General features: G+C 39.6%; 1 protein-coding gene across 3 annotated transcripts; it reads right to left on the bottom strand.

Annotated features, from left to right (window-relative positions):
- Positions 1-14,919: 14,919 nt before the first annotated feature.
- LOC105426003 (terminal nucleotidyltransferase 5C) lies at positions 14,920-129,755 on the bottom strand. 3 transcript variants are annotated; one of them, XM_011637060.3, is made up of 2 exons: positions 128,917-129,755; positions 14,920-28,647 (listed from the first exon to the last, which is right to left on the bottom strand). In XM_011637060.3, the coding sequence occupies exons 1-2, from the start codon at positions 129,052-129,054 to the stop codon at positions 27,238-27,240; spliced, it is 1,548 nt and encodes a 515-aa protein (XP_011635362.2). In that variant the 5' UTR covers positions 129,055-129,755; the 3' UTR covers positions 14,920-27,237. The 3 variants fall into 3 exon arrangements, with proteins under 3 accessions (XP_011635362.2, XP_011635370.2, XP_011635378.2); XM_011637068.2 differs by lacking the exon at positions 128,917-129,755 and adding an exon at positions 75,648-76,400; XM_011637076.3 differs by lacking the exon at positions 128,917-129,755 and adding an exon at positions 31,154-31,729.
- Positions 129,756-130,903: the final 1,148 nt, after the last annotated feature.

The following is a 130,903-nucleotide window of genomic DNA, read 5'->3' as shown; positions in this document are numbered from 1 at the left end:
GCGATTTTTCTGTAAACGAAAGCTCTCTCTTCTCTCGCGTGACTTATTTCAATTCGATACGAGTGAAATTCGGGAATGAGAGAAACCAAGAACATCGATGTTTTCATATCGGCGAATCTCTGAGCGTAAAATGTTGAAGGTTGCGCATTTTATGAGTAATAAGTCGCTCGTCGATGTGCGTAAGACTGGTTTAAGAAATTTTTATAAATAATTGATTTATATATTTTTATATTTATGTTTACATGTACTGCCGCACATATATTTTATTATATTTCAATTCTAAAGCATTTATAAAAATCATTTATTATAAATACATGTTATGTATATGTATATATATATATATATATATATATATATATATATATATATATATATATATAATATATAGATCCTTTCTTTCGTCTGGAACAAAACAGACATTAGAACTGAGAGAAATATCTAACGCTCAATTGACTTGATTATACATTATGAAATACCGTCCGCCGGCCGCTCGCTACAAGCTGTAATTAACAATGCAAACTTCAAGTCTCATGTCATTAAGACGTCGCTAATCGCGTTAAATGATTACGATCTATCAATCAATTTATAAAGTTTTTCTGTGCTAATGATATGTCTAATAGAATCGCTGCGCAACTCATCAGGATATACGCTACGGTGTAGTATCCTTCAGTCTCCTATAAAAACTGACCGAGGAGGAGAGACAAGAAAAAAAAAGAAACATAAACATGGCTTGCCAGCATAGGTAGGGTAGACGCTTATAAATTGATGCAACTGGACGTCCTCGATTCAGAGACGCACTCGAGTTGTAACTGACCGAGCGCAACGGATGGTAGCGTGCGTCGCTCAAAACGCCGATTATCACCGGTGTTAATGACGCCCACCGTGTGTCAGATCCCGCCGCGTTACGTTGAGAAATTATCCCGATGTCAACGGCGAAGTGCATCAGCTTGTTATCCGCGATCTCCGCGAGCCATTGGGCCCCACGATCGATTTATCTTCGATCGGCCGGCGCCGCCGCGGTGCCGCGGCCCCGCGACAAAGAAGCGACGTGTGATTTATCGGCGTGAATTATTCGAGTGAATATTTCAGCGAGAAGATTTCCGCCGCTCTGCGCTCGATCAACCTCACGGGAATATCTCGCGTCGGGTTAGCAACAGGTTTCTCCGCCCGGCTACACCCCCCCGGCCGCGGGGTCCAAAGTCCAAAGTCCTACTTTGACACCTCGCGGTTGATAATCTCTCCGCCCGGGCACGTCCTTCCCAAATCGCAAATCGGATAGACACTTTCTCGATCGGGATCTCATTACAGCTTTCAGGACGTTTAGCGCAATAACGGAATTACAAGTGAGCGACGGAGCAAGAGGTCCAGCGAGGAATTTGATTGCTTAGATAAAGATATCCGTTTCGTCGGAATTCATCTTTCATTCAACTTTAGTCTTTTTGATCAGAAAACAGATTAGACGCCGATGACCTTTTATATATGTGTTATTTGATTTAAGTTTGAGATTCAGTGATAAATAGAAAAATATTGATTTCGTTAAATTATCTTTGGAAAACACTGAATATCTCCTATACTAATTAAAAGGGTTCATTAAATTTAAATAAGATTCAAAGTTTCAAACACTGTTTTTTTATATATACGATACATAAATAAAAAATCGATTAAAAAATAGACAGTATCTGGTTTTTCTATAAATAAATTGTTAAAAGTTTCTCACATAATTTTGCGAGAAAGTTATTACTTAATTAATTTAAATAATTCTAGAATAGATAATGATATGTTTTCAAGTTGTATTAGAATATTCATCAATATCATGTTTTTTTACAAAAAAAAAAAAAAAAATAGCAATTTTAAGTTTACTAAAATTTCACAAATTATTAAATCTCGTTTTATTTAAAAATTATTAAAAAAAAAACGAACAATAATTTATATTTTGGATAATTTATATACTTATCTTCCATAAACGATTTCCGAATCGACCTTGTTTGTTGTTTCGCCACGTGTCCACGATTTTATCTGCAAAGGGAGAGGAGTTTGGTCAGCTAGGACCAAGGTCGTAGGAAGAAGGTCTCAATCCGCGCAGAAATACCCGTAAAGTAGCTTTCTTTGCTGACGGACCTTGCTAAACCAGTCTACGCGTCGCGCCGCAATCCGGTGATTTGAGTCGATTCGCGGGTTACGGCCGATCTCGGGGACCAAGGCGGAGACCCGCGATTTCCAGGAATCCCGGATCTCCGTGATCCCGCCCGTACCTGACCTCGCGTGCTTTCTTCTGAGACACGGACACGATACCCCTGTTGTTTCTCGCGTTGTTGCGAACCGCGCTCCATTACCTTCTTCACCTTCGTCGCTGGCCGATTTCTTCGCCGTCGTCGAAGCGAACTTCTCTTAGTTAGAGCGTTCTCCGATCGCGATGTGTGTACGTACAACGTTAACTCGCCGAAGCTGAAGCTTTATAACGAACTTGCTCTACTCGTGTATCTACATTTCAAAGACGAAGAAACGGACAGCCGAGATGTGTGCGCGAGATACGAAGAGCCTTCATGTTCCGGACGTATTCGGATTTATTTAATTATGTGGTACCCGCGACAAAATTTGTATGTTTTATTTGCGGAATTGCGATCGCGCACGCGATTTCTTCAAAAGGTGGATATTCTACATATTTCTTCGTTGTGGCGAAACTGGTCTCGGTAATACCATGTTTGATTGAGCGAGTTTTAACTTCCATTAAAGCCCGAGTCTCATCAACTTGTCAGAATAAAGTCATATCTTAATAAAATTCAAGTGAAAGAAAGATAAATATTCTTTTTCTTGATTAATCGAAAAACTCAAAATATTGCTCCAACTATAAGTGACAAAAGCCGATTTTTCATTGTGCACATAAAAACGAAAAATGTATTCTGTATATATCGATACCGCGTATACTTGATTAAAATCTCGTCAACTTGTCAGAATAGAGTCATTATCTTAATAAAATTTAAATAAAAAGAGAAAATATTCCCCCTTTTACTTGATTAATCGAGAAACTCAAAATATTGCTCCGATTATAAGTGACAAAAGCCGGTTCTTCACTATGCACATAGTAACGAGAAATTTTCTAGCGGATATATTCTGTTTACATCAATACCGCATACACTTGATTAAAATGTCACAATTTTATACGTACGCGATAAACGATCGCTGATCAAAAGGGGGAATTTAAGCCGCGGGAAAAACTGGAATACGCGTGTTTTCTATCTTTTTCTTTTTTTCTTTTTTTTTTCTTGAAGCAGTGCGTTTACCGTAATCACAAATTACCAATTATTACCGCTCGCAAATACCGTAATTAATCCAAGTCGAATAATTGCATACACACACACTTGTCGCAAATGGCACGGCGAAGCGCAGGAGCGCTTTTATTAGACCGGCCGTAAAGTAAAAGGCCAGGTGCGAAAACGCATACGCGTGTATAATTACAGCGCGCACGCGCGCGCGCGCGCGCGCGCGCGCACCGCGGAATTATACACCTCGTTATTTCCGCTTGTAGCCTGCATTACGACACGCGCGCGCGCCGCGCGCGGTGTCGGTGCGTATATATATCGCGAAATACTTCTTAATATTTCCAAATAATGGGGGTAATAACCGATAATGACGGAAGAAGTTCATTACGGCGGGGAAAGTGCGCGCGAGCCGCATCGGATTTTGATCCTCTACGCTTCATTCCACGATTTTACGGTCCTCGCTCCTCGACTCGGAGGAGGGGCGGGGGGAGGGGGGGAAGAAGGGAGGGATTTTTTTTCTTGACTCTTTCTTTCGCTATTTCCTCTTGGTGGATTCTTTCTTTCGCGCCGCGCGAACTTCTCCCCCGACCGGGCCAATAATTATAAGCTCCATATCGAGCACTGAAATATTACACCTATTATTATCCTGTGATTGATTTAACAACTCGTTGCTTCTCTCGTTTCGTAATTCTCCCCGATTTTACTCTTACTATACGTCCAGCAAACGTTATTTCCCGCGTCACAATAAATGGCTATTTTTGTTATGCAAGAAGGTGAGAATGGAGAACGCAATTATTTATATTATGCAAACCTGACCTCAAGTATGCGCGTAACGCATACACACTTTCAAATAAGTTTTAAAATAATATGTATACGTACACCGAAAAAGAAAAATTTAATTTCAATTTATAATCGCACGTACAGCGTGATAATTTTCAAAATTTTATGATTATTCCATACAAATAACTATTCTTCTTTATTTTACGTCACGCGCCTTTCATTCAATAATGTTCAGAGTAGTCGTTTTTAATTTATTCGTTCTCTATTGTATCTCGATAATTTCGAACCAAAAAGTTAGCATCTTCTTCGTGTACAAACTGACTTTTAATATCGAAAATTTATCGCGTCCTCCTGGATTATCGAGAAATCCAGTCCGTCAAACCACGTTGCTGTTGATTCGCGCTAACGAATTCTAACGCACTACGATCCAATAATAATGGCATGGGATCGGCATCGTATCCGCCTTGTCCTCCACACCCTTGGCTTCGATTCCATTCCGCTTGCGTCGTAACTCTATTAACGGTCTCATTGCGGATTAACCTCTCTCTCTCTCTCTCTCTCTCTCTCTCTCTCTCTCTCTCTCTCTCTCTCTCTCTCCCCCCTCTCCCTCTTCCTCTCGTCGTCGCCGTCATCGGTCTCTCTCTTTGCGGGTTACTGCGCTGCCTCCGTCCTTCGTTCTCGCTACGTCTCTTTCCCTCATCATCGTTTTCTCATCTCGCGATATTCCGCTGTCTACTAGTCCCGCAGTCAACTTACGATCCTAATAGTAACTACGTAGTCGCGCGATCCGGGTTCAAAATATATTTCATGTCGGGCGATCGCGCGCCACGCGCTAACGGAACTGCCTCGGATCAGCTGTTCGGTGTTTACATTCGCGGATGTTGCGAATCAAGCAAATGTGGACGTGGTCGCACCGTTACGATAGATCTCGCAAGTCAAACGTCTTAATGATAAATCCGGTATATATTGTTATGCATTTATGCTGTTATGCGTTTATACGTATTATGTAATAGTTTATCGGTTCCGTAAGGGGATTATAAAATAATATTCGCTTACATCTACTTCAGAGTCCATATGTCATACACTAAATCTTTTTGAAAGAAGAGATGATCTTTATGAGTTTTGTAATATAATTAAAGTTAAATAAAAATTGCAAGTTGCTTTAGCGCTACACGGGATGCATCACGTGGAGATACAGCTTTTTAGCATCACTCGGCAGAGATCAGGACTCCACAGCTGTGCATTCTGAGCAATGCTAAAGCAGCCCGCAGTTTTTATGTTGTAAAACTCATAAAAACTCTAAAATCTCTTTTTTAATTTTTATAAAAAAAAAAATTTTAAAACAAAGCAATTTTGAATTTCAACATAAAAATAGTTAATCCGAAAACAACGCATTTTCAGATCTATGTCATCTTCATACCAATTTTTTTTCTTGTTCTTGAATTTCTAATCACTTCCCAAGCGATTGTTCATTTTTGAAGTATTCTTGTGATTAATATATTAAATTTATACATAATATGTAGATATAATATATATTATATTATACATATAATATAAACTATATGCATTTACATCGCTTTATATTGTTATGAACTATTGCATTCAATACAGCTAATTATTATTATATAATTATAGATCTATATCTATAATATAGAAAACATTTTACACGTCCAAAAATATATTTTATGCTTAAAACATTTTAATAAAATACAGTTAGAAATTAGAAAAATGAAATGAAAAACGAATCTAATGATGGCTCCATGGCGACAAAGTGGAACAACATTTCTGATTCATCCTATGATCTAGTAAGTTACATAATTACGAGAGTTATTTACTTACGCACACGCGCGGAATTAGAAACGTAATCCACTTTGTAGCTATCCGTATCGCGCTTAGTTTCGCCGGATTCAATCGTTGCCACGTGACGTGAGATTTCGCCGTGATGAACGATGAATCCCGAACGATATACGCTGTATACTTACGCGACAAAGTAAATAGAGAAACGATTCCGTAATAAATGAGCCAGTTCGCGAGAGCTCTTCGATTTGATTAGGTTGCACGTGCGCGCGCGCGCGCGCCTCCGATCTCGCGGGGAAACATTGCAAAATTGTGCAAGACACCGTGTGCACGTACCGAAGTTATCTTAATTTAATGGAGGTCCATTAAACGTAATCTTGAGTGATGTGACATGCCCCGGCTAGAGAAATCTTTAATTTAAAATTTTTTTTTATCAAGGCTGCGCGATGCGCGCATGCCGCGCGATGAGACCGCTTTCACTTTTGCGCGAAGTTCGAAACTGCACTCGCGACCAACCTGTTTCTGCAAATGAATGAGATCCTGTGAGATCGAAAAACGCTCGGAGCTATAAATCTACCTTCACGCAAGACATCCGAGAGACTTTGTCTCTGTGGGTCTGTGAACAACCGGTGGCGGCAAAATACAAGAAAACGCTAATCCTATTCGATATTCAATATTAGAGTGAATATCCGAATTAAGATAATGCACTTAAATTTAAATTGCAACTGTTTTGTTATGTTACGTTGTATTAATATTATAATATCCATACAAGAACCTTTGATAACAATTGATATTTAAATTGATATTATTAGTGCTGTTGATCGTTCACTCAAAAATCCCAGAAGAGAGCAACACAGTATACGTGACATGGCCGACTTGTTGACGCAAAATCGATTTAAAGAGGGGGGGGGGAGGTAAAGCATAGAGAAATGTATTAATCATGGTTCAAGTGAGATTTTATTTTCGCTGGAAATTGTAAAAAATTCAAAGCGATCTGTCGTGCCGGGCATTATAGTTTCCTCGTTTCCAGCTACCCGCGCGTTTTATGTAACCCCCCCCCCTCCCCCGCGCGCGCGCGCGCGACGGCGACAAGGACGGTCATAGGAATAATTCCGTGTAAAATCAATTCGATGCCCCGATAAATATTAATAGATCCGCGCCCCGCGGATCGGGATTCATGGATTTTCCCAGCGCAGTTTTGCGGCGCACTCCGTCCGGAGCTAGCCCCGAGCTAGCTCCGTTTGAATAATCGATACACTTATGGCTGTCGGCAACGTACTAACGTCCTTGCGCTCACTTATAACGCGCATTGTCGCTCGCATCCGCCTCGAGTATCCGCACTTTTTTATGCCTCGACGGATTGATTTGTTTCGGGGCGACCGACTCGACGCGAACGCGTAGGAACGTTTGCGCGGCAAAATACTTCTCGACCCGCGAGAAATATCGAGAATTGACTTCTCGTCGTCGACAATCGTCATGGCCGAAGGTAGGCGCGAAAACGATAGAGAACTATAAAAGTAAGAAATAAATGAATAAGGTTATGAATAATAATGTAGCGAGTACAAAAAAATAATTAATTGGAAAATTTGAATTATTAGAGGTTTTCAGAATATTGAAATTTGTACAAAATAAATTAACCGATGAACTTCAGGAATATATAATGAAAAATTATTTTAATCAGAAAAAAGTAAAGATTTAAATATATGTAGTATTTAAATGTATTGGCGTAATAAAAAACAATAAAAGAACGAAATTAATTTGATATTAGTTAAATAAATTTTAAATCGCAAATGAATATCCCATTGGATAATTACTAATGAATTATCACAATTTTATTAAAGAGTTGCTACTTTTTAATCGCATGACAAAATCGGACAGAATCATTTACTATTAATCGCTGCTATAAAACGTGATTTAATATCCGAATTGGTTTCGTAATTGAAGTACTTTTAAATGTGCACTTTTAGTTCGTCCGATATTAACGAATTTACCAAAATGTGGCACGCCGCGATTTATTTTCTCTTTTTTCTTCTCTCTCTCTCTCTCTCTCTCTCTCTCTCTCTCTCTCTCGTTCATGCGCCTTCAATTTATCTCCATTATGTGCTCGATCAATTTAATTCGTTGCGCTACCCCGTTCGTTGACTTCTCAATTCGCTCGATGAATCACATCGAGAGATTCGCGATTTGTCCGATAATGGTATTTCACCAACTTGAATATAAATTTATTCATAGATTTATTCAGATCCTTAAAATTATTTAATAATAATATCTTAATATCAAAATATCGGTAATTTTTGATTCATGTTAAAAACTCGAATGTAATATAATGTATGATTAACCTTATATTAAATTTCAAACATATGAATAGATACAGATACTTTCAAGATACTTTCTCCAAGATATTCTTTTAACACACTTTAAATTTTAAATAATATTGTTTTAATTTTGATTACTAAATTATTATTACATATATAAGTAGTAATAACCTTAATCATATGATAAATTTATATGATTATATATAATAAATTTTTTTGACATCGTGCTTGTATGAATTAAGTATTACTAAATATTTAACTTAATTGACGTTTTAAGAAATACGAACAAAGATAATTTTTTTCTAAGACCAATTACGTTGCGACTTCCATTATGCATTGGTGCGTCCGGTGCACCAAAAATGTGGTTGCCGTAAAGTGCTAGATCAAAGTGCACGATGTCTGCCATGCGACTCGCTTGTCGAAAAAATAATGCGAGAGCCGTGGAAAGTCCAGACCGTGTGTGGCTAGGTTCAGGACGAGGCTTATGTGTGCGACCGCTGTCGGGAATACCGATGCGAATACCGCCGCTCGAAAGAAAAGGAAAAGGACGAGGGCGGGAGGTGCTCGATGCAGCTCTCGGACGCGCCAGGGCATCCGAGGCTACGAAGCACATAATAAAATCGCGCAAAAAGAGAAAATTTTATCCGACGAGCGTCGGGTCCGTCTAATCTGCAGATGATGCGTTTCACGTTGGCGGTGGAAGGGGGTGGAAGAGGGGAGACGAGGTTGCTTTACTCACCAAGCCGGAAAATTGCGACTCTTACTTGTGAGGATCGAACTTTTAAATCCGGAACCGGAAAGAATCCGCTTGATTTATCGATGCAATACGCCGACAAAACGTGCGTGTACGTATGTGTATGTACGTGTATGCGCGCGCGCGCGCGCGCGCGTGCGTGCGTCGCAAGGGAGACCTTTTACGAGCATGGAGAAACTGCTGCAGGAGAGATCATCCGGACGAGTTATGGAGGCGCAAGTATAGAGGTATGAGGCAAAAAGTGAGCGAGAGAAAAAGAGCGGAGGAGCGAGAGGGAAGTGAGTAACTAATGCAATCACGCGCAGCGGTGGAGTCGCAAAAGGGAGCGTACGTTACTCTTGGAAATTTCTCGGGGTTAACGACGTCGAGGGACATTAAATTTAAAACAAGTCAGGCAATTAAATAAATAAAACGATGGTCTAGTGAAACGATATAAAAGAGGAATATAATAATAAAGATGGATTGTAAGAATGTAGATGGCAGATAAGGATTCTTTCCGATTCGAATCGGACTAGAAAAATATTGACTAAAAAAAGCAACGTCATAAATGAAAGCAATCGGAAATGAAAAGGGGATATGAAAATCGACCCTGGGAGAAAAGAAATTCACATCCACTGATTCTCGATTGGCGTCTCGATCGGCGACGGTTAGAAACTTCAAGAAGGCTTCGGTGATCGTAAATCTGTTCTTCTCACCCCGGTAATGCATATGTACAGTGAAAGAGAGAGGGAGAGAGAGAGAGAGGGGGGAGGGAGGGACAAAAAACCAGAGATCAGAGAAAGGGTGATAGTAAAAGTAAGCGTTGCGAAAATACCGGTAAGAGTAATCGGCAAGATGCATTCTCGAAGCGTCGACCTGTGTGCACTTGCGTATTATCTAACGCGTATCGCATGGCCTGTATGCAATATTTTTCCCGGGATGGGGATGAAGGGGAGACTGGAGGTCACGCTATGTACATATAAGCCGCTTTTATCTAGACATAAATTCAAGAATGCGAGAGAACAAGCTTCTCTCGTGGGTACTCGAAGATATGAACCTGTATCGAAATTAATTACCGTAATAATATCTTAACGTAAGAAAACTTTAACGTAGACGAGAAAAAAATTTATGTAGCGAGAAGCTAGCTGAATTTTTGTTTCCGTGAGGCGGAGAGAAGCTAGCCGTGATTAAAAAAAGTGTTGTTTGACTTTCCATAAAAAATCCGTTTCAAATCTATTTTTCGAAGGTCAATATAAACAACGTTCGGAAGACAGAACATGCTGGAACAAACGTTAAACCCCTTTGCGCAAAAATGGATTTTGTGAAGGCGGAAAAACAAAATGCCGATGCACAATGTCGCTCATATGAAAGGGAAATATTCGCTAAACTAAGCCTCGAGTCATCTTTATGAAACTGCGCGCCGTTTAAACAATTTTCCATGCTCGTAAATCATAGAGGATTGGGGATGAGGAATTCAGATAAACATCGCACGGCGCGGCTATTTATCTAGTCGGGAAAAAAATTAATTAGACGATTTATGCGACATGTCAAACGTAATCTAAAAATGATCAATCGCGCGGGTATATTGCATGTAATTCGACCAAAATTAAAACCGTTTGATCAATTATTGATATTTCACAGAGGAGATAGACGCTAATATATCTGTCACGATGGAATCAGAGTTCAGAATTGTTCGTTATTTTCTCGATCAATTAATCATCTCTCTTAATTTCTTGTTAAGAGCGCTTTTGTGCTTCGCATTCTTTCGCTATCGGGACGCGATAACGGCGATCTGATCGATCGCGTGGTTTTTCCCAGTGTCCGTGTCTTTATTAATGATAGATTCGATTAGGATTTTAATTATTATCGATCAATACGCATGTCTATACACTTCACGGAAAGATATGTAAAACCTCAATAAAAGTCTTATAAAACTCTCACAATATTATTACAAAATTTTTTTGCTCTTATGGCAAAATGGCCTTTTATGCGAAAATTATACTAACAAATAGTATCTATAATTTTTTTTATATTATCGTAATAACAACTAGAGCGTACACGATATACGACCTGAGAAAAATTCAACAAGCTTCAAATTGTTCCGTGGACATAAACACCGGATCGCTTTAGAGGCGCCTTTATCGGATTCTTTCCGCAGCGGTGGCTGCCGCGGATTCTCCTTCCCGGGGATGGCCGCTTGAAATCCACTCGCGATAGCGAGTACTCACTCCGTACCGCTCGTTACTTGTACTCGCAAATGTACTCGCACGGACGCGCTTGAAAAGCGGATTTCGCGAGATTCGATCGCGGAGCGCGCGACCGCGCGCGGACGCATTCCGCGGGTCAACTGACCGCGACGACCGAGAAGAATTCAGCCGATCGCAATGTCGCAACGCCAGCTGAAACTTTTCGTCGTGACCTTGCGTAATCGCGATTCCGCGCGGCCGAATCGATGGCGATCGATCGGCCGATTGCGGGAGGGGGAGGGGGGGGAGGAGGAGAAATCGACTTGAAAATCCCTTACCGCGATGTGCGAATTTTAGAACAGAATTATCAAATTTTTTTTATATTATTTGTGAAAGATTTGTCATGTCAGATAAAGTAGAATTTCAATAAAAAAAAAAAAAAAAATCAAGATGAAATTGCCGCTTTTATCGTTATATGTTTTATTTCTCGTAGAGAGAAATTTTCCAACCCTCCTTTCTTCCCAAAAGTTTCATATTTTCAATTTCATTTTAGTCGATTAGTCGAAAAACGACAAATTCAATCTTTATCTATTATATGTTTTATTCATTACATTACATGTTACATGTTTTTTTTTTCTGAATTGATAACGCTTATTTAAATATTTCCTTATTAATCGATTATTCTGCAAAAATGATTTTCACGCTTGTTTATTTTCAGCGGGAGAGACAAGTTCACGCTGTATAACACCAAACAGAGGATTTGTTCGGCGCACATATTTGCACGTGCACAGCTCCGCGAATAGCACTTTACAAAATTGCTGAAATACAGTTTTCCGCAGATATCGTCAGTGTTTTCGAAAATACCGTAAGTGGCCTCTCAACATCGTCGCGCGTTAAAATGCACAAAATATTGTGGAGACTGTTAATCCATTATTTTTAAGCCTGGAATTCGGAGTAATTAGCCGGCCAAGGTATAGCAGCTCGCGAAACACGCGATCATAAATTACAAGAATTTCCGTAATTACCGGTTCTTGCCGAACGTTTTTTTTTTTTTTTTTTCATCGCGGAATGCCGATCGCGTCTCGAACTATGCGTCGATAGATCTTTTCAGACGCTGCTGAATTTATGTCCGCGCTCGAGTCGGAACGAAGTTAATTGTGATTTGGGAATATATTTCTAGGCCCATTAACATACCCGATCGCGATCGCCTCTTACGAAATTCTTATGCATCCGGCATTCTGTTAATCCGCATTCCTCGGCGACGATGGTAATTCGAGAACCTCGCGGAAAGCAATAAACATGCAAAAAGTATAATAGCGAAACGCGAGGTGCATAATAAAATGTAAATGAAATCGAACGATCGTTCGAATCTACCGAGATTGATCTGTCTCCGATCTCGCGGCATTTATCATTGGTCGATCGAGTGCGGAATTCCTCGGGAGCGATGATGATGCAACCGATTATTGCGACTAAAATGCATACAAAAAGCGTATTTTTTCCTAAAAACTGGCTGAAATATTGATTATTATTTTTAGCCGCCGTCGCGTTTAGCAGCGTAAATATTTTCTTTTTTTTTTTTTTTTTTTCATTTTAATGGATGAATAGCGGCCGATATGTGTATAACACGTTTTTATATAACGTGTCTACATGTAATATATGTATATACAGGTAACATATGTGCATGTGTATATTTTTTTTTTCTTTGAAAGACAAACCTCCGCTCCGAGGCTGTGTGAAGCGTATAAATGATTTTCGCCGCAGTCGAATTCGCATGTCAATTTGCATTTTTAACCGCGAGCGATAAAAAAAAACATCGTTGCGCGACAAGCGAGTCTCCGAAGTTGATGAATAAAACGCGAGCGCGGCCCGCAATTATCCGGACGATGGACACCCGTAGGATTCCGAATAGCGATGGCATTTCGAGGAATTTACGTTTCTAAGAGAAAACGAAAGTAAACAAGCAAAAGCGATCTAGCGTTTCGTTTCGACACGATTGCATTCGAAATTTTGCGGCGCGCTTACGCAATATAACCGGCACGAGCGCGGCGGCGGCGGCGGCGGCGGCGGCGGCATTCGGAAAATCGTGGGTGCAAAGGAGAAATTTATTCGATTTGTTTCGTTGCGTCACGGTGCACGATCGCGAAATTCATTCTATCAGAATTCATTCTGTCATAGCCTCTAGGACGCGCGCACGCACACGCGTGCGCGTGCGCGCAGGAGGCGTTACGGAGCGGATGTGACAATTCATATTGAAATTAATTGCCGCGAAACGTTATTACGAAACTGTCGTGAGTGAATGTCACGACACGATTGTACTTTCGATCGATCTGAATTCATAATTGCCATCGCCGTCGCCGCCGCCGCCGCCGCCGCCGCCGCCGCCGTCGCCGCCGCCGCCGCTGTTGCCGCCGCTGCCGTCACGAGAAACGAGTTTAATTACATGCTACCGTAACGGGTTATGATAAAACGGGATTTCGTTTTCGAATACCGGTTTAGTTGTCGACTTACCTCATACAGCTGCATAGCCTCGGCGCAGCTGCAACGCGCGAATTCGCAAAGGCCTGAGCGGGTAAAAATGAAAACGAATACGCATGTCGAATCACGCGATCGATCGCGAACGAAAGTGGCCGTGACCAATCGAGCAGAGATATCGTGATAGGCGATTGAACGGCGATTTCGACGATTTCAAAGATCTCAAAGATCAATGAGATCGAAGATCAATCGGGATTATCAGGCAGATATTCAGGAAGATGCTTGGCGCGGAAGTGCGTGGAGTCCGTTTCTGCTTCCTCGACCATTTCGACGAAATTTCACAATACCGCACCGATTTACATTCGCCCTTTAAATTGTCATGCAAAATTTATTCGAGAAATATATAATACATTCGAGAAATATATGATATGCATATTTCAGATCCACTCAATATCCTGCCGACTATATATATGCCGACTATACAGATACTGCGGACCGAATCGAAAAGAATGGCTGCTGTTTCAATGTTGAACGTTGAATGAAATTTATAAATTTATTCAAGCGCTCTTGAAACAAGCGTTTTGTCTCAATGAAAATTCTCAAAAAAATTATCAAGTTCGATTGCGCATTTTGAAATAAATTATTATTATTATTATATTATTGTTATTCTATATTTCTGTATTCTATATTTGATGTCTATGATATTTTATACATATTTATAATCATTTTTAGAATTATCACGTGTCTTCACGTTAGGTCACGTTAAGGTCTAGTAAGAATTAGCATACAAATTCAATATTATTTAAACAATGTTTAATAGAAGATTGATATTTGTCAACTTTTAATTTTTTTAATTTCAAAATTTAAGTTTCTAGATATTTTTTGATAATTATATGCGTGAGATATTTAAAATAAAATTTAAAATGAGTAAAAGAAATTTTTTTAATCTGTTCTCATACTGAAAGCTTAACGTGGATATTGTTGGATATTCATTTGTTTGATATATGTTTGAGATAACAATAGTGTTTGCTTTGTATAATTCTTTAACAGGTAACACGTAACGTGTAATAGATATTAATCTCTGTGCAATGTTTGCTTTTTTATTTTACATAAGTGTAAAAAATACAGCTATTATGAGAAATTAAATTACGCATAACTTTCAAATACATCGGGAACGTTGAAGGATGACAGTAATGAATTAAATATTTAATCCTCTTTCGCGCAGTGTATCTTTAATGTTTGAATTATTTTTACATTTCATAGCACGAGGAATAAAAGATGGATGAATATATATGTACTTTTGCGAAAGAAAAGGATAATATATACAGGAACAGAAATACAGGAGAAGTGAGGATATAAATGACACATCACTCCAATTTGTATTCTCGGTGTTTACATATTTATTTTCACTTTTTATAGGTATTCTTATAACATTTTTATATATGGGAATATATAATCATGGACAAGTCAGAGAAATAAAAAAAAAGAAATTTATCAGATCGACGCCCACTTACGCACTCGAATATCGCACGAAATAGGTAGTGCTCTCTCTCTCTCTCTCTCTCTCTCTCTCTCTCTCTCTCTCCCCCTCTCTCTCTCTCTCTCTCTCTCTCTCATTTTCTTTCGCATTCTCTCAATCCCTCTCTCTCTCTCATTAACTTCCTCTATCTTATCTTCTCCTTCTTAAAATACAAATGAGTAATGCTAACTTTAATATTATAATTATTATTACCAGTAAATCATTTGTTAACAATAATTATCATAAATTCCGTACGCGCGATATGCGTGCGTGTTGTTTCTAGATTCTTTTTCCGCGTGTACATGTGTGTTTGTGTATGCGGATACGTATCGTATTGATTCATCAGTGTGTGTGTGTGTGTGTGTGTGTGTGTGTGTGTGTGTGTGTGTGTGTGTGTGTGTGTGTCGTACGCGTATTTATTTTTTTGTATATACAACGCAGGATGCGTTCGATCGCGTTTTTCGTACGCACACACGCGCGCATGCGTATCTGTGAACTTAGGATCGAGAGCTTTGACCCGCTCGTCACGAGGAAAATCCGAGGAAAGGAAGATGGCGAGAAACGATAATTAAATAAACGAGCGAGAAACGAAGAGGAACGTTTGAGTAAAGAGGACGGAAAGGGAAAGCGCGAAGAAAGAAAGAAAGAAAGATAAAAGAAAGGAGTAGGAAACTCCACCTGGCTCGGCGGCTTCGCGGGCGCTCTAATCGCTCGCCGGAAGTCGAAACGATCTCTTCGATCTCGGGACCATCGAGGTTCGAGAGAGCGACCCCGACAGAACTTCCGGCATCGACCGGTTCGTCGACTCGAAATCACGCGAGGTGATCTTTATTTTGTCCCAGGGATGACGGGATCTTCCGGGTGCATCGGAAGGAAACCGTGCGTGCTCTTTACGAGCACACCTGCGTCTCGCTCTCGCTCTCGAAAGAGGAATGGCGGCGAGGGGACTACAATGATATATTTTCTCGCTACGATGCCGTGTAACGCACCCTCTCTTTCTTTCTGCGCGTCCATTATGATATTGCTATGTCACTACATATCGAAGTAACCGTGGGTTTGAACATACACACACGCGTGTCCACACACCACACACACACACACACACACACACACACACACACACACACACACACACACACACACACACACACATATCCACCCACACGCACATATACGTATGTACACACAGGGCGGTAACGCGGTCACTATACTCATTTAGCCGCTACTAGAGAGTAATGGCTAGTACAGCCATTAATCAGTGTAATAACTTAATTGTAATGGATGGGTCGAAGGGACGAGATCTCTTTTTGGCGCGCCGCGGACAATTATGAAATATCGTTGTAGCCCAAATTCACCGCCGCCTCGCGCGCCGCCTCGCGAATGGAGCCAGAACGCTGGAATTATTAAACGCGACGTATCGCGCGAGCTTCCTTTCGTATGCGGGATGGAAAGGCGGAAGAGCGCTTTCGCGTGATCTTCAGGGATCGTTTGTTAATCACTCCTTCTGCTTCCCGAGCGAGAGGAGAAATTCCGCGGTCGATGCTGGCTCGGCTTCAGCTCGGAATTGGACGAACCCGATCGAGGGAAATCTTCGTACACAGTTAGACGAGAGTAATTACAGAGATGTATAATAAACGCAAAAGGAAAAAAAAAAAAACCCGATTTTAACGTACCAGACGTAACCAAACAAAACTGCACACTGCATGCGCTGAGTTTTACTCGATTGTTACGATCGAACGGAAACTGTAAAGCCAGGAGCGGGAACGAGAACGAGCGAGGGTCTAATAATCTCCGAAGCCGATTGTCTTGGAGCGATCGGAAACAGCACACTTCCGCATGCACTTCCGGAGGATCGGATTCTTCAACTTCCTCGTCTGTGATGCCAGATCGAGAGATACGCCGAGTACTTTCGGCCCTTATTTCTTGTTTATCGAGGAGGAATTAGAAAACAGATCATGTAAACATCCGAGAAGAAACATTTATTTTCCGCGCGTGAGTCTCGTTTTTGCTTAGCGCCCACTCGACTTTTCTTTTTCGCATTTTTTTTTTTTTAATCATTTTTCTTTATTTTTTTCTCTTTTTACTCTCGTGGTAAAAATTTTTCTCCTTGCCGCGAACAGAGACTTTTGATTCGGCTCGTAAAAGAAGACATTTCCAAAAGGCATCTGGCATCACCGAGGTCCCATGGCGACGAAACGGACAATCACCATCGACGTTTCCGTTATCATGGCGTGCAACACACGCCTCTCATGCCACGCTAGTCTTGCATACATCGTTAGGATTATTAGAATCCTTCTCTCTTGCAGTATCTTAGAAATGCGATAGTTAGTCTTCGAAGACTCGGTATCGTGTCCGAACGCTTCGGACTTGCGCTCTTAATCCGATTAGAACGCTGGAAATATCTTTCATTGTTCCAATAAGAGAGAATGTAATCTTCACGAGATTCGATCGGTAATCAAAGATAAGGAAACAATCGTTCGAGTTGCAGTTTTATCGTGACTCGCGTTAGTATCGTATCGTTGAACGATGACTATCACCGGTGCAAGAGAGCTCGATGAAAAGAACGATAAAATATGCCATATATTTCTTTATTTATGAGTATGGTTGTTGAACAAAAACTATTCAGAAAACGCTAATTTCGCTAAAGACTAATTAATATACCTTGCTAATTAAGCTTGCCGATTTAAATATCTTCGTGATAACAAAATCGAAATGAAAGGATTAACTTCTCAATATACTCCTCAATAATTCTGTATGCGGATTAATGTTTTCGTGACAGGTATAGAATTTTAAGAATATCATCTCGTTAAAAGTCTCATTTTATTGCGTATTTATTAGATCGCGTTCCACAAGTTAATATTAACATTCAGTTATCGCTTTTACACAATTTCTCGATGATGCGACGGTTGAATACTGCATCAGGGACGATAATGCAAATTACTGAAGTTGACACGAACGCCATCCACTTTAATCGCTTCGACAAGAATTGCGATACCACGCCATCGAAGAGACAATTAATTTGGTTGTCGGACAAAGCGTGTGCACATCGTGATCATTAAACGAATTTGATGAACATCATCGCGCGGCTTTCGAAATTCCGCAAGTAAAATCACATCGACGCCCGAATCACGATCGTCTCTGTATGGCATGACGTTTCAAACGAGATTATCGAGTTTCGATCAGGCATGAGAGGATCAAGCGCCCAAATTGCGCCTTGATTAATAATCTTACTTGATAAGATCCGCGCGAGCATTCGGGAAACGAGTGGCACTGAACGTCCCATACGCTCATAACAAATCCGTTGACAAATCCGAGGAAAATGTAATCTTTCTTCGACGAGAGTTTCCGCCGTTTAATAGAATTTACGTAAATTGAATGTTACTTAAAAAATTAATTTAAATAAAGTTAAGTATTTTTGGACATTTTTTTTAAATATTATCTTTGAATATTTTAAATTACTTTTCTGGAAAAATTCACGCGCGAGAAGTAGCCGATTTCTTCTTCCTTTCTTCTTTATTTCCCCCATGCCCATTAGTTTTCTCACTATATAAATACTAATAAATAATTGGCTGAATAAATTCGGATTATTCAATTATTCGCTGTAACTCGGCCGCCCGAGTGCTCGCTGGACCAATTAGCGCAAGTGATTAAAACCGATCAGCGGAGCTCATGCGCTCACGCCGAACGTATATATGTTTTCCCCAACAATTTGCCGTAGTAATTATCTAATTAGCTAACGCGTGCGGCACCGCGCTAAATAACGTACGCTACATAACGACTCACTGGAGTCGTTATTTTTTTCATTTTTTTTTCATCCTGTAACCTGTCAAAATTAAAGCGTTTCATTCGCAAGGCAATCTCGATTCGTACGCCGCTCGCAACCGACACGTGTGGCCCGCCCGAAAAAGGATCTGATCGCTAACTACGGAATCCAACGAATTCTCGAAACGTGTACGTTTATCGGACAACGTTGACTTATTTGCGCTCGTCGCGAACGGGTTCTCGTTAGAGGTGGTATTAGCCGATCGTCGCTGCTCTCGTTACGATCGCAGAGCGGCGATAGCGTACAAGAGAGAAAAAAAAAAACGATATTAGATTTTATAGATATAGATATCTTTCCTCGCAAAAAATTTTATATAGTTATACCTTAAGATTTATATCAACTACTTTCGACTATGCACGATAGACCGATAGAATTTAGCTTTCGTAAAACCTCCTCTCATTTACCTCACGCCTTAATCTAGCCACAAAAAATAGCGTCGCCTTTATTATACACATACTTTTTTTTTTTTCATTATATTATGAGTCTTATGATTTTTCACGAGGTATCTGGATTCCAGACGTGTTCACCGTTTGAAAACCAGAAAACTCCACAGGCTTCCGGCTGAACGGACGAGGCAAGAATATTATTTATCTCGAGGCCTTATTGTTATTGTTATTATTATTATTAATATTTATCTGTCGCGAATCCAGTCAAGTCGACGTCGCTGTCGCAGCGCCTTAATTGCTAATTTATTATCTTATTCTTACTATAGTCTAGCGTTAAGAAAACCAACATCAATTTTTATATTGTTTGTAATTTTAATAACTTTTCAATTTTTTAATCTGTTTAATCTATATTTATTTATTTGCTTACGATGTGTGTGTATGTGTGTATATGTATATATATATATATATATATATATATACATATATATATATATATATATGTGTGTGTGTGTATGATTAATTTAGTTATTCAATAATAATTAACACAGTCAGAGAGACTAACTATATACAATCACAACCAATTAAAAAATGATTTCAAAGCCTTACCTTAAGATCGCTTCGTAGTAAATTGATCTTATCAGTAACTGTTCTAACATCACTTCCAATTTAAATGATTTATCTCCATTTTTATCGCTGTATATATACATATATATATATATATATATATATATATATATATATATATGTATATATGTGATCCGAGCTCTGTGTAGAGCACAAACTCGCAAAGTCGGCACGAGCGTCGATCTTATCTTTCACAGATTCTTAAGCGACGTCGATTCGAAAGATCCTCGAAAGTTTGTGTATGTGCATGTGTATATGTGTGTACGTTACATGTATGTATATGTATATACATCTATATATATACATATATATACACATGTATATATACATACACGTATATGCATATATACATATATATATGTATATATGTATATTTTACACGAGTACATATGCACGCGTGATTCTTCTCTCGCAGTTTTGGACGCACACTCCGCCAGAGCTACTCTAATAATAATAATAATAATAATAATAATAATAATAATAATAATAATAATAATAATAATAATAATAATAATAAAGACGCAGAACGGCCCGCGCAATTCTATCTTTCTCTCTTTTCTTTTTTCCTGATTCGTGTGTAAACGTAAACGAGATAAACGCGTTCGCCTCGTTACGTACGAGGATGCGTGGATCACGCATCACACACGCATCACGCGCACGTGCGTATGCGTGACGTGCGGACGGGTCCAGCGGCGAGTCGAGTTTTGTGCCTCGATAAAAAAAAAAAAAGAAAAAATCAAAAAGAAAGAAAGAAAGAAGGAAAGAAAGAAACAGATGAAGGCGCGCATATTTGCGCAAATAAAATTAGAAGATTGTGAACAGGAAAGGGCGCGTTGACCGCGATTTTCCTAGATTCTGTTTTTCCCCCGTTTTTCCCCTCGGTTAGGACGACGATTTGCTTGAGATTTCCTCGAGCACGGGCTCGTTACTCTTTAACTCGTCTCTGGACGCAATTACACATATACATATATATCTTTATTTCTATCGAACGTGTACGTGAAATATGTATGTACATATACATCCGTTTTCCGCGATTACTCTGTCGTTTCTCTCGGCGTTCTTTCGTTCCCTCCCCCCCCCCCCTCTCTTCTTTTTTTTTCTCTCACTTTCTCGCTCGCTCACGCGCAGTAGGACTTACTAAAGGATTAAAAATCGTAACGGATTAAAAATCTAGTAAACACTAAGGACGATAATAGCGTTCTTTAAATACAACACCTCCCTTTTCGACGGCTGTGTGCTATGTTTCCTTTAATTACCATGTAATTACATTATAGCGTTACACATATTAATTAGAAAGATAAATTTATTAGTGTGTCGCATTTCCTGTAGTAAAATATATAAACGGTAATGTAACATGAGCGTGTGTCCTCCGATATCATTCGCAAGAGATATATGTATATATATGTATAGTACACAGTTACGTATCAACCCTGGACCTTAAAGCGCTTAGTGAAAAATCAGGGGCTGTCTCGATCGACTAAAGACGAAAGACGAAAGACGAAATTGCGACGAGAGAACGATATTACTTAATCGACGATCGATCCCGAGAGGGATGAAGAAACTCGCTTCTGCTTCCGTTCGATTCGCAGAATCCGACGTGAAGGATCAATCGCGCAAGCGCAAGAGACAATATCGAAGCTTATTTTTTTAAGAAGAATGTATCGTTTTGCAAATCAGATGCAGCCTCGCTTTTTCTTTCTCATCACACGTGTCACGAGCAAGCTTTTCAAGCGATAATTTCAAGTTTTAAAGTTAACAAGGTTCACATAATTTTTGTTTGTATTGCAAATTACGTTCTTTTTAAGATACTTCGATCAACGCTACAACAAAATCCTCGAATAAAAAGCCGAGTTTAGAAGCCTTTCCTCTCTCGCTACGTCAGTCTTTTGTGTGTCACGTGTGACCTTTGTGGGATACGTATACGTTTGAAAACGCATGCGACATTCCCCGCTTTGATTCTTCCTCCCGTTCGCCTCTCATCAATTCATCGGCATGCGAGTCTCAATGTAGCTGTCTTTATGTCAATTTACACATAAAGATACATTTAAGTTGCTCAGTTCTCTCGGAACAACGCTGGTCGATGCCTTCTCCCTTTCTCTCTCTTTTATGACAATGATAATAATATCATGCAGCCTGAAAATCGCGGCACGGCCTTTTAATTATGTACTCGACATAAAATTTTCACCCCTCACTCATTAACGCATATATAATATATATATGTGTATATGTGTATATAATAACCTTGATATTCTTTAATTTTACATAATTTTAAATTTTTAATCGACTTATTAACGTACGAGTTAATAAAATGTTGCCGACATGGAAGCAAAAAAAATCATTCGACTCACATTTCTCGTACTCATTTTCCCTTTTTTTTTTTCGCGTTTTCTCTCGTATAGATATATTAAATTTTGATTTAACGCATCTATGAACAAATAAGCTTTCACGTTAGTTAATTGCAAGCTTGTCGAGATTTTCCTCGAGATGCATATAGAAGAACATATGTGTATATTATGTAAATCCGTATAATATTATCTTTACTATTTCAGACGTAATCGTAATCGACGATCTATACAAGTTGCAATTAACGCTCGTTTATCGTCGAGTAATTAGCGTAATCAACGTGTCCTTGATAATGGCAACCAATCCCGAGACTTTAACATTAAGACATGGTTAATTATTTCAATAAGTAAGTTGGCACCTGTTCCGGCCATACGCGTAAATTTCTCTTTCGCAATATTTAAACGCATGTTTAAATCTATATAAATACAATAATTAATAACAAAACTCGCGCTTCCGACAAAATTCCTTATCCTAAACTCGATAATCAAAAATTCACAAGATTCCACAATAATCCGTAATAGACAAATAATCTTTTTTCGCTCATTTTTTTTTCCGATGCACAGTAAATCACATATAAAAGATAACGCAATAATAAACAAAGTTTAAACAACACATTAATGCTAAAAAATATTCGCTGATTCCGATTGCTATCAGCTTCGCTTCTTACTACCACCTCACTTCTAGATATTTCGGCTATTAAATAATTGCAATTTGTTGCTATGATACATGATCATTAAAATCGCTATCTCCAATCCTATCTTTTTATCACGCTTTTCTTAGCGATTTAGACATTAACTTTTGATTGGTGCATTAAAAAATCGCTTGCGAGATGTTTAAGTCTGAAACTCTGAAACAAGTCACCAATACGAATCGATATATTTGTTACACGTAAAACAAACAAATGTTAATCCGAAAGAAAAAAATAACTTATTAAAAAAAAAAAAAAAAAACAAAAAAACTGCCTGTACTGGCTGAATTCGTTGTTCGCGAATTCGTTTGCGTCGCCATTTAAATAAAAGCGATGGAAAGCGACGAGGAGGAAAGCAGAATGAGAGCTCGCTGCCTTTTATAAATAACGGAAGGCTTAATTCCGCCGACGGTCGATTCATCTCTGACTCATCGTAGATTAATTTGTTGATCGATGAGCGCCGCGAGTGGCTCGGATGTGATGCAAAGGGAGAGACACGGGAGCACGACGTTTAACTTCCACTTAAGAATGTTGTTAAAGCTCGCTCGGTGTAGTTGGAATTCACGATGCGAAGCATTCGCAAGTCGGCGTGGATGTTTTTTCAACGCCAGGCACGCCGAATCGTTAACGTCGGTTTAACGTCGCTTTCTATTTCATTAAAATTTTCGATGCGGTAAATATACTCTGAAAAGGGCATGCTTCAACGAGTCTCGACGATATACCGAAATTTATAGCAATTTCAACGTTTCTCATCTCCAATACATCTTACATCTCCGTTACATCTCAAACATGTATAACATCTGACTATACATAACAATACAACGTTACTATATATATATATATATATATATATATATATATATATGTATATATATATGTATAATATTTATCAAAATTTTTCTTCTTCTAGCCTAAGTACTTCGCAACATCCTACATGATAGGATTCGTCAAGATTTAGAATTGGACCGAATGAGAATTCGCCACGACGCGGCGTGCGTTGAGCGTCCGAGGGCGATTCGCGACGGCGACGGCGACGACGACGACGATGACGGATAATCAAGCCCCCATTTACGTCGAAGAGGACGTAAGAGACGCTCGTCACCGAGAAGTTCGCGGTTTGCGGAAATTTGTGACGCGCGGAATAGGTCGTCGGCGGTAGGATCGAGCGTCTGCGAAACCTCGATACGCGAGATACACGAGAGACGTCGGGAAAAAGAGGGAGAAGGGACAGAGCGATGTGGTAGTAGAGCGATAGGCGATAGGCCGGGAATAGAGGCACTCCGGCCGCCCCGGCGGCTGGATCTCCTTAGCATTAACACGCGATATACCTGAAAAACCAGTTTGCGAGCTTTTTATTAGGCCTTTACTTTCGCTCGCGAACTGAAAGTAAGAGTGAGCGAGCGAGCGAGCGAGCGAGCGAGGCAAACGAGGCCTGTTAGCGAGCGAGCTAACTAACGGGGTCACCAGTCGATACGGATACGCATGTAAACGGAGACATTCTCACACACACACACACACGCGCGCGCGCGCGCGCGCGCACATACATACATATAACGTACATACACGCACACACACGCGGAACAGAAGCGCGCGCGCGCGGATGTACACAAAGAAAGAGATGAGGAAAAGAGACGAAGATAGAAAAGCGTACGTAAAAGTACGCACATATGTATACGTGTGTATGTGATATCTGCGTATACATATGCTCGCTTACACGCATACGTATGAACTCCCGAACGACGCGACTGGCCACGTCCGTCGTTGCCTCCGCGTATGTATAACGCACGTATACACACGCGGATGCACGCGGATGCACGCGCGCGCGCGATACTGGATGTTTGCGGTATCTAATAAAGAAAATATGTCGCCGTTACGAGAGAGAAAAAGAAAGAGGGAAAGACCGTGACCCGATCAGTCGCTTCGCGATATCACGCTCAAAATCATCCCCTTTATCCGACAGCGAGTAACGTTCCGCGTTTACAAAGAGAGAAGATGGTCTTACGTGTGTTCTCGTTCTTCCTCTCGCTTTTATCACGTTCTCTCATCCCTCAACCCGGACCCCCTCCTTATGTCCCTATCTTCAATCATCACCCTTTTCTTTCTGCCCCGCTTGAACACGCGCGCGCTCCGCGAGTTTCAGGCTGCAAAAGCGTGCCCACTTTCGAAAAAAAAAAAAAAAATTCAAAACCCGTAATTGTTTTCCGCACGGCGTTTTCTAACGATAAATCATATGTGAGCAAATGAAAAAGAAGAATGTTATACAGAAAAATGTTATACGGTGATTTTTAAATGGAAGAGAACCAAAGTCTTCGCTTGGCGTGCGCAGGAATGTGACACGAGTTTCGTGCGAACAACGGCGCGATATATTGTTGTAGGAAATAACATTGGATAATCGGAACGTTTTAACAATGCTCGATATTCATTCTCAGATATTACTTTTATAAACGTAAATATTTTTAAACGTAACTTTTCACTCATCATCGACCTATCTTGCCGTAACGCACTTGTCTCGTGATTCGAATTACGCTGCAAGTCTTTTTCCATATTATGCGGGGTTCGCGTAATTATATAAAATTTTTGGGAGAAAGACTTAATTTTTCATTAAAAAGCAATTGCAGCTACAATTTTCTTTTTGGCGTCGTGTCTTTGCTTCGATCATATAGTATTTATCGTCAAGAAAACCACGGTTGGTCAAATACGGCCGGTTTACGTAGATACATGCGTAGATACATGCATGTATATATATATATGCATGTGTGTATCTTTTGTGTATGTGTGAGTATATATGTATGCTCGCTCGCGTAGAAATGAAAGAAAGAAACGGCTCGGAAGTGTTTCCCTCTCGATTCTCGCACTGTCGTGCTCGTTCCCTCTCCGGCGCGCTGGCCGTGCCGCGGCTAATATCACCTTCCCGAATTAAATCTTATCACGTTATACACAGTATCTAAATGAAATGTGTTCACAGCCACACATTAATTATTTATACATAAATTTATACATATATCTGTATATATTTAAATATATTTATATTTATATATATATATATATATATATTTATATATATTTTTCCGTAGCCCGTAATGTATTTCCGTTTCTCATGTAATGTATTCCCTTTCCGTTCTTTCCATTTTTCTGCCTCATTTTCCCACTACTCAGCACGCTATCGCATTAGAGAGAAACCAAACGAAAAATCGAAACAGAAGGATCGCGCCTCGTTTTCGCGATCCGATCGTAATCTTGAGCCGCCATCCATCCATTCGACCACTCTCTCTCTCCTATCTTCCCTGTTTGTACGAAGTTCCGCCATGGCATACTCCATCCTGCGATCCCTTCTGGCACTTCTCTCCTCGTTTCCGCTTCCCCTCTCCAACGTGGCGCCGTCCAGAATTCGCTGCATACAACGTCGACATTCGTTCCATCGACAAATGCTCGTTCCGGGGCGATGTCGATCTGTTCTCGAAAATTCCAGTGTTTAGTCAATAAAAGCAGCTCTCGTTTCACTAATATAAGACCATCTTGCCTTCTTACTACGGTTATGTTCGTCCTTTTTTTTTTTTTTTTGTGTGAACTCCTCGGAGGAACGTCTTTTTCGTCGTTTCTTCGTACTTGTCCCCAATCTCTCTTTTTTTTTTTTCTTTTGTTTTTAGGCACAACACGTCGTTTCTGTAGTCTTTATAGTCTTTTGGTTGTTTCACACCGCAACCGTAACCGGTATCAGCGTTTGGTCCTAACTTCGCTACAGCGACCGCCACCGAGTTTACGTTTACGAGTGGCTAGAAAGAGCAGCACTCGCGACGGAAGGCCGGAGACTCGCGATGAGAAAATTTCGCGCCCCCGTTTTGCCTTGCCTACCTCCTCTCACACCGTCGATGATATCGTACGTTCGCCGTCCGAGCACGTCGCCTATTTCGATTCCGTTACCGCGTCTGCCGACGATCATCCCCGACGCCGAAGGGACGACTTTCTTGGTATACCGGTCTTGCGTTCAAACTCGCATCACCCTGACGAACGTCAACTGAGGATCTTCGATTCTTTGACGTTGGACACGGAGTGATCGAGGTTGTTCCCCTCCACATTTTCGGTGGCCGCGCAGGGGCCGCAGGTGCAACAAAAGTCTCCGGGATCTTCGAGAGGACAGTAAAGGCCGTAAGAGCAGAGGTAACAAAATCCGCACTCGTACCTCTGATACCAACGGCTGTAAGAATCGATGTGGTTGAGTCGGTTGAAGCAGCAACAATCGGTGGCCGCGATGGTATCTGCGGTAGCGGTGGCGACGTCTACGGATACGACGTTATCGCCGATATCGTCGCATCACGAGGAGCATGCCATCCAGTTGCAGGTGCACGTGTAGCACGCCGCCGTTGGTATCACGGGCGCGTAGTAATAGCCGTTGGCGTAGACGTAGGTAGCAGGCGGACCTTGCGGCGCCTGCTGATGGCTCGTCAGCCGCTGCTGCTGCTCCTGGCAGAGCACCTGGTAGGCAAGATTCTGGATCAGGGCGAGGGTCTGCCGTCGCTCGTGGCCCATCAGGCATACCGTAGATTCTTCGACGACGCTGTGTAGCAGCATCAGGTACTGATACTTGAGGGCCTCCTCCTCGGGCCCGACAAAGTGATTCCATAGGTAATTTTCGAGTTTGGAGCGCTGCTGTCCTATGTCCGGGAAATCGATGAAGAATCTCGAACACATGTACCGTTCGAGGGTCTTGATGTAATCCGGCTGAGACGGTTTGTACATCTTCACCAATAGGTTGCAATATTTGAGCAGGCCGCCACCGCGTATCTCCTCGGGATGCCTCGTCGAGATGAGCTTCTTGTGCAGATGGTAAAGCGCCTCCTGGAAATCCCCGTAGACGGACTCGCCCACCACGGTCGGATAGAAGTTCTCGGCGATCGGTAGCTTGCTGCACTCGTAGAACAGCAGCAAAGAGTCGAGGACAATCTGGAAGGAATCGACGGAGAACTCGAATTGCCGTCTCATCGAGTCGACGAACTTGAGCTCGACATTTCGGTGGCCCCGCGAATTGCCGAGGGAGATCAGGGACCACCGGTCGCCGTCGTTGTTCACCTTCACCATCTTGCTAACGTAGGCCTCCTTCAGGCTGCACGTGGTGATGCGTTTGCGGCTCACGCCCTCCGGCAGCAGGTCGAACAGGGAGCCAAGCACCGCGGCCTTGACCTTGTCGTAGTTACGACCGCTAGAGAGTTCGACCGCGAAGATAAGGTCCAGATCGTTATAGGGCTGGGACTCGGTAGCCAGCACATGGGAGGCGGCGCCGCCGTTCAATCGGATGTCGCGTACCCTCATGCCGGCGCCCCCGTTGCTGGGATCCGTTTCCAACTTGCTGCGCACCACAGTCACGAGATCCCTCAGTCGAACCTCCAAGGTAGGAAAGTTTCCTCGGCCATGAATGCTGACGACTTCGTTCATCACATCGTTCAGGCGGCGTACCTGCTCAAAGCTCAGCACCGCCAACCTTTGCTGAGGATCCGGACAATCAGCGGCATTGCTGTTGTTATTGTTGTTATTGTTATTGTTGTGGGTATTGTTGTTGTTGTTGTTGTTGTTGTTGTTGTTGTTGTTGTTCGCATTGTTATTGTTGGTCTCGTTGTTAATATCTCCATTGCCGATGCCGTTGGTCTTACTGCCGGTCACCTGGCAGAGCGACTCCATCATAGCGACCCGACGCTGGCGTTCCTCGCCGATCTCCAGAGAGCCACACTGCAATCACAAAAAAAAAAAACAAGACTTTTATGCCATTCTTTCTTGCAAGCGATACTGTGTAGTATGTAAATGAACACTGTCAATGTGTCATTTCATTTGATTAATTCTATATCCGTGGATAAGAAAATATAATTATCGTTTACTTCTAGTTGTAAACAATTTTATATCATTTTATATGAGATATCTGTACGAAAGCAGAAGACGAAAATATCTCTCCCGCACGATTTTCAAATAAAATACTTTTAAAACTATTCCTCTTGGGATTTCTATTTTTAGCACTAGCAGATTCTATTTTCAAAGTATCGGATATTTTTCTCTAAACGATTTATTACCATGTCATGTTCGCATCGTAATCTTTAATAGCGGCAATAAATCTTAAACGCGGACTTTTTTTCTCAAGCCTATTATATTCATCTCATCAGTGAAAAATGGTCGCTTAAATATGCAGATATGCAAACACGGTTATATTATTACGGATAATTGTATCTTTTTGATAAATGTGTAAACCATGATAACTAAAGGTCTTCGTATGCTAATGCTTTCAAAACTCGCGTGATGTTGTACAATGTCACACTTTGACCCACAGAGTGCCGGCGATCCGCGGGCGGAGGGATGAAAGGTCACTAAAGGTGGAAAAACGTCTCTCGCGCGCGTCTGATGTGTGTGTGTGTGTGTGTGTGTGTGTGTGTGTGTGTGCGCGCGCGCGCGTGTGCGCGCGCGCGCGCGCGTGTGTGTGTGTGTGTGCGTGCAATGCCGCGTAATTTCCGACGAGTCCATCAGCAAGCGCGCCCTTCGGCGAATATCTATGTCATGGTGGCTCAAAGTGTACGAGTGCACGGCGAGAGAAATGCCACGAGGTTACGTCCGGGTGCGCGGCGTACGCGAGTGCCCCAGCCATGGCGGCGTGTATTCAAAGCCCTCGGCTATTGGCTTTCGTATGCGAGTAGTGCAACGTTCGGAAAAGCGCAACAAGTCTCGAGCGCCGGTACTCCGCGGCATAATGCCGATATCTCTTTGACCGTCGGGATTGCACGATATTCCAAGCGCTCACGCTTTCTCAAATAATCGCGGTCGGAAGGAACGGAAAAGGAACGCGAGCGACGTTGGTTGGCGATTCGAAATGGCGACAGTGCCGGGAGACAGTTCGAGTATATTTACAGATATCCCAAGATCGCGGAGTCGCGATCTTGCTTCCCGGCAAAAAAAGAGAATCAGCGCTACGCAATGGGGAATGATGTCATTCGTAACGAATTCTAATTCGTATCCTTCCCCTCTCCTCCCTGCACACGAATTGCTACGCGGAGTTTTACGCGGCGCCAACTTGTCGCCAGAAATCAGCCTATCGATTATTATCAGACTTCTTGTATATATGTATATACGCGCATGTGTTTGTAGATAATAATTTCTTTAAAGGCAATTACGTCATGAATCAGACTCGTTATGAGACGTCACAAAAGATATGTTACCAGGAATGCAGTCTTCAATCTCAGACAACCTTTAAAGATGCAACATGTAAAATCCAGATACGCTAAATGTTGAATATTAATAGAAGTTGCGAGGAAAAAAAAAACGGACAGCCTTCAATCGAAAGTTTACCAGGAATGTCTCTCGAATCGCAGCTGATCGAAGATCGTGGATGAAAGGAGTCAATGGGGACCGGGAGGAGGCGCCGCGAGAGTTCTAGAACGTCCTATCTGTCTATACGCCTGAGAAAGCTGGCGTTGTGGATGGATTCAAAGAAGCTCGCGATGGTCGAGACGCGGAATCGGGAAGTTCAGAGTGAAAAACTTTGATAATATATTAAACTACTGAAATTAGTTCTGATTGAATGTCACAAGCAGATTGATTAAATAGAATCAACGGCGACAAAATGCATTTCCGTCGAGGATTATTCGCCAATTCGAAACGAATGCGCATTATTTTACGCGTATATCCGAAAATATCAATCTCCCCAGCTATCAGTCCTCTTTATTCAGCATGACTGACAACGCTTCGAAATAACAAAGCAAGCTATCATCTCTATCAGATACTACGCACAATCAAGATCATGGATATGCCTTTGACGCGCACAAAGTAAAACGCTATTACCGCTTATTGACAGTGAGTAACGCGGAAGAGCAGTATTTTCCCCCCACGACATTTTCGCCACGACTGTTCTCGACGAAGCGTGAGGATCAGCCCGTATTTTTGATAAATCATTTGTAAATTTGTATTCAGCCAGAAACGTCACGTTCCCCAAAATTTTGAGTCTCGATATACAAAGGACAACCGGTGATCGGTAGATCAGAGTTATTGTATCGCACTATTTCCGTAAAAACGACAAACTCAATATACCAATGATTTAATCGGTCCTAATTCGCTTGAAAAAACTGAGCGCTTATCACAAGCAGAAAGGTTACGCACGTAAATCGTCAATTTTCGAATGCTAGTATTATTTGTCTAATCTCGTGCCATCCGCGGAAAAGAAGATGAACGAATGAACGAATCTCCAATTGGTACGCACCTCCGTTTGACACTCTGACACCAAGAACGACGGAGAAAAAGCACCACTCGATTTGAAATGCACACCGAGCACGCTATCACCGTTCTCCCCGGTGGTATTGTTCCCTTAACGCTGGGCACGCGATAACGTAAAAAGCAGTATCCTCTTTAAAAGACTTTCTCTCACGGGTGATAATAGTACAAGCTTTTTTCCGTCCTCGCTCTCTGAGAAACTTTACGTCCGACTATTCCGAGTTTCACGAGCGTTGCGTGTCCCGATCGACGCTCTTCGGCGTGCTTCGGCGTAAGACGCAATAATGCATGAAAGAGCTGGATCTACCCACGGATCCGCCGGTGCGACGCGAACGAGACGAACGCGTTTCCCAGAAGGCCGCGAAAGGCCGCGTAAAAGCAGCGGCGTGCCGAGAAACCATGAGAGATCGCGACAAAGAGGCAGGCTGTGTACACCTAGGAAAATACACGTTGGAGCGGACGGGTATTACAACGTCGTGCTGATCGCGCCGCTTAAAGAGACCCGCAGCTGATGAGAGACACCAGCGAACTGAGGCCCGCGCGAGTGAAAGGCGGAGAGGAGCGGCTGGACTTGGTGGTGGCAGCAGCGGCAGCAACGGCAGCAACAGCAGCAGCAGCAGCAGCAGCAACAGCAACCGCAGCGGCGGCGGCGGCGGTGGTGGCAGCAACGACCAGCGATACTCGGGGGGGGGGTGTAGGAGGGCACAAGCCAGTGCGAAGCCCTCTACTACCGCTACTACTCTCTGCCACCACTACCATCAGAACCGCCGGTCGCTACCATTAGTAGACGTAATCCTGGACCATAGACGTAGATCTCGTGTGCGCGCATCTTCGATCGCTTCGTCTCTCTCTCTCTCTCTCTCTCTCTCTCTCTTTCTCTCTTTGTCCTCTCCACTCCGCCTATCGCGCACTTGCGCGCGCGCGCGCGTGTGTGTGTGGGGTAGTGAATGCTCCGATGCTTTCTATGACGTCACATGGAAGAATGCGGGGGCGGCTCTGAATGAAGATCGTAGTTCACGAGGGTAGATTCGATTCGACTCTTTCTATCTTTGTTTCTTGAATAGGGGGTGTCTCGGAGGGATAGCGAGGATGTCGATGGTTAAGAATTAATGGTTGGGAAACTCGCAAAAAAATCGAAGTCGACTTCGACACAATTTGTCTTAAGAAAGATAATGGAATCTCGCTTTTTTTTCTTCTTCGACTAATAAATATCTATTTTTATTATTTACGATTTAATGCGATTCGTATTATAAGTTCTCATTGGACAATCGATTGCGTAAGAAAAAAAAAAACCTTACACCTTTAATCAGCAAACACAGATTGGAATTCCGAGAAATTTTATGCAGAGCCAAATTGCCTTTTCATGCAAAACATATATGACAATATGCGAAGCAATGTGTGATATTAACTTATTTCTCACAGACTGAGACATTTTTCCCAGAATGTCATACTAAATTAAAAAGAAAATCTATCCACGAGAGATATGAGAGACACATTTTCGATTTGCAAAATTAAAATTGCGAGTACTACTCGTAACAAAAAAAAAAAAATATCTAAAAATGAGAAGGAACTATCTCTTCTCTCTAGCTTAAATTCTCAATTTATCATTACGGATAGTACGGTTCTCTCTATGAGACAATTAAATCCCACAAGATGGAACATCAGTGAGAACGAAACAAGAGCGGTTGTTTATTACCCGGAGTAAATGGAGGTACATCAGCGGATTGAATTGCTCCTTGACTCGGAAGGGACTTGGCGAAGCTTCCCGATTACCGAGCATCACGAAGACGAACGGTTTCTCATGGAACACCCGGTGTGCATCGCGGAGTTGCGCGAGCGCGAGGGGCAGGGACACACGTCACAGGGTTAGGTATATATATAGGCGCGTTATACGTATATATTTCTGGACGCCCACGCGCTCCGCGTCGGGGAGATGGCCTGGACCAACGAGGCGGCGACTCACCAAGTGCTATCGATTTTAGTCCCCCGTCAGCCCACGTCAAAACTGGCCGAGGTGTCGCGATTACGCGTTAGGCACCTAATGCGTTATTTCACGCTGTGTAACGAGAGAACCCTCTGCCGGCTGTGGTAGTTCCGCCCACTCCCTCCGTCCGCCTGGACTCCCTCGACTCCCGCTTTTATCGCGAGGGAGAGAAATTCATCGAGGATTATTTATCGCCGAGTTCCAGATGCCGGCGTTCGCCCGCCCGATGAACCGGCGAGTCCACGCCGTTTCGTCTTGCGCAGGCTCGGTGACATTACGAACGCCGCGCGGCGACGAAATTTTTCCTCTTTCCCCCGCCCTCTCTCCCCTCCCCTCCTCCCGTTCTCTTTTCGCTTTTATTTTCCTTCGATATCGCGAAATAACAACGCCGGCGCGAAATTACCGCGGCGCGTCGACATGGGATTCGCGCGTTATTTATCCCCCGGCTGCGAAAGGCGAAGAGTGTTACAATATTTTGTCTCAACACAGTAGAACACACACACACACACACACACACACACACACACACACACACACACACACACACACACACACACACACACACACACACACACACACACACCACGTTGCATCGCAACATATTTTCGTCGTCTCCGTGAAAATTCGTTTATCGAGAAATTATAAAGGGCGAAAATCCCGAATAATTCCGAATTAAAGAATTAAATGTGGATTAAAAGGGAATTAATTAAAAGCGTATCACATCTGTGGAATTACTCGAACATCGTGAAAATAATATTTCGGCGGATGGTTAACAAAATTCAGAATCGCGACGGCGGTATGCTCCTCGCGTATTATGTCACCATGATTCTCTTTCGTGACAAATTCCCATTGAAATTATACGAAGAGCAGGGAAAACGCGAATGAAACGATACTTCGCGGCGCGCGTCGTCGAATAAACCGCAAAATTTGCAAATGCACATTTAATCACGTTACAAAGATCAACTGTTGACAAATTACATCCGCGAGGAGATTGGAAAGTGACGAACGCGGAGATTGCCGCGGTCAATCAGACGTGCGCGCGCGATGGCGGTTCGGAGTTCAAATAGTCGCTCGCAAATTGCGTCTCGCTGCAAACACTCCGTCTGCATTCCTCGTCGGCAGCCGACGTGTCTCGGCCGACGGCTCTCAGCCGGCGAGAACTCCGGACTTCACGAAGATAGCGGATAATCGCGACACGCGACGTGAAAACGCGGAAAGAGACGCGCGCCATCGTCCCGCCGCCGCCGCCACCGCCATGCCGCGAATCCGGAAACGTGCTTTTGTGCGCGACGACACACAGGCTCGTAACTCGCCGCCGTTGAAATGCCGACGACGAGCTGCGCGGGGTCAACGGATTAGCGCGGTGAGATATCTCCCGTGTGTGATCGCACCTTTATGGGCCGTAACGCGGAATTACAGATCTCTCCACGCGCGCCTCTCAACCTGCGTTCTGCGACATCAGCGTCGGCGCTTTAACTGGCCTTTAAACTCGAAATCTTGATTTACATGAAAATGTTGCGCAAATTACAGAAAAAAAATATACTCTCTTTTGAAATATATATATTACCGCAAAGCTGAGAATTAATGGAATTACAGTGTTTATTACTAAAAGTCGATAATTTATGTTTTTGCATTTACGAGTGTAGAATTTTAAGAGAATTGAAGGACATATAAATTTAAATATAAAATTATAACGAATGTAATTTCTGATATAAAAGGAGCTAAAAACAAAATAAATAAGCGGTAGAGTAGCAAAGTGTCTATCGGACAAAGTGTGTAAAAATAAAAGCTATAATAATAAATTAATCCAATCTGACCTGATCGCCGATATTAAAGCGAGTATTTTCATTGCATATTTAAATGCGGTCACCTGATCTGCATTCCGTATCTACTTAATTAATGCGGTCTTTATTAATTTAAATATTTATCGATTGCTCTCTACGGGAATACGAGTTTTCAGTTATGCAACATAAACGGATGTAAATATTTAATACATCGATCGGCTAACCCCTTTTGCAAAGGCGGCCGCTTTAATTCAGTTTCTTCTGAACTTTAATTCAGTTTTCCTGAAAGACATTGCGTGCATCTGGCTTCGTATTCCACTCTTTGTAATTGTCTTACAGCAGGCTAAACGAGTTCGGGCAGCAGCAGGTTTAATTGATAATACGCTTTCATTCAACGTAACGTAACGATCCCGTCATAGTAATGGGGACTATCGAACGCTATTTAAATAATAAAATTGTAATTCGTAAATTTTAAAATATTAAAATTACAGTCGTTTAACACAAGATGAATGAGTTGAAGACGAATCAAGTACTTAGGAGTACTGATATTAAAAGTACACGCTATTTTTGAAAATAGCGAAATTAAACAATAGATAGATAATAAATTAAATAATAGATTGAAAGAACAGATATATTGAAAAAATATACAAAAATATACATATACAGGAAATATATAAGTTCATTCTTAAAAATAATCTAAAATAAATTGAAATATAATTATTTGATTGATTCTGCTGATTCGAGCTTTTAAGTGTGCTTACAGCTCTTAATTCACCGTTCACGTTGGAGGGATATTTTATCAATAATTGTGAAGCCATTGCTTATATATACAATAAATACATAAAATTCAAATGCCATAAAATAGAGGCTGTTTGAGGATTGAAACGCGATTATTTCCAGCGGGTCATTCGTACATACGCGATATTACGATTGCAATTACGAGTATTACGTGTCGTGTCTGCCTCGACGTGTCGTCGCCACAGAATAACCAATTCTCTCTCTCTTCTCCCTACAATATATATTTGCTCATATCGCGCTTCATCATAATAATACCACACACGTTGAATATCACGCGCGTTCAATCATACCCAGTTAAAAATTATCATTAAAATTTTATTAAAATATACAATATCGATTTTTTCAATCGAATAAAAATAAACAAATTGCCTGCACGAAAAGAATAATTTTGCTGGCGAATTTAAAAATTTGATCAAATACAGACGGATCTGAAAATAATTTTGCTGGTGAATTTAAAAATTTATTCAGATACAGACGGATCTGAAAATAATTTTGTTTGGTTTTCAAAATTATTATGTACGACGTTTAAATTTGATTGCCAGAAGATTAAAAATTTTTGCAGTATTATTATCACATATAAGCATTCTATATAATAATTTTAATGGTTCAACGAAATTATTTTCAGACCCATTATTTTGTACCTGGTCAAATTTTTAGATTTGCCAGCAAAACTGTTCTCGTGTGTATTATTCGCTTATTATTAAAAAATTTAATTTTTTCAAATTCACAACACTCTTAATTTTAATTGCAACATCAATAACTCATAAAAAATAAACTATCATAAAAATTCTTTATGTATCATGTATGTGTTACTTATATTACATGTATTTGTAATTTAATAATATACACACACACACACACACACACACGCGCGCGCGCGCGCGCGCGCGCGCGCGCGCGCGCGCGCACCAATATGTCTTGTAAAACAAAGAATCGAGTCACGATTACGAACATATATATCCTTCACTCCTATTTCACTCATTCATACACAGATGTGTACTTTCCTTATATCTTTCTCTTTCTGCTGCATGTTTCGTCGTGACTCGATTCTCCATCCCGCGATACGTATCGGCGTGCAAACAGAGTGCCGAGTACGTACATCGCTTGTCTTACATCGCCGCGATATATGCGGGCGACGCGATATGCGCAATCGGGCGTTACATACTTGTTGACAAGAGCGCGATGGAAGTCGGGGAGATACGGTTGTCCGAGAGGGAGACTCGGCATATATCTCCGTCCCGGAGAGACGGTCAGGGAGATACGGTTGGCCGAGAGGGAGACTCGGCATATATCTCCGTCCCGGAGAGACGTCGGAGCGCATCGTTTCCGCGTGATTCAAATTCTGGCAGAGGCCGCACTAGCGTGCATGCGCTAGCCGGGGATACTGGCAAGGTCTCCCAGTGTAATAACTTGAGACTCGACAAATTTCTCCGCGCGTTTATCGCGTCATCGTGCGAGGCGCGTCGTCGCGCCACAGTCGATCGCGATTCCTCCTAATGGAGTTCAATTATGACGGAAAAGGGCATCACGAGCCGATGTGAGAGACACGACGTATTTATAATAGAACCGAGGTTATCGACTGGGAAGTTCAATCAGCGCTTATACGTTAGCATTATCTAACACACCTGCACACTAGGTCATCACATCCGCGTACGAGCCAATTCCCCCAAACGATATCGCGTTACCAGATTATAGATAGCATATAGAACGCGCGTTCTACGGCCTACGCATCGGCCGATCATCACGTTTTCGTTTCACCTCTGTGAAATTAACGACGAGAAATGTCGTTAATGGACCACCGCGTTCGCACCGGGGACCGCCGTATTTCTCTCGTCTCATCAATTTCGACCCTGACCTTTGGCGACCGACGTCGCCGTCGCACGCGCGGGGGAGGGTGGCGTTCGAGCTAGCCGAGAGAGGAATGAATATTTCGGGACGGATCAACGATCGCGAGAACTGCGGCGTGGAGCCAACGGCTCGCCGCCGAACGACTCCATCGACGAGGAGCTTATAGTTGCCTCTTGCTATCGAATCGCCAGCGGCGGATCTATAGACGCGCGACGCGGCGCGGCGAGGAGCTGATAAATAATTGATCGCGCATCGACATGTTAAAGAATTTAAGAGGCGCATCTATCGCGGGTGTGCTCTCCTCTCCCCCTCTCCCCCCCCCCCTCACCCACCCGCCCCTCGCGCGCGCTACGCTGTCAATCCGTTTCGCGCGAAGCGTCTCTCATTCGCTGGCCTACATTGTCCGGGAACGTGAGACGCCGCGCGGCTTGGAAAAATTGCCGCTACGAGTCATCATCCGACACATGCCCGGGCACACGAGGCTTTCTTATCGTGCAGGTAATAAGATACCATCCACGAGACGGCTGAGAGACGATTTAATGTCGAGTGTGCATCACACCCGCGATCGATCCGCGTGCCTGCGTGATGGGGAAAGAAGTTGGATTTCAATAAGGAAGAAAACGTCAGATAAAACGAACTCCGATACGGAGGAGACGAGGCGAATGATTTTGTCGAGCGGATTATAAATATTGAAAATATTTATATATATATATATTTAAGTTCAATTGAGAAAAATGAAAAATTATGGAACACTTAAGATCTTATCCTGACAAGCAAGGTCATCTGTTATCTTTTTGTTATAAATATTGGTCAGCGCTCTTATTTAGCGGAGAGATATGTAATTATATTTAATATGTTTTGGAAAATACATTGAGAAAAATATCTAAAAATTTATTTGTAGGAAATAAGATTTATTTAAATACAGAAATGAAATTTTAATCATGTATAACCTGATGAAGCATCGTATAATTAATAAGAAGAATCAAATATATTTCGTAGAAATGCATATTTCATTATCACAGTTACATTTTTTTTATAACTTTAATAAATATTTATTTTGCGTTGATGAGAAGAGCAAACTCAGAGGTTTAGAATTATATAAGAGAATAACTTTTTGCTCTCTTTAACGAATCAGATTTTCTTCGAGAAAAATATCTAGAATGTCGTCAGTAGTAAAATTCATAAAAAAGAATTAAGAGAAAAAAAAGATCGATCGACCCTGTGTCAGAAGATGCATATCGGAAGATACGAATTGTTATGGCCATGTAAATTGCGCAGCAAAAGAATTAGATTACTCGCAATAAAAGTTAATAGCACGCAAGCTATGAAGGATTCAAGCAAGATCGCAAAGATTGCAAGGTATAGTCACCGCGGCTATAGACTCTACTCTAGCGGTACACTGAGAGCTAAATGATATGCTATGGCGTGTTACTACAAGGCGTGCGTGATTCATGTATCACTAACAAACGGCAGTTTGCGGAAACTTTTCCATTTGTAACGTCAAGCAAGTCGCTGCGTCATGATTTTGTGGGATAAGAAGTGAACGTACTTTGAAATGAAATGACCGCTCGGAGGAAACGCTCGAGAGAAGAACTCAAAATTACGAACTCGGCGTTCGCAGAAGAAAGCGACTCACTTTGGACTCCGTGCAGAAACGAAAATGAAGAGTTAAAACAAAAAAATCAACAAAAAGAAATTTTTCTTTTCACGTCATCTCGTCTCCACTTGATTCTTCATTCTATTTTTAATGGGACATATGGGGTTGGGACAGGATTTGACGGATTTAAACGGATTTCACGGAGACACGCGAGACACGCAGTTATCATCGCGTTTAACGATAGTAACGTAGGCGACACCGAGTCGCGGCTCGTCACGCGATTCGGTTCCCAGCCGCCCAAGTCCGATAACGACAAGAATGTCGAATGTGGGTGCACTTTTGCGATGTAGCGTGTTACCAGTTGCGCGTACTTCCGTTCTTCCCGAATTTACAGCACGAACGTGTGTCCAAATCCAGACGAAGCAAACGAGCGCGAACGAACGCGAACGAATTTGCTTCGACGGACAGCGTGGATAGCGTCGCGAATAAATTCGTATGGTTTCATCTTCTGTCGACACGTCAAAGGAAAAAGAGTTACGAATAGTTAAACGAGCGCTCGTTCGTGCTCGTAAACATCCGTTCGTGATTGTTCGTCCTTGCCAGCTTGATCCGGATTCAGCGCAATCGCGTCGATTCCCACAACTCTGGGAGCAGCAATTTCCAGCAATTTCAGGCAGAACATGCAATTTCCTTTTGTTTCTGCACGGATTGGAACGAGCCATTGAGTTGAGGATGTTCAAAAGTTTCACCGCTCGCAATCAATATCAACCTGATAGCGCAGGAGTGATTGAGAGAGATTGATTTGCTAATTGAAAGCAAAACCCGATCCACAAATTTTACACTGTAGCGTCAATTGGAATTATTGCGCGTGGTAAACTTCTCTGGTAAGCTCTCCATATTTTTCAGCAGGATGTGAACAAAGTTGATTAAAGTTTCCTCTCGAGAGCGTAAAAAACGCAATTTCATTTTCTCACATGACTCGCCAAGGAACCTATGATTATTAAAAGAAAATTCGTTACACGCCCGTGATCACCCTTCATGGGGACGTCATCCTGTTCGGAGAAAATCGCCAGGCGTTGCGTGACGTCAAACGATGTTGATGGGCGCAAATTATCGACCTCGGACGGGTTCGGTCAATGTATCCCGAGATAAACTGGGGAAAAAGAATTCTTCAATCTATTACCGTTCGAACACCCCAGCGCGATACATCCAAAGAATAGAAGAACGGCAGACAATGCGGAAATGCTACCGAGTGTAGACGTCGGTTTCACTCCGATGCCTGTAACACACAGGATCGGCCGAAGGACGCGCAGGTGGTAACTGAAGGAGAAAAGGAAGGACGTCTTGACAGCTGCGTCGACAGCTATGTTGGCTTGACCCGTCGTGTCGCGTCGAAAGTATGAGTCGACCTACACAAGTACCTCGCGGTAATTCGCCCACTTTCTCTCGACTGAATGGCCAATTGTCATGCACTTAGACAATTTCAGATCCTTCGTAGGAAAGACGTAATTGAATACTTTATCCTTCTTACGTTTTCCAAATATTTATCGTCAAACACACTGGTTGCGAGGAAAAGTGGACGACTCGCAAATGCTTCAAAAGATTAGGCTTGTAAACGAGAGAGTAATATTACAGCTTGAAATAGTCCATCAAGTTTCTTTCGCTTTTTGACATTTTTAAAAAATATTGAATAAAGATACTTAACGCATCATTGAGAAACAGATAATATATTTTATAAATTTACAAAAATATACTTCTATTTGCTGAAATTTCACTTTTCCTCATTCCAAACTAAATATTCCTTAGCCATAATATTAATCCTCAAAAAGCTTCAAATCTACAAATATCTATTAAATAGCTCTATAATCTAAAATATGTCAAAATTCTTAACAAACGAAAACTTCAAAAAGAATATATTGAAAATTTCCAACGTGTATCAAAGCGAGTTTAATTAACGTATGGAAAAATTTCGAATAATGTCGCTAAAGATTTCATCGTTAATGTTGGCGAAAACGGATGGCGGTGCTCGAAATCGTTCCGATCTCTCGAGGCATCTCGCGGCTTCCGCTTTTCCGCGCTCCGGCGGAAGAGGAGGAATGAAAATCGAAATGAATATTCGGCCTTCGTCCGGACGCGACGCGCACCGCGGTCGTCGTCGCCGTAACTGGAAAACGGGGTCACCGACTGTATACTCGACTAGGGACGACGTCGCAGAAGAGCCGAGGATGTCCCAGTTTCGTGCCGCGGGGGTCGTTGCACCCGCACCGCCAGCCGGTGCCGCATCGGGTGCATCGGCGGTTATGCACGCGGTTGCGGAACGCAGAACAAGGGGGGCGAGGGTGAGAGGGGAGGAAGGGGAGGGGGGGGGGGTGTTTCGATTTCGCGATCGCGCGCATCCGGGAATCCCCGCTCGTCATTGTGTTTTCAACGATCTACAGACAGCCCCCCGTGACGCGCGAATCGAAAAATGAAAATGAAACGCACGGGGAGCAAAGTGAAACATACGCGCGAAATAGTTTCGAAGGGTAGAGTTAGTCCGCTGGTTGCGAGTGGAAAAATGGAAAACGGGGCAGATCCGATGTCTCAAAAATTTATTGAGAGAAACATTAACGGGAGTCGCTTGAATAAAGTTTCACCTCGTTTTGAGCAGCGTCTCCGAAAGTTTTTTAATTTCACGAGAGAGAAGTCACTGTGGACGCCGCGCGTCAGTTTATTAAAATCTATTGTTTATGCTAAATTACCGTACATTATTCTCGATTTCTATTTGTTCTTTGTACGCATCATCATTCTTACACTTTGTTCGTTTATTATCACGTCGTGGCATGTCTCATATAACCGTGTTGTTGTAATGGAAAACGCGCGAGACACTGTAATCACGTCGAAAACATTAAGTAAAGTGCCTCAGATTGAATGATAGAAAGACAATGCGGTAGAAAGTTTCCCTCGCGTTGGCACGCAATTCACGAATTTGCTGAAAATTAAAATTATACATCAAATACAAAGGTGCGTAAGTCGTTCGTCTGGAAAAAAAAAGAAAAAGAATAATGAATTAAATCCATCCGTGAGCCTGTGTCGCGCCTCTGGTACTCAGCATATTTACTTATCATGAACGCGATAATGTTATTAATGATGAATTTCTCTTTTGACCTCGCGGACATCCACGAAGACCCCTAGCTTTCTTGAAACGAAACCAGATGGAAAACTCAATCTACTTGACTTACTCGAGCGTCAATCTACTTGACTTATTCAAGTTTTCAGTCTTGAACTTCCTTTCCTTGACACCGGCATTTATCGGATATTTATTCTATTGAACACTTTGACGATCTTACTTATCAATAATCCGTGATGAAGAATTGTCGTGCTGTTGAAGTCGATGTTACATTTGAAAGCGTTGCGTGAGACGACTGTGTCATAACGACAGATTTTTTTATGTGACGCGGTAAGTACAAAGATATATCTGGGATAACGAGACGTCACACAATTTTGAAATGAAAAAAAAAAAAAAAAAAAAAAAAAATCTGATCCGCGACATTTCTCACATATAAGCTCGAGGCTCTCCCTTGGATATCCCACGCGCGCCTTTATTGTTTCTGCATAGATGCCCGAGACCGGTATGAAATAATAGTTTAGATAATCTACGCGTGGATTACACATAAACGACCGGTTTTCACCGGGATTGCTGTAGAATGTAAAATTACGTCCACGTGGGAATATCGTCAGCATGATGAGAGTATCATCAACGTGCGCTTCTTTCTCATATAAAGTGTAAACTGAGAGAAGGAGAAAGAGGAGAGAGAAGAGAGGGAGGGGGGGAGGGGAAGTGCGCCTAGGAAATGAGTGTTGCGAGCCGCTTCTAATTTCCACGCTTTACAACTGCATATGCAGGAGAATATGGTTAAGCGTTATATTTCATAAATACATTACCCACAATTTATGAATAAAACTACTTTTACAAAGGAAAGCGAGATAATTCGTTGATCTTAATACAGGAAATTACGACGGTATCGCGATATAATAAAATATCCACATAAAAAAAAAATTCAGTAATAAAAAGACATTCAAAATCGTATCAGATTTAAAACCCGAATATTGGGTGTCTTGGACAAATCACATGGATTTTCGCGAGCTCATATATAAGATTAATTTTTCCGATGACGTAAGAAAACATGCATGATAGATGGGGAGGGAGAGAGAGAGAGAGAGAGAGAGAGAGAGAGAGAGAGAGAGAGAGAGAAAAGAGAAAAAGGGCAATATTACGAAGCGCGAGAGGAGAAATACGAGAACTCGCTGACAGCGAAATGGCAGATCTGATGCGGATTGAGAAAAAGAAACGAGACGACCGAGATGAAACCAGCATCTCTCTCGTACACACTTTATTACCGCAATACGTGTGTATGCGGGCCGCATGTGGAGATGATCCGGGTGCGCACGCGCGCGCGCGTGTGTGTGTGTGTGTGTGTGTGTGTGTGTGGTGCGCACGCGCGCGTGCACGCGAGTATGTGGTAATGTGAGCGGTTACGTGCACACGGGTGCACGAGCAACGCGAGAACCAAACGTGACGTCATTGGTCATTGATCTTCGGTGCGTTGACTAGCGTTGACTCGCGTCGATACGTCCCACTCCCGCGTCACGTGTCTCGTACCCTTTTTTTTTCCCTCCGATTCTCGCGGAGCGGCTTATCGCGGCGACTCGCCGTAATTTTTCCACGTATAAAACTATCTCGCCGCCCGGATAATTCCCCGGTCGTAAACACGTCCCGATTTGCTGAGGCGTCGCGTATCTAAAAGTTAAATCCGTCTCGTGCATCCGTTTCGCTATCTCGAACATGGATAAACAAATTTGTTGCCTACTTTTCCCTTAATAGAATTGCTAAAGGATTCGACATGAAAATTTCACACAGAGATTGCGCGAGAGAACTCTGACGCGCGTGTGAAATTTTAAGGAGAGAAATCAGCTCTGAATCTATCAACGACACGTTACATAATCGTTTTGTTTATATCATGTCGAATATAATTTTATATATGCGCTCGTCGAACGCACGTGCTATTTTCGGAGATTAGAATTTTCAAATTTTGCGCAAAACTGATTTTACCGATTATACGAGAATCGTGCAGCTGCGAGACAGAGTACGTTGTGACATTCAATTGAGTCCTTAAACTTCATTTTATTAGATCTTTGTAATGTAACGCGAGATAACACGACATAACCGACAGTTACAATATTAAACGCATCGATTATCATAAATTATAGCATAGCATTATTAGCATATAACTTTTAACCCAAACGAATGCCAAAGTGTTTCAATGTGAAACCAGAACTTAGGATTGAAGTTGTAAAGATTTCTTTTCGATATTTTGTTTTGAAATTCTTCTTTTTATTAAGGTAATATTTTATTCTATATATATATACTTCTTCTTCTTCAAGATATATATTATTATTCTACAAGAATAATTATACTTCACAAAAAAAATTTATAAAAAAAAAAAACTCGTATGGCTACTATTTATTTTAATGTAAAACAGTTTAGATCCTATAGAATCAATCGTGGAGTTAAATCTAAATTGCTAATTGAGTCAAGATAAAATCATTTCCATCAATTTTTCGAAAAATAAGAATCGGAGTCAGAGTAGTCAGATTAAAAAAAGTATATTTCTTTGTTATTTAGTACTTTTCAAAACTTGATAAATATTCTTTCATTCTTTCGACAAAGACCACAGAAATGAAAAATTTATATTAACGTCGGAAGGAATTTCGTGCACAAGGTTAGATCTCTAAATGAAGATATTGAAGGCAGAAAAAAAAACAGTCAAATTCACAGACAGAGACGGTCGCACATGCATAGGAAAGAAAGCCATTGAGACCCAACGGCCCAACGATTAAATTAATAATTAACCGAAGCCGAATCATTGACGTCACGTTGGATCGAGCTCGTCCCTCTTATTTTCGCAAAATATAACTCACGCTGATGTGATGGCGTAGGGAGAGGAGAATGCATGGACAGGAAAGAGGGAGGGTGGAGGAAAAACGACATCGACCGGTTTGGCAAGGGAACGACTAGTACGGAGAAAGGAAGGCGAAAAGGGACTGTCGCGCAAATTCGTAGGGGACGAGAAAAAGGTGTTCTTGGAGGAAAGAGAGAGAAATCCTGAAGGAGCTTTGAAGGAAACGCGGCGACCTTGTCGAGGTTAGGCAAACTCTTGTTGGTTGATGAAGTTTGTCTCACTGCAAATTGAAACACCAAAGTACTACTCTTTCCGTTACCAAGACTCTTGTTCCAAGATCATACAACAGAACAATGCGATAAAATATTTTTTTCTTAATGTTTCATCAAGGTAGCGAAGAATCGAAAATGTGCCGAATAAGATGAAGTATATTTCGTTTCCAAATTGATTTGAGCAGATTTACGCTCATTGGAAAGTTGACGGAAACGAAAATGGAGTCGGAGGTTGCGTATAACGAAGCCAAATTTGTTCTGTATTACTAGTTAATTTTCAACGTGAGATTCTTCGCGATGGTTGAGTTTGTAGTTTCATTATTAAGTACGCGCAATTTAGTTAAATTACGTTTATTAATAGAGCAAATATCTGAAGTTGCGATGTTATCGCAACTTTCTTGAATAATTTCGTGCGACCATCGCATAAAATAATTTATTGATGCAGTATAAAAAGGATATATTTTGCTTTTAATCATATTTTTAAGAATAAAAAAATAATTTTTTAGTCTCGAATAAATTAAATTTTCTTTTTCACAGAAAACACAGTTTTACTAAAAATTTGGGCGGATTTAAAAATAATGTTGCTATTAAACTTAATTACTAGGACTAGTACTAGGACTAATTATTAGGTTCAAATTATGATATTTTTATAATATTATTATATTTAACTATCCTACATAATTATTTTTGATATTCCAACGAAATTATTTCCAGATTTATATCTGATTAAATTTTCAGATATTTCAATAAAACCACTCTTTTCCTGTATTTATAGCTAATTTATGCTACGTGACGTTTCAAACGATATCTCCAAACAATTACGATGATAATTCTCTGTAAACATATATATATAAAACGAATACACGCGCACACATATACACACCGGATAAACATAGGATATGCTATATAAAATATGCCGCGCGGTGGAATGATAATTTATTTCGTGATTACGTAACGACTAGAAACGACTGGATCGCTCGGAGCATGAAGTATCGAGACATCTCGAGAGCCCGTTAGCCTCGACGAGAAAGTGTCGCGGATAAAGTACGTTTGTACGTGTCATCGACGGACGAGCGGCGGTAAATTCACGGGTAAATCTATGATTTATCCACATTGGCCGTGCGAGAGCACGATGACGCGCCATTGTTAATTCTTCTATTTTCGCGGCATTAATTCTGTTTCCGTAACAATGCGTAGCGTTTGCGCGTGTTTTCCACCGATTCAAAACCGGCGCCGATAAGGTCGCACGAAAAAATGGCGCGGATATTAGCAACGTCGTTTAACGTAACGCGACAGATGCGCTTTTGTCGTAAACCACGCAGCGTGTTTTCTCCCGACGAGCTGCTTTGTTGAGCATTACAATTGTCGAGTATTAAATGCTAAAAGTGACGTTTCGCCTTTAAGACTTCGGCTTTGAGAGAGAGAGAGAGTCGGGTTAAACAGTATGTAATACTGTAAGGAGCTTTGTCGAGACTTTTGCCGTCCTTCGACCCCCCCCCCACCCTCCCGTCATCCTCGCAAGTCTTCTTCCTTGTGGAATCCGTCACGTGAGTGGGAAACACGTGAAGCTGCGCAAAAGAATGACGCACGATGTGGATAGCACTTGTTAACGGAGTTTTAAATATTATCATGTAACAATATAAATTTCATTATAAGTTTCAAAATAGAACGCAATTTTTAATATCAACGATTAAACTTGAGAGAGAAAGAGAGAGAAAGAGAGAGAGAGAGAGAGAGAGAGAGAGAGAGAGAAAAGATAAATATACGTGAAAATTAATTCGGACATGTCTACGGCATAAACATTTTAGTTAATACTCTATGGCACATTTTAATATTTGTCAATATTACTTAAAGTAATATTTATACTTAGCTTATACAAATATTGTCAATAAATACAGTCATAAGTTATTAAATATTACATATGGTGTAATATTGGACTGGTATATTATTAAAAAATGTTCTTCGTTATTGCATCCAGCTGTTGAGGACAGTTCTCAAAAATGGATATTCAATTTATATTAATTTTGTTTTCATTACAAATTTTTTTATAGAAACGAGTTATCTTAAAAAATTTGGAAAAAAAATATTGTCAACGCAACCCATTTCTCTCTCATTATTTGTCTTAAAAATTAACTATAAATGTTCAAATAAAATCGCACGTGTGATAAACAAATGAGTAAAATTATCGATATTGAAGAGAATGTCGAGAATTATTTGATTTAACATTCTCACTGTGTTTTTCAATATTTCATACATAATTTGCTTAAAACATGTGACATTATTGCGACGCATGATATTTCGCCTTTGACCTCTGCTAAATCAATTACTCTTTCAACGCCGATACCTTATAAATTCAATTTCGAATATAAATAGACTTATGATTGAAAGAAGAGTCTACATACAAAAGAATCATTCTCGCTCAAAATAATTTTGAGTGAGAATCGCTTTCCAAATAACAAAAAACTGAGTCTTTCTAGCAATCAATCGTTGATGGTTTTTTTAATAATACAAGTATTTTATAATATCAGACTTTTGTGTGTGTGTGTGTGTGTGTGTGTGTGTGTGTGTGTGTGTGTGTAAATTATGTAAGGTATAATTCGTACGATTACATTTCCTATAGTGCAGATTTTAGAAAATAATCGAAGAGGATAATTCGAGCGCTTATCCGTGTTGTTTCTTGTTAACAAATAATATTACGACGATACCATTAGCAACCTTTGTGCTGTTTGCGCTTTATCGAAAACGTATAACCTCTAGTATATCAGGCCAAACGACAACATTGTAATTAACAGACATTTAAACATTCATTAATTTTGAAAGATTGGCGATATTGTTGTTATTCACGACGCTCGATTTCTTTCGATCGTCGCAAATGATGCAAAGCGCATTCCCGCTATTTACGATTTCAGAAGTCTCGAATTATAAATTATTTAATGATTAATCATCCGTCTACAGTTGCAATAATTGTATTATCATAAAAATTATTATATTACATAATTACGCAACAATTTTCGCGCTTTCTTACTTAATTATAGTCATTTGGAAAGCATAATACACGTTTTAATCAAATTACGCGAATGGATTGAAATGATATAATATTATTGATTATTACTAAGCTGCTCGATATTTTATCGCGAAGCTTTTTTCGTATCTCTATATAAATAACACACGAGAATGTGTATTACACATTCTTCGTGCTATCTTCTAATCGGACAAACATAAAAAATTTGAAATTTCGTTTAATAAAAAACTTGATAAAAAAAAATAATTTGTATCGTCTAAACTCTCTGTCCTTTTTTTTTTATATTTTACAGTTCGAAATATTTCGAACTTAAGTGATCACGCGAATGGTCTTTAAATAGAAGCTGGCTATCGCGTGAGCCTTGTAAAAATCCAGAGAACTCGAGATATTTTAAATTTATGATACGTTCCGCGCCGAGTGTGTTCTCGATAATATACTGCCGAGATATGTGTTAATAAAAAATATTTACGCTACAATATTGTCTGTTCATTTCTATAGCGAATCTTTTTATCTTTTTTTCTAATCATTGTTACGGGATATCGAAGAGGACCAATCGTGCTCAAGTTTTTGATTCAAAGGTCAAAAGTTAACAACATGTTTCTTTATCATCATCATGTCATGGGATCAACATGTTTCTTTAAATCTTTAATGTACTTATACATTTAATGATTACATTTCTCCAAAAATAGTTGCCGTGCATATCAATCAGACTTCCAATGACTCGGTCGTGCAATATCGGCACGGAGTATCGCAGACTAATTATCTCACTGTTATTAATTGCTTTGTTTTTTAGTTTTTTTGTTTTAAATTCCTTAAGTCCAATTATTCGTTACGATATTCACGTCAAGGATACTTTTTATTAACAGTCACATCCACTTGTATCATTTTTAGGATTAAATTCTTTCCAATTCCATCTGATTTCATCTGATATACGAAACAATTTTAATTACAATCGATGTGGAGAGTGAAACATATTGACGAAAAGCATTTAAAACAACTGCGTATTATTGCTGATTAAATATAATTTTGAAATGAAAAGATGAAGAAATCCGATAATGATTTCACCGTTCAATTTTAAATTGTACACGAGACGTCAATAATTTTCCTAAAGTTTACAATTAATTTCACTTATAATAAATTTAATAAATCGAGGAATATTAATTTAATACATTTAATACATTTTCATATTTAATTAAAAAATTGTCTGTAAAAGAATTGAATTGGAAAAATATAACGAGAAACGCAAAAAATTAGATTACCAAAAAGAAAAAATTAAAACAGAAAAAAAAAACAGATTATTTGATGTACAAAACTTCTCGTGAGATCGAAGTAGGTTACCAGAATAGATTCATAGAATCTATGATTCGTCTCGGAGGTTAAAATGAAGCCGAGGAAAATTACTCGACAGCCAATTAACGAGTCCCCTTGCATTAACGACGTTGGGCGAGTCGAGAAGAAAGGAGGGAGAGAGAAGGGAAGAAAGAGAGGTGGAGGGACGAGAGGGAGTCCAGTTTATAAGAGGACAGCCTTGTACGATTTCATCGTCAGCATCCCTTTTCCGAGTGGATGCATCTGGTCGAGGTTGATCAGCGACCTTTCGGAAGAAAGGGAAGCCCATGATCAAACTTTCGAACGCGAAGGGGGAGAGAGAGAGAGAGAGAGAGAGAGAGAGAGAGAGAGAGAGAGAGAGAGAGAACGACCAAGGACAGGAAATGGCGAAAGGGAAGGAGCAGTATCCGTATTCGAAGGATCAAGTGACATTTCTGCGAGCGTATATTATCCAACCGGATAAATTTATATTCACGAAGCGCCCGCTAACGACTGACGTCTGACAAACAAACTATAAAACAAGCGGCAATTTTTCTCATGCAGCCGAGTTCACACAAATTAATTTCATGATCAAGTACGCGCGGTAACGTAAAAATAATATCCGGTTACCCGATCGAGATACACAAAAAAAAATTCACCCTGTTACCGGGGTAATTTTCTGGTATCAACGCGGATAATTAAGCGGAGAATTAAAAGACTAGAAAAAAAAAAAAAAAAAGAAAAAAAACGCATTCAAGACTCATGTTTTTAAAATCGCGCGAGTGTGAGACCAGTGTAGTGAATCAAAATAGCAACTAATCAGCGATAAGGCTTTTAGCTTGACGATAATTTTCTGCGATAATAACGGCGATATCGCGTATGAGAAATAAAATTTTACTCCTTACATTGCAGCTTATTATGAGATTAATGACAGTGTGAAATCAAAGTTAGATTGGACTATGCTCGATAGATTAATTCAATCTCGGCTCGATATCACTGATCTTTTAAAGTGTTACTATCTATCTTCCTGGATTGACATTACATTAAGCTCTTTTGCTTTTTTATCCTTTTAAAAAATTTCTGTAAAGATTAAAAATATTTTTATATATATTTTATATATATATATATATATATATATATATATATATACATACAAACAAACAGATATAATTTGTAAAATTTTTAAATGTAATGTTACAATTGGGATTACACTCAAAAATGATATTTCAACGAAATATTTTTTTTCCGGAAATGTCAGTTTTAAGAATTAAATATCGATAAGTTTTAAACAGCAATTGTCATGTAAATTTCAAAGATGAGAATCTTTGATATTTCCGCCTTCGTGAACAGAATTTCAAAGCGGATGTTGAAGCGGATGTTTACTAAAAGTAACATAATCTTACTCGGAACATCCGCGGATCATCGACCGCTTTTTGTCGCGTCGATTTCGCGGTCGACGCCTTCGCTGTTTCGGAAGGTCGGTCGCGCATTCCGCGAGAAAATGCGTTTCCGCGAGATAAGGATGACCCACTGACACACACACACACACACATACACACACACAGAAAATGACGCTAATGTCTAAAATTATCATCGCGCATCCTCCATCTGTGCCATGAGCCAATCGTAAACGCAGTGGGCGAACATCGTCGCATGTCGGAATGCTCCGACTCGCATTAATCTTCTACGTCACCCGGTGTGACGTTTGCGTTAGGGGCACCGATTCTAAAGATACCGGAAAGAGCACCTGTGACTATGAGGAAGCATCAAAGAATCCGCGAAACGATCGAAACACTTTGTATATATCGGAAGACCCGTCGCGAAAACGCGTATATTTCGCCTGCTGAGGAGGAATCTCGCCGAGATATGAGGAATGCCGATATAAAATGGCCGTGTATAACGTATAATAAAAATACTCGCAAATTCACGCGATTTCCATTGTGTAATATTTTATGCGAAAGAAAAATTTCCGTACCGTCGACTTTTATTAACATTATTTTCAACAAGTAGTCACGTTACTTGATATTCGATTTCGCGGTTGTACGCTTCTCGAAGGAAATACTCGCGAGTATCGCCAATGCGAGAGTTGTTAATCGTATAAAATTCGTTGCCACTATATTATTGCCGTACTTGCCGTTAATTATTAATAATTTTCGTCGGAACGTATAATTTTTGACGATTAAAGTTGCGGTAGCGTGCGGATTTTTTTAAAGTGGTTCCTAAACAGCTTGGCGTGAAAGTATCAATGGAGATAACTCGTAATGAAAATACTCGTTGTGCGTCACTCTTTATCCGATATCAGCAATGTAAGAACGGCCGCAAGTATGTATATTTGATTATCGATTTAAGCTACGTAGCCTCGTAGTTATCCCGAGGTCCAGTCTTTACGGTTGAAAAAACTTCGGCTTGCGTAACACAGCGGCGCACACAAGCATGAATGTTGTTGACGCATATGCGATTATCAGACTTCCGTCCAAGCGAGCTTGGCAATCGGTATCCAGAAAGAAAGAAAAAAAAAAAAAAAAAAAACGACGGCTGGTCGTGGGCAGTAAGTTTCGAAGTGGCGTAAAATAAATGTCGCAAGATTTATGCCATTAAGAAACAATGCACATTAATGCGTAAAGCATAATTTCTAACTACAAAAGAGCAAGAGCGAAAGTGAGAGAAGAGAGAGAGAGAGAGAGAGAGAGAGAGAGAGAGAGAGAGAGAGAGGAGGGGGGAGGGAGAGTTGAATCCTTATCTAATTTATGAAAAAAATTATCTTTGTGCAAAGTGGGCTGATTGTTATTTACTGACAGATATCCGTTTTAATGTAAAATTTACATTTAAATTCACTATCTGAATGCAATACTTCTGTTTTTCTTTTCCCCACCAAGCAATGTCTAATATTCTTCCTGAAAGTTGCGTAATATCATTTCAGTATCTTCAAGTCAAAGCGACATTAATCATAGTAATTTTCGCTGGAAGTCTTTCCAATATCCATCTTCAAGATTACCGAAGACATTCATAGTCACTCGCGTATTTTTTCGACGACGGCGACGATGACGATGATGAAGAAAGTTAAATGTGTATATATATATATATATATATATATATATATTCATCTCTGTTTAATAATAACGTATCGTGATAAAATAATTTTGATAATAATGTGTGATCTTGTGGAAACGCGCGTTGGGTATTCCCTTCTTATTCAGTTACACGATCGTTATTACATCTTTCCAATCAAGGAATAACAGCGATGATAAATTACTTGATGCGAATTTGCAGTTAGAAAGAATTGCGTGCGTTCGCGTCTTCGGTTGCTTCCTTTTAAACGAACGTGAGGCGCGCACACACGCGCGAATTGGTAATAGCCCAATTTTGTCAGTGGGAGGGATCGCAGTGACTAATGGTGGAAACGTAACGTCGCAATAAAACGACGGCACCAGGCGGGAGACACGACCGTATTTCTGGCAACGGGGAAGTCCGAAGTGAAACAATGGCAATCGATCTATACACATCGCAAAATCCGTAAATGCAACAGGATGAAAGCTGGCTCGGAGACAAGTTCCATTTCTCGGAGTTCTCTCTCTCTCTCTCTCTCTCTCTCTCTCTCTCTCTCTCCCTCTCCCTCCCTCTCTTTCCCCTCTCTTTATCGTTTGCCGTCCTCTCTATTTCATTTTATACTGTTCTTTGCAATTTATATACTTATTTTTATTTCTTTTTTCTTTTTGTTTTTGTCATTCTCTATTTTCTGATTTGCTTTTTTTATATGTTTTTTAGAGGGCTCGCCCTAGAATATTAATAAAAACTCTCTCTCTCTTTCTCTCTCTCTCTCTCTCTCTCTCTCTCTCTCTCTCTCTCTCTCTGTGTGTTTGTCTATCTGTCTCCATTTCTTCCCACTCACTTTCTGCGATATATAGCCTGCCATCACAAGGGATCTTTATAACGCCTGCAAAAAAAACAATCAGAGGCGCGGCGTCATTTCGCGCGCGGCGCGACCTTCGCCGTCTTGTAAAACGAATGCAAAAATCCCCGGCCGGGTATCCGGTTCCGTGCGAAATTATAATGCCTCTACATGTACGATTTCAATGATATCCGCGCGATTTATTCTGCGATTGATCACGACCGGTGAAATTGGTGCCGCGTCTAGTGGTGTGAGTACGCGCCAGGCCGAAAAACGTCAAATTGTATAATTGTAAGGAACAATATGAGGCACGCCCGTGACGAGCTGCTCGTTGCTCGTGCTCGACCCCGCATATTTTAAACGTCGCCCGTGTTCGCGTTTCGTTTTAGTTGCGTAACTCGGTATCCGTGATAACGGACAACAGATGCCACGCATAATGCAAGTCAAATATTTCTGAAAATAATAATCTCTTAATAACTTGAATTATCCCGCGATTATTATAGAATAAGATACATTAGGTAATATTACGGAATACATTATTATAAAAATAAATGACTTGATCCGTAACGTGTAATTTATCGTCACAGTTATCATTACATCATTATATCTATTACAGTTATTAAATAATTAGTATAAAAATTAAAATAATTATTCAACAAGTTCTACAATAATAATAATAATAATAATAATACCCTGTACCCAAGGTATAATATAAATACATATTTTATACTTTATTCCGTATTTTAAAAAATAAGTATAATTATTTTATGAATTTTATAAATGTGCGAGTATAATTATCTCGTTGTATTTATATCAAGTTACAAAAAACGGTAAGATACATTCCGCGTTATATTATACCGCTTGTAATGTATCTTAAATGTATCTCAAAACTTTCCGATTTCCGCAAAGCGGCGGTTTCGGTTAAGTTTCATTCAAACTCCTGAGAAGCATAGCCGTATAACAGAATCAGATTGCCTGCCCCGTAAACAACGTGTCAAAGTAAGACGACGTCTTGTTTCCACTACCGTAAACACTTCGTGAAAGGCGACTCCTTGAGTTTCATTTTGCTTGTCATCGTACGTGACGGGACGATTTCGATGTACGACCTCTGGTGCAATAGCATTCGAGCTTAGTACAAGTAGCGCGATGCGCGTAAGAGATCGTAAAAGATTACGCGATTTCCATTATGTCGAACGTTTCACGTTTCAATTTTTCGTAATAAATTGATATTCTACGAATCGGATCATCCCTCTAATAAATAAGATTTTACGCATATCCATGCGTACATCTGTATGTTTTAGTAACAGCTAAAATTGTATTTATTATCCATTCTGCAGAGAATGTTTTATGGTATTTAAGAATTAATCAAAGAGCAACAAGTTTATATAAAATTAACAGAATAAATTACAATTGGCTTGTTTACAAAAAAAGTCTCTGATAATATTTTACATTCAGTCTGTTGGACTTGGGCGAATAAAATATTCAACAGTATTTTATCTTGGAGCAAATTTTGTAATTTTTGTAATTATAATATAGTATAAACAAAGCTGACTGAAAAACTAATTGTGAATAATTAAAACTTGACTCAGCAGTTTCGCAAATTTTTCAATAAATGCGTGGTCAGAAAACTAATACAAATCCAGCCATTGTTTTGTAAATATTTCAATATATAAGATTTTTGAAATATTTTATTTAATATCAGATATAGCCTACATCCCGTAAAGAAAATATTATCTCAGAAATATTTAAATGTATTAAACCTACCGTGTACTAAATACGAAGGATTTCTTGCATTAAGATCGCGCATTGTTTTTATTAATGAAAATAAAAAAAAATAGATCAGCATTGTAACGCACTTACTCAAAGTGATTCGCAGCAATTAATCATAAATACACGTTATCTTTTCAGGTCAGAGTCGCAAGAAAAAAATTAGTCTTAAATCAAGATAAATGTCCTCATATATAAGCAAGAATATAATAACCTTCTTAAAAGTTTTAGTCTTGACTTGACTCAAGACTAAAAATCTTCTACATAAAAATTATAACATTCTTACACGAGAATATCTATATTCGCATCGATACGCATCAATTCAATCAAATCAAATCAAGACTAAAATTTCCAAGGAAGATCATAATCTCATGAAAGTATATCGTCTTGATTTAAGATCAATTCTTTCTTCTGCGAAGAAAAAGAAAAATTCATGGCATCCGTTCGTAACTCACTCACGGGCCGTGTCTCGCTGTCCATTAGTCCCAAATGGCTAAAACAAACGATACCAACGTCGCCAAAAATGGAGCTAACTAAAGCGGCCGATTGAATTAAAACACTCCGGGAGCCTAATTAGCCCCGGCGATCGTTACGACGTAGGCAACATTGCACAAAGCCGTCGAGGACTTGCGTGAATGCACGTCCTCGTGCGCGGGTTTTACTCGACGGCACGAGTTGCGCGAGATGCCTTCGGAATCCCACGAACGACAACGATTTGTCCATTAGCATAACTCCGTGTCGTTATCAATTTGTCGATCGATCGCACGGCACTCGAAATCGAGCGGCGCGACGATCGTACGCCGAACGCGATTTCTACCGTGATTTTTTTTTTTCCTTTTTTTTTCCCCTCTCGACGATTACACCGCGCGAGTCATTATCTATAGCCTTTATAGCGGCTATAGCGACTTTATTCACTTTACGGCCGGGATACGCGATATTTTCGCGGCCCCCTCCCCCCCCCTCTCTCTCTCTCTTCGGCGGCGCCTTTTCTTCCTCGATATAACGCGCGAATTTCCGGAGATCCGGAGATAGACACAAATTTGCAATATTTTAGAAAAAAATGCTTTCCTACACGACAATATTTATATAACAGAGAAATTCGCGGCGACGTTACATTTTTCAAGATGATTTTGCGAAATATATTTATTTCTTAAATATACGCGTTAATAATTAATTTAAAATAGTTCTTATCTGAACATTCTTGGGTTACATTACATATTACAGTTCTTCGAGAAGCAAGCAGCAGAGAATTTAAGTTTTTATGTGTGTGACTCGATCGTATGAATGACAATATGTCCGGTATAAATTGCAGCAGCCATGACAAACCACCGGTAACGTTACGAGCACTTATGCAACTGGCTGCGAATCTTGATAATAATCCGATATGGATATAATTACCTCGAACAGAGTTTTCTTACATTATTTGCATTGCGGCATGACTTCGTTGCGTGCGTGTTTCTCTCATTCATCACGATATCGATTCCACGAGGCGCCGCGTAGTAAGCATTGGAAATGTTTAAAACGGGTATAGTAAAACGGGTATAGTGAAACGTAAAACACGTATGCATTAAGTTAATTCTTCCACGTCGTTAGATATATTCAATTTTGCTTGCGAAGCGCCAAAGGCGTAAATCGCGCCGGAGGAAAATCCGCGGCGAGAAAATTCTACCGCCGAGCGGCGAGGGAGAATTTCGCGAGGACGACGACGAAGTGCGACGGCACGTCGCTCCTTCTGTCATCACCCGTCATTAATGCCATTCCGGGAAAGAATGCCATGGAAGATTGATTCGCAAGCGCGGCGAGAGAGCGCGGCGAGGGTATCCTCTGCAAATGCCTTGACTATTCTAAATACCAGAAAAAGGTCACGTTCGCGGTAAGCATCGGGTTCTGACGTTGGCGCAGCCGTAATACCGCAGCATTGTCGGTCAGATAAACTGGGCTCGTACTTTCACGCGATGAGCGCACGACGTGTGCGCGCGCGCGCGCGCGAGCCGGCCTTTTTCCCGCCCCGCAGAGATCTCGCTCTCAAACGAAACAAAGAAAGCGAACGTTATAGCAACCAGGAAGTAGATCTCCCCTTCGCCTCGCGACATGGCACCTCTCGTTTCGCTTTCGATATTAGGAGAGAAAGAGACTCTTTAATAATTTCATATGACACAAGGAAACGATGTGTGTGTGTGTGTGTGTGTGTGTGTGTGTGTGTGTGTGTGTGTGTGTGTGTGTGTGTGTTAATTCTTCATTTCGAATCGATGTGATTTTTAATTCGTAACGGTCTCGCAGATCAAAATGTATATAATAGAAATTTTTTTGTAATTTTAGAAAGTAGGAAATAGAATAAAAAATATTAAGAATAGTAAAAAGTTAAAAATCTTGCGAAACTAAATATTAATAAATGTACAGACAAAAGATTGTTTAAACTGGGTTACAATGCTCGTTAATGTCACGTATTATTCCTGACATTTATTTTCAACCGCATATTTAATTAGGGTACTTAAAACACTATACTTTAATTAAAATATTTTAATAAATTACCATGAGATATTTATTATTTGAATAATAAAGATCGATGTAGTGATAATGATAATGACTAACTTAATCATATATGTGTATAATTAACTGGTGAACAGTCTCAAATTCTCTAATTCAAGTTTATCTCTCATCGATGCAAAAAAGGCACGGCTATAATTGGCTTAAAGAAATTTCAATGGCTCTGGCTTACCGCGCGCGGGCAATATTTTGAAAGTTTTTTTTTTGTAATTATATAATAACTACGCTCGTAATCTCTTAATTTATATCTGGTCCAATAAACCCGCGTCATTTTTCATAACGTTTTTCATAACTCTCATAAAGTTTCGGTATTTTCTCTCGATTTTATCGTTTCTTACGCTGACGTTTGATTGCCATCAGAAACACACACACACACACACACACACACACACACACACACACACACACACACACACACACACACACACCCCACACACACACACACACACACACACACACACACACACACACACCCCACACACACCCCACACACACACACACACACACACACACACACACACACACACACACACAAAATGCGAGTGAATGTTCTGTAGAGCCGATCGCGAATCGTGCCTGCGTAAAATATATCTCCTGTTCTATCAGGCGAGAAAGATATCGGCCCATAAAACTACGCTTGCACACGAGATCCGAGCGCGTGTCCGCTATTTTCATATAATCCGATATCAATAAAATCGACCACAACTGGTTTTATAAAATCGTTTCGTAAACCACGATTGTAAAATTGCAGCCGTCAAAAAAGCGAGAAACGACAATTATTTATGATTAGACGGAATTAAGAAACGTCAGCAAACTTATTTAATACTTTCACTACCGTTTAGTGTTTGCACAACAACTGTTTTTGTCACTGGTGATACGTTGCAAGCGTGAAAGCGTTAAATAATATCACGCCGCTTTTTTTTTACGTTGCCAAAAATTCTACGTTTAACACGGGACGTATCGTTCGTGTTACAATGTTTACGTAGAAGGATCTTATAATTAATATTTTGTTCAAGTATTCTAACAATTTCTCAAATCGCATATATATATATATATATATATATATATATGTGTGTGTGTAAGATAATTTTATATCAATACGACATAGTCTTATACATATTTATACAATTAATTAAATTCCACGTTAATTTAACAATAATAAAATTTCTGCTACATTGCCAAAATGTATTAAATTTTTCTACATGTAATTCATCAATTAAAGTCGCAATATTTTCCAATATAAAAATATAAAAGAACAATCGAATCGAATCGAATAAATTGACATCGAGTAAGTAAACAAATCGGATCCCCTCGTTAATGTTACATTTATCACGACCGTCACGTAATAATTTTCGAGAGATTTGACATTTATGCTGCGCATCCCCGCGAGAGGTTAATAGCTTCTCCGGGACTCGGTACAAGAGTAGTTAACTTGTAAGAGTAGTTAATGAGTGGCGTGCACGCAAAGTCAACACTCGATGAGTAGGTTCGTTTCGCGAACGAGAGTGCGAGAGGTGTAGAACAATGTCGTCCCGCATGACGAAACCGCATTTTCTCACCGTTCCTCGTCACCGCCGCGACGAGCCGCTCGCGAAGACATCGCGCGTATTTGTCGTCAAGCTTGTAGATTAGCTCCGCTCTCCGCAGTACGGAAACAAAAGAGACGAGTCGTGTATTACGCGATAAGTCCGTCTCCCCCCTTCCCTTCCCCCCCCCCCCCCCGCCCCTCGTGTGTGCGAACGCAACGCGACGCAACATGCCGGCACTTAATAATCGCGACCGCGCCGATTAATCATCGGCGTGACGTTATCGAAATCTAGCGCCACGGCCCGCGAGTTCTCTCACCGGGGTCTCTCTCTCAATAATGCACGAGGACAAAACGCAATTATAACAGCAATTATAACACATCGATCCGCCGCGATCACTCGCGAATAGACTCCGGTTACATAACCGCCGGAGAAGCAGAATCCGCCGCTTTTTCGCGGCGGGCTCGCCGCATAATGGAATGCATAATGTAATCGCGTATCTATAATAGGCAACACGTCGGCTTATTTGCGGACGCGCGAAGGTTCCGCCTACAAATCCGCTCGAAATGATACGCTGCGGGGAAAAGAGGCCGGCGAGGGGAGAGAGGTTTATCGCTCGTCCGCCCGTGGTCCATTTCTTCGTCGCCTATCTCCGTCCGCCATTTATTTATTTATCACGGTCGCGCCGCGCTGCGAACCGAGATTACGCGGGCACCGACGGCGACGATACCTCGAATACGTAGCGCCAAAGAAACGAGGGTTTCAACAGATAAATATAGCCGCCCGATATTCCTCGATGCAGAAGGCATTTACAATGAAATGTGTAAGGATGAGAAAGATATGATACGAGGGATCCAATCTACACAAATCAAAAGACGTACGCAATCCGCGTGTTAGAAATAGCGATATTCCTTTGTGTACCGACAGTGCAGTTTTATTTCGATCTACGACATCGAAAAATATTTCCATACAATCCAATGACATCCTAACTTTTCTTCGATCATTTTATGACCGATGACCCGCAAATAAATTATCGTGTCGGAAAAAATGTGACGTGTTTTTGTGATTCACATCGATTTATCGAATTTATAAGGATTTATTCAGAAAATTGTGGAAAATTTTCTTTACATTTCGTCATATTTCGCTTATTTAGAGAGAAAGCCGGCAAATGATACAGCTGGCGTTCTTTTTAATTTTCGAGAAAAAAATTTAGATTAAACTTAAAACCAGAGCCGAGATTCTTTGTTCTTAGAATTCTCTGGAGGCTCGATCACGCTTAAGCAACGAGCGAGAGAGTGAAAATGGATCTCGGGGATTCGACGTTCTCCGAGCGTCCGAGCCGTTGAGAACGCGCGAATCATTGCACTCTCACCGCCTCGCGATACGAATTCAATCGCTACGTTTGTAACGAGCGAATAAACACGAAATGGATATATACCCGTACAATAGAATTGAATCTCTGTAGGCAGGGGAAGGAGCCCGGAATAGTATTTCTGAAATCTTTCTAAAAGCGGCAATGTACCGCACGCAGAACGCTAAGTGCCAGTGAAAATGAAACAAAGCGCAAGATTTCTCCTTCCCACAAGCTCCTCAAGCGGAACGTTGTCATTTAAAACAGGCAATTCTTCCCAGATATTATAATCTCGTTAAATCTCGTTTCCAGATGTTTACAGATTTAGTAGAAATAAAATATTACGATTTGAGAAATCCATCAGCTTCATCGGCGAGCTCGGCGAGTAATTTTCAATTACGTTAATAAGAATCAGTATTAATGAATAATTCTACGAAATGTTATCCTTAAAGTTTCCTCATTACGCAAACATATATTCAAAGACATTTATCTTTATCTTTAGAGTATCAGTTAATTTCCCGGCTTTTTACCTGCCAAAGATCGTACGCAGAATTAACAGATAAAACGTGAATGAAGATAATAAAAGTGATAAATCTACCGTGTAATGATTCGTGCATTCACGTATGTAGATTAGATCGTTGGAAGTTTAAATATAAAGGATAAGAGGTTATCGACCTCCGATCTACGAAACAGATGATCGAAACAGGTATCAAGTGTCTGACATCGTCGTTGAGGAAGTTCACCACTCGACTCGACGTCACGCCGATAAACGAGACACTGACAAATGGAGCTCCGGCCGCACATGTATAATAAAAGGATCGACCAATTCGCGTCGATCAGTTCGCCCATAAAAATAGCCCCGATAAGAGCGACATTATTGTTTTACGTCGTTATTGACGTCAAACTCTATCGTAACTCTGATAGCCGAATCGAACGAAATGCGGTATAAAAATAAATTAAAATATATACGAGTGATAAATACAAAAAAACACATAATAAATCGTATCGAACCGAAATCGTAGTAACACGACAATGTCGTAAAGAGAAGAGTCTACAAAGAGCCTACGAAAGTGTGTTCTTCGCCAAGTGGAAGTTTACGTGTATGGAATTCCCGAGATTCCTCGGGGAAGTCGAGAACCAGACGATTCTCGGGAGCCACTCTGTCCGGTGGGAGGAGTCTGTCCCTTCGTCCCACTCGGACGTTCGCGCATTTCGATCGCGCATTCCGCGCGAGCCACGCGCGATTTTCGAGCGAGAAACGATCGCGAGAAACCGCGCTGCCTTCCGCGCGACCTCGGCGCGGATCCGCCGATGTAGGATACCTCGATAAGAATACGCGGTGGGCCTTGACAGAGACGCGACCGCGTCTCCTCCCACGAGTGGCCAAGAAAGAGCACGCGTAAGCCGCGTCTTCCGACGGCCACTCGAAACGTCGCTCGATCGAAACGAATTTCCCAGACGCTCGAGAACGATCTCGCGCCGGATTTCAACAGCGCGAGGAGAACGCGCGCGCGCGCGCGCGCGCGCATTTCGTGACGCAACCCACGACGCTTGCGACATAACCGTAAAATAGATGCAGAAAGGGACAGTAACAAGACTTTAACGACGCGCCGCGCGGGCAGGTGAGAGCGCGCACTCCGCTTAATCCGCCGAGGAATTTCTGTGCATCTCGGTGGACGTACAAAGAGCGCGGGACTCCTCGAACCGTGACGCGGTTTAATTCGTGACGAATTTAAAGGGAAACTTTTTCCCCGGAGAAAATATTAACGGAGAGAGAGAGAGAGAGAGAGAGAGAGAAAGAGAGAGAGAGAGAGAGAGAGAGAGAGAGAGAGAAAGAGCTAATTAAAAGATTTTATAAATTCAAGAGACTTTGGCCATTCTTGCTACGTTATTTTAAAAACTTTAGAAAGAAGAAATGTTTTAACGCTCCTCCGAAGAGCCTTTAAAATGGCGAAGAGCCTTTATAACGGCTGAAAATGACGGAGGAAGTTACGCGAAGGAATCTCTTGTCGCTCGCGCTTTGTGGGTTAAAAGTCGAGGGAAAACTATCTCAGTCACCTTGTAAGGAAGGGAAGGAAAAAAAGCACGGGCGGAGAGCGAAAAGAGGAAGAGGAAAAAAAGAGCCGCGCGACCGAGAAGAAAATGCGGCGTGCAACGCTCATGCACCCGATTTGCCAATCATAACGAGAGATCAGTTATTGCTCACTGCTCGCGCGTGCATTTACACGTGCATGCCACGTCCTGGTACGTGCCCGTAAACCTTGAAAACCCGCCGCATTCCTTCGGCAGGGCTAAACTAGAGCGTTCTTGCGTTAAAGCGCAGGGAGCACGTCGAGAGATCGCGGCGAAACGTTGGCGGTTCGCGCGACGTCGAATGCCGAGCGTATCTCGGCATTCGTTTTATCGATCTGCTCGCAACGCTCCACTTCTCTATCTTGCAGCAAAAGCTACAAGCCGCCGTCGCCGCACAGAAGGCCGCGGAGACGACTGAACGAACGCGACTTACGCAGGGACGTTCAAGACCCTGCGTCTGAACATCACCGACATATCGCGCGGTTGGCGCAATGTTCCGTATGCGTATACATTTTTCTACAGATTTCCTATTCGTTTGCATAATTGATAATTTTCATTTGAATGCGGATATACCTGGAAATGAGCCGCGTCTTTGGCCTGAGTTGCCTTAAGCCTGGCGTTAGCCTAAGTCATGTAAATTCGACTGATGAATTTCAAGTAGCCGCTCAGTTTCTCATTTCGTGTATTATATCTTGCGCAATGTCGCTTTATAATATATAATTTCGTGGAGTTTATTACATTATATATGTTATGTATTACACCACTTAACGCATACCGACATTTCGCTTAAGTGAATGCTATAATAATGCGCTACGACTGGCGACGCACACACTGTGTTTATATTAACAAATTTAATATTACATATATACGGATGTGTGTAATTGAATATATCCTTCGTTGAAGTTAGTCTTGTTATAAAAAGTTAAATATATACTTTACTAACGGTAACGCGTTTAATAATCTCACAATCTTGACAAACAAATTGCAATTTTTTGCTATATTTTTATACATTTATTATTGTTTAAAATAATAGTTTTGATATTCGCCTGTGATTTTTATTTTTGATTGCGTGCCCAAGTTTACGCCAAGGCGAAGCCGATTTCAGTTTTGTAAAGGAATATTTCTTCCTCTATCTTCCATACAACCCTGAGTCAGAGTTGCATGGAACCCTCCCATCAACTGTACTGCATGCTCCAATTCTGCATTACGGAAAGGAAAGAGAAGAAAAAAAAAGGAGAAATGTATAAATGCGAGGGGGACACATGTCATACACGAGCGAGACACGTAATCGTCGTCGATGGCGAAATCGCCATCGCGAAAGAAAAATAAGCATCAAGGTCGGATGGAGAGTTGATCGAGAAAGAAGATATAAGACAGGAAGGCGCGAAGTGACAGGAGCAAAACGAAGTGAAGAGAGAAAGAGAGACAGAGAGAGAGACAGAGAGAGAGAGAGAGAGAGAGAGAGAGAGAGAGAGAGAAAGAGAGAGGAGCGAAAAAAGAAGAGATATTTGCGGTAACGCAATTCAGTCTGACCACTTTCGGGGCCGTTTTTCGCCACGCCCGACATTCGCCGGTCTCTAATTGGCCGTATGGCGTAGTCGGAGCGCCCGAGGTGAAGTCTTTCGATTCGGTCGCCGTATTTAGACGGGACATTAATTATGCACTTTTACCTTAGACAGCCGTCACCTGTTTCGAACACACGAGCCTTACATCTCACTTCGGCGCGGGCGCTCCAAATATACACGGTGTCCCGAATTGTAACGTCGCGTTGCAGTCGTGGGTCTGTGGATCTGTGGATTTGGCGATAGAATGCCGAACGTTAAATTATCGTTTGCCATACTTCACTTCTAAACTTTCGCAAATTGGCAAAAACTGGCGTTCGCCGGTGCATTATTTTTAATTCTGTCAAAGCCAAATCCATTTCGGCATCGAACCGCAATTTTCTTTATTTTCGTTTCGTAACATATAATTCGCGAAGTATGAGAAATGGAGATATATATTCCAGCAAATGACCTTCGTCAACCTGATTTACCAGTTCTGGGCACCTTTCATTCAGCAGTTTATTATTAACCTCGACATTTTGGAATCATCCCAAGAATTTATATATCGTAATAAAATTATACACTTGTATATAGTCATCCATATAATGCGTGCGTAAATATAACGAAATAAAAAGATAAGATAATAGTTAAAAAAATCTTAATTTTTTTATCAAATTTTGAAACTGATTTTCTGATGTTAACTGAAATAAAAACGAATTGATCGCGGAAATCATATATTCGTTCTCGATTATATTTGATTAACATTATTATTAGCTAATCTTCTTGTAAATTTTATTAAAAGAACGACGTGAAATATATTAATATCTTGCTATACAATTAAAATTATATATTTATATTGTATTAAATAAAATTATATTGAAAAATAAATCTAATTATAATAAAAAAATATAATATAGCAAAAAATTGAGATATCTTAGTGAACTGTAGTATTAACTAGTTCTTGATAATCAGAGAGCTAAATCTCTTAACGTAATGAAATAAGCTAAATGAAATGAGGTTATCCGCTTGCATAAAAAAAAAATGTAAATCACAAAATTATCGAAAAAGAAACTTGAACAAAGTAGAATTTTATAAATATAATATTGAATTTCCTGCAATATGTTGAAAGATCGTACGTTAGGATAATTAATCTTATAGCAAAGAAGTTAATTATAGTAAGACATAATTCGTGGCTGAATATCGGCTTTTATATCTTGAGTAGAAATGAATTGTATGTGATGTATAGAGGAACTCTTGTAAATAAAATAAAGATTATTATAAAGGCATCTAATCTTTATTACGTCATGATTACGCCATAATAACGCGGGTAAATGAGCTCTATTATAAAATTAGACGGTTGACAGTAAACACAGCATACGTTATAAACTCGCGATAAAAATCTCGCATGATCGCGCAAACGAATGTTCGTTTTAATCAATAAAAATTATACTTGATGTCAACAGCAATATTTATCATAATTATTTTATAACTACGTCAAGAGATATTGTGCAATAAACGATTCTAATTTTAGTCCGAGGCACACTACTAACTAAAAACGTATGAAGATAAATGTTGCAATTTTTCCTAAAAATAAAATTTATGTTTGTACATCGCTACCATGTGACAGATATTTCCATAAACAGAAGCTTAATTAGGTCAATTTATTTAATTAATCAAAAAAATATTGTGAAAGATCAAGTCGGTTAAAGCCAAAGGATAACCACACGATATCGTTGTAATTATATTAATAATTTGCATACAATTTTATCAATTCAAGGCATTTTGTGAAAGTATTTTGTCCCAACCGGTTGCGATGCCTTGTTTTATTCGAGTACGAGAGGTCAGGAAATAAAATTTCGAATGATAAAAAATAACAAGGAACATGCAACGAGCGTAAGGGAGAAACGAACATAAAAACGGACGTAAAGCGAAGAGGCATGATTGATCGAGTAGCAGCGGTTCGAAGGAGTAGTAAAAGAACGGGGGACAAAAATAAGAGAACACGCGGCGATAGCACACTTTTGCCCGAACAATGAAAGAAAACAGATAGCTACATATGTACAAAACATATGTGTAATGATACTCGCCAGCCGCACTTGACCTAATGGGCAGCGATATTCGACCGTGAGGAATAAGAGGGAGATCGTCGATGTGACGCGTTAAAACGCATAACATCGCGGCAATGAAAGGAAAACGACGCGATCGTAAACAAGAAGCGTGCAAGGTGTACGCCTCGTTCCATTAATAATATTCGATCGCGGACAAGATAAAGAAATGAATGCCGCAACGCGCGCGATATCGTGTATCATTGACGCCGGCGAGCAATGCGTCCAAACGGACGTCGATAAGTATGCCATGATAAATATGCGCGCGGGACAATTGTCAGGAATCCATCTTCAATCAACTCGGATGAATCGGCATTTTTATCTCCGACAAAAATTTGATCGACATTTTCATAATTTTCGACTGTACACAGCCTCCGATATCGACTCCGGTAATGGAAAAGGTTTTAGATTAAAAAAACCACGTGGGAGCGGGACCACAACTCGAAAGTGTCGATTAATAAATCAACACGAGTCGTTCAACAATCCTTCGGCCGAAGCGATAAAAAGAGATAATCGAAAAAATGCATCGGTCAACGTAACTCGAGTCGCGCCGGCGGCGTACTCGCGCCGACAAAACGTATTCGATTCGTACGTGAGATCGAGAAGACGCGAAACCGAAACTTTGTACGGAGCCATGCGAAATCGAGGGAAACGAAACATGAGAGCGCACGCTCTCGGAGAATGGCGAAAGGAGAGTGCGAAATTAGGCAACGCCGTTTGACTCGCAAATACGACACAACGTACCGCGTCGCGCCCACGATCAAATATTATTTTCTTGCCGTGTATTCCGCTGTTACGTACAATTAAATTTTTGTAGAGCACGTCGTCTCTCTTTTTTTTCCGCGCGTTTATGTTACCTCTAACTCTATTATCCATTTCCACCAATATACATACAGATTGATTTTAATCCCGATTAATTCAAATTTATTCTTTACCTTTTTCCAATTTTTCGTATTAAAGAAAAATAAAAAAAAAAAAGAAAAAAAAATAATAGAAAAAGAAAAAATAAATTAAACTGGGGGATTACAGAGTTAATCTACATTGACGGAAATGGGCATGTCACGTATAAAAACCGCGTACTTAAAACCGCGATTTGCTACCTATTTACTACTTATTTGCCGCGTAATTTGACGGCGATGAACAACGACAACGAGTAGCTGAATAATTTTTCATAACGTGCCGAAGGGCGCACTTGTCTCGCCGACGCCCACATTGTATTGCGATTACGAGCGATAAAGAGGAAGGAGAAAGACAGAACGGCGAGGGAAGACGATCAGGAAAGAAGAGAGAGAAAGAGAGAACGGTGGGCGGGAGGATATTACGCTTTCACGATGGAACGCACGTAAGCGCACATTTTAATGTCAAGGAAGACGTGCGCACGCGCGCCGGTTTTGCAACAATACGAACGTGGGCTTACCACGGTAAATACACGGTAGCGAGAAGCGTCTTACTCATACACCGCGCGCCGGAACGACCTAGAAAGGATTTAACCCTTTATAACCCGACGCGTCGCGTCCCATATCCGTAGCCTACTTTCATCACGAGTCAACGATTCGTCGGTCTCGTTTGTCGATACTTGCTTGTTCGCGATCTGATAAACTTGTTACATAATTTTCAAATAATTAAACGGAAACAGAGACGCCTCTCGATCTCGATTCAACTGACGCATAACTCGAAACTCGGCTTACTATTTCTGAGGAGACCGGAGTTCTCGGCCTCAGAGGATATATTACGCGCTTCGATGGACACTTTCCGGTTGGTTCGCATTTCAACAGGAATTCATGTGTGCAATGTTTGCCGTTTGAATGCCGAAACAATCTTGGGAATTTAAAATCGGCTTTGCCGCGGGGCGCGCGCGCGCGCGCACGTGTAGCCGTCGAAAATTTGCAAACCGGAACACAACGTCCAAAGTTACGCATGAATTTTCATCAGGCTGTACTATAAACATATTACTATAACCGTCGCCTTACTCAATCGATCGTACGAATTCCAAAACTTGACCTTCGATAAGTCGAACGACGAAGTCGTGTACAAAGTCGGTTGGAAGCGGATTATCGGAAATGAGATGTAAACACAATCAATCCGGCAAGTCTCATGGAAGAATGAGCGAAGACGAGGCAGGTTGTGAGTCGAGATTAATACCTACAAGTTCCCAGAACTTGTCCAATTAATAATCCACGCAACGCAATTAAATTTTATTAACAGTCAGCGTATGTATGTATATATATATATATATATATATATATATATATATGTATATATATATATATATATATATATATATGCTACCTCCATCGCGATATGTTTATTTAACATTTTCCTTCCGCATCAGTACCGCATCACGTTTCTATCTTCCCGACGATAATACGAATTTGACTTTGACGGACATTTCGACTCATTTTATGAAGATCACTGTGTACATCCCCCTGTGTACTTGCTTATTTAACTTGCGGCGAGTACTCGCCGCGCGGACTATGGGACGGAGGTGTTTATGAAGCGTAATAAAAGCGATGACATCCAGCCACGGAGAATCGGCACCGTCGCTGCGGCACGTGTTGCAAATAGAGCCGTTGCACAATCGCGCACAGATCGCGGCTGATATTTTCGAGAAACATAACTTATTACCGCCTACGTCAATGTACAGCCGTGGCGCGGCGCGGCGTGGCAACAAATGAAATGAACCCGCTTGATCAAACGGACATCTCGCACCATTGTTTGGCGCGCGTAATGTAATCGGCCTGGTTCTGGAACATTCGCCCGTGAGTCGCATTGTCGCCTGCCGAGTCGGATTTATTAAGCTTAATATGCAGGAGAAAGGTTAGGCGCGCGGCGCATGGCCGATCTATTAATAATGATGAATAACGGAACGTTGGAATTATGAATAAGAGAATCGCGGGGAGAAGACGCCGCTGTTGCTACTGAATCTCGGCCGCGCGAGGCGAGAAAACAAATATACAAAGGCGATATACACGCCTCAGAAATTTCCTGCCATTCTCTCCTTTCTCAACCGACCAAACTGATTTGAACATTCGACATGGAATCCCAATGAACTCTGCTCGTAATCAGTCCTCTCGGTCTTCAGGCGATAGGAACAAAAAAAAAAAGTAAACCGGAAGAATGATATGTGCTTGAAACATTGTTGCTGACGTCGCGCGTGTCTAAAACGTTACAAAAACGATGATAGTTTGAGTGCGAGGTTGAAAGATCAAGGTTCGATTGTTGATTAAGCGAAATAGTATCGCGCGAGGAAGAAACGGCGGGTTAGTCGGAACGTTGCAAAAACGGAGTGAATTCCGCGTTGACTTACCATGACGGAGGATGGACGCACCGATAAAAACGACGTGCCGCGAGAGCAACGTCGAATTAACGTAAATTTACGACGTGAATAAAAACAGCCGGCGTCGCGTCGCGCGGAGATACGCGCGGTCGTAAAGTCATCCGTATGTGAAAATATTGGCGGACCTTCTGACCTTTCCGCGTGCACGCGTGCGAAATCGCGCGACAGGTCCCGCGCGATTTCGGCGCGGAACTTCGGTGGAAAGCGAGAGAGCAACGTCGGTCGATTGCCTTTTGGAAATTTTTACGGCTGCCTTCCGCCTCGGCGGGTGACGTGAGTCGCGTGCGAGACTTCCGCGCGATAAAGACGCGTGACGCGCGGCGCGAGAGAAGAGAGAGGAAAAAAGAAGAGTGGGACGTAAAGTTTAATATCGCAATAAACTCGTGGTTACTGTCGTACCGGCATATTTAGGATTCGCTTTACGTTAACCGATACCGATAAGATGAAATTCATGGAGTTTCGTGAAAGAGGCACTCCGGACACTGGGAAATGTAATCTATTAATTTTCCGCGGAAAAGGCATTAGCAGCAGAAAGAGAATTATGCTGAAACTAGCATTAATTAGCATAATTAGCATGCAGGGAAACGATAGTGTTGCAAATTGATACAGTGTTGCGCCGTGAGAATAAATTAAAATCGAGAAGATCAATTGAGATGAGAGAGAGAGAGAGAGAGAGAGAGAGAGAGAGAGAGAGAGAGATTCCTTCGTCCTCACTGCCGACGTCGCGATGATCGTAAGAAAACGCGCGAGTTCGGGAAACGAACTGTCATATTTGCCGTTAAAAGCTATCTGCTGTAGTGGCTAAAGACCACCCGTACAATGTAGAAGTTTAGGGGGCAAATTATATTTATGACTTTGGGCGTGGACCCGGGGCGCCGTAATTTAATCTGTTAACTCGCGTACTCCGGAAACACGGAAAAAACTTTGCGCAGCGGAGAATGGAGTGTGGAAGTGTGGAAAAAATCCGTAAGAAAGGAGGAAGTACTCGCGAGAGTGAAAGGCGGGATCGGGTCGTTTGAGTGCGAAGATTAATTATACCCGGTCGCCCGAGCGCGTCACATTCCTAATAGACCGGCGTTCTATTGTGTCGAAAAAAAAAAACAAAAAATATCGATATTGTGATGAGTCGCGACGCGGGGCGTCGTTACGTCGGGAAGAGCACACCACAGGGGGGCGGGGGCGGGAGTACCGAAAGGCGGAAATTAGGCGAATCGATTGAGTGAAAGGTATCTACGAAAGCGATAATGGGGAATTCGACGTGTGTCGTTTCGGGACGTTACGCTCGCCGAACGCGGTATCCTCGACCGGAAATTCGGGAGAGAAGCAGGGTCAGGAAAACGTCAAGAATGCATCGTAATGCGATCCCGCGAGGAGATTCGCGAAGAAAGGAGGAAGTGAAGTGAGTGAAAGGAGACGGGATCGAAAAATTCTACCGAGAGAGATTATAACACGATCTCTCGACGCACGTGCACGTCGTATCTATCTTCTCGCCACCCCTCCTCCCCCCCCCTCCCGCCCCTCTCCTTCTGTCTTTCTCTCTTTATATTGCACATACGTAACACATCACTACTGCTCTTTAATGGGAAATCATAATACAGCGACCGGAATAAAGCCGGTTCCGCGGATGATGCGTTTGCACGTCGAACATCGGAATCGCAACAAATGTAATGAATACGATACGATAATAACGATACATTTGCTGCTGATCATTTGCGTACGCTCAACATTTCAATATTTAGCGAATAAACGCGCTCTGTGTTTGCCAAGAAATAAAATGGGAATATTTATATGGGGAATATTTCAATATCGCGTATTGTTCGTCGAAAACTAATTTATTCGTTTGTATATCGGTTAAATGTGACAAAGTTATCACCGTATTATCGAGCGAACTGGCTCTTGGGAGGAATAAAAGTTTCCTAAATTATCATTTCGGTGACGCACCGATAACACTATCAGTAAAAGTATACAGCGGCTTATATAATGATTATAAAACTATTCATACATTATTTTCATTAAATTTCTATTTCACTTTTCGCAATTAACATTATGTTATTAACAAATTTAATTTATTTACCAAATTACTTTCCGAGTATGAGCGTAACAAAAATTGTGCGTGAACTGCAATATATGTACAGAATAAAAATAATATTTCGTACGTAAAAAATGATTTTTATACGAGTCTGCAAATATTGCTTTCCAGCCTGTCGCAATCAGTTGTTTGCGACTGAACTGTTTCGATATTACGATTCTCGTATGCAAACGAGCAATTAAGGAAAACAAGTTTTACGGCAGCGTTACGGTACCGGGACGAGAGCAGCTCCGTAGGTGTCGCGAGCTCGCCAACGAGCAAACGCATGCCACTTGAATTAAACAAGCTTTTGTTCTTGCGCGAGCAAGAAACAACCTGTTGGCTGCGTAATCAACGGCGCGACGCCACTGGCGCGGCGCGCGCGCGCGCGCGCGTGCGAGTTTATTTGCACACGCGCCGCGAGTTAGAATCTTGGCAAATCCGCTTAAGATTCCATTGACACCTCAAACAGCTGACATAAATCGACGGAACGTTATCTATCTTCGTACGAGCAATGTTAACACGATTAAGAGGAGAGAGATCGCGAAACGCGCGGGGCCGATTTCCGAAAGCCGTCGTGTCTGGCGTAAGGTTTACCCGCGCGAATAATTTCTTCATCTCGCAAGCGTGATGAAGAAAAAAAAGGATAGAAAAACCATCCCGATCCGATGCGAGGAGTCTATCTTAAGCTCGAAGTCTCCGGCGCGTGAGCGACAATGTCACCGTTCAGATATTTGGATATATTTCGGATATATCTAGATATATTTAGATATTTCTGGAGACTCTCCTGTGTCAAATATAGTGCGCTATCGTAGATGAGAGATAAATCATTTCGCTCGAGAATGCCTTTTCCTTCGATCGATCTCGCGACGTCATCGGCTCGTCGTGATTGAAGGATAAAATAAAAAAAAAAATGATCGTCGATTTCGCAATCTTCAGAAAAAATAGTCTCTCTCTCTCTTTTTCTTCTCTCTTTTTCTTGAGGAGCTACAGGAAATGCGACACAATGTAATTTAATGCTAAGATCCCAAAGCTTGTTTGCCAGCTTGTTTGTCATTAATCTTTTTATCCAGACGATTAGATGTTAAGTCATAGGACTTCCCGCGAAAACGCGCTCGTTGTAATCTTCGATCCACGGCGATTTTAGCGACGTTTATGAATTTCACGAGAAGTAATTTTACCCGCGGGCGTTATCACTCCTGCGGATTTAAATAGCATAAAGCTTTGATGAAACTGTATCGCAGAAATGCGTAAATGTATATATATATATATATATATATATATATATATATATATATATATATATATATATATATATACGTATCGTAACGCGTATGCCGTTTTCACTTGATACGAAAATAAATCGCATAATTCGACGGACGCCTCTCTGATCCGCTTTGCGTAATCCCGATATCTTCTCTCCCACTATCGCGCCTCCCGCCTCCTCCCTCGCTCCGCCGTTCGCGCTTCGACGTAATAATTATTTCACCGTATTGCCGTAGAGAGTGCTCATTAAAGAGACACGTTAAACAAGTTGGCGGCTCTTGATACGTCGCTCGCGCGCGATCGCACGTAACGGATGAATTAACGTACGTACATTAAGGCATTTACGCCGGCGATCCGATGCGCAGCGCGCGCGCGCGTGCTGTGTGTCTGTGTGAACATGCGTGTGTTTCGCGATTTGTTACAAGTAAGATATCACGACCTTGACTACTAATCTATTCCCGCAAAACAGTCGATTCCTCAGAGTATCACGTGTACACAATGACATAATTGCGCGGCAACTTGTGATTCAATTTCCTCACCCTACATTGTAGCGCTGAGGCGCGAATTAACGGCGTATATCCTCCCGGGAAATCTCAATGTTCTGTTCATTAATCATTAACGCTTCTAACTTGTACGCGGAGAGAACGCCTTTAAAGGTGAAATCCAAAAATTTGGCCAGATACCGTTGGAGAGTATACGTTAAATTTAATAAATTATATATCCCAAAAAGTCCACTCAAATTTTTGTGGTTATTTAACATTGTATGAATGTGTTAAATAATAATAATATTGATACTATATTAATATTTAAACAAAAAAAAAATGTAATTTTGATCTTCTAATCAGAAGTTCATAAAAATACACAAATATGTATAAATTTGAAGATAATTTTGTAAGGTTTTCAAAATTATTATGTATATTTAAATTGGTTGTTACATCAAAAATTTTTGCATTATTATGTTTAAGCGTCGTACATAATTTTAACGATTCAACAAACTATTTTTAGATCTGATCAAATTTTTAGATTCGTCAGAGAAACTATTTGTTCCGTGTAACTTTCAACTGTTAACGTTTGTTAAACATATACTTCTTAATAAACTATGTTCATATTTTATAGAACTTTTTCATAAACCATGCTCTATTTTTGCACTCAGCATTTATTTATGAATCCATTGCACTCTTTGGATATATCTTGAAAATTAGCTAGATGAAGTACAGAGTTGTTTATGAATACATAAATCAAGATACAACAGATTTTCAAATACATTTGTATCGTTTTGCCGGAATCTGATGTAGTTTCGATTGTATTAAAACTATTGCACTATTCTATTCTTTGTTTCAGGATTAATCAGTTCCGCATTTGAGAGACGTAGAGTAGTCATAAGGTAATTTGAATTGCAGAGTGAAAGTGAACTGCGCAAAGTGAACCACTATCCTATAATTATCCTAGAAGAACGAGGAAGAACAAGTTATTTTCGCACACAATATCTCAAATAGACGCACCAGTAAATGATCGATAACCATCAGCGAACAGCTATCGAATCCACTTCCGACGCTTAAATAAAATCAAGTGAACGCTCATAAGTAACGTGTTGTAAACTCAACTTGTAATTACTGCGTGTTAAACTGCGTAGCCATCGATTAAACATTATCATTAAAACAATCATTAAAACCGTAATTTTCATAGCTAATTCACCAACGGTTTCGTCTTAATTTTGATATCTCTCGCTCATCCCTTCACCGCTTGAAATTAACAGCGTTGATTCGTGATTCAAATGAACTCAGACAAAGCTTGCATACCGAGATTAACATTAATATTAATATTTAATATTTACATTAACATTTAATATTTAATTAATAATTGATATAAAATCAACATTGTCGTCACGAACGGTGAGTTCCTCGCATTTACCCGTGCGTTTACTCTCCAGGGTGTTTTTCGTCTCGCGTCCGGGGGTGCATCGACATGTTGAAAGCCCAGCGCGCAAAAAGTTGAACTCAGAAGCGACGGGAGAGACGGGTGAGGGTGAGGGATCTGCGAAAGGTCGCGCGCGTGCGCGCGCGCGCGCCGCGACGTTCTAGAAAGAGCGCGATCGTTCGTTCATACGGATGCGAATGGGAATGTGTACCCACGGTGTACGAGCGGCACTTTTTTTGAAGTGAAGCCCGCAAAACTCGAGAAAAAAATCTAATCGGAGTCGAAGTAGCTCTTTTCTTGAACGATTTTCCAATTTTCGACGACGAGCAAAAACCAATTCGCGAAAATGACTCTGCAGTCTTAATTCAAACGAAAAAAGGAAAAGCGTGAGTTTCGCGCGAATTTCGAGACGTTAATCGAATGGATATCGAGACGGGACGAGTAATCTCGCCTCTCGCTTTCTGAATCATCCTGATATCGAGGAGCGAGTGCGAAGGGCTAACATATGGCGAACGAGATTAATAAGAGTCGAGATACTTACGTAGCGTACAAGTCTTCTCCTCCTGATCGACGTCGGGACACTAGGTCACGGCACGTTTCACTGATTTTTCGTGAGCTTTCGTGGAATCTACTGTCATACACGAGTATGCAGAGATGCCAGCATCCAAGTCCGAGAGTTTCGCCTTCTAATCAACGTCTCCTCAATTGCGCGTGACCGCGCCGTTTAGAAGTTCGCACACTTGATCGCGTCAATTCTTTGTCGATAATTCGATATGTTCTACGACAGGACGGAGACTCGCTGAACGATATAGCGAGTATAGCGAGAAGCGTTCGCGCGCGCCGTTCTCGAACGGTGCACCAATCGCGCCAGCAGGAGTTGAACCGCGCGCGTCGAGAAACACCGTCGGAAGAAACACCTGACGCTTTTCGTATTTGCGTCCGTAAACGTGAGGGATCAGTCGTACGCGTCTCTCGCCGCCCGTCTCTGTCGACGGGCAGGCCGGTCCGCTTCGAAGCCGCGGACAAGATTTTACGCACACAGCGCCGGTTCTACTCTGCCTTCCCCCGATCGTCCGTGGTCGTTTCACGCGAACCGCCGCTTCGTTCTCGCGCGCGCGCTCGCCGAAGAAGCCGGAAAAACGGACGTTTTACTCGGCCGTGGGCAAGATGCGCGCAAGGAAAAAAAAACCGTACGTGTGTCGACCAGAACGCAGTAGTTCAGTTTGACACGTCTACGACACCACGAGTTGCCGCGGCGAACCAACTGACACTGACAGCGACGCGTATGATCGAGCGCGCACGCACCCCACGATATCCCCACTTCGCAACGGCGAGTCCCTCCCACTCCGGAGTCTCGCGCTTCTCCCCCACTCCCACGACTCCGGCCACGAACCGCGGTGTCCTCGTCGCCGTCCCCGCCGCGTGACGCCGTGCGCCCACATATGCTCGCGAATCACAACGCGAGCGCGACCCGAGTTTTAATCCCGGTCCGTCGTTGTTATAGACGATCGCGGATCACGCGACACGTACACAATGAGAGTCGGCGTGCGCGGAAACGCACGATCGATCGACGAAATGACGAGTACCGAGTTGTGAATAGACTTTTGCGGCTTTCGAGCGCAAACTCGACACTTTGCGCTCTTTTTATTCTTCCCTCGATTTCCTCTCTGAAGCGCGTCACACGGCGCGTAACGGCGAGCACGGCGCGCAAGGCTTAAATTTTCTATCTCTTTCCCGCGCGTGCGCGGGACTCTTCACTGCTCGTGGGATCGCGGATGGTGCCCGAAAGAGAGAGTAGGCCACGACGCGCGAGTAGCGACGTGTTGCGCGATCGATCGGCGCGCTGAGACTTCCGCGATTTTCCGGTGTCGCTGAACGTTAATTCTCTCTACATTTTTCAAAATTTTGCAAGATCTATCACAGAGCCTTGTACGTCTGCTATGAAAGCGTTTTGAATTTTTTAATATCGTCATAGGCTTCCAGGAATTCCGATTGCGAAACGTACCGTTTCGTTTGAAATGCACTTGTAGAACATTAAAGCGAGAGCACGACTGCAAACGACACAATATACGACTTATTTCACGTGAAATTCTTTCTAAAATCTGAAAATTTTACGTCGTTACGAGCTACAAAAATTATTCGCTTACGAAAGAAATTTTCAGTGATAATCTTGACTGATAGAACATTCTAAAGTTTTCGGATAGTATGAAAAATTGCATTTCAGATACCTGAGAAACAGACTTCCAAATTGAATTTCTCTTCGCGTATTTTCGTAAACGTTAATCAAACGCGGCGTAGCTATATAACAATAATTCTGAGACGTGAGACGAGCATTATGCATTACTCAGAGAGACAATGTTGCGACGTTCTTCTATCCCGGTTCTTACGTAATAGCCGGATCAATTACTCCTGTCTATAAGTGGGACAACTTCGAGTCGTTACGCGGCCTTGTTTGCGCTCTTCATCTTCGAAATCGTTGCAATTCTCGAATAGTCCCGTCTTTTCCTTTCAATTCCACATCATATCCCGCCGTGGCGGTTCTTCCGCACTTCGGAGGTGCGCTCGGCATTTCTAACAATTTCTAGAAGCGTGGCGAACTATAGACACTGGATATCAAATAAGAGCTTATAGGCATCTGTTTCTCGTAACCTATAGGCTAAATACGTCGTCTTCCGCGCACCAAGAGCTAGTGTCCTACTTTATGCCATCGCATTTTCCGGATTCCTCGTGAACTGTCATTCGTGCGATACTTCAATCATTTCGCCCAAGCGAAAGCCATAGAACAAGGGAAGTAGTTAACGTCCAAGTGCCTAATAGCGACCAGGTTGATGTAATTAAAATATCGAATCGATATTTCGACGTGCCATTGACGGTAATGAATTAATCTTTTTGCACAGAAATACAAAAAAGCATGCAGAGTGAATCATTCAATTAGAGATTAGATACACATTAGATATATTTCTATTATTTTTTAAAAATGAACAAAGATTTAAAAAAAAATAGAGTGCAGAAAAACATTGTGATAACCTCTTTATAAATTTACATATTAAATATATTTTTTTAAATTAGATATATTGAAATTAATATAGCAAAAACTAATTTTATATTCAATAGAAATTAATATCTTAAATTTTATATTTCTTTAAAAAGTTATTAATACTATCGTCGGTGTAACAAATCAAAAATATTAAAAAGTATCTGGACAATGTCTGTACATTTTCAAACATTTCGAAAATTTAGATAACGGGGGTGGATAAGAGAATTCCCGTTTCAATATTACAAGGATGAGCAATGAGTATGAATAAACTGAACTTAGAAGTACGTATTTCGATCGTGAGTATTTACTTTGATATTAAACTCTGCTTGTGGAAGTTTGATATTAAAATTACGTCATTAAACGCGCAGTACAAATGCAAAGGAATTTATATTTACATACACAATTGGGGTATATAGTTCCGTACTTAGATTCTACATAGAATCACGCCCTTCCATCCGTAGAAATTCTCAATGTAGAAACAGAATGGAAGTCGAAATATTATTTGAATAAATCTTCCGAATTAAAATCTGCGGAATGTAATCCTTTTTGTTTCATTAACCCGTCTTCTTGCGTGCGTTTTTATTCCACATAATAGAATATATATGAGCGCACCGAGCGTATCCTTTCAATTATCAAAATAATATTGTTATCTCACGAACTTCGGGAGAACGTCGAGAGTCAAAATTTCTGGATTTCCTCAATAAACGTACTCATTGTACTCATTGTTTATGCTTCTCATACTCATATATATGATCCTTCCGTGCACTGTTACGAGGCTAATAAGTGCGAATGGATATTTATGGATCAAAAAAAGGACACGGGAAAGAGTAGGAAAGAAACTACGCGTTTGGAACAGCGGGACGTGGATTCGCGAAAACGAATTGTAGTCGTGTGATATCGCGAGACACGATATCATATTTACGAGCGAACTGAACTATTCGTTAATGTATTCCAGAACGGAATGATCTAAAAGTCGCGAAAGACAATCGTCGCGGCAGGCCAAGCGTCGCGGTTTTCTGTCCGCGGAAAAGAAAAACTCTCTTCCAGGGTTCCAAAGACAATTTTAGGTCAAACAGTTATTGCAGGTTATTGACTCGACATCAGATCGTTACTTTCACGTCATAGTGTTGGTCGTGCTTTTAAATCGAAGCGACGGTTAATCTATTCTCGGACGCGCTATACCGCCGATGTAACAATCCTGCCATTCATCGTTAGGCAAAGAATGTAAGGAAGGGATGATAAATTTTTTAGATGTCCACACACAAGTCGATGCCGGTTCAGCGCGTCTTCTCCTATGAAAGAGGGGTTTGTAAAAAAAGATCTCCGGGGATCTCTCTATCTCATTAAATGCTCGTGATCGTTGACACGTTGACATTTAAATGTAACGGCGAATCATCAAACTTTTGCGAACTCTAACTCTATTATATTTGAAAAAAGCCCACATTTTTAGTTCTCTGAATAAATTCATAATAATTTGAAAACTTTTAATTTTTCTACATGTAATTTTAAATGTATTCCGAGAGGTTTCCATAATAATTTTATTTTTTAAGTTAAAAACATAAAAATTTGATATTATCTGTTCGTTTTATTTTGTGAAATTCTTTAGATTTCTTGTTGTCTTGACTCAAGTCGATGTACGACAAGAATATTTATTTTTCTAGTTATGAAACGTCATGTGTATAGCCACAAATAGAGTAAAAATAGAATAAAACTTTGCATTAATATAATATTTAAAAGATGCAGTAGATATTGTAATGCAATCTAAAGCTACTGTGAAATCATTCTCTTATCCCGTTCAAGTTAAGTTCCGCGCACGTATTCAATTTGTAATTTACAGGATACCAGAGCACACAAGATAGGATTACACATCTACGACGGTAACTTTGCACCGCGGTTAATAAAGCTTTCAGAACCACGTAACGTAATGTCCGCGAAAGTAGCTTCAGTTAAGCCGTAAGCTTTAATTTCTATATACACACAGTCCTTGTGATATTAGATGGGTTTGCAATTTTCTCTTCCCTTAAACAAAGCTAGAACGCCTCCGCCATCATTTGATCCCGCTTTACAAATAACGTTAAATCTAAAAGTTCATTCTAAAAAAAAAATACGTTATACATCGAGAGGCAACGAGTTTCAAAATGCAATTTTTTCCAACAAAGTTATTTTCGCTTTGATTTTTTTAGCAAACGTGTTCGATAAGTCTTTTCAAACTTCGCGAATATGGCTTAAGCTCCGCAAGAAATCAGGACAACGTGAGGAAAGATCGAGGATTGTTGAATCCCGAATCCCGTCATTTTAATAATTAACAAATTAAAAGGTTAATCAAAATTCACTTTAGGTGAAGTAATATTTTTCGCGATAAAAATTTCTGGGAAATTAGTGAGGAAAAATTAGCGGAAATATTAATGTTTGTTCTGCCGATTTTCAGACCGTAAGTAAACGGCACGTGATTACGAATCGAAAGTTTAGAAATGATTTGTTTGAATTTATTCGATCAAATTCAAAAAAAAAAAAAAGAAAAAAAAATAGACGCGGGAGATTTTACCTGACTCCACTCCACGAATTTCTGTATTAAAAGGTTAAATTTGAGCGACTATCGTGAAACCAGCTAAGGACGTCTTAAGTCTGAGGCCCACGGACGTGCGCCGGGACGAAGAACGCGAAACGACGAGAGATCGCGTCGTCGCGCTCGGACAGCGCGAGCAAAGTGAAGGTGTTGATGATGTAATGTGCGCACAGCAGCAACCGCGTGCGTGGTGAAGTGGAGAGTTGCTCGTGACTTGCGGCGTGCATTAAGAAAGACAGAGAGGGAGAAGGGAGGAGGGGAGGGGGGGGGGGAGGGAAGGAGAGAGAAATAGCGGGAGAAGGAGAAAGATACGAGGAGAAGTGCGGAGTGTGGAAGTTGCGCACAGGCGCAACGACATGCAACGTTGCGCTGCGCTGCCGCCGTGCAACAGCGACCGTCAAGGACGTTTGCGCTCGGTTTGCCGTGTCGAGAGAAAGAAAATGTTGAAGCAAGACAGAGAGAGAGAGAGAGAGAGAGAGAGAGAGAGAGAGAGAGCGCACGTGACAGAAGGGCAGAAAAGGCAGAGAAAAGGAGAGAATGTTAGAGAGAAAAAAGAAAGAAAGATAGATAGAGACAGAGAGAGGGGAGGGGGGGGTAGATATGAAAGAGAGAAACTCGGACGTACGTTTCTCGCGAGAGTACCTTCTCTCTATCGCACAGCCGCGAGATCGACGCGACGAATTCGAGCCTCTCGATCCGGCCTCGAGCGGCCTTGAATACGTCGCTGGCAACTTTTGCGCGCAGAGGGCGGAGAGCGAGATCGACAAGATCAATTTCCAGGGCGTTTTCCGCCGCTACGGGTTGCGACTTTGCGCGGTGTATGTTCGTGGCGTTTAATTATCCGTTCTATATATAGGCTAACGTGATTTAAAAGTGACGTACTGTATTATTAAAGGTAGAATTTTTCAATTATCTTATTTCTCCCAGCGACGCGTAAAAAAATAAAATTTTATCTACTAATTTTATCTAGGTTCTCGGAAGCCTTCTAATAAAGCGTCTGTATATGCAAATTTCCATCTTATTTTAATCCGTAAATAATTCTTACCTGTGACACGTAGCTTTCTTATTCTTTGTTACGTAAAATATATAAAATACTTTTCATACACGATCGGAAAATGTGAACACAATTTACAAATACACAGTTTAAAAAAAAAAAAAAGAAAAACAGAAAAATGTAAACATTAAATAAAATTATTTCTCGTTACATTAAGTCTTCCGCTACGTTGCTCATCCATCTTTCTCCGCGTTACGCAATCGTTATTGTATTATCGAAATGCGCGTAACGCGCGCGCGTTCCCTCGCGGCAGACGTTATTCGTCATCCGCGAGGTACGAGAGAGATAAACTTGATCGCACAAACGCCGTTTGTTTTCGCTCGTTAAATACAGTCGGACAGTGACGGAATTACACTTGCCGCGATCCTCCGCGGCAAACGCCGTTGGCGACATGTAATTTCTTAAAACCTTCATCAAGACGGCCTCCTGCCGGCGTTTCTCGCCGGCTCGCAGCCCACTTTTACTTCGTTAGAAAAGTCTGGCTTATATATCAAGGCCATCAGGTTTATCGATCGAAGTCGCGCGCGGGCTTCTCTAATAATACGAAAAAAAAAAAAAAAAAAGAGCGATCCCTCTCATCAAATCGATTGAAATCCTAACTCGACACGCGTCGTTGGTCTTTGTCTCACTTATGTCTCACGTCTTCTGCCATACACATGCTGTCGAACCACTTGGACCAAGAACCTTTATACCTCTATACCTTTATACCAGGTGACGCTTTAAAAACTGTCGCAATCTTCTCATAATAAAAATTCTACGCGGAATTAAATTTTCGGAGAAATCTTGCAAAAATTCTCGTAATCTTTCTTCAAATTATCGCAATTCGACGCACGATATGTCCGAGACACCGCGTTAAAAATCGCGAGATGTATTTTTTATTTAGACAAATGCCGTCATGTCAACTGTCTATAGACGTGTAACAAAGTTAACTTTTTTTAAAAGTTCCTTCGCAAGGGTTAAAGACTTCGTTTACTGCTCGACGCGCGCGTCGTAACCGCGCGTAAAACCTCCGTCGCGGAACTTCTTCCGTTCGTCGGCAAATCCATCGAGAATCGCGAGATGGAGACTTGGGGCATTGCCTAGGCGCGAGATAGATGTATCGATCGCCGTTCGATAGACGGGCCGCCGAGTACAGGAAAGTTACGGTTGTAAGTTACGGTTGTAACACACGCATCGGCCACGCATAGGTCAATCGGTTACGAGTATATCGTATAAAATGATCGATGCGGCACTTTTCCGCGGGATTGTGTTACCAACCAGCCGCGACTCATATGACAGCGGGATATCCCGGGTCGTGCCGGCTGATAAACGAACGCGGCGGAATCGGCAAATTACGTCGGAGTATTAATGTCGAAACAATCACGACGACAACGACGGCGGCGACGACCGCGTGCTCATGTTGTGCTCGCAATTATACGTTTTCGCAAGCGAAGCGCCGCATTGTGTAGGCTCCGGTGTCGTTCCGTTCCGGAATGTTCGTTTGCAACACGGAGTTTTTAGCAAGTTTCTATCGCGGTACCGGCCAGGAAAGACGCGGAGATTCATTCTCTCTCTCTCTCTTTCTCTCTCTCTCTCTCTCTCTCTCGATCACGCGGGGGAGGAGGGGGGGGGGAGAGAGGTCGTGGCGATTTTCGCAGGAACGCGAGGAACGCTTATCCAATCGTTGCAACGGCAACGGCAACGGATAGGCATAACGGTTGCGAGTGGTTGGGAAAAAGTTTTGCATAATGTATAACAGCCGGTGCTACTTCTCGCGGGTATACGAGCGCGCGGTCGTCAGCTAAATCCATGACCTGCGGTCGGCCTGATCGAGCGTTTCATCGTCCGCAGAATTTATATCGTTTCAGCAACTACGCCGCGCGCGGCTTGGAACCGCTTGTACAGGGCGTTCCAGATCCTTCCTGCCTGCGTGCCGCTAGATTTTCGCGCGCCGGAAACGAGAAGTTGGAAATAGGAAAGCTGTCGTTCCTGATAAATTTCATACCGAACTCTTCTTACCGAACTTACATCTCCGTTAAGTTCGATACTTATGACATGCTTGTTGTTTAACTCATCGAAATTTTGCGGTGCGTCGCGTCTGAATAAACTTTACGTATTACCAATATTAAAATATATTTAAGACGGCAATTACATCACCGTAAATTCAGAAGTGAATGTTTTTTTTTTTTTTTAACAATCGAACATCTTGGAAAAAAAATTTACCTTTATCTTTTTAATTTCATGTTTATTAATTACGACATAATTGCATCACGCGCGATGTTCTCCTCTCTGCCCTCACAGATCTCCAAATACAGTGATTTGACTTTGACTAATGTTTCATGCACCGAAATCAATTCAGCAACCTTCACTAAAATCATTTCACATGTGTAACCTGCGCTACCTTGCGTAAGATAATTCTGTAAATCGCGAGCGTTACGGTAGGTGAGACAATCTTGCACAACCGTAACAACGTTAGCGGGAATGCAATCGGTGATAAGCGAATGCGTGTGCGTGTGCGTGTGCGTGTGCGTGTGCGTGTGCGTGTGCGTGTGTGTGTGTATTTCACTTTGTTTAAAGCGGCTAGGCCGCCACTTTCATAGATAATGCCGAGCGTTGGAATATTAGGAAAAAAAAGTTATTATTGCGAAACGTTGAAACATACGTGTGTTCGAACTTTTATGCTTGCGTTATTACAATAAGTAACGATACGGGCGATAAAAGCACGTACGTGACGAGTAATGAGCCAGCGGATTTACGTCAGCCACGCGAGATTCCAACGAGTAACTTCACCGTTACTTAAAAACTCGAGCTTTCTTAATCGCGAAATTGCGATATTTCCAAAGTACTCCTGAGAATAAATGTTTCGCGTACGTTGTTTCGGCCAATTCGTTCATTTCATCTCTTCGCATCGGAGAGAAATCTCGAATAATTAAAAAGAATGTATCAGAATGTGTTCGGAATGCGCAGCAAATGTTTTTAGAATAAATTTAGAATAAACTGAACAGCAAATAATTATTCGTATAAACACATGCAAAATGTTTATCTTGAAAATGGTAAAAATCCGGGTTTCCATAACATCATAAATTTTAAAGTGAAGTCGTAAACCAATTAAATTGTCTATAAATTGGATTTTTATTCAGTTTCCAAATAAATAAATATGTATGTTAAAAAAATAAATTATATTGCTTTCGAAATCACATTTTTGTTCTCTAGTATTCATAAAATATGATACTCGCACAGTCAATTTAAACAAACGCTTAAATATTTTACGCCATATTTTACGGAGCTTGCAATAAAATTCGTTTAAGGTTACGAGATATATGTACTTTATATCTCGCATAAATGCGATCCTGGGAAAAACGCGAATAGGTGTTTAACGCAAAGCTCACGACGCAAATATTCACGAATGGAAAACGTGACTGATGCATTTGATTTAAGCGCATTAAATTGCATCTAATTAATACACGCGACAAGTTATTTAAATTATCCTCCTTTTACTCGATACTTTTACTTTTAAGTACTTGTTAACTTTGTTTTTTCTCCCCAAGTTTTGTTTCTCCAGATCGAAGTGCTCGCAACATGTAATGCGCAACACGTTCTTACAATTCCCGCTTCATCGTGGTTACCGGGGTAACGAGGACTATGACCTTTCTTCGGAAGGTCAATCGATTAAGTATGTATCATTTAACTTTTACGAGATATGCGACGGAGGAATTTTCAGATTTCCGGCATCAAGAGCGCGTGTAACATTTTTAGTAAATCGACAGGAAGTGCGACAGTTTCACGTCACATGCACATTTTTCTTGTGTTCTAAATTGTTAAATTGATAATTAATTATTCATTAATTTCGCAGTGCGTGAAAAGTTAATGTGCAATATTTTTAGGCGACGCAACGATATAAATAAATGTAAGTAAAATACAATGCAATATGTAAACAGAGCTTTTATACATTTTTATTTATACATAATACAGAGCTATAAATATTGTTCAATGTTTTTATAAGCAAAACTGTATAAAAATAGCACAAAAACAACTACGTAAAAAATATAATCGTATATTTTATATATTTACAATTTGCGTTTGAAAAAAAATTCCTCTGCCTTTCAACCGCGCGAGTTATTAGGTTACAGTCCAAATCCATATCACACGATGCACACGATCTCGCTTGGAATCCTAATTGTCTATTCATGCGTGAAAGTCTCAAGCTCGCCGTGACAGGATCCTTGCAAAGATTAGGGAGACTTCGAGTAAACGTCGATTACGCGTCGGAACGATACGAGACTCGATGTTTCAAGGATATCATTGAAATCCTCGTAAACTGGCAACTGCCCCCCTCCCCCCCCCCCCGGCATTTACGTCACTTACTCTGTTATCTCTCGCTCTTAACAAAGATCCGTTTGACTCGTTATCGTGCCAGCGATTGAACAAGACTGCTTTCGCGACTTAAACTGACCTTTCGCGGCAGCCGCCGGCTGCGGATGTCACTCGCGATGTATGCGCGGTTCAGCTAATTACGAGAAGCAACGAACAACGTGCTAATACACTAATTGAAAGAGATGTAAATTATCTACTTACGCGCGATGGAAATCGTCGAAGACCAGACTTAAATGCGCAGTACACAAGTAGATGATAATCGCACGCATAACGAAAGCTCGAGTAAAAGGGATACTCGATAATGAAATGCTCAATAAGTGCGAGTTAAGCCGATAAAGAAGCTTTATCTTGTAAATATAGAAATGTTGGAATCTCGTGTGAAATCAGGAATCAGAACAATGAAACGTTGCTTTAAAATATTAACTCGTTGACTTGAATTATGGAATCTTTATTCCACGGCCAAACTGATTTATAGAACAAAGAACAGTATTTACACAATATTGAAGACATAATATTTTCAGAACAGGGAAAGGAAAAAAAAAAAAGGATAAATATATAGTGTTCAACATATTCTGTCTTGACAAATGTTTCCTTATCTAAAATTCGATTGCGAAGATAAGATAATAATGCAAAAAAATTATTACGAGTAATTGTATAAAATATGCAAAAATATGTGGATAGTATTCGCGATAGTATTAATAATTGAGATAATAAGAATAATGAATGGGAAAGAATTAATAGACTTTGTGCACAAAGTCTATTAATTGACACTAATTACACCTCGCTAACGATCTCTCCTTGAAATTTAATCCGGTGGACAGCATCACATACATAGTTTCCGAGAAGACTAACTTGATCTATCCGTATCGATCTATCGCGAACGTGTCTAAGGAAATAATGTGGGAAAATTTTATTCGCCCGGGTCGGCAAATAAGATAATACGAAATTTTACACGCGCTTTCGCTTTCGTGATCCCTATGATCGATTTACTTGCGCCACGGGTTCTCATACGACACCTGTTGCTGATTACGGTTGTTGCTTTCTCGAGAACGAACGTCAACCCGCTGTTCGTTGTCAAACAACAAGTTTTTTGCGAAATACTCGACTCTACACATCATGTCGCATCTCGATTTTAGTTATCTTTTACGACGTTCCGTGAAATCGATGTAGAATTTCTACTTCGTACGACGTGACTCCCTAACTTCCTTGAATTTTTCCTTGTTCCTTTTTCTGCTTTAAATTGTCTTTCTTTTTTTTTTTGCTTTCCTTGTACTCTTTTCTGAATTTTTTTTTTCATTTTAATTTTTTCGCTTTAAATTTTTCATCATTTTTCTTCTTGCTTTGGATTTTTCTTTTTCTTTTTTTTTGCATTTTTTTAAATTATAATTTCTACTTATCATAATTTGAAATTATTAGAAAAATGCGAAATTTGATGTGAACATACTGCATAACATACAAAGATGTGATTAATTAATCGTCAATAAAATAAATATTAAATTGCCTTTGCGTGATCAATAAACAAATTTTTTTACAATTCAATTAATAATAATAAGCTCCTAAATCTTCGGGTTTTTGACGAAGAATTGAAGAAATTATGACGTGCAATGTTCTATTCTCGGTGCGAGATTTTAAATATTTATCGCTAAAGTTATCACTTTTTATCATGAAACATTATGTTTTGCCATTGCAGTAAACAACTTCTGCGATATATTCGTAGTGGGCTTTTTATAGATCAACAGTTGTGCGATTAAGGAACGGAATAACATCGTGGTCAAACCACTGTGACTGATAATGCTATTATAGGCATTGAGACAGGAAGGAAGAAGCTAACTTCCTGACTTGATAAAGGAGACAAATATGTGCGAAGAATTTTCTGAGAAAAGTTAGAATGTGTATTTGTATGTTTATTATCTCTTCCAGATTTATAGAATTATGTAAATTTATTTATGTCGATATTCAATTAGTTTAAATTAATATAAAAATTATATTGGACAGAAACAGTAATTTTTACAGCGTGAAAATTATTTAAATTGAATTTAAAATTTAAAATCGAAGCACACCATTTATTATCTTCAAAATTAAATATATGTAAAATTAAATGCTAATATTAAAATTGTTCACGTATCGTATTGAATACTTAAATAATATCTGAAAGTTTTTGAAATAAGATAAAGTAAAATTGAGTAAAATGTAAGACAGAAAATAAAAATATTTTTAAGAAGTAAAATTGTTTAAAAACATTGGAAGATGTCATGTAATAAATAGTTTTAATAACTTTGAGCGATATCTATACATGTTTTTCTAGTGTGTTACGCTTTATTATTTCACTATCGCTATCTAATCATAGGGAAATCAGTTTCTTCATAAAAAATGCACCAACTAAATGTCAACGTGTGTTTATCCCGTTGCGTGAGAGAATGGCAAGCAACGCACGCACTAGTATTACGCAGCTTACTGATATGAATAGTTCCTAAGCTGTCCACACCAGTTGTTAATAATATCTAATTTCCTTAGCAGTTGCAGCTGCTATAAATTATTTAAGCCTATTAATTATAACCAGATTTTTAATATAAGTCAATAAACGTTAATTCAATTCTTAAACGACATAATGATATACACATCTGTATAAAACAAAATTTATATATATAAATTTAATATATAAATTTAAATATACAATATATTTTTTTTTCACCATGTATTCACCAATAAAACGACATGTCAAACTGTACGCTAGTTTCACTAACGATAAATGTTGCGATGCGAATGAATTCAGGTACAACAAAAAGTTAAAAAAAAAGGAGAGATAACAAAATTATCGATGTGACATGGCGAAAAATAAAAATCGATTTTCCTGTCACTTGCGGCCTTCCAGTGTTTGAAACTGGTGAAAACCGAGCTCTCGGCTTTTGCATCCAGAATCAGGGTGTGGTAGGTAACGCACAAGGTTGACTACATTCACACTGGCGCCATTATCTACTCGCTCGAACGAATTGTTGAAGGAACAGGTCTTAAAATTGTCCCCGTTCCTATCGAAAGTCGCGCTCTCGATACTTTATCGATACGTATACCTCCCACAATTCATTTCATTGGAAAAAGATTGTAGAAAATGCCTCATTGGTAACAATAAATCAATTCCATTAGTTATATCCATTAGTTATATCAAGATACTGATTCATATATTGTTGAAATAAATTGTTACAATAAGTAAGCAATATCTGAAAATTTTCCAGAGAAAGAAATACTATTTTTACAAAATATTCTCCAAAATATGATTAAGAATGTATTAATAAAAAAAAAACAAACAAACTGCAAAGTGATAAGAAAAAAATCTTCAAATTCTTTAGTGCATTAAAAAATTAGAAAACATTTTGTTTTAGCACAAGATTTATATATATATATTGATATTCCAGATTTAGCTCCAGTACAATTGTCAAGTCACTTTTACTTATTTATTATTTATAATTATTTCTATAGTTTCTATTTACTATTTTACATTTTAATTTATTATTTTCAATACTGTGATTTCTCATGAAAGCAAATTTTCAAACTCGTCGCATACAAAGAACTTGGATGTTCCGCGCGAAATTCTATTATCCTTCGCTCGATCGAGATTCGTCGTAGATTACGAAAAAAAAAAGATGCGCAAGTAGGCCTCGTTTCGCAAAGGACGTGAAAGATGCGAGGCGGGTAATCAGAAAAGAATGCGGAACACGGTTTCGCAATATCATGAACCGGAACGACGACCTTGTCTTACTAGCGCAGGATCGATGGGGAACTCTTAAAAAATTAAGCGCCACATCTCGTGGGGATTTATCGTGTGCCGTCACCTGGTGTAATTGCGTTTCTCGAGTGTAATAGCGGAGCGAAATAAACATCGATCGATGCTCTCGTCTTACGGCGGCCCGTAGTCCTAAGAAAAACCCGGATAAATGTTTCAAGGAAAAAAAAAAAAAAAAAAATCACCGCGATCGATTTTCGTGCATTACGCCTTGGCGACGCTGCTCGTTAGAGCCAGAAGAAGACATAAAGCCGATCGAATTACAGGATGTATCTAGCCTAGCGGGAATTTATTCTGTGAAACACGCTGTAGACGACCTTTTCCATGCGGCTTGACAGATCGACCGTATAAAACAAATGCCTTAATGAAGCCCGGACAAACTTTGTTTTATCCTATCGAGTAGTTTGACAGCATAATTATAACGTCAATCGTATCGAGACTCGATGCATCGACGCGTTGAAGATATCACGTTAGTCTTACATTAGCTCCTATATTAGTTATCTCCTATATACTAGTTATTTCAATGTATAAAAAAGTTTACTTAATAATTTCAACATACAAATCCCATCCGATCGGATTTTTATGAGATTTCTTTCTACGGATAGGGCACAACTAAGTAAGAAAACTTTTTTTATTTGTCGAAAAAAAAAAAGAAGACGAAGCGCGCATCCAATCTCGACATTCAATTTCGCCACCGATTGGCGATTGGAGTAATTTAGCTAGGCGAAATGTCGTTTATCGGAATTAGTGTGCATCGGGCATAGTGACACGGCAGGTTTCGTCAAATATTACGTTACACGTTAAGTATGTCCATCGGCATTACGAAAATGCCTCCGACGTCTAATCGCCGAGTCCGAGCGAGAGCCACGCCGAGCGGAGCAGCGAATCGCCAAAGCGCGCGCGCGCGCGCGCGCGCGCGGATGATGTTGCTATAATGTCAAGAGCAACCGGTATATATCACACTCAGCACACGCGTGCAGCTGGGCTCCTCTCCGCGTATTTAGGATACGCGTCCGCGACATACGAATGCGATTTCCTACGTGCGGGGAATCGCGTGCCTACGCACGCGTCGCGCGTCGCATCGCGTTACGTCGCATCGCGTTGTACGCAGGGAGGACCCGGACTGCTAATTCACGTATCCCTCATCGACGGGATGCAAGAAAAGTGGAAGAGCCGCGATAAGAAGAAAGATGATGATTACGAGCGAGCGGAAGGTGGGAGGCAGCAAATTTGTTTTCGTCGAGCGCGGCAGAAGGCGGGATTCGACGCGACACGCGAGCTATTAATTAATTCGCGATGATTAAATAAGCGCGCTTGCGGAATCGTGAAAACTTTCGCTGTACTCCCAAACGCCAATGAAAATGCTATATAATACGTGCGCTAATTGATGTCTCTCTCTCTCTCTCTCTCTCTCTCTCTGTAAACAGTTTGCCATCCACGCCTTCAAAGCCAGTCGTTTCCTTTTCTTACGTAAGTGTTATCAAAAGTGTTATTTCTTACGATTTGTTATTTTTTTTCAAATAGAGATACAAGTAGAAAATTTAAGAAAAATATAGTGCTGAGAATATAAAAAAAAAAACATTAATTTACACAGTTAAATGATTTTATATATTGTAAGAAAATATAACGTTATGGTAAATCTTAAAATATTTCACCTTTTCTAATTTCAGTTTTACTTCCAATTACATTACTAAGAGATGAGAAATAAACTTGGAATTCAACAAATATAAAGAATAGCAAAAATTCTGATGAATGATAATAAATAGATAAATACATATCTACACACACACACACACACACACACACACACACACACACACACACACACACACACACACACACACACACACACACACACACACACATACTTATATTTTCCTTTTATATATGTAACTAAGTGCAAATGACAGTAGGTAATAAATTAATGATAATGAAGCATTTTGTTAACGATAATGTCACGACAGCTGCACTTGCAATACTTCGATAAAAGTGATTATTGACGCGAACAGCGTGTTATTCCACCGTCATGCACTGACAGAAACATTGAGTAGGACAAACAGAGTATTGAGCAAATCGGAGATCGACGTCAGTACCATTTTCGATAACGAACATATTGTAATACCACCTGTGCGTGCGCACCTAGTGCACAACTGATTGAGATAAATATCCACTGAAACGCATATATCGCTTAATTGACGTAAAACCTACGTACGTTACGTGCCACGCATTCAGATAAAAAAAAAATGATAAATATAGATCTGGAATTAATATCGCCTTATTTATCATACTGGATTTGAATAAGTTCAATGAACTTTGCCATTTCAAGTTGCTTTCATTATATCGCGATTTTTATGCTTGTTAGAATCTTATTACGCTGATATATATATATATATATATATATATATATATATATATATATTTATATATTTATATAAATATATAACACTTTATCTTCTCCCATCGAGAAAAACAATTTTCCCTTTTTTTTTTCCTTTTCACTTTCCATTTACGAATCTAGATTATTTGTAGCAACAAGGTTTTTTTCTCATATCGCGCACTTGTATCTTGTTAATAATACGTAATTCTTGAAATGTAGATAAAAATCATGCATTCTTTGCGCCAATAAAACTTTTATAATTAAGAGCCTTAGAACGCGTTTCACCTCACGTTTTAGCTGAAATACTTTCGAACATTTTTTCGCGATGCCGCATAAGCGGCATCCGTGACCGGCATTTCCGACCTAATTCTATTCGGAGTGGCCGACGTTATCATTTTCTGGCATATAACGACGTCCTGACGGTATTGTCGTCAGCTTCCTGACGTCGTCGACGACGCGCCGTGCTTTTCACATTAGCGGACGCCATCATCGGGATACGCCGTGTCCACGGAATGTTACGTAAAGATACATTAACGTACGGAAGCAACACGTTAAGTGACACTCAGTGTTCAAGTCGCACAGCCATAACTACATCGTTTTGTAAAGACTGTAAGACGAAAAGAAAATAGAAGAAAGATTGACACAAGAGACACAGTCGTATAACGAAGATTTCTCAAAAAGTGAAATTCGAGAAGACAAATAGTCATGGAAATAGTCACAGAAATGGAAGAGATGTATAATTTGACGTTGAGTTACCGTAAAAAAGAAAAATATTGCCGTTAGTTGAAAATAGTCGCCGCTATATAGCTGGAGGTCAACTTTGTCGAGCAAGAGCGGCATTCACTTTCAAAAGGGAGATGAAAAGCTGCGTGAAAAGAAATGCCAGCCTCTATCATCGCGCGAATTTCAACGATGTCGCCGGGCGTTATCGATCGAGAGCGGGAGCGTGACGATTATATCTACGAGAACGTAACAATTACGACATAGAATTCCTTTCAAGGATTCGCTTCGTGATTCATGCCGGGTATACGGGACAAGCGTTGCGCTCATCTTTCACCGCGAAAGCTCAGCGGAATCGGCAGAAGGATGTGCCTTTTTAAGAAAGGATCGTGTAACGAAACGCATAATTAATAATCGGACACGTTTCAACGAAGAGTGTCATGGACTCTTTGAATTATGTCGAATTATGTCAATTAATTATTAACAAAATTTTAAAAAGCGCTCGATTAATTTTTGAGACATATCTTTTTCACGTTTGTACAGTACGCGGTTTTGACGAGCTGCATCTCGTTTGTTTCTTTTTCTCCTTCAACATTATTACTATAAAAACGTTTTTAAATTCAATATAATATAAATGCTTCTCCCGCATTTTAATTTCGTATTTATTTTACAAGTTTATCGTTCTTACTTTTCTTATATATTATCCACGTATGACTGCAACGTAATTTTTTTTTTATGTAAATTCTCATCTCATTCGAAGTTATTTTCTTAATATTTTACTCATTTGATATTCCATGTCCCGTATATTAAACAGTGAAAATTCGATCATCAATTGTATCTGTTAAAAAGCAACGACTATTCAGATTGCGATTAATAAAAAAATAAAAAAACCAAGGTAAAGGAAGGGGATTTACAAGACATTTATCTAACCAACGAATTTATCTCCGCACCGAACAAGCTAAAGTAATTATCCGAGGAAGCAGCGTTTCGTACAAACTAATGCGAGATGCGGAATACGCGGAAGCAGGAACATTTATTACAATAATTGCAAAGCAATCAGTTTCTCGCATCCATTGCTTATTTTACTTCCTTGCACGATCTTTTAACATTTCCACCCTTTGTTAAATAAATAATAATTTTATCATGTATTTTATAATGTTATCGATTACTATTTGTAGTATTATAATTCTTATCTAGATTATTATAGCTTATTGTATCGTGATAACTAATTTAAACAATTATATCTAGGATGAATGTAATAAACCTAATTAATAATATTATAATATAATATTTATAATTTAATACATAATTGTAATACTTAATAATTAATAATTTAATACATATTTGTATGTAATATTTATAATTATCTAAATGTACCAGTTTTCTTGAATATTAAAAAAATATTAATTCGTAATAAAAAAAACTATGGCAATTTTCACATCAAAAATTTTAACGAGAAAATTCCGTCGGGATTAAAGCTTAATAATCTATAGTATGTCTATGACATCGCAGTTCAACGACTTAACGTTGGTAGTTCGCGTTGCACTAACACATACAAGAATAGAAATATGTTGATTAAGTTCTCGGAAACAAGTTAAAATGTCATGGGATTACATAGAGTATAACATAGACGATCTAAAAATATTAACAAGTCTATTCTTTGTAACTTAAATCGATTCAAGGAAAGGTACGGAAAGTTTTGCAAATGCGCACCTAAATTTGCAAGTAAACAAATAAGAAAATGTTGAGCAAAATCATTCAAATAACTCCCTGAATATTCTCTATCCAAGCATTTACATTATCATGCTAAATATGTTCTTTGACAGTTGGATTATCGGACATTACGCAACAATCGACGTAATCATTGAACGAATTGCAAATGAAGTTATTATGTCATTAAGATATTAGTGACATAGATAGAAAAGCGTTAATAAAGCACAATTTTAATAACTCTGCTCGTAACCAGTGTAAAATATCGATTACATTCCCGCAGAAAGAGACAAGTTGAAGCAAAGAGATTTATCTCGCGTAATATTTCACCGCAACGTTTCTTGACTGTACCGAGAAAATGGGGGAATCAGTCAAAAGAAATGCAAGACAGGGACAGGAACAAAGTGAAACTTAATATCTTATACCAAAGCAACAGTTGATTAAAGTTCAAGGGTTAATTCAAGCTCCAATTTCATTCAGAAGTGAGCTAATGAGTAAAACTGAAATGCAAGAAAACAAGCGTGCCAATAAATAAATAAAGTAATATCATATTTTTTTATAAAAGAAATATCTATATTTCTCATTCAATTCAATTAAATTGTATTTTTGACTTATAAATAATATATAAATTTCATATAACTTTTATATATATATATATATTTTTTTTTTTATAATTAGTAATTTATATATGATATATTTATATATTATCATAAGTCTAAAAATATATTAAAATCAAGAGAGAGCTATAAAAACTTAAAATATCCTCTTCATGTTATTATCTCTTCTTCTCAAATCTTAATTGCCAGAAATTTAATCCGATATCTTTGAATTCAGATCTACCATAAATGCAAGAGTTACATTTACTCATGCTCGACATGATATCTTTTATCGTATCCATAAACGACTGAGTTTATTTACCTATCTGCTTATCTAGTTTTAACGGCTTTCGTCGCCCATCTCTTTCGTCAAATCCGCGAATTACCATCCCCTTAGCCGAACCCTAAGGCCTCCTGGGCGACAACGAGACGCCCAGGGCAACTTTGTTCGCAGGGGGACAATCGTGTTCACGACCGACACCCAACTATCTGGGTCAATCGGTTGCTTGGCAACGCTCAGTAAGCTCTTCCTACGCTTTATCTCCGAGCAACTACGTTATACGTAATGCTGGGTCGCGCCGTCATTTTTTTTTTATCGCGTAGGAGATACCTGTACATTGTCGCTACGAGGACCAGCATCCCTAGACACGGCTATGGCGCGCATATTAAAATTCTTGTAGCTGTACAAACGTGATAAATGTCTTACTTGTCTGCAACCACGTGCTATTAAAAAAAAAAAAAAAAAGAAAAGAAAAGAAAAGAAAAAAATGCAAATTATATAGACCCGCTCGACAGAAAAGAATTGACGCAAATATTCATCTTATTTCAGCTGCGATTCTCGAAAATAAAATATCTCAACGATAAAAAGTCCACTTAAATTAAAAATCGAGGCGCAAATATTTTACAATTAAACTTTTACGAACTATCGACCAAGAGATCGCGGAAATTTAGAGGGGTGTATATTTTGATGGCGCTCGACTTGACTTCCTGTTTGTCGTGACCCCTCGAGTTCCGAGCGACGCCGGCGCCAATGCCTCGCTACGCTAGACTGTTGCGTCGCACAGAATTCGCGTAGGTGCAATGCGAAATCGCGTGGGCGGGATGGATGGGACGGACCGTCGTTGTATGCGGGCTCCCGCACGCACGCTCCCTCAGTGCTCCCCAAACTCGAGGTTCCGCAAAAACGTGAAAATAGGCCCACGATGGTGATCCGCCGTGATGTCGTCGGTTCGTTCGGCACGCGCTCCATCCGCGTTCGAGCCGATGAATCTCAAGCGTCACGTGCACAACACAAGCACGCGCCGATTACGGCCTTCCAATTATTACGTAAATTGCAAATTAATCGGGATTATGTAATTGGACTGCTTTATTTGAGCTGGATCATTCGCTGGAATCGTCACCACTTCGACGCTCTCAATTTTATCCGCGGCACATTCATCGCGCGAGATTAACAACTTTCGAAAATTGGATATCCCTAATCAATATAAGGGGAGGGGCGGGTGAACGAATAAAAAATAAGATTTCAAAAGCCCCTCGCCCCTCATTATGATTATGATAGGAATTCAATTTTCGAAAGCTGTTAACTTTACGCGACGGATTAAAATTTTTCGCGCGGGAGCCACGTCACCTCGTTAAAAAGCTTCCCCCCCCCCTCTCTCTCTCTCTCTCTCTCTCTCTCTCTCTCTCTGTTTCCATCCTCAAAGTAACATTGGGAGACACTGGCGAACGCACGATGTACGTAATATAAGCGGCATACTATGCGCTGATGGTGACTACTATGTCATTACTCCGTTATGCGGACGGCGCGACACGCGGCGTCGCCCGATATCATTCGGCGTCGATAGCCGGGATGAGTTTTGCGAGGGTGGACGGTGGGGGCGAGCGACGGAGATGGAAATGACAGACGATCGACTTGCCGCGTTGTCCCGATTCGACGCGTGGTTAACGCTTCGACGTTGACGTCATTCGCCACGACGGCTGCTGCATTCTGTATACGCGGGCCGCAGTAACGGGAATGCTACATCAATGAGAAATACATCGAAGTACATCGAAATCAAGCTGGAATTCCGGCTACATGTCGGCGAGCATTTTCGGCTGTGACGGAATTCCGAGTGTTTCTCAAATATCCCCTCCAGTCTCGATTCGTAATAAATGTAAATGATACTTCTTCGTGCCACGAAAAAAAAAAAAAAAAAAAAAAAATCTATCGTAATGTTAGTATCGTATTTCGCCCTCAAGATTCTTTAATCGTTTAAATGTTGTGCAATATCACTCGCTCTCGCATGAAAATAATGATCCGCTCCAAGGGTCCAAGGACACAACAAAAAAAATCAATGCTCAGTGGAAATCGATTTCTCTCTTTCTTATTATTTTTTCAGATGTAAAAGGGTATGATACGATGTGGTAGGCTCGAGGATTTATTAAATCGTACAATCTTGAATAACTATTATTCAAGGCAGAAATATGATAACAAAGTCCCCGCGTAACACCGGATATCGCGTTATCGCGTATTCCATAACACATTTGTCGGCAATATAGATAAACGTACGCTTGTTTGAAAGAACTCGAGTTAATTGATGATAATGCCGACATATGGCATTGACATTGAATACATTGTTAGAATAACGTTCCTGTTTACCTCGTAGTCGGACATTCACGAAGAAATATATACATATATATTCAAAGTACGTTTCTTAGATATAATATTTTATTCTTGTAATTTGAAACTTATAATTACTGAGTTTTTAATTAAACGAGAATTGCACGTGCTTTTAAAATAATGCTAGATAAAAATTTAATACCTGCGCAAAAGATACAAATTAGACTGTATAAATAATTATAAAAACATGTACGATACGATACGTAGAAAGTATTATAAAAAAATTGTTGCAAACTTTTTCATATAAACTTGGACGTAAAAATTTATTTCTCGACCATATCGATCGATAAGATATGATATTGACGATATACAATTATAAAAAAATTTCATTATTTCTATCGCGTACTATATATAATAAATAAAAGTCAGTCAAATATAATTCAATTCTCTCTAATAAACATATTTTTCCTCAAATCACATGTAAATATTATAAAATACTATTATACAGTATAATAGTATAATAGTATAATATTTAAGTCAATTAAATTAGGTAAATATAAATATAATATGTAGAATAATTTTAATTCATAAAAAATTTTTATATTTTTCTTGCGTTATATTTTTCAAGGTAAAATATATATAGCAATACAATTAAACGAACTCTCTTATTGTCTTTTTTCTTTTGAGCAATTTTTCAAAGTCGTATGTTAGTTATACAGTTAAAATTTGTACAGCTGAGCAAAATATTGTTATACCGTTGATAATTCATGATCGGAAATAGAAAATGTATGACCAATGACTCGCGAAATGATAATGACGCAAATACACAAGTTATTAATTAGTTCGATTCTGGTATCAGTTTTCCCAATGACCAGTTGCCGATGAAACTCAATTCCCTCTCTGTTAACATTTATACGATGCACGCTGTCGGTCAATCAAATTTATATATAAACACACAGCTAAAATGCACATCATGCAATTAAAAATAAATTAAAAATTATAATTAAATATCTTCTTACTGTTGTTATAATTTTTTACTTTGGTTCGTCGATATTTTTTATTTCCAATTATTATTTCCATCATTTTAGAATATTACATTATATCTTTTGCGGTTGCATTCGTATCGAGCTCTGTTGATTCGTCGCCTTTCAAGGTATGCCAGGTATAGTGGTGCCTGGCATACGTCCACGACCTTTAAACATTTGCCAATCGTATCGACAAGGAAGTGAGCAAATTTCCTCGACAACACGGCAGTGTTCGATTTTACGATACACGAAGCCGATCAAACTTACTACACGACAAAATTACCTCGCGGTAATTGCCTGGTGTATAATAAAATTGAGCCACTTAATTAAAATTCACAGCAGGTGATACTAACCAATATTACTTTTTCATCATTTATTAAGAAATCCGCGTATGTTTTGTTTAAAAAAATAAAGAAGCAGGAAATTTAAACATAAAGAAACGCTCGTGGCGTTCTTTATGTTCTTGCATTCACAATAAAGATTACAAAGAAAAACATATAAAAATATAATAACTGATTGATAAGTTGATAAGGTCTATTATTGTGTGTATTGTTGTGCCGAATAACTGCGTCTTACATTTTTAATTTATGTACAAGGCAAATGTGATGCGTAATGTTATATTGTCGTCGACATTCGCGCAAAAATACACAACACCGTTGACGTTCAGAAGCGGGGAGCGCGGATTATAAATAGGTGGAATTTGTTCCGACGTTCGTATCGTGCCACTGGCGAACCATTGGAGAAACGTGGAAAAATGGGAACCACGTTTTTCTGTCGAGCTACACCGTCACCAACTTTGAGAAATAAAGGAAATCAATGGACGAAGGCTGTTCACATTCCGCGCAGTTGGATATTACGTAAAGGACGAATTTTATATATATATATATAGAGTGTCGTAGAATTTCTACCTACAAACGATACGACCGATGAAATCTTCTGTAACCGGAAATCTGATTAGGTATATTCATTCTTTCTCAATACTCCCTTCTCTTCAATATCGTGATCGCTATCACAAGTCCAAATTTATAGACTTCTTTTCAAGTGCTCCTTTATGAAGTTAAAAAGAACAAAATATCATTTGTACGTGCAATTTTAGTCACGCAAACTTTAAAAAAAATTACATTTTAATAGTTCACAATAAGAAAATTGACATTTTCTATTAACGAATGTCTATTGAAAATATTTCAATATTCTGTAATATTTAACGACAGTATTGTTGCAGAGACATTGTTGTTGCACAATATAATATATGGAAGAAAAACTGCGGAACGATAACGATAATAACACTGTCATTAATAATTACGGAATAGGCCAACTGCATACACAGTGTAGTCTTAAAATACTTTCGCCCACTGCAAATTTACAAAAGGAAAAAAAAAAAAAAAAAAAAAAAACAAACAAACTCGGGCATTCGTTATTCGAAGGTCAGTGTAAGTCGCTATAAATAGAAAACATGTGGAGCGCGCTTGACGTGATGCATCGTAATTTTAGAAACTGACTTAAAAAATCGCGCGGATATAAAATGATTCATTTTTTTATGATTAATGAGCGCCAAAATCGTGCTTACGTTCGATATTCGAAAACGCGTTATAGGCGAAAGGTCGTTGCAATATTATATTAGCAACAAGTGGCAGCGAGCGTTGAAAAGGGGGAGCTTCTTCTTTATACTCGTTTCAATCTTATCATCCACATTTGTGGCTATACGGTCCTTCGTATCTGACCAATCGAGTCTGACATGTCGCTGCATTACGCCACTTCCAGGAAGCCAATCTCTTCCTTTGTGTGCAACCGAAATAAAATATTTTAAATACCGCAAACAGACTGATATCTTTAATATAGCAAACATTATTTGAATTGATATTCAATTCTTCACAAAATCGAAACTCGGATTAGAAACTAGAATAACTCGAAAATACAGAGCAATTTTTAATATACGTAGAAATGCAATTGTCATAAAATTTTATGCAAATTAAATATTTATAAGCTGGCTAAGGATTAACGAGACGGGGATTATTGGCAAGAATATATATACAAAATTGATAGAACATATAAATAGATTATTTAAAAAATTGTTAAAATTGATTTATATGATGTTTTAATGTTATCGTAAAGCGAATTGAAAATAAGGGGACTAAACAAGGAGGACTCATAGCTGTATTTAACTTGTGATATCATCTAATTTAATAACCATGTTGATAGCCATATGGAGAGTTTATTACGTGTTGACTCTATTGCTTTTTTTATCATACTATATGTATATATATATATATATACCAAATGAGGAATTCTAATTCGGTTTTAGCAATGTTTTTGAGAATATGTTTTGAGAGCTGCGAGATAACACATCAGAGCACAAACAAGTGTTTGAAATACGCCCATCTGAAAAACGCGCAAACTGATAAGTAGATAAATTGTATCTGATGTCATCGTCATAATTACGCATCTATAATTACAGGGTACCGCATTACGATAGTTTCGTTAAAGCGATAATTTATGATACACCACTCCCACGCCGATCCCACCCCCAGAATGTTCGAGTCTTGATTATAAAGAATCTTTTTACAAACAAAATTATTCGCAAAACTAGGAAAAAATAAATCGCATAACTTTCAGCCCAACACTTTCTAACTCAATTCGTAGCTCGGTTGAATGTACATTGCATTCGGAAAATTTTATCTAAATGTTATTATTACATTTTATCTTACATCATCCTTATCATAATGCAAAAATAATGCCGATGTGTGGCATTATTTTTTTTATTATTTACGAGTTATTTAAGAATGTGTTAGAGAGAGACATATTTACGTGCGGTTATGTTACACGACAACATCGTGTGATAATATCGTGTCAGTAACGTGCTCGTAGCCTTATATCGTGTCGACGGGAATTACCCTTTCATTATATTTTTACAAAATTGATGATAATAATCTATTGTTGGAAGGATCGTACGATGTTAATATCGCAAAAACAGCGTTGATAAGACTATCGATACACAAAGTCTAAAAGTTGAAACGTCTCTAAAACAAAGATATTTGAAGTCTTGAGAAAAATTAGAAAGAAAAATGCCAAAAGTATTGAAAAAAAACGTAAACTCTGTTTGCTCCGTTCTTTTAAATTACGAGATTACAAGAACTGTGCCGAGTCTCCAAAGAGCCTTCACTTTTATGACTTCTCGCAATCTTTCAAATACCGATACGCGGAACAAAGCGGAAGAGAAATATGAAAAATTCAGGAACGCAATCGAGAACTCGCATTCGAGCGATCGCGTAAAGGATCTCTCGCACTGATAACCGCGTACCACTTCCATCGTTGCTACTTCCATTGTCATTCGTGATTAATTTTTACTGATTGAATTTTTTTTTCCTAGCAACCTTGCAGATTACTCGCCGTCAAGCACGATGTGTACGATGCGTTGAAGGCGAAGGACGTCGTGATTTATTGTTCCACGCGTCCATTTCACTCAATCGCGGAAAGTGATAATCTTCTCTCGCGTACAAGGCGTACCGCCGCTTCTTTTATTTATAGATTTCTTGAACTAAAAAAAAAAAAAAATCAAACTTTTTTATAGATCAATTTTTATTATATTTTTACAAATTCTCATTATACTTCTGCAAAACTGCAAAATAGAAATATATCAAAAATTATCCTTTTTTTTTTTCATGTTGTTTTCAATTTTCAATATCTATGCCAATTATCTTCGTAAACAGCAATTAAAACGAAGTTTGATTTGAAATTAAAATAAAATCCTCGATTAAAAGGCTCGATAATGCGTACTAAGAACAACAAAAATCTGCGAGTGACTAATATATATTCCTATCGTCTACACATTGCAAACCAGTTCTACGCGAAATGCGCGATACGCTTTTATTAATTCGAGAACAGCTGTCGTTGAATTAAGAGTCAAATCCAGATGTGAATCTTAGAAATGATATTAAAATATGCAAACACGTTACAAGCTCCTTTGTAGAAACCGGATATAACAAAGTTTGCGCGACTTGACATAAATGATATGCTGTCTAATCCTTCGGTGCCTTTCTGACTTTGCGTAACTATGCGTTTAAAGGGAGGTGTGGAGGGGCGGGGGGGAGGTGGAGGATACAACATATGTTCAATCCAGAATCAACTCATCCGGAGAACGAGTAGACGTTAAAGTTAGATCGTAAATTACGACAGGCTTATATAGAGCGTATCTTATATCTTTCACATGTTTACTTGTTTCGCGTGTAAGAGCAATTAGCCTTCTATACCAGTAATCCAGTTATACCGGAGGAGATAAATAATGATTGTTTATGATGCGCGCCTTTCTTTCTACTTAAAATGTTCATTACGGATGGATCTAACGCATATTAGCCCGGCCATGCGGTAAAATAGTAATGTAAATAAGACGTGTCCGTTCATTTTCCGCGAAGAATTTTGTACAACTTACGCAACGCGTGAGAAAGTATCGGCAATAATTTCTAGATGCATAACTCCGACGGTAACCGTCGTCGTCGGGATAATAGAATCAAATAGAAGATCAATGAAGGCGTGGCGGTCGCAAAATTACGGTCACCATCCGACGACGTGCTTTCCGACGGCGCTTTCGCGACGCTGTTCGCGAGCGCGTCGCCGGTGATTCCGAAAGTAAAAATGAGTGTCGTGGATGCGGCCCCGTCAGTGATCGAGAGAGGTAATAATTATAGTGGCGGGTAACGACGGCCGAGGGACGCCGGCCTCCTCCATCTTCTCCCGCGGCCACGACGATTCCGTCCTCATTAAAATCCATCGAGCCGCTCGGAATTGATACTCCGCCGGGCCGATGGACCAGAGGAACGAGTTCGCGAGCGGATACGTGCATTAATTGACGATTATCGCGGCGATGATTGCTTTCTTTTTACGATTACCTTGCGCAACGGACCCGATAAAATAATACGGTTGCGCGAGCCGACCGCGACACCGCTTCTCATGCGAGATCCGATTTCTCCGTATTTCGACCGGTCAAACCGTCATTGAAAGTGCCTTTCCACCCCATATTCCGACACATTAGAAGTCCGCGATTGTATTTTTAAATTGCCGCTCCGCCGCGTTATCGCGGTAATTAGCGCGACTAATAATGTCTCTGCTTTCAAGGAAAATAACAAAAATAATATTTTTTTCCATCGTATATTTTTATCTTAGAAAAACAAAGGTTTCTTTTGTCGAGATGTGTAAGAAAAGAGAATAATCAGCAATATGTCAATAAAAATTGTCGGCTTGAGATCAAAATGCGATAAAAAAAAAATGATCACGAAATTAATTCGATATTAATTCAGTTATGGCAATAAAAAAATAATAAGAAATGCAATTTTCTTTTTTTTTTTTTCTTTTTGAGAGAGAATAGACAGAGAGAATAAAAAATATGTAATGTATTCCTTTGTCTTTCTATTTTATTTTCTCATATCTGACTGACAAGATTTATGTATTTTCCTCCTTTTATCTTTAGAATAGCCGCGCTGCTATTGCCTTGGCATTTATTGCATATCAATATCAATATATACATCGAATTAATATATTCCTTAATGACCGCGAGCTGTTAGCAAATTTCAATCTGGCGCGACTGGAGAGGAGGCTAAAAATATGCGATGAAGTAACTTCGATTTATTGGAAATGAGATACGAGCGCTAAATATAAGTCGTCGACCGCAGGCTATCGAGTCACAACTTTTACTCGAGTTTTGAAAGAGCGTTAAACAGAATGCTATCGCGTATTTGGCACGATTATAAACGTGCAATCTGTGGCTCTTGGTGTCGAAAGCGTAATGCACCTCGTGCAATGCCGAAGTTAACAGTTATAAGAGATATCAATTAAAAGATCAGAGAGATAATAAACGAGAGTAATATCAAATGGATGTTAAGAAAATGTTTCGAGATTTATTCGATACGCTTACAAGCGAATCTCTCGATAACGTTATCATCCATCATCGACTCTGCGTCGGCGATTACTGATATTTCGACCATCGGCATACGGACGTGACGCTCATAACGCGAATAACGTTCGGGAGAAAAAAAGAAGGGGGAGAAAAAAAAAGTAGAAGAATCGTCATTGTGAGCGCACATTCGGACTTCTGTCGCGCTTCGCCGAACGTACGCTACTAACATTGCGTAAGCAATCGGAGACAAGCAAACTTATTTCGCTCAATGATCAATTTGTCGCGGCGATGAACGCCGGCACTGCCCCCGTGCTCGGCTATGGCCATGTACGGGGCACAAGCGGTCGCGAAATGGTGCTCGATAACGATGAGGGACCAATGGTCTCTCTTCGAGATCTAACCGCTTAATCGCGCCGATTTTACACGAACCGTACACGGAATATGGCTATTACGTCTCGCGATTAGTTTGGATTTAATGAACGCGAAAGACGTGCGGCATACGAGCGTGCATGTCTCTGCAAGCTTTGCGCGCATCGTGGCAAACCGCCTTTTCACCGAGTGACATTTCATCATTCGGTTAGGAAATTCCTTTTTTTTTTCGCCCGTTGACTTATTTTGTTTTTTTTTTTTTCCTCTCTCCTCCTCCGGAACGACAACGGCGACTCTTTCGATACAGATACCAGTTTATTCTCATGGTGACCGCTCGTTAAATGTCAATTCCAATTTGTATCTCTTTCGGTAGCACCGACTATCGTTATCCGCAGCAACGCGTTTGACATTTCGCTTAAAAGGCAGACTTTCTTGGAGTGAAGAACTAGCGATAGAAGTCAGAAAATGATCAATTCCATTTTTTTTTTTGTTGTAAAGTTCTTAATTTTATCGAAATACAAGCTAATTTATTATGTCTTTTTTTAGTTATTAATTTTATTATATTTCTATAAGATAATTATTATTATGGCTCATAAAGATTGAGAAACCGTCATGAATTCTTCTTTATTCTTTAGTTTTTTAAATAATTTATTATTTTTAAATTATTTAAATTATTTGTAATTATTTATTATTTTTCTTTTGTAATTTGGACCACATTTATATCTTTTCATATTGCTTTACTAATCGAGCTAATTTGTTATCTTTAATTTTTTTCGCATTTTACTTCATAGAACTAGTCAGTTTTTATATTTATGTATATTTATGTATAAATATCCAATCTTACAAATGTGAAGTTGGAAATGATCATGTATATTTATCACAAATATTATAATTTCCAAGTTCTTTTAGTCATCTTGCTTACAGAAAGCGAGGTGTTCCTGCGCAATGCCTATATAATCGTCGTAAAATCAACATATCGACTGATAAATTTAGTCAGCGTTTAGTTTCGCGTTTATAAAAATTCACAATATATTGCCATAGATAAGCAAGCAGGGTGCAACTACATTTCCACGAAAGATTTCTCATTTTTCTTCCTCCTCTCCCTTGCCTCTTCCCCCTCCCCCCTCACCCTTTTTGATCAGCGCGCGCTGTATAATTGATCGGTCGAACGGGTTTACTCTTTTTTTTTCTTCGACTATCCTTCTTTTCGCGTGTTTTCGCGCCACCGATTTTACACACCGCGTGACGACGACGGACGACGCCACGCGTGTGCGTGCGACGTTGTCGTCACGCGCGTGTATTTATCGCGGCATAAACGCTGAATTTACTTCTTACTTATCTTTTGTCTCCGACAGGCCTTCGGCGGCCGCGCAGTGGACAGCGGGGCGTATGGAGAAACGAGTAGGGTAGACAAGATACCAGGTAGTTGAAATCAGGCCTGTCCCGGGGAGATAATTCTCAAAGCTTATTACACGAAATATCAAGGTCTTGCCTTTCTACGGTACGTACGTGCGAACGTGCATACACGCACACAGGCGTAGAGCACGCGGCGCGGACGAATGCTCTGCACGTCTCCTGTCCATGTTTCTACCAGAGATTAATAACAACAATTGAAAGAAAACGTAGCCAATTTCCTTTCGGGAGCAGGATCTTAGCTGTTAAATATCTATATGAAATAAATTCAAATAATTTACATCATCAATCATTGCGCGCCATTATCCTTAGCGGACTTACAAAGTAGCAGTTCTACAACCTATTCGATATTTTTCGACCGAATCGAAAAAATGTTTTTTTATACCGATTGATCCCTGAATTAATTAAATCCCTTTTATTATCCCTCCAACAGGAAATATATTTAATTTGCTTTTCTTCTCTTTCTTATTTTCGTAAAAATTAGAAACAGGTAAAGAGTGGATTTAAACAATGGAGATTAAAGTTAATTATCTACTAGTTGGTAGAAATGGAGGATCCGCGAGATTTCTTCGACAAGCTTTTCTGCTCGATAAGATGAGGTTCGTTCGACTGTCGAGTTTCTACGTTCCTCTCGCTCAGATAAGTAAAGGGCAGTCGAAGGCTAGTGGCCGCGACGGGCGATTTTAAAATTGGAGAGGAGAGAATTGTGTTGGCCGAGTCACACCCTGGTCTACGATTCGAGATGTAAATTCAGCATTAAACGAAGCGGCTAATTTGTATTCGTCGTGTATTAATCTATCGAGCGGAGAAACAAGTCAATTTAATTTCAAGAGCATTGTAATAATGGGTAATGAATGATGAATTAATTCGTCGCTAAAGTTCAGCGTGCGTAACGAAATTTGTGTGTTGGCAGAAAATGAAATTTAAAATATCATTCTTCATCCTTCATCCTTCTTTTGCTATTTAAGATTTATAACCGTGCACATTTAAAATAGAAATACATTTATCGCGCGTTTCGTATTTCAATTTCAAATAGCGTGTTTTCAGACATTCACAAATTAATTAAAGCGTCGAGTCGATAATCTTGTTTCGGGTCAGGTTAATAAATTCACAAAGTAGAAATATTAAGTGTTAAATGTACGACGTGCATTTCTTTCCACGTATTAAGTAAAATAATTTGTGGCCTTAGAAGAATTTGCTTGAAGTTGCAGTGAATTTGCATAGAAAATGATCGATTATATCAACGCATATAGCATTTAATCGAACGTAACTAAAAGGATAATTTTCATGACTGCAGGCATTTTGCAATCACAGTTGTTTGTAATGCTACATTTACTATGAATATATGCATAGAAATAATATTATAAATGTAATATTAAAGATAATGGTCAATAATCAAATATATACGACCGATTTTATTACGCGCTTCAATAATATCTTTTATTATTGCTGGAAATACGATGTAAATAATTGCGTTGTGCCTTTTTGTAAATTACGCAGCGCATGCTTTTATAATGACGTAATTTCAATCTTTTAAAAAAGGTAAAAAATAACACCAAGTTCACGCGCCCCTTTTCTTATTTATATAAAAGAAAGAATTTTATACAAAAATTTCCATCTACAAAAGTCTTTTTAATAATAAATTTCATATTGACAACACAAAAGATGTGATATGAAGAACTGGCGCCAACTTCTAATTTAAAAAAATAAAAAGAACTTTACATTGAAATACATTTTATTTTGTAGTTTATTTTTATTTGAAAAGTCGTTTCATTATTTCTACAAAAAACATGATATTAAAAATTGGTACAAACTTTTAATTATATAAAGTAGAAAAGAAACTTTGCAAAGGTGAAAAAAGATGTTATCAATCCAAAATTAATGTCAATTTGTAGTTGCCAAAAAAATTTTATTGAATTATTGTACTTGTGTTTATATAAAAATAAAATATAAAAGAAAATCTGATGTGTAAGAAAAAAAAACGACGTACTAAATTTAATTGTAAGTTACTTTTTTAAAATTACTTTTTGTAAATTACGCAGCGCATACTTTTATAATTACGTAATTTCAATAAATTTTTATCGCACATCGTTATGTATAATTAATTAATTATATTTGTAAATACATTGATATTTGATATCTAAAAAATTTATATAGATTTTGTTTTGTAATGTGAAAAAAGATGCTCTTTTTTCATTGTATGTAAAATTAAAAAAAAAAAAATTTGATTTGATATCGAATATCGTCCATGAGAAACCGTCACACTTGACAATATAAGGATTGAGAATAGAAACGTATTGGTCGCGAACAGCTGGAGCTAAGCTTCCTACATCTCTGCGACCTATGACCTATGTATCAGGATAAGAACGTAGTTTTATGTCTCAATTCATATCTCATGATGGTATATAACTTAAGGGAAAGTATCTCTCGACAGTTTTTATCGCGAAAGTCTTGACACGCTACCTTGTTAAACGGAGTTAACCGAGATTTCTAATTTAATTTGAAAATATTAAAATACGATCCACGACGGGAAATAATTCAGTTTGCAACGTATAAATATTTATTATTATACTTTACAGTCGTCATTATATAAGTCTTGCCGTACGCTTCGCGATTAACTTCTAACGAATGATGTGCTAAAAATGTGAATTCCCTTTCATACAACGATCGTCACTCCTCCCTCTCTCAATCTTCGAACTTTATTTATCGTTCAATAAATATTAAATACAGATGAGCAATAAAGCGAGTTGGCTCTGAGTGAACGTGTGCTTGATGAAGAACAGGTGAGCCATCTAAGCGCATTAAAATAATCGCGATAAACATGTTGGAAATACCAAGTTTATCGTTGCGTGGCAATTAATCTGCTTGTCATAACTACTCGTTGATCGCAGAACTTGTCTATCATAGTTCATATATGTTGATTCTCTCTTGACAAATTCTCATTCTTGTTCATCATCTTTAAATCAATTTTTTGAAAATGTCCCAGCTATTGTAATTTTATCCTGAAATTTCCTGATAACTGTTTGAAATTAAAGACGAACTTGAAAAATATCTGAAACATAAGATTCTATTTCTCATTTGCAAATGTAATTTAGCAAAACTTGACATTTACTTGAAATCTCCATACGTTAAGAGAGAACGTTGTGTTAAGAATGTTACAAAATCAGACAGCTTGTTATTAATTGTCATGTCACGTATGTTTCCATAGTAGGAAGAAAACGCTAATTTGTTACTATCGAGAAAAATGTCAAAGATGTAGGATTAAACATAATTTGCCAATAGACTAAATGTAACGTTTGTAAGTGTACATTACAACATATTATGTACCGCGACCTATACGTAATTTGCATTTAATCATGATAAATCACATTTAAATTATACTTAAGTACAATGTGAGTAATAGTTAACTTGCGACGCCTGGCGTCTTACACAGAATTTTGCATCTAAATGTTTTTATTTCAAGAATTATACCGTGTATAAAAATCATTCAAATCTTAATTGTTTTAAATATCATTTTAAATATCATGGCCATTCTTGAAAGTATTCGTGAATGAAAGCTCCCTCTTAATAGAATTTTATCTTTCCGGATATACCTTTAAACAATAACTTGTTGTCTCTCATGTTAACGTGTATACCGTCTTTTTAATAAAACAAAATATACAATAGCAAAAAACATAATCTTCCTTCAAGAAAATCGAAAATTGACGAAGCATATGTTAAAATCATAAGATTCTCGTTTAATTTCTTACCGCGATTTTTTTCTTTGGTCTTTACGGCTTCTTGAAAAATATTTTCGTGACAATGAATCTCATTACGAATTTTTCACCCGAGAAAGGAGACGATCGTGGTTCTTCTCTGTATTTTTTTTACCAGCTGTTTTTGTGCCCGTCCCGTCGTCGTGTTGGCTATTTCATAATCCGTCGTGCAAAAAAAATCGTCTCTTCTTACTCAATCTGTTCGTGCAACCTTTCACAAATGCATGCCGGGAGTGATGAATCCGGTGGGTTAGAAATTGGCCGACCCACGAATGGACGGCCCGCTCGTCGGCCATGTGTTATACATATCGGTGTGTGTGTGTGTGTATACGCATCATGAATCGGGTATCGAGTAGATATTATCTCCGATGGTAGATTAGTTGATCATTATATAACGGACGAGAGAAAAACGTCGTGTGTGCGTTGCGTGTTAGTCCGATTACTCTCGTCTCGCCTACACGCATGCCAACTCTTACGTCGAATCGCCGATCGCCGGTGTCGAAGATCACGTACCGATATGCGTATATAATTAAGCGGTTCCCAATTAAAATAGCTTGGCACCGCATCTTCGTCCGCGGCCGAGAGAAATCAAAAGTCGCGTCCGCGTCCGCGCGCGCGCGCGCGACAAAAATTCGCCGCCGCGTCGAAGATTCCGCGCCCGGTTTGCGAAATACAAAGTGTGTTATATTTTAACGACGTCCCGTTAAAATATGCGCAATTGCCGCGAATAATAACGCTCTCGCGATAATGTCATAACTCGAATACGCACGAATATGCCGAGCGCGACTGAGACTCCATGCCGTTCTCATATCGAGTGACGTAAGGATCATAATGAAAGTAAACTCTCTTTTCTTGTAGTTTACACCAACGCTCGGATCGGTCTTTAAATATCACATTCCGCTTTATCTTAATGACATTTAATGTACCTTAATTCCAGCTAATATATCTCTTATTAAGCGCTCGCACTGCGCTCTTCACCGAGCGCCTCTCTCGCTCTCGGTTACACACTTTAAATTTCGAGACAGTTTGCGTAAGTAATGAAAAGGAATAACGAGATATACGGCATATGGATATACTTTATCCGCGACATTGTTGCGAAATTTTCTGTTGATCGCATTTAGCAGCTGCGTACGTCGGATCCCAATGCCACGTCGCGGCACCTTATTAGTTGTTATTACTTCGGATCACGAGACGTTTCATGTAATAATCAAAAGAAATAATCAGATGTGACGTATGAATAGCCATTCAGAGTGTTGTTGAGAAATTTCTATCCATTGCGATGGACGATTGCGGCTTTATGCGAATCCTCAAATAACACGTCTGGTGCGATGGTCTCGCGAGTGCGTGTCAATCATTGATAATTTTCATGTATTTGTATCTCAGGAAGTATACGAGTAACGCAATATTTTTATAGAGAGAGAGGGAGAAAAAAAAATCATTTCAATTTCCGGTCGAGGGAGAGTTGTTACATAAATCGTAAGGAAACGGCAAGGTATCCGCGTTTCATTCTGTCTTATCACCAACTTTAAACTTTCAATTAAAAACGAATAAAAACGAATTTAAAAAATCATGTGTTTTTAATATGCGCATTTAAACTTAATATATTTCGATTTGATTTTGTATATTCAAGCCTGGCTAAATCATATAAATTTTCCATCATATTTTACTGCTTGTAAGATAAATTGAGTGCTATGTCATCATTAATCACGAAATACCATTATTAATTTAACGTCGTTCAAATTTGATGACAATAACAGGGGGAAAATGAAATGTGGAGAGATATTGTGTGAAGTCTCAGAAATTCAATTACTAGTTCAGGCACGGGTAAACACTCCAATTTCCACTCCCGTAAAAATTTCACGGATATGAAAGGTGAATCGATATGTTTGTGTAATGATAATAATGGCAATTTGCAGAAACGTATTAACGCCGATGTAAGAGATCATTTGATAATAGTTTCCATATGATCGAGACCAAATTAGAACGAGGAAAAGTGGTTAACTGGAATAGCGTGTTGAACAGGTGTGTTGAAATCGAAACTGTTTAGCATATAAATATGTGTGTACGCGCATGCGCGCGCGCGCAAAAGTGTGTGTATGTGTGTCCGTGAATGCAATCGCGTTTCGCGCACGATCGTCGGACCGTCGGAATTCGATTGCTCGCCGATCTGACGAGATTTCGTCCCGCCGATCGAACAAGGTTGATACATTTATCACGAACGTCCGCCGAAACGAGCAATAATGTCTCGCGTCTTTGTTCACCGTATGCCGGCGAGATATCTCCCGTCATCAGCGGCGTTTCTTGCCGGCTTTGAAAATCCGGTTTCCTTGAATACGTTTCGCACATTCAATTCTTTTTTTCTTCATCTCTCTCGCAACCGATAAGATTAATTCGGTGTACAGGTTTTTAAAAAGGATTTAAGAAAACAAAAATTTAATCTGTGCGTTAACTTGTCTCTTAAGACATCGAAAAAAAAAGTTTCTAGTTCTCTAACTAAAATTTCAAGATATTTAAAGTTTTTGTTTAAAATACAATAATTATAATTTTATATAGCGAAAGAGAGAGAGAGAGAGAGAGAGAGAGAGAGAGAGAGAGAAGAGAGAGAGAAGAGAGAGAGAGAGAGAGAGAGAGAGAGAGAAAGAGGGAAAGAGAGTTCTTTTAGTGTTGCTTCATTAATTTAATTGCATCTATACACAATATACATGTACACGAAAGAAAATTTATACACTTTGCAACGTGTCATCACATGGTTATTTACACTTTTCCTATCGCTTCGTTAAGGATACATTTAAATAAAATACGAGACCACCATTTCATTAGTCATTTAATTTACTACCGCTATTTAACTTTCGCAAACATTTTTTGCATAAAATTAACCTGTGATTAATTCATGGAATAATTAAGCGCTCCAGCGCTTGATTTCGATGAGACTTTGAGAGGAATAAATAATATTCAATTTCTTTTTTAATAATGCAGGAAAAGAAAGTTTTTCTTTCGTCAAACTTATCATGAAAATTGACATAGCATTGTAATATATAAGAAATATGGTTTTACTGAAATAATGATATTTTCTCGTGACCTTTTCTTAAAAACTTGTAAAATAAAATAAAATAAAATAAAATTTGTAATTTGTGATTTCTTAAGTCAAACAGTTCAATTCAACAGTTCATATATTATTACGCGTTATCAATTACGAAGTATATTTGAACTACAAGTTCATGATACGGCATCTAGATTGTTAGAGAGATAATTATCGTCTTGAGAAAATAAATGTTACAAACATGAAACAATATAATTTATAATTTCCTCCCCCACCATTTCTACATTTCTTTACACTAGATAAATTGAAACACACAAAATATCTGTTTTGATCTTTAGGAATTAAAGTGAGCTAATATTTTATAATCAAATATGATAGAGTTTCGTATCTTCCATATTTATCATGACCTTTTTGAGGAATAAAACGACATATGAAAAGGCTGTTATCTAACTGATACATAAATTACATGAATAACAACATGGCACGCGGTAGCTTTGCATACATACGCTGTATAACCGCCAAAACAAACATCAGAATAAAATATTCAACATATTACGATATAAACGTATATTAAATTCTAAATGTACATTAAATATTCTATCTTTTATATCCTAAATTAATTTTGATATTCAATAAACTGTTGTTTATATACATATTTTAAATCTCGTTTCGTGAAATAATTAAAAATTCGTATTAATGATTAATTCCGATATTTATTAGAATGTATTATGCTTCAAAATTTCTCTGAATTCTTCAGCAGAATTATAATTATAAACATAAATTTCGGAAACGTATATTTTTATCATAAATTAAAAGTAGAAACAAATTTAAAAAATTCATATCTAAATTCTTGTTTAAAATAGTTTAACTTTTATCTGTAATCTGTACAATAACATTGAGATCAACTGTGGTGATCACTTCTCTTGGTGACATAAAGGCCACAACATTAAACTATTAGATATTGCCACGTAATTTCCACGTGATAAATGATCTAAGCGTTTCTTAATCTAAGCGTCGTATAAAAAAATAATTAATCGCAGGCTCGCTTTGGCCTCATTTAATTAAAAATCACGTTGATGTAATTAATATTACAAACTTTCACGGATTATTATCAGGATTTCATTGTAAGATTTTGCGAGAATATTAAATAACAAAAAAATAAAAAATCGTAGGTAGACCAAGCCTTATAAAATGTATACAAAATACAATAAACATAAAAACATGAAAAATTCATTTATAACATTTGGAAATCATTTTTATTTTCTTGTATCTCATGATTTATGTAGCCGCTATTGCGACATTTATAAATCTTTAAATGCATCGCATTAATCTTTATACTAACGAAATAAAATTATAACAGTAAACATAACGTAAAAATTGAAAAAAGAAATATCGTTACGTGTAAGATAAAGGAAACGTATAAAGAAATCATCCAGAAAATTAGAAACAAAGATGAAAAGATCTTGCTATTTCATTTTTTCAAGACTTAAATGACGACAATATGCACAGAATAGACTCCATTAGGTACCATTTCCGAGAAATTCTAAAATTCTGTCTCTGCACTGATGTAACATCTCACAGTTTACAAGAATATCTCGAAAAAGTGCTGAATTTCTCGTAAAGAAAAAATAAAGTTTGCAACTCGCCTTCAAGAGTTAATTTAAAAAAAAAGTTGAAAACAAGCAAGCCTTCGGCGCGGCGGATTTCTCGTTTCCAACTTTTTTTTTTTTTTTTTTTTCAAATCAGCTCTTACGGATACACTATAAATTTCGATTAGAAATAAGAAGATAACTCGCTGGAAATTGCACGGCGTAGAGTGGAATTTACCTTGTGCCTCAGAGTCGGCACGGTCCAGATTCTCTCGCGGGATCAATGGGTCGTTGCTCCCGTGTCTGCAGCGATCAGCAGGAGTAGCGACCGCAGGCTGCGTTTACAAGAAACAACGCCGTTTTACGCGCTTATTGTTTCTTGCATAATGCACGCGTGGACGTTGGCTGACTCTGAATTCGAATGCCCCGCATACGAGTGCGATATTTTCAAGAGCACATTTTCCCATTTCAACGAGAGGAGTCGATTCTTAACGGGGAAGGTAAATACCTGTTCTTCCCGATTCGTTCACTCATTTCATCACGAGTTACTTTTTAAAAGATTCGATCCGCTTGATCGATTTCTAAAGGAAATCGTTGGTATCTTATGGGGGACGACTTTACTTTAAGATGTTTTTAATCATAATATTTTCAGAGCGAGGATGATTAGTCTTGGGAAAGTATACCGCGGACGTACGCTCGTCTTTTTCTCATTCAGGCGATAATAACTCTGTTACGAGTCCCACGATTTCGTTACATCTGTCTCTCTCTTTCTCTCACGCTCTCCCGTATCTCGGGGAAGACACGATATTTATCAAGGCCTTCGCGGAGAGATATATATCGCCGATCGAACCGAGCGATTCCTACATGTTCTCAGGCGTATACACGCGGCAGCACCGACGCCACGGAGATTGGAAAAACTTTCCCCGCATGGCTTTAAGCGCTGCCTTTGACAATACGGAAGAGGGCAATTTACGAGAAGATTCCATCGGGTGCACCGTGGCGTGATGGCTAGGAATGCGAATCGGGGGGGGGGGGGGGGGAGGAGAGAGAGGAAAAAACATGCCGCGTACAATCGCCCGGTAAAATGGATTTTATATCCCGCGGAGAGACTTTCTCTAAAACATAGACGGTCACGCGGATCTCCTCTTTGAGCACATCGAGACTTCATCCACGGGCAATATCCGATAACTCGGAATTTACGCGTGGCTGTCATCATCGAAACTCATCTCGATATTCCACCATTATTCTCCGCGCTGCGCCTTCTCTCGATATCTCCTTCCCCCCCCCCCCCCCTCTTCCCCGCCGTACTGATTGCGTCTCTTGATATCTTACGTTGCGCCATCGTCCTTTGTAATACGAGGAATGTTTCTCCATGTTTCACGTACATGTTCGAAAACGATCGAGGTGCTTTCATCGAAATTAAAACTAAATTGATTCAAAATTTAGGATATATTAAAGAGTCAAGGTGCTCTATTTTTGCATTCGTACAACTGTCTGCGCAGTTTGCACGTTTCCATTTACGTCGTTTTACTACAGTCGAAAATAACACTAAAAGGTGTGCTCTAAAAGGTGTGGCTAATAATAGAAACAACGCGCCTAGAAAATTCAAGGTAGAATTTCCAACGGCCGGACAGCTCTGTTCCGGCTTTAATTTTCATATCAAGTATTGCCATTGTTTTGCAAACATATCTCGGTGTGTGACCGCACCGGCTTACAAATCGCCTGCGAATTGGGCACATCCTTCCTGCGTAATATGTTTATCACTCGGTCGCGAGATTACCGCGTTGGCTAATATACATATGTACACACATATATATATATATATATATATATATATATATATATATACGTCGCGGATATTTAATAGGCCGAGGACCTCGTATCTTTCTCGTAGACCCGCCTTTCGCCAGGCATTCTCGTTATCTGCGCCACGTACTTCCGTTTGATACAACACGCGTTAATTACATGGCGCGCGCGCGCGCGCGCGCAAACACACACACACACACACACACACACACACACACACACACACACACACACACACACACACACACACACTCCGCTTGCCATAGTAGAGCGCGAGATGGATAATTGCATTTTAACGAAGGATGAGAAGTGAGCGCGGCACCGATCGTGTGTGATGTCGTTTCCCTTAAATGGCCGTAATTAGAGAGCGGCTCGTCATTCCGCGGTGATGTTACCCCCGCGGTCGGACAAACAAATCGGTTTCGGTTTGTCGATGCGCGTCAACGAGAGAGCCCGCGACTTAATTATCTCTCCCGGGAAAATAATCGGGACGAATAATGCACACGCGCGTGCATTAACGCGCGTGACGAGCCGCCGTGCCGTGTACGGCGTGTATTTATTAATAGACAACGCTCGCGCGCTATGCATGCCCGTCGTGTACATCGATGTTAAATGTCCGTCGAAATGCCGGAAAACCGCGCGAACCGACGTATCTTGCCTGAAACGACGCTCGCGTTTTGATTGATGAACGAGCGAATGACGACAAAGCACCGCACCAACGTGTGTGTGCATCTGTGTACGCTGCGCGTGTACGTGAAAGCGAACGTGAGACCGGGCCACGTATTCGCACCTGTAGAATGCGACCGGCAAGCACCTTTTAAAGCATCCTCCGAGTCATCGTAGAAATTATAGAGTCGAGCATTTTCCGAGGTAATCTCCCTTGAAAAATTATCTTGTATACTTCGACAAAATTGCAATAGAAAGCGCTTGAAAAGGGGGGAATATTCGTTGCTAATTGATATTTTGTTAAGTGCGACAAATCTTGATTAATGACACTGATAATGGCGATAGGTAATATTCTTATTGAATTAGACGAAACTTACGTAGTTCGGAAACGTGTAATATAATTTTATGTTATGCGTATGTATTAAAATCAAAATGACAACGTAAAATATATGAAATCAAGGAGCTTCCATCGAACAAATTTCGAGGGAATATAAAAAAATACAAATTTTAAGAAACAAATTCACGGATGAAAAAGAGCAAGATAATTCCAAAGGATTTTACATGCGCTTTAGGCATGTAAAAATTAAAAAGTAAAAGAAAGTAGAGCTAAATATCGTTGTAGGAACATATAAAAAAGAAACACCAGAAGAAGTGATATTGTTTATTGAGGTACGCCGGGTACGAGGGTAGCTCATTAAGCTTCCCTTTTTTTTACAATATATAATAATTATTATAAATAGATTATAATGAATAATGATAAAGTAGCCAACATCAATGCTACTTATCGCATTAACCAACGACCAGCTTTTTATAATCGCTCGCAAATAGGATAATGTCGCGCGTATTATACACGTTTTTGTCGCGCGTCAATCGTCATCGAGAAATTACGTCCGTCGTTCGCGCTCGGCGCGTTTATTGATTTCTATATTACGCCGCGAATTGTAGCGCGTAAGAAGATTGCGATTTACGTAAAGTCGCAGGCAGGCAGAGGCGCGGAGGACTACACACCATGTCGCAACTATCGTCCACTTCTTAATGCTAGCGGGACTCACAGCGCCTGTGTATCGATGGAGCATTACATCCGACGCCGGTATGCGTTTCTCCGTTTACGCAACGGCTGCCCTCCAGCGTTTTGCGCGAAGGATGAAGGATTTGCATGCGAACTATGTGGGCATTACGGTTTCATAAGGTCATCATCGCGTCGACAGAGAGAGAGAGAGAGAGAGAGAGAGAGAGAGAGAGAGACTCGAGTACTCCTCGTACTCTCGACGGAAACTCGGTCGATCTCTTTCCTCTCGCGGCAACGAGCCGTCCGTCGTTCGCTCGAAGACGTCCGCGTCCGCAGAACCGTCGTAGAATCGCAATAATCATGAGTAGTTCACGATCGAGGTTGATTTAAAAAAAAAAAAAAAGGCCCCGAGTACGCATAAAAACGCGACGTACGCATAAAATGTGACGCGAGGTAAATATTCCGTTGCGTAATATTCGAGCGGTTTTATAAACCTTATCATAAATAACGAGCAATTGTTGTGCTTATTAAGTTTGTTATGACTCGGCGTATGGTGGCGTGTACATTTTTCTGCTAATTTATCGCTCTTCCCGGTGTGTTATTATGATCTCCCGCGCAAAGTAACGAATAGCCCCGGCTCATTAATCCATCCATTTGCCATCCCAAACTATCGCTGTAAACGTAGCGATAAATTACCATCCACTCGTAAGTTTTTTAAATATCATAATTATACGTATATGTAATCTAAGGTGCTAGTTAAAAGTGCCAGTTAAAAGTAAAAATAATAATTTCTTTCTTCAATTATCAAAGTTCTTCGTTTATATACGGATTGTATAAGTTATTTAATATTATATAAATATAATAAATATTTTAATCTTTCTCTCCCTCTCAACTTGGGCCTATTTTAAAGATTGATTTATTACCGCATATATATATATATATACACGAGTACGAGATTATTCGACAATGTTTGTTATCGACAGATTATTAAAATATAAATATATCACCTTCAATTATATCTATTACATAATAGCTGCAATTATCAATAGCCAATTAAAATCTGTCAATAAATTACGCGACGAGTTTAGCGTTGCGAAATAAAATTATTGAATTGCAGCCTCGAGGCCTTTTCAGTTTGAAACAAGTGCGAAATAATTTTCTGTAATAATATACATATTCCCTTTTCGTTAAATCCAATTGTTAAATTTTCCCCACGTTTTTGTGGTGCTTTCGGATTTCGCAGATATGCAAATTGCTGAATATTAAGCGCCGGCTCTTTTGATTACAACTAATGGATTATCACAATTATTCGCTCTATCACCTCGGCATCGCGATTCAGAAACGCTGGCAAGATAATACTTTACGCTGTTTTTGCACAATACGTTCGACCTCTCGTTCCATCACTTGCATATGGCTCGAAGGACCAAGAAGAATAATCCTTCAATGGAAGATTCGCGCTTCACGCAGATGGTTTGGTATCAATAACTCCTTTGTTTAGCGGACTGTATAGTTTTACTATCTTTACTATTACCATACAGTAAAAGATGTCTCTGAAAAGCGACCATGACATACTGACACGATAGTGGCACTTAGTGTCTTTAAGATCAATATTCACTGTTTTTTCTTAATGTTCTTATTTAAAAAATGTTATGAACTAATTACAGAATCGTATTAAATTTTAAAATTGTTTAAGCGATTTTAAGATAAGAATAGAGGTTAAGAATCCCGATTTAAAATCTAAAACTGTTTATTAAAGTAAGATGACGTTTTCAATTATTTAAGATTAAAATTACTTTTGATCTTAAATTTATGTAATATTTGTCAGTCAAATTTAAAAGAATTATTAATGTCAATATAAGCGGCAAATATCATCGTAATTAAAATTAGCAAACTTTTTCCGTAATTCCCTAGTTCAAACAGTTTTTAGTTAACAAACAGCCATATCTTGATGTAACATTTTCTATAATTATTTATTTTTGAAACAAAATATGAATCACAGATACATTATCAAAATGTGATAACATTTTTAATATGAATACTTAAAAATTATAAGAGCAAATTCTGCGATTTAAACGAAACCGTCCGAATCGGCGAATTTCAAGTGGGAGGATTACAAAAGCTCCCGATATACGATGGACCGAATCAAACATCAAGGTAAGTACCTTTCCCTCATGTCCTTTCACGAACGACTATCGATCTTTGACCTCCGCCGACGAAACCCGATTCTATTTAAGGATCCCGAACGGGATCCCCATGTCACCGTGGCCAGCGTCGTCGCTTATACGCGAGAAGAAAGACAATCGCTCGTAATGTAAGTCTCGTGATGTAAGACGCGCGCAATCTTCGGGTTTCCAAACGCGCAAAATCCCGATAAGATCGCCCGCTTTGTTGCACACAAGAGTCATTCATTATCGCGTGCACGCGGCCGATTATTATGGTGTTCCGCGCCGGAATGTCGCGGAATGAGCTTTCACCGCGCGAAGAGGTGCCGATGGACTTCCGATGACGCCGATCGACGCCTTTCCAGGGGGAGACGCGCATTCGAATCGATAATATCGGGGCGAACGAGAGCATTTCCGGTTCGCGGAAGCCTCGTCGAATTTCAATCGGGCGTGAGAGAGAGCCGTGTCGGCTCTGCCGCGCCTGATAAAGTGAGTTTAAAGTGGGAAACGTGGGATTATCATCGGGGAAATTTGATTGTCGTCGTTACATCGCGCGTCGTTACACCCCACGATAAGCGTAATTTATTGCGTTTGCGCACGCACAGTTTTTATTCCCCGATCGTTATTATTATCGCGATATGGAAATTTCAAATATCGAGGCGTCGCCTCGGTTTACTTAGATTACACTTGTGTACGTTTCTATTGTAAAAATATCACATCTCGAAAAACAAAAAAAAAACTTTCATCGGAAATTTCTCCTGATTGAAAATCTTGGTAAACGGGAAGATTAATATGCGTTAGCTTCTTAACTAGTTTTGTTGTGTATAATTAATATAATCGATGCAGCTTGATACAATCGAATTAATAGAATATGTCGATAATCAATCGTAAAAATATTATGCATGGATATTTCCTGACATTATCGTATTATAAATCTTAATAATTAATAATTAATAATCTTGGAAGTCAATTGCGTAAGTAACAGTTTTACTGAATCTCTACACGAATCGGATAAGTTTTGCTTATTACCGTGGACTTTCGCGGACTTACTTATTAAAACTTTAATCTGGGTAGTATTTAAAAAAAATCTGCTTATATAAAATTCACAAGATAATGTTAAATGTAACTTGAGCGCAAAACATCAAACAAAAGCAATTTGAGAAGAAAATTATAACTGTTGCAACAGCGAATGTATTCAGCTGTTACGACAATTGAGAGGGAAAAAGAGAGAGTCGCTGCCTGTAATATTCATTTAAATATTCTTGAAAAATAATTTACATCGAGATAAGCTGTTTTATAACGCAAGCAAATTATCGAGTGTTGTATCGGGTGACGATAAGAAGGAATCTGCATTGCATATTTAGAAGCTTAAACTCTCATCAAACGCGCAAATCTTTCAATCAAACAAACAAGCTCGCTTAATTATTCCTCCAGAGATAATGCGATGTATACTCAACTGCCCAAAATACGATAAGCAGCGTTATGTTATCAATGCGCTGCGCAATGGAAACGTCGTAAAGCAAATTGTATACCCGCATCAAAACACGTGTGGGTTTGTTAATTAAGCTTATTCCATTTCCGACAAATTAAGCACATTCCACTTGCAAGCGTCGCGACATTATGTTTTCTCGCTCGAAGGACAGCCATTAACTGTGTTATCGTTCGTTATGAAAGTTACGAAGGCATCGGAGGAAAAGCGATTTTAACTGACTTTTGTCATAACGCGGAAACTTGAATAAAAATAAAACGTACTCTTTCATCTTTTTGCATCGAATATATTTCCTCTGTAATTTCTGTAAATTTAACTTTATATATATATATCGGACCGAACTTCATCTTTGTAACTTGACTTCGAAAGTCAAGGAGATGTTATTAATGAGTTTCAAGCAATAAAAAATGAAAGATAAACGCTTGAAAAAAAACTAGTCTTCATAACAACATTTCGAGTCTTATCGTTTTGGATACCTCCAATATCTACATATCTATTTCTAAACAGCGTATAAATTTTTCCTCTTATATTCGTTTTAAAAAGAAGCACAGAGATAAGTTGTATTAAAAACTAAAAATTTTATTAAAAGCAAAATTGAAAATATTTAATCATTTACAAATTCACCAACGCAGACAATTAGTCGTGAAAAAATTTCTATTCTAGAATTACATTTCTGTATATAAAATTACATTTCTCTTTTTTTGTAAAAAGATACGTTTATAAAATTTTCATGTTTGTCGCAATTTTTATATCGCTTCTCTGAACCTGTCATCAATCAACATATATATATATATATTTGACTGAACATAAATACTTCAATGTTCATAAAAAACATAAAACGGATAAGAAAACTCGTAAAAAATTTGAGTCATTTTCATATCACACGCTATAAATTCTTAAAAACGATCATTCCCGACTTGAAACATTCACTAAGAATCGGAAAGCACCGTCGCACCGAATTTTCGACAAGAAGTCACTCGGGAAAGCAAGAATCGGGGAAGCACGTAGACACGCGTCGACATGTTCCTTCTATCGATCGCTCCGCGCCTACGTCATCGTTGCGGCTGCAATCTAAATGTACGAATCCGCGAGTCATCTTTCGCAGCCATACATTACGTATATTAGAGCCGTGGCATCTGGCGGAATTAATTACTGTGACAGCCGCTCTGAAAGCACACCGCCACTCCATCGGGACGATCGTTTTCGTGTGACGTACGTACGCATGTATGTACGATCCTCAACGCGTTAACCTTTAACGAGAGCGAAAGAGACGAAGGAAAGAGTGAGATGCCGTTATAGATGCCGGGAGACTCTCGTTTCACTTTCGCGACATTATAACGTTACACGGGCGCGCGACCTTCTTCTGGTATTTCGGGTAAATAAGAGATGCCGCACTCGGGTTGGCAACGCCAGAGATCAGCGCGCGCGCACGCGCGCGCGCGTGCGTGTGTGTGTATGTGTACGATATTTCGCCGCAGAATATTATACGCATACATATACGCGCACGTACATATGCGTGAGAACAACATCGGCAAAAAGTACAAACGCGCTTCGGCCGACGTTACGAAAACCTCCGGTGAAATTTTAGCTCCGGCCTCGAAATAGGCCACGTATCGGCCCAACGTATCCCTGATAAACTTTCCGATCGATAATACGCCGTTGCGCAATTTCTCCTGATTACAATACAACACAAATTTGAAGAAATCTTTAGCGTTTTCGCCACTTCAGATACACGTAGATGCATTTGATTTAAGATGATTTTTTTTTTATTTTCTCGATATTTTTAAAAATGTCGTCATTTTGATTTTTTGTTTATTTGCGTTTTCTAGTCATTCAAATCCATTCTTTCTCGTAATTGTAATTAAAAAATTTCAAACAACTCGAATATAATTTCCACGTAAAAAGAAAAAAGAAACAATCATTTTCGATAAGAAATATGAATTACGATGTGAATCATGAATGTCGATGTCCTTTATTCGACACGCTGTTAAACTCGCTCGATCATTTTAGATTATGCTTATTATATTTAGATTATGCATATTATATTTAGATTATGCAAATCACTGGCGAGATCCCATGCGTGCTAAAATTAATCGTAACTTTTTCTTTCGTCGATTTATTTTTACTATCGTCGATCAGTGGTGCGAATTTCTTCAGGATCTACGTCATCAGTCGATCAGCCTAGTTTGCATTAATGTGAATTTACATATATCATAGATAAACTTTGCCTTCCTCGTATCTGAAAAAACAATGTTCGGCTGCTCTTATCGTCCTGCATACCGAGTTAACTGACTCGACGCGATCGGCAAGAAAATATACCGTTCAAGAAAGTTCGAAAGCACGATCTTAATAGCGTCGGCGACGCCGATAATCTTATTTGTCGCGCTACGAAGTCGTCGTCCATCTCCTCCTCTCCGGCAATCATCCCCAAGGCAACCCCATTTATCGCGTGTATGCTCCGCATTCACGTACGAATCACGAGATTTTCAATTATTGCATAATACGTGTAAATATGTTTGGCACACAACACGATTAAGCATGCATCGAGGCATTTTAATCATCCGCGCATTTAATACTGCAAAGACGCCGGATCGATGCAGCATCGAAAATGACATCATCTTGGGTAAAAGCGTTTACAAAGGGAATTAACGGAAGTGCAACGCAATTAACTTTGGCGTATAGAAACGTATATTCCGAGATCCATTAGGGACTATGTTATGCAATAACGCTGACATTATTCTAGCTTGATAGTATTTTCCAACGTTGCCTTTCTCAGAGAACGGAATTGTTTGGTATCTCGAGAGAGAGAGAGCAGTAGTATCGATAGCATTTTTTTCAATCAAAATAATATGTAAGCAACTCGACGCTTATCACGCTGTGGCCTGACGTCCAATCGATAACCGTGCCATTGCTCTGAGAGCGATCTCGTTCAGAGATGCAGAAGTCGAGAAGGTGACGTCAGTCCAGACGTAAATGATCGTTTGAAGAACGGAGTGATGTGTAGTTGTACGATACGAGAGTATTAAAAAGCTTACCACGACGTAAGACGACGGCGACCACAAGTCGAGATGAAATAGTTGAAAAGTATTTACGCGAAAAGATACTCGTAGATACAAAAAATATTGGTTTCCTTTAACCACAAAGCTGGTGGAACTTTTCGTACTCGAACTTTAATTGAAAACGAATTTTTAGCGAGTGCGTATAATAAATTATTTTTAATCTTTTTTATTTTCGTTCAAGTTATTGCTGAATATAAGTTTCTTATTCAAAAATGAGATTTTAAAAGACTTTTATCTAACGGATATGATGCAATATATTTTTTTCATCCATGCGTCAGTTCATTAATGCGATAGTTGCTTATTAAACCACTCTGTATGCTTAAATTGTTAAAAATTGATGAATCGTCAATTTAAATGAATCGTCAACGTAAATTTTAAGAATGCTGATATCATTAATTACTCTCTTTCTCTACGTAAGTAAATAATTATCTTATCACGTGTGACCTTTATCGACCGTGAAAATTATTTCTGCCATATGCGCATGCGACGCCATATAATAAAATTTCCGGAGTGTTCAAAAGTCGATATCAATGTCATTCGTATTTCAATGGTTTGTAATACATAGTTGGATAATGTTTTTATTGAGCACTTATCTTCACGCTATATTACGGAAAGTAACAGGCATTGGAATGCAATTAAGAAGACATTATCACACAAGTCCTATATTTAAAATATTTTGGAAGAAAATTCTTTTTTTCTACTGATATTTCCAACTCACACCTATATAAATAAATTAATTCGAGCGGCGTTCGTTACGTTCAATATAGCCACAAAAAACTCATATGCTTTGTACATATACTTAAATATGTTGTATTCGAAGACAGAAACATTTTAAATTTTGCTGAAATTGTAAATTTTATTAGAAACGCATATTAATTGATGTGATAAATATAAATAAGGAACAATTTTATCAAAATAACCATGCATATTAAGATTTCAATTGTCGAAACAGAGAAATTATTGCAAATGAATTTATATATATATAAATTTATATATATATATATAATATATATAATATATATAATATATATATATAATTATATATAATATATATATAAATATATATATATATATATATATAAATATATATATATATTTTATTACTTTATTATATACTATTTGAATACTCATATATATATATATATATATATATATATGTATATATATATATATATATATGTAAAATAGTATTGAAATAAGATATATATACAGGAATAAAAAAAAAGACGAGAACGCGCAATTCCATACAAAATATCTCGCGACTAAGCAGACAATACCGTGTGGTGAGCCACGTGATCAACATCACCTTTCATTGAAACAGCAGCCGGTAAATTAATACATATCGGGGCACTGATTGGCCAATGCCGTCGTCGATCGTGGCCAGCCGCGAACACACGTTATGCTAATTTAATAATTGTCGTTCCTTATAAATTCAACGCTCTCCACTCGCTTCCCCTCTCGCGGTGGCGAGCGAATCGGAGCGGAGTGCAATTGCGTTCGGTACACGCGGCGCACGCACCTAAGCGGAAAAATGGCGTTCAAATGGGAACGCTCTTTATGGGATTTCACGCCCACGATCGATCGAATCGCACGAAAACACAACTGTCAACGAAACATTTCGTGACATTTCGTGACATTTCGCGATATTGTGCGATATCGCGCCATAAAATATCGCCGAGATCTCACCAGATCGTTTCGAGGATGTATTGGAATATTGTCCCCAATGTTTCATGAAAGATTGAAACAGATTGTAAAATGAAATTGCCATTGTTCTAAAGTCAATAGCCTGCGAAATTATACTACTTGATTCGAAATGTCGTCATTTAGTATTTTTGCGGTGTGGAAAAAAGTATAGATATGTATAGATATATAATATTTCATTCTCAATCAAATCGAATCTTTTTGTTTTCCTTGATCTCGAATGATAGATTAAGGTATATTCTCTGTGCTTCCTTTTCATTAGAACTTTCGCTTGAAGGCTTGCAATTTGAAAGTTCGGATACGAGCGATTCTATTAAATTCGATTTATATCAGCACGAGCAATTAACTGAAGCTCGACGATCTCCGATTGTTCAAGACACGCGATTCCTAGGCAAATTCTTTGATTTCTCCTATCTGATTGCCATTATCTTCCCACGCACGAATTTCCCAACGCGTATGATAAAGATCGCGATTTGATAACGCGTCAAGATATACGCAAGAAAGCGCGTTTTCTCCGAACCTGCAGTCTCGGAAGTAGAGAAAGAGGATTCCTTTAGAGATTGACATGTATGTGACTTCAGATAATAAATCATGCAAGTCAACGACAACGTGGATACATGTATAGAAAATACCATATCTGCAATCTGAGAATTCTTTTTTACTGAAACAAGTCCTCAACTCGAATACGAGACAAGAAAGGTTATTCTCTACTTGAATTTCATATTTGGGCATATTAATTTTCAGCATTAAATATCTTGGCAGTTTTAATTTAAAATTCCATTGAGGTAAAAACCACTTAAAATTAATAAGAAAATTGTTATATACAATCTTGAAAATTCATATCATTTTAAATTAAAAAAAAAAAAAAAGAAAGAAAAAAAAGATTTAAAAGTATTAAACTTGAATCAAAGAATATGGAAATAAAAAAGATCTTGGCGTAATTTTTAAAAAACAAAATTAATATTTTTTTTAAATTCTAGAATAGTTTAAATTTTAAATCACTTGTTAAATATTTATATATTACTATATTATTTTATTTCATAATCATGAATTTTTAAGAGATCTTATATTCAATTTTTAATAACTTGTGTAAAAAAACATTAAATATGATTAAATTGCAACATTCTTTTATTACATGTGCATATGTTGTTACACATTTATGATATTTAAATAAAAAATGCTAAATGTTTCGCATTTTCACTTTATAATTTGCATTCAAAATTGATGTTCTTTACATCGAATGTTTAATTTTTTTTCGATCTTCTTACTCAAATTAAACTGAAAAAAAAAAAAATATATATATATTAATTTATCCACTTTATAAATAAAAAATGGCTTCCTATTCTTGTTCGACACAAGAGAGCTGATTCTTTTTTTGATTGCGTTAGTTCGTATGAGATTTACGGCAATTCTGATTTAAATATATAAAATAAGATAATATTAATTGTCAGCGCATTTTAAATCTATCATATATTAATATGATGCCACCCTCCAGCATTTTATTAATAAGAAAATTATTATCATAGTTTATAACAAAAGAGATATAAATCGACGTAGACCAAATTATAAACACCAGATTTGGAGCGACTATGCGTCAACAGCGTAATAATATTTGTAAGACTAAAGTCGACGTAGGACAGACGCGCGAAGGACAGAGGCGAGATAAACAGTATACGTACATACAATGTGTGTACATACAATGTGCGCATGAAGAAAGAGAGAAAAGGAAAAAGAGACACCTCTCGCGTTGAACACATTTCGCGGCTCCGAGATTCGCGCTTCGACGCCAATGCTGAGAATCGATCGCGATCGATCGTCCGCATCGGCGCGGGGTGTCGACCTCCGCCGCAGTCTCCGCGAGAGGGTTGAACGACTCCGCTGCCGTCACCGACCATCCCCTCTTGGTCCCCTCTACTCCTCGTCCACCACCGTCCGCCGGCCGGCGCGCCGCAAATGGGCCGAGAGGCGAGGTTCTCGCGAGCCTCGCACACACGCGTCACGCCGCACCGATATATATGCGGACTCGCTCGCAAGTATTACGTAAGCTTACCTGCATCAGTGGTATTTGCGCGAGATCGTCGGATCTGGCCGGTAATTTCTTGTTCGTTTCCGGTTTGTCCCTCGCGGCGACGACGACAGCGTCGGAGATCGTGGCTTGCCCGGCCTGCTCCGGCTTGCGAGCCTCCATGGTTGATTTCAGGATGATTGTCTCCCTCCTCTCCGATGACAAGACGAGGCGAGAACGGGATTCTCTTCTCGGTTGTCGTCGATCGATAGAAGAGGCCGGATCAATTGACACGGTCGTCGGTTGGCGTGAAGAGATCCGTAGATGGTGGCGGTGACGATCACGTCACGTCACGTCACGTCACGTCACGTCACGTCACGTCACGTTACGTTACGTTCCGTCGCGTCGCGAGGGGGCGAGCGGACTTCCGAATTCGGTCGCGCGCGCGCGCCGCGTCAGTAAGACGCTCGATTTTCGGCAGGCGCTGCGAGAGTCACGTGTTTGCTCGTGGGCGCGCAAACTGAGAACTGAGAAAAATGGGAGAAAAAGTTATGTTAATTTTCCTCGAATAAGTCACGGAAGATGGATGGACGATCGTCACACGACCGGGAATCGCGCGCGCGAGGCACACAGAGAGAAAGAGAGAGAAAGAGAAGAGAGGCACAAGCACGCGCGAGCGCGGACACCTTCACGCTGTATTCCGCGAGCGGCGACGGCACACGGTGCGAAGTCGGGCACACGGGCAAGGCGCTGCGGCGCGTTGTATCAACGTGAACGTGGTTGCAGGAGGAGCTATTAAACGAGGCCTCGGAGATGCGGAAGATACAGATACGTGCGACGAGAGACAATGCGAGGCGAACGACGGGGTTCGGCACTGCGAGAATCTCGTCGCCTCGGCCGGTCCCGGCTCGCCGTCGTCGCCCCACCCGAGTCGAGCCGAGTGCCGAGCAACAGCCTCCCCCTTTCCCCCCGCTGTCTTCCTCGCCCACCCCGCGCCGCCCTCGCGCCCGTCCGTCTGCCCGAAATCAGCCGAGAGCCGCGACTCTTCCACCGACGTCGCGTCGCGTCGCGAGTTAATCGTCGACGTTCGTGACGACGCGATGTGCCCGTCGTCTGACAAGCCGGCCGAAGTTTGACAATGAGTTTGACGATGACGACGACGAGGAAAATGATTAGCTTCGTTCGTTAACCGCGATTAGCCAATGCTGGCGCGAATGCGACATCTCGCTTCTCGCCAACCCTTTTTTAACCCTCATACAAATTGTATTTGTCCGTTTCGGACTCTTTGATTTATCATTATTCTGATTGGAATTTAAATTTTAATTTCACAATCACAATTGAAATATTGAAAATTGTCAGAGTTAATTTATGCAATATGATTAATCCTTTATAATTTTGGTATATATAAAATATTGTAATATAGATGTATAATTTTCATATAAAATTTGAGAACCGCAAGCTGTAACTCTGTAAACTTAATTTTGGGAAATATGTGCGTCTTATTTAATTATTCAAAATTCTGATTCGATCTTACAAAGATAGATGTGATTATATGCAAATTACACGAGAAATTTCAGAAAAGTAAGTTCTATAATTATTAACGAGATTTATAAGTAGCTAAACGGAAGATATAAATAAGTTGGACATCTCGCAACGCGCGTTCTCCGTCTTGCCAAGTTTAATGAAAGTACGAGCAGTATAATGAAAATTTTGCTTTATTTTCTCATCTTTTTCTCAGATAAATGTAGATAATCTTATCCTGTTTCTGCAATAAGATTTCTACAGCCACGTTATGTTTTCGTAGGATGTACTAGTAAAGATAAGGCGGCGAATTAATAATATTTGAGAAGCTTCAGTCATTAATTGTTCCATGAGGGATAATACACCGATCTAATACACCGTGAGAGAACTTTGAAACAACAGCCGAGAGGTGACCGTTATGGTTACGAAGCCGCAAAAATGTTTGTTTACACGTGACTGGCAAACGTGTCGAGTGAAATATCTGGCAGTTATACGAGATCACATAAATAGA

The sequence above is a fragment of the Pogonomyrmex barbatus genome, unplaced genomic scaffold (genome assembly GCF_055798465.1).
Source record: "Pogonomyrmex barbatus isolate J1 unplaced genomic scaffold, ASM5579846v1 scaffold8, whole genome shotgun sequence".
NCBI lineage: Eukaryota > Metazoa > Arthropoda > Insecta > Hymenoptera > Formicidae > Pogonomyrmex > Pogonomyrmex barbatus.
Note: the sequence above shows the minus strand (reverse complement) of the source record. Positions and strands in the feature narration are given on the sequence as shown.

What these genes read in the sequence shown, in the direction of transcription:
- LOC105426003 (XM_011637060.3), bottom strand. Translation starts at nt 129,054, where the DNA reads ATGGAGGCTCGCAAGCCGGAGCAGGCCGGGCAAGCCACGATCTCCGAC. An exon ending in CGCAAATACCACTGATGCAG is followed by an intron (nt 28,648 to 128,916) that starts GTAAGCTTACGT and finishes TTGTGATTGCAG; the next exon opens with TGTGGCTCTCTGGAGATCGG.